Here is a 144179-nt window from a genome sequence, read left to right as displayed (position 1 = left end):
ACCAAGTGCTTGATTAGTCAAATTTAACAACCTAATGCTTCATCCACACACTCTTTTGACAGCGTAGGAAAGTACATTGCTATCGCCAGATGAGTGACATTACAATTAATACTACTTGTTACTACACTGACCATTTTCTTCACTTGTCTTTTCTCCATGTTTGTTATCATGGGAAACATGAATACTAGGCCACTTTGACTTGAGTACAAGGAGATCCTATTTAAGGTGACCTCCTTAGCCAATCTGTGGGTAAACAAAAGGCCCTAATTGTCAGTTGGGTAAACCTCAAATTTTAACACAAACACTGTTTGACGTATAAAAAAAAAGTATATATGAAAAAATAAATTATGTAGGATTTCAACAGTCCTTTGCAGCCATTTGGTGGCAGTATCAAGAATGACATTGACACCCACACATTCGACACAGGGACACTGAGATGGACAATGCAGCACATAGACTGCACCAGTTTAGACTGGGACAGTTTACATTTTCTACAAGCAAAGTTTTACGCCATCAGAATAATTTAAAAGATGATATCACATTAAAATGTTATACATAGTAACTTTAAGATTTTCAACTTTCCATTCTCTTATCCTTCAACTGTCTTGTAATAGATTTGACACACTACCTTCATTCTTTTGTGTCATGTGATTTTATTTCTGACCTTGTCTTGCATTTTATTTCAGTTTTTCTCCTAACTGACAGAAAATGTTATGATATGGGGACGGCCTCTAGCTCACCCAGTAAGAGCGTTCGCCCCATGTTGGCTGAGTGCTGCAGCGGCGCGGATTCGACTCCGACCTGCTGCCCTTTGCTGCGTGTCATCGCCCATCTCTCTCCCCCTTTCATGTCTATCTACTGTCACTCTATAATAAAGAGAAAAGCCCCCAAAAAATCATCTATAAAAAATTTTAATGTTATGATATGAAGCCTTGCTTGACTTACCGGATGCCATTTTGTGTTAGGTAAATTCCACCTCAGTAGTTAAACTTGGTACCTGTTGATTTGAAAAAATAATAAAGTAAATAAATCCCATAAGTCAAGCACTGTATTTTCCAAAAACAATGGTTTGGATACTCTGGATAATTCACAATCAGTCAATCAGTCAACCATGTTGCTGGCATAGTTTTACAATTATAGCCACACTGCAGATATCTAAATAAGATGGGTTGTTGTTAAGTGACTTAAGTATTTAATAGAAAATATACAAAATGAGATTGCTTGACAAGTATATAAAGTGCATTTAAAATATATTGTATACTATGAGATATTTATATATAATAATGTACTATTTAAGTAGCCAAAAGTAACCATAAATATACATAAAAAGAATATTAGAGTCACTTACAGCCTTATAAGTAAGTCACTTACAGCCACAATAAGTTGATTTCAGATGGCTTAAGTTTAACACATCTGAATACATGGAAGTGCCTTAAATATACTAAATATCATGTAGACATATAGATATAAATAACTTTGTGCCATAATACATAATTGCATAATTAACATAATTAAATAATATAAAATGTAAATAATTTGAGCTGAATTCTAAACAGAAAAAATAATTTGTTTTAGTTTTCATAGGCCAACTTTGCAATAATAAAATGGTTGCACTATTTCTATTTTTTTCCAGTATTTAACCGTCACAGTCAAAACTACTGCACTTACCTGAAGTTGTATCTTTTATTGCAGTTGAATCATATTTTTGGTCCGACAGATCAGGCCAGACCATTCAGGACAGTCAACACCAGAGAATGATCAATAAACTTGTTTTGATTAATGAATCTGTTTGGTTATTAATTACATTTATTATCTGTTTAATCCACTAACTAGATACAATTCTTGCTGTGCCACTCTACACTCAAATCTCTTTTTGCGAGCAGATTTAGATGTGACAACTATAAATGGGCAGGGCCCACAAACCCGAGAACCAATGGAGGCTGAAAACATGTTGATGTTGTCAATGACAAGTATGAAAAAAATGAAACAGCCCTGCTAGTGTTTGGCAGACACAGCTTATTCTAGATAGATCATTAGATCTAGTGTCAACTGTGGTGGGTTTTGGCTTACATTTGCAACAAAACAATCTTGACTAAAAGATTTTAGTGTTTTTTTAACCAGGATCAGGTTTTTGATGCTAAAATGTCAAGTTACTTGGAGAGCAGTTCTACAAAGTTGTACCTGCAAAGTGTGGAATTTGGAATTTCCCAGGAGACAGTAACAGGTGTATGACTGTACGTGATTTCCAATCAAGGCTTAGAAAAACTGGTAAAACTTGTTCATACAAGGATGTAGCACCAGGAAAGTATCGATGAACATTAATGTCCTGCCCCTTTCAAAGAGGGTCAGGTTGTTACCTCTTCAGTTGAAGTGCAACTGTCTTCAGACTTAAGAAAAACAAAGAAATTCTGAACTTCTGCTTCCTTTATCAGTACAGATAATGAACATCAAGTTTCCCGTTCACAGAAGTTACAGGTACCCCTTCAAACTCCAGCCTTTTCTGTAGCTTTATTATGGTCTGGTTTATTTTTCTTCTCCTTTGGCCTAGAAATGTTTTTTTTTTTTTTTTCATAAAGCAAATATGGTGAAAAACTTCAAAGATCAGTTTGAAGAACTGAAGAATGGACTGAAGGAGATGTGTTTCTTCTATTAACTGTTGGTAGTGGTTTATATTGCTTGTAACGTCATTTTGGTCATAGACATTCCATAACCCAGAAAATGGCCGCTGAGTTGGGCCAGACCACACTGACATTGTGGACTGGCTTTGTGACACTTTGTCAGCATGAATGTTTTAGATAAACATGTTTGGACGCATGTAGACACATTATTCCACCTTGATTTATAACCTCACACCGTTGTTAAGTATGTTATTATTTAAAAGCTGATCATAAAGCTTTTTTTGCTTTGTATGAAAACAGAGAACCGAAGAAAGATCAGAGAGCTGACGATACTGCGTCCCACTGATCTGCCAGACGAACAGTTTTAAACTCAACCACGCTGCTGTAACGCAGCAGGGGTCTTTATTTTTCATACCTGAGAGCCTGTTGGATGTGTTTGATTTATAACACAGCCCCGCCCGAATGTAGCAGCGTGTGTGTATTAAACACATACATTTGTTTTAAATGCATACAAGCCGCTGCATGTTTGTGGACTCATATTTTCTCTTTTTATCCTGGGAGGTCATTGGGGTATGTTTGATTTATAGCCTGGTCCCTCCTGGCTATGTTTTCACATGGATCCAGCCCCACCCCACCTCTCCCCCGGTGTGGAAAGAATTAATAAAACACACACACACACACACACACACACACACACTCTCTCTCTCTCTCTCTCTCTCTCTCTCTCTCTCTCTCTCTTAAACACAGATCTTCTTCAGCCGGCTAAGTTTGACTTGTCTGGCTGTACTAACTGCTCTCCTCAAATATTTCTGATCTTTATCAGTACTTTCACTCACTCTTATTACCAGGAAAAATGCATGATTCCACAATTGTAAGTTAGTGCCGGTATTCAATTTTCACACGATTATTATGGCCAAAACTAATACTGTATAGTATAAATGGTATTGTCGCGGTTTTCATCAAACATAGCTGAAATACTATTAAATTACTTCACACCATGTTTTTGCTTTGGATTTATAAACTGTAACCTTGTTGGACTTTGCAAAAACATTCATGTGTAATGCAACTAAAAAACCACATAAACACAAGCAGGTGTGTAAAACTTGTGTATTGTCTGTCAGAATCCGTTCATATTTTAATTTCTTGTCCTTGTTAACTTTGGAACAAAAAATTGGAACTGCTGCTCTGCACTACGATGTATTACTACCATGCAACCAATGCAGTGTTGGTCTAGTTGTCCTCTTCTTGTTGGGTGATGATAGGGCTGTGCAATTAATCACATTTTTAATCAGGATTATGATTCCAACGATCACAGAAACCGAGTAATCGAGAAAAAACGATTATTTTACACATTATGTTTTGTAAGTTAACTCTTATTTTGTCTTGTGCTCTGAATGGAAAAGTTTAAAAAAGGAAAAGTATGAAGGGAAATTTCACAGTTCTAGGTGTTTTCACTGTTGATTTTTTTAAACAGTTTTACCGTTTGTTTTTTTAAATTCAATAATTGTAACATCTTTCCAAAAGTCAATAATTAATTGTGTTAAATAATCATGATTTCATATTGACCAAAATAATCAGAATTATGATTTTTTTCCATAATCGAGCAGCCCTAGGCGATGCAAGTTCTGTCTGTCTGATTGCATGTTGCTGTTGCTGGTACTGTCACCACCAGTATGTTTCCCCCCTCCGTACACAGTAGAACTGGTATACCTGCACACCTGTAAACCCCACTTTCCGTACATCAAGATGAGTGAACAGCCTCAGCAAAAACTAAATATATACAGTACAGGCCAAAAGTTTGGACACACCTTCTCATTCAATGTGTTTCTTTATTTTCATGACTATTTACATTGTAGATTCTCACTGAAGGCATCAAAACTATGAATGAACACATATGGAATTATGTACTTAACAAAAAAGTGTGAAATAACTGAAAACATGTCTTATATTTTAGATTCTTCAAAGTAGCCACCCTTTGCTTTTTTGATAACTCTGCAAACCCTTGGTGTTCTCTCAATGAGCTTCATGAGGTAGTCACCTGAAATGGTTTTCACTTCACAGGTGTGCTTTGTCAGGGTTAATTAGTGGAATTTTTTTCCCTTATTAATAAAAAAGCAAAGGGTGGCTACTTTGAAGAATCTAAAATATAAGACATGTTTTCAGTTATTTCACACTTTTTTGTTAAGTACATAATCCCACATGTGTTCATTCATAGTTTTGATTCCTTCAGTGAGAATCTACAATGTAAATGGTCATGAAAATAAAAGGAAACGCATTTGAATGAGAAGGTGTGTCCAAACTTTTGGCCTGTGATATATATATATATATATATATATATCACTTTGATTTAGAAAATGGTAGGGATGCACCGAATATTCGGCCACCGAAAATTTTCGGCCGAAAATGGCCCAAAAGGGCATTTTCGGTTTTCGGCCGAAATACCTTTATCACCGAAACAATACGGCCGAAAATGTTGTGATGACGCAAACAGAAAACGCGACCTGCACGTGTGTCAGTACCCGATCCACCTGCAAAGCGTCTCCTAAGCAAAGAGGTTGAGACGGACCACGGAGTGAAAACAATGAAAAGTGCTCTTAGAGTCTGTCAGCACACGTTTCAGTGAGATCTATTCGGATCCGCTGCACTTCATCGCGACTGTACTTGATCCGCGTTATAAAGACCATTACTTGGATGTGGAAATAAAGCAGGGCGCACGAGAAATGATCCAGGCCGCGATGGATGCGGAGAACCCGCGTGGAGACGGAGAGCGAGCAGCGTCCAGCGCAGGAGATCAGAGAGCGCAGAAAAAAGACTTGTCTCTCTGCACCAGATGAGGGGCATGCACCCTGCGTTGTCTGATATGTTCAGTGAAATCCTGCAAGAAAGTGCCTCAATTAATAAATAATAATAATAATAATAACAATAGGTAAGCTATTCTGTTCTTAGGCTACTGTATACTGTATGTGACTATCAGATTGTAGCCATATTTCTGCTAGATATTTTTTTAATTAAACTTTAATATTAATTTATACAATTGCAATGCCTTGATTTTAGTAAAGTTAGTACACAGTCATAGCCATAAATGCAATGGTACTAATAATTGGCTTAATTTCTTTCGGTGTTTCGGTTTCGGTTTTCGGTCTTGGTTTCCTCTTTTTTCGGTTTTCGGTTTCGGCCAAGAATTTTCATTTCGGTGCATCCCTAGAAAATGGTCAGCAGTAATGTCAGTATGATTTGTGCATCTCTTGACTGAGCTGCTTTTGGACAAATTTTAACAGTCCAATGGTTAAATGGGGCTTTTGATTGCATCAAGAGGCATTTTAGTGATGTCAAGTCAAACTTCATTAGTTGAACATTTCTCACATTAGGGAAACTCAATGTGCTTCGAATTAACTGGATATTAAAAAGCAGTTATGGTTTTGGATTGAATATAATTTATTTTCACTTTAAGTGGTTGTCTCAAGCTGTTGGCAAAAAGTAATTAGTCTTCTGGCTTGAAGGCACTTTGGCAGGAAAACATGGGAGTCGTGTAGAAGTTGAACCGGTGACCTCTCAGTTACAGTTCTCTGGTCTGTCTGACACCCTACCACCTTGGTGGGATAAAAAACATGGGAAATAGTTTTAAAATAGTCTGGGCTGGATATGAAAATGTGGTTTTGAACTCAGAGTTTGTTAATGTTGTTAGAATGATGTTTTTGGGTGGAACCCTAACCAGCCAGCCCACTGGCTGTGTGTTTGAACAACATCACTGTCATTAGTTGGTCCAAACAGAGTGAGAGACACCAGGTATTACCCATAAATCATTTGGGTTTGGTCAGCTATGAAATCTAGCTGTTATCAGATGGGAAACATTTCCAAAATCAGACCTGGACAGAGTCACTGACCAGTAACACTATCCCGTCTGCAGATCTGGGTTTTTTTTCTGAAAAAAATCTAGCTTTTTACCTACCATCTCGGTCGATAGTCTGGAATTCAAAGAACTGTAGTGACATTCTCATGCTCTTTGAATGGAAAGTGAAAGAGAAGGGAGCATCTTATTTTCTGGATTCCTGAAGGGTTAAGCAACACATGCAGACTCTAAACTGGACCCCCATCACTCCTGTCCTGCATCTTCACACTGAAATGACTTGATATTTGGTTTTCTTTTCAGAATATTTTCAGGACGCTGCACTTTGATGTTATCCAGAAGATTTTAACAAGACTAAAACCCTATTTGTGTGGCACTTTTTCAATTAAATTGTGTCTGTGTTTTATTGCAGGTCCTGTATCTTCTACAGAGCTTGTATGGATATCCCCCGAGGAACAGAGCTGCTGGTTTGGTACAATGACTCCTACACTTCCTTCTTCGGCATCCCACTGCAGTGCATCGCTCAGGACGAAAACCGTGAGAGAACACTACTTACCTTTCTTTCTTTCTTTCTTTCTTTCTTTCTTTCTTCTTTCTTTCTTTTTTACTTTTCTTTTATCGTTGTCTCTCGGCCTTCTCTATGCTGGATTCTGTATGTTTGATGAATTTAATAATAGCTTAGAAATAATCCTGGATTTTAAGCCAAAAAACATTTACTGTTGTAACAATACATTGTCTCTTCTAAAACTCTTCAGATCACAAGTTTGATTCCCAGAACAGATTACAGCTGTCCTTGTCCAAGGAAATGTCCTTAAGCAAGAAAGTAAACTATTTACACTAGCTGAATATCCTCTAACTAGAAGGAGACAGGTTTAGGTCCCCTCAGCTGCCTCACTATAAAGATGATAAAATTATCAGCTAAATGTTTCATATGTAAATGTGACTGTAACATCTAAATGCTCCAAACTTAAGCCAAACCCCTTGGCTCTGCGACGGCTCTGTCTGCACGAAATAAAACAGCAGTTTTCTTTGGATGTCACTCTAATTTTATTACCGACAGTATTTAAACTCTTAGACTGGAAGAAAGCTTTTGGCCCGCCACTAAAACAACGCAGTGAACACAGGTTTTTATTTTTATTTTTTTTTTTACAAAGTTGCTGCTTTCTGATTTATTTGTCTGACAAACTGAGCCAGTCAAAACAAGACTGGAAGAAGTCTTTTATTTTCTAAAATCTAGGCACTCTGTGGCCTTGTGTCGACCTGCTGCCTCTCTCTCCCTGGTAACTCTTCTTGAAGCCACACTAGTTTTTAACACTTTTTTAAAGAAAAGACAAATTTACCATCAAAACGTTTTTTCTTCTTTCTCTGCAAACAAAAATATACACATTTCTGAATCTTTTATCCAGGATTCAACCAAAAGTCTACGCTGACTTATTTACTCTTACGTTACGTACATAACCTACGGAAGTTATGTCACAAACATTTATTTTAACCCTTTCAACAGTCTTTTTCCGAAACCCAACTATACCCTGCATATTGAAAAATGACACCAAAGGGGTACCCAGAGCCTTAAAAACGTGACGCCAAAAAGGGTCGTGACCAAGCTGCTGTATGTGATGAGTTGGGAGTAAAAATGTGTTGCTCTTTGACAAAACAGACAAAAAGTTTTATAATGTATAAAAACCCATGATAACATTCATCATTCATTCATCTGTTGGGGAAACATTTTATATGAATCAATGTTCTCACTAATCACACTTAAATTTCCTTTTCTTTGTTTATAAAACAAAAGTTTTATGGTAAGCATTGTGGCTAAACAGATGAGCATGACGCACTAAGTAAGGTTGTTTAGTGAAAGTCACAACAAAGTTGACATTTTTGTAATTTCAGCTGGTTGAAATGTTTTTGATAAACTCGGATGTGACGTCCATGTCCTCAACACACCATTCTCATTAAAAGACACAGAATATTGTGTGTTTACATATTAGAATGCTGGCTGTTTTCTTTTTCTCTACTTTCTTTCTGTCTCTCCTGGCTTTTGTCTCTTTCTTCCTTCCTCCACCTTCAGTCTCCACCTCTTTCCCTTCTCCCTCTGTCTCTCTTCCATCTATCCTCTCTTTTTCTCTGTCATCAATTTCTTTTTGTTTACATCCCCTCTAGTTTTCTGCTCAGTCAGCATATATATATATATATATTCCATTCAAACTTTTTTTTTCTGTGGATTTGACAGAGTAACTTTACCCTGCAGGGGGAAAACAAACTTTGACATTTCTTTTTTTTCATTTTCTTTTACACAATTATAGAGCAAAAAAACAAAACATGAATAAGGAGTTTTAATCTGTGGAATCCAATTTGAAATGAATTAAATTAGGAGCTCATCTTTCACATAGTCGCAGTTAAATGAGATCACGCTGATTGCAAATTACAGACGTTTGGCCACAAACTGGTTTGTTTTACAGATGGAACGGCTCTTTTACATGACATCGTTCACCATGACAGGACTGTGGCAGCCTCTACACAGTCACATATACACATTTGTATTACTATGTTTATGAGGACCTGTTTTGCGTGTATATTCCTTACAAATGCTTTTTTATCGATTTTAACAAAAATAATATATATATATTTTTTAAACCGTATTAGCTGTTTGTATGAAGTGATCATCATGTCTGTTCAATGGTGCAACATGTTAGCCCAAAAGCAAAATATCTTGACAATCACTGGATTGACATGGAATCTAATAACAGACAGTTCGTGGTCAACGACTTTGGTGATCCTCTGACTTTTCATCTAGTGACACAAAAAGGGCAAAATCTTCACTTCTTCAGCACTTAAGTGTAAAAGTAATGGCATTAGCAGTCAAAGTTAGACAAATAGGTGTTTTCCAAAGTTACTGTTGTTTAAATACAATTCCTTACAGTGCCGCATTGTCTCTTTGGGTGAGTAGTGGAACTTTGAGACAATAGTCAAGTTTTCTTTGACTTTAATGTGCCGAGATCTCGATAAGTGATTTATACATCCCAAATATTATCAGTGTTTTTTTCTGGCATGGCCTCCAGATTAAAGCTAATATGTTCAGGTTTTTAGTATAGCAGTGCACCTTGCTGTCTGCAGTGTCTTTAATACTACCAGCAGATAAATAGGAGTCTGAAATGTTCCTGCCTTTAAATCATGAAGGCAAGACACTGCAGGTGAATAGGGTAAACGTTTTCACTCAAAGATATCACCAAGCTTCCCCAGTTGATTACTGACATTAAGACACTTTATTTTTTTGTATTGTAAGTTTTCTGAAATTGTATGTTTAAATAAGTAGGCAAATGAGGCATTTGCACACATTTCCATAACAGAAATCTGAACAAAGAAATCAAATGAAAAATAATGTCCTGTGCTTAACAAAAACTCAAGATTTCAGATGAATTAAATTGTCTCTATCCATGTGAACACATTTGGTTCTCAGATGTACCAAACACACAGATACATTGTGTACCAACATACACACTGGCAGAGGGCAAACAAAGACTGCAGGATTTGCTTTTGTTCCACCCTGCAGTGAAAAAAGTTTGTTCACATCCAAATGACGTGAAATTAGATTACGCTTCTTTTATACAAACTGAAAGACAGCAACTCTGCTCTGAATTAAAGACAGTTTGCTACTAACTGCATTTGGGCTTTCCATGGCATCGTTATCTGCTGCCCACAAAGGATGAATGTGACGTCAAAACTGCACTGGAGACAACAGGACTGTGACTTTGTGTTCTTAGTGGAACAGACATTTAAAGTTTTGACCTTTATTATTGCAGATAGCGCCAGCAGAGCACATTCAGACTGGGAACTGGCCAGTACAGCCACAGTTCCCTGTAGCTCTGTATCTAACTTCTGTAATTAGTTACTGCAATGTGCAATCTTTCAGTTAAGGATATGTAAGCTGTCAGAACCCACAAATTAGTGTATCAATGAAAACCATTTTGTGACAATTTAAGCCCAGATAAAGAAATAATTGTTGTACAAAAATTGCATACACACACACACACACACACACACACACACACACACACACACACACACACACTCAAGAAACATGATCACTCACATGCAAACCACACAGCAACACACAACAAAGAAGACACGCACCCTCCGAACACACACTCATCACACTATCAAAGCACACACACACACCCTGTGGTTGTTTACTTGTGCACGTTCCATCCAATCACAGCCTGACGGCTTGACGCTCCACAGCCCGGCCGCCGCCTAACAACAACAACATGTGGCCCGACGGAGAAGGAAAAATCACTTCACAGGGACTTGTCATTGTCTTTTTCCTTCTCTGCTTCTCTTACTTCTTCTTTTATATGCTCCTTCTTTGTAACACATATTTTTTAGGCAAGGATAGGAGAAAAGAGGAAAAATAGAAGTAGAGGAGAGGGTGGTAGAGTAGAAAGAGGGGAAAAGAGGATGATAGAAAAAGAGAATCAACAATATGTGTGAAGGTCAGATAGAGGTGAGAAGAGAAAAAGAGTATGGTTCAAGGTAATAGAAAGCGAGGGATGAAGGGCTCAGTAGAGAATTGAGAGAGATACAGTAAAAAGATTTTCAAAGGAAGGACAGAAGAAATGAAGAAAGTGAAGGTGTTTTCCATTCCCTCCACCTCTGCAGTAAAGTCCTTTGTACTTTATATTCACATCTCTTCTTTATATGACATATTATTATTACCACAATTATAATTGCCTCTATCGATTTTATAAGACTTTATTATCTCTGGTAACTTATCATTATTGATTGCTAACAAAGCTTTGGCAACACAATCTAAACTGTACTTCATACCAGTAAAGAGAGGAAGACAGACACTTGGATGAAGCAAAGATACGAACAGGGGAGTCTCTGGAGTCAAAATCAAACTTTCTCCCATATAGTTAGTTACATTTTATCGACGTCAAAATGACAAAACATATATAATGTAAAAGTCCCATGTGCAGAGTGAAACCAACGGTTAGTTTATCTACTAGGGCTGTCCCAAACAATTATTTTTTAAACGATTAATCTAGCGATTCTTTTTTCGATAAGTCGACTAATCTAACGATTCATTTTTCGATTCATTTTTCAATTAGCGATTATTATTTTATATAAATATATATATATATATATATAAATATATATATATATATATATATATTTTCCCATTGCTCAATTATTAACAATTTACACAAAACAGATTTCAATAAGGTTCAAATCTCTATTTATTAAAATTGTTTAACACTGCACTGTTCACGTAAAATGAATTTGTAGTGCAACCCTGAAGCCAGATGTAGGCTATCAATCCAACCACCAAATAAAGTCAATTTCAGGAGGAATACAAAAATAAAAACTTAAATTAAATAGAACAAGTGCAAAAAGAGTAGCCTGTATTTGCTTTTTTTTAACAGTAGGTAAAATAATGAATAAGCTCTTGTTTAACATCCAAGCTCTTCTCCCTTTAATTTAACTTTAATTATTTGTATCTAAAGGCTGGTTAAACACTGTAGGGAGGAGAAGTTGGACAGTTTTTTTGTGTCGTTCCAGTGATTGGCACATCTGGGTGATAGCGTCGGTGATATGAGTTAGCATGTTAGATGTATTTCCACTCACATACCCAACAACTGCTGAACAACGCCGACACACAGTCCTCGTCTTATCCACCACTCTCTTGCCTGTAGCCTAATACTGGAACTGACACAAAGACCGAAGTTTTCGAGGCGGGGACGGCATGAGACAAGAGGACATGACACGGGAGGCTCCAGACTGCAGCCATACAGTCTCAAAGTTTTCCCAAACTTGCGATCTTAAAGAGGCCGGCGGGTCCTCTAACTCTTGTGGGTTGCCATCACTCGCCATACTACTCCTTTCGTGCTGCTATCCCTGACTCACTCAATGGATGTAGGCAGAGGAGCTCGGCTAGCTTCAGAGCTAAGGTGGGGCTACAGATTAGGTGTCCCTAGAACCCACGTATCTAACAGTAGTTCCGCATTACATTAATTAATTTGCATGCACGTTTTATTTATTTATTTTATTGAGTGATTTGTGTCATTTGCAGAATAGTCCCAGCCCTACTATCTACTGACAAGTATTGTATTGAAAAGTTGCAGCCATCACACACACCTACCGTAAGCCACGGCCGTACCTGCCAGTAGCTCCTTACTGGATGCTTATTGGTTCGGTAATTTAGTAGTTCAGACACAAACGCAATACTTGAAGCCTGATAAGTTGGATTTTCGTGTGATATGTGATTTCTCCAGAATCCAGCACCCTTACAGGGTAAACATACACCCACCTGCTGCCCCAAATACTAACAAAGCACCAAATGGGGATTAATCCCCAGTGGAAAATAGTCCCCAGCAAGTGCACTATTTCCTCCTGTATGTGTAATGTTTGCTAAAAACTACAATGTCCAGCTATCTTAGGAAATTACTGAGCCTTTTTAAAAATGAAACTATATATTTGTGAGGTGTTTTTGAAAATATACTGTAGGTCCAATGGGAACCAATGAGCTTTGAGCTGAAAAGTAGAAAGAAGTTCATGGGGTATATTAACAATAATAGAAATATAAAATAAATTCAGCCTTGAGTAAAACAATATTCAGTATGCAATATAATTTTGTCAGCACAAAAATACTATTATATCTATCTATATATAATAGATTACTAAACAAAGTGATTGTGTTCCAACATTTTCTATATGTAACATACCTAAGTCTGTGCCTCTAAATAATTAATTAAGATAATTTTAGTTAAGCTCAGAATTTGCATTCTAGATCATTGCTCATATTCTCCAGTCTGGATGCGCAGATGTTTTTGGGGGCTTTGTGGTTCCATCCCACATTCCTAAAATTATTTGTGGATTCATTTTTTGTTTTCTGTGGAGCTGTTAGACTTTTTTCTGCATGCTGTTGAATGTAATGTACATACTGTCAAACTGAAAAAGACAAAGAGAAAGAGATATAAACAGGAAAAAAAACAGGATGACTAGGAGGGGTTGTCATATGGTTCTCATAATGAAGAAGAGAAGAATGAAGGAAGGAGTGTTGAAATGAGGCTGGAACCGATAGATGAACAGGAAGATTGATACAGAGACAGAAGGTGCTTTTAAGTTGCTTTTAAAACTTTGCACTTTGCTCCGTCATTGAGCTCTGTAATCAGTTTGTACTCACGTCATGCCCCTCTGGAAGAGAACACACCCCTTTATAAAGAAAGAAAAGACAGACTCTGCAGTGTTGCAAACTGCATCTGCATAATTCTCCCATTTTGATGATGCATTTCATGCGCAGCCCAAACCGTATTGACTTGCATTTTCTGTATATGCGATGTTTGTAGCAAAATGAATTAAGTGTTGGCGAGCAGCACGTAACGCGGGCGTCAATAGTGCCGTCGGGCAACTTACAAATGGTGTAATTATCTCCTCATAAGGTTATTAGAGGATCAATGGAGCCTGGTGGCCTGATGACAGAGGTGAGCTGATGAAGGATGGAAAATGGTTATGATGACCTGACTGCAGAGGGGCAGCACAGCAATGTTACAGAGAGCAGGAAAAAAGACACATGATCCTCTTGGATTAGTGAATGGTATGTTCAGGAACTATACAGCTCTTTTCATTTTAAAACCGGTGTATTGTATTTAAATTTTTTTATATTTTATGTTTCTTGTAGGGCTCTGCCAAATGCCTTTTTTTTACATTCAAAGCTTCAATTAAGGGTTTACAATAAAGCTTAAAATGTCTGTCATTGTGTTTTATGACAAACATCATGCGTCACAAAAATATCCTCAAACAAAATCCTAATTTGGTTATATAAATGTAATTATGGTTTTGTTAGATTGCTGCTAGACTACTTGATTAATACAGGTCCGTTCCTCCCTGTGTTGTTTTGTTTTTGAAAGGCTAAACGCCAACAAATATGGATTAAAGCTATGGGTGCACGATATATCGACTTAATATCGTTATCGCGATATCACGTTGCTCAATATTATATTGAAAGTGTCATAATAAGTATGCAATATTTTGTTTATTTTGTGGAGTGTTGCGTCTCGTCCGTTGGCTGTGTGGTTTAGTTGTGTTCGATTTAGAGCACGCTTGAAACGCTATAATGATCCTGTTTCATTGGCCAGTTGCCGCATACCATGTGACCTGTGTGCATATTTCGACAGAGTGACAGTGTAAGTGAAGAAATAGATAGAGACAACAAAACGGAATGAATCAGAGAAGCGAAAGAAAAGAAAGGACCTAAGGAGAGAGCGAAGGGAGTCAGTGGAGCAAGTAAGAAAATGAGTGTTGCTCAGGGAGAAGATAAAATAACAGAGATTGAAGAGGAAACAAAAGTAATGCCTCCTCGGTAGCTTGAAAATACTTTGGCTTTAAGCTAACAGATGTTTCACAGGCTAATGCACTATGCAAAACGTGTCGAATGGTCATAAACCGTGCAAGAGTCAATACAACAAACCTATTTTCACATCTTAAAAACCACCACAAGCCATTTTACCATGAGTGCATGATACTATCCCAAAAAAAACAACCTGTTGCAGTTAATACGCGAGAGCTAGCCAAACAAGCCTTGCTAGCGAGTGCTTTTGCTAGTGGCACAAAGTACGACAAGAACTTGAAGAGACCAATGTTATAACGTACTATTTGGCCAAAGATATGATGCCCATCCACACAGTGGATAAAAAGGCTTCAAGAAGCTTCTGAATGAACTAGACAAACGGTACCAAATCCCATCCCGCACCTATTTCTCACAAGTAGCTTTCCCGCAACTTTGTAAAAGGCGGTGCAGGCAGAGTTTGGAGTCGAATAAATAAAATATTTTTCATCCACGACCGACCTGTGGTCCAGCCGCACTACGGAGCCGTATATAAGTCTCACTGTGCACTATATTGTTATGAATCTATGAATGTTGTTGCGATGTCTTAACTTATAACTTATATATTGTAATTTGACATATGTTTAAAAATATCTAAATTAATATCGATATCGTAATATTCATAATCAATAGCGCAATATCACATGTCAATATCGTGCAACCCTAATTGAAGCTGAATATTTCTTCATTGGAAATGTTTGGATCACATGAGTCGGAAACAATCCTACTGGAATGTAATTCTACAAATAGTAATACTAATTAGGGTAGCCTAATCTTTATCTGCAACTGTGCTGAAATAAGGGCTTTAAACTAAACAAAAAGACAATGTTGATTTAGAATTCAAATGTAGAATTTTATCTTTATTTTCTCGTAATATGTTTATTGTTATGCACCAAAATACCATGGCAAATTTCTTGTATGTGAAAAACTATTTGGCAATTTACCTGATTCTGATTCAGATGTACTGTGGATGCTAGAGAAGGAAAATGATCCCAAGGAGATGGTGGACTGGTATAACATGGCTAAAGTGGAAGGACACTCGGAGAGCGCAGACCTCCACCAAGGCGTGCCCTATTTCACAATGTTAATGCAGTGTGAATTTTCCCAGTTTGGAACTTATTTTCAAAATAATTCTTGCATCCGTCCTGTGATTCCGATCTGCTCCAAAATGTGATGAGTTCATCCTTGGCCCATGCTACACCCTCCCATCAAGTTTCATGAAAATCGGGCCAGTAGTTTTTCCGTAATCATGCTGACAGAGAAAAAAAACAGACAAACTAAACCGAAAACATAACCTCCTTGGCAGAGGTAAAAAGAAAAGAAGAAATACAATAACTCTTTAATGCTGGCCCCTCACAATTAACTCCCACATGTCTTCCTACCTAAACAACAAAATAAGTACCGGTAATTTGCAGTGGCCACCATCTTTAATATCTGGTTAAATTTAGGTAAATAAAATGACTTACTTAATGTTCGGGATAAATCATTGTCATGATTCAACTCACATTCACTGTTGGCACAAATGACTCTCTCTGGTGTCAGAGAGGAAGTCAATTGATTGGATTTTCTGCCACTTGATCATGCCAAGTTTTTCCAAACAGTTTTACAGAATGAAAAGTAAAACCATCCACCGTGAGTTAAAGTAAGACAAGCCCTTTTAATGCCATTTCAATGTGACACATAATGAAGGGTTATGGACTCCAGGTCTGTCAGTTGGTCAGACCACAGAAAAGGAACATTGCTGAATTCTGGGTCAAGTGAGGACAGCTGGCACCAGCTGGTTCACCCGAAATCTAATTTATACACTTTTACGTAATGTGTTTTTTCCTTTTAATGCCATTGTACTTGACCAGCAACACTTCTGTATCCTACTGTACATCTGTCCAGTTGATATGCCTCATTCATCTATCTTGCCAGCTTCTAAGTTCAGATTTTGTGATATAAAGCTCTTATCAAAACAGACACAAAGTGCCTAATATAAAACATAAAACACATACAAATCTTTAGTAATACATTACACAAAGGATGAATGCACTATAATTAATAATAATAATAATTAAAACTATTTGAAATAAAATACAGATGAAGTTTAATGTAAAGTAAGACTGTAATGTAATGTTCTTATAGCTGGTAGAATCAGTAGAAGTAGCATTTGCCATATTAGTTGTGGGAGTAGTTGTAAGTATAGTGGTAGCTCTACCTCCTGAGCTTCAGTTGTAGTGTATTATTATATTATCCAAGTAAATGAAAACCCACCAGGACTGCCATCATGTGGTAACTCACCAGAAACAGGCTGGAGGCCCTGTTTGGGCCCTCAGCCAAAGTTTGAGAAACATTTCTGCGGTCAGAGGAAGGAACAGCATGTCACTGTAACTGTACTAACGAACAGACTCCAACCAGCCTAACTAGACCCATAATTCCATTCACTGGAACCAGGAGCTGCATGTTTGCCCTGGGCTAGCCAGGCGGATCTGGCCTCAGTTAGGACAATGTGGCTGGCTTTCTGTTTCTGTCACAACAGCAAAAATCAGAATTGATTTTATTCATCAAACACAGCACACATGAGAATTTGTCCAGATGATAGATACAACTCAAGTTATAAGTATATTTATAGCATTTAGTGTGCTGCGCTCTAAAGATTTCAGAAGGCCAAGTTAGCCTAGCTGGCCTTGTCCCCAGCCATGTCCTCCAGCTCCTCCTTAGGATCCTGGACTCTCCCAAGCCATGTCAGATATATAATCCCTCCAGTATGTTGTGGGACTGCCTCAGTGGACTCCCCCAGTTGATTGTGTCCAGAATACGTCCACAAGCATTTAGCGATAAATAAAGAGCTTCGCCTTCAGCCTCAGACTGGTGGAGTCCAGGACAGATGTAAGGGTTCAGTGTGCTTCACCTGGGGCGGCAGGTAAAGGACTGATGACCCATAATATTGTGTCCTGTTTTTGTTCTTAACTTTTCCTTTACCTCAAAGGAAAACATTATGAGTTCAAATAAAGGTGTAAAGGTGAATTCAAAAGTAATTAGAAAAGCGCTAATAAGAGGATCTGATCTTGCACACAGGTGATGTAAACTGTTTTGAGTTCCTGGTTGAAAGTGAACTAGTCTGCCTTAGTTAGCATGCTAGTGGCTAGAAATTATAGTAGTTTGGCATGACCCACAGATCAGTCATAAGCAGTATAAGAAAGCACTGTGATTTTGTTTTCCTTAACTTTAGGGGATTTTTATTGTGAAAGTCTCAAAACGCATTCTCTTGAAACCATCAAATACCGGCATAACCAAATAATTTCTATCTTCTTTTTTTTTGTCTGCAGTAAACGTCCCAACCACGGTGATGGAAGCAATGACTAGGCAGGAATCACTCCAATCCTTCAGCAAAAACGGCAAACCCTCGTCTTCCTCATCTTCCTCCACTCCCTCCACCACCCTCATGCGCTCCATGGTCTTCCCCCATTCTCCCTGCCCTAGGAATTTCTCCCTGTTGGACAAGGTTGGGGTTGGGATTCAGTCGGACTCCAGTTTCAGCCAGTTGGGTTCAAAGAACCAGCGAGTCCTGGCGAGCCCGACCTCCACCAGCCAGCTAAGCAGTGACTTCAGCGACTGGCACCTGTGGAAGTGTGGCCAGTGCTTCAAAACCTTCACCCAGAGGATCCTGCTGCAGATGCACGTCTGTCCACAGAATCCAGACAGGTAAGCAGGCATCTATAAAGATGTTTGGTCTTGAGTCCAAATGTCTTTATTAATTTAAGAGTTTGAGATAATGTTATCTCTGTAGGAATGTTAATGCTGGATAAACCCACTACATGGAATGTCACAAACTATTACTACTACAGAGTTTACTAATTCCTTACCGATACTCAAATACTATTTTGTTGTCCTGATGTTTTTCATCCATCTCTTCCCACCACTAGTAATTCAATGTAAAACAGAATTTGTAAGCGTAAGAATAGTAAACTGTGTTGATTACATGAATTGTTGTGTACCAAGATGCTGAAGTGCGCTCTCTAGTGTGAGTGTGAGAATGACCTCTCTAACTTTGATAGGCGCTGTCACAGTCCTGAGATTTCCAAATAGTTTATTTCAAATCAAGACTGGCTCGTTGCAAGATTGTTTCCTGTAACTTCTGATGGCTTAAAAAAGAATACATTTAGAATTTTCCATTCATTTCCTTTTTGGGAGGGTAATAGAATGACACTGATACAACGTCAGTGTTTGTATGTCTTTTGTAATATAGCCAGGAACAGTTGTATTTGCATTAACTTGATGAACACAACACAGCATTCAAGTTAAAACCTGTTGTTGCAGTTTTTCAGAGGAAGCCGGCAAACCAGACATTTAGTTTAGTAATTTATTACTTTGGTTGTCTCATCATCACACCGTTTGTGTGTGACAGAAAGTGGGAGTTTGTGGATAGGAGTGAAGAGAGTGTCAACATGTCTGAGTGTGTATAACATCTGCCAACCTAATTATATACAGTGTGGAGGGAGGAAGAGGAGATGTGATGTGTGTGTTTGTATTTGTGTATGTGTGTCGGGGGGACGGAGGATGTATTGGAAATTTTTTGCTTAGCTTTATTTTTTGCAGGGAGAGTCAGAGCGGCATATAAATCAACGCTGTGCGTCAGTGAGAAATACCTCGCCTTACGGTGACGGGGCCAGGAAAACAGATGCCACTTATTCAATAAACTAATACTCATAGGGAAGAAAAATGTGGGCTGGATATGCAGGGGGGGAGGGAGGGTCGATGTGGAGCTGCCTGTCAATAGGAAGGTTTTATGGGACAGAGGAGCAGATAAAATTCAGCTGAACAAGCCAAACAGGCCTGAGTCCTGGAGCTCCAAGGCCTCACTGTGCCTCACACTCATGTGGACTGGTATTAGACCAGCATGCCCATCAAGAATCACTCTGCCTAAAGTCCTGCCTCCTTATTCAAGCTCACCTCCTGTAGCTTCAGACAGCCTGTTTTCTAGAGCTTCCATCTGAATGTTGATGATTTAAATTTGCAGTTGAAGATCATCTGACTCAAACCTCATGTTGTCAGTCAGAGCATCAGACATACATCAGGATTTTATGTTGGTAAGGCGGCTTACCCTTACTGCACATATTATTATGACGACTATTATGATGTGTCGTACAACGGGCAGTGTGCAATTTTGTCCATGCAGAGTGATGCAGCAGTCTGTGTCTGTGTACTTTATGTATGTATGTACAGTATGTATGCACTATGTTGTGTTGAATTCTTTAAACAGCAGTTATTGTTTTTTTTGTCCAAGACAAATTTCCTTCGGAATAATAAAATCTTATCTTATCTCATCTTACATCCTATAGGTGGTTATAGTGGTCATTGAGGAAGTTTTCTACACCCTATAGGTGGTTACAGTGGTAAGGAGGTTCTTGGTCCTGTAGGTAGGTCTGCTTTTTCCCTAAAGAGGTCGTATAGGCCAGTGTGTGGGAGTCCTGTAGGTGGTTCTAGTGGTGGTTTAAAGGTCCTTGTGGTCACTGAGGAGGGACTTATATATAGTCACATTAGTCACATTGTCACACGTCAGGGGTCTGCAGCGATATGAGTAACCCACCCGACCCGCCTTGAAACACTGACCCCACTTTGTTTGCCATGCTTTGCTGGTGTTAGCTTTTTTTTGCTGTCATCTCCATTTAGATAAGATAAGAACTTTATTGATCCCACTCTGGGGAAATTCACTTGTTACAGCAGCTCAAGAGTAAAAAAAGCAAAAGTAAAAGGGTAACACTTTACTTGAAGGTATCTACACAAGAGTGACATGACACTGTCATGAACACGTGACCCTGTCGTGACACAGTCATGACACTGAACCCTAACCCTAACTTGTCATGACAAAAACCGAATGACACTTACTAAAAGAAGCGTTATGTCATAAATGTTTATGACTTGTTTATAATGTTTATGACACGTTCATGACAGTGTCATGTTACGCTTATGTAGATACCTTCAAGTAAAGTGTAACCCTTTATTTAAAGGGGTGTGCATAAGACTGACATGACACTGTCATGACTTGAGACCATTATAATTGTGGCATAAATATTTTCCTTGACCTAAAGTAAAGTGAAACAACTTGGACTTGACATCTTTATGACTTGGTCATAAAGATGTCATAAAGTTTGATTACACTGTCAAATGCTTTTATAACGGTGTCATGAATAATTCTCTTGACCTCAAGTAAAGTAAAACCAACGGGCCTCCCTGTCAGTCTCGGACAGTCCCTGTCAGGCTGTTATTTAATATCGCAAAATATATCACAGGAAAGAAGTATTGTAATGTCATTTGTTTTCACTATCGTGCTGCCCTAGTTCTAACATGAATTGAGGACACTCTTAGGGTCATTTGGTGTTTTTGTGGTCACTGTGTTGTTTCTAGATTTCCTTTAGGTGGTTCTGGACCTTAAGGAAGTTTAAGGGGTCTTTTAGATGGTTAAACATTAAAGCTGTAACCATTCTAACACTATGTTGGTTTGTACTTTATTATTCACATATCTGTATTATTTGAAGAGACAGGTTTCAGTCTTTTAGACATTAAACCAGTATGGCTGCTCTGTGAATAAAGGAGCCTGGCTTTTCTTTCCCTACTTGATTTCTTAACGCTTCTCTCCCCTCTCATTCCCCCCCTCTCCCTCTACCTTCATACATATTTATTGATGTTTACTTGATGGGAACATTTGGAGCTGAAGACTGATGGCTCTTTATATCAGCTTAAAAAAACACACCACACACCTCCTCCCAGCTCCATCTCTTTCACTTTTTTTTTCTTTCTGCTGACTGTTTCTTTTCTGAACTTTTTCGTCTTCTGTGTCATTTTTTCCCCCCCGTGTGTCATTTCAACAAAATCCATCATCAAGAGGTGCAGTTTGTTTATGTCAATGAGGCCTTGGAAGTGCTTTCGATTCAGTTTTAAACTGTTGTTGGGTTATGATCGTGTTGAAGATGATGTAGTTGAATTGATGATGTTTAGAATGGTTAAAAAATTAAAAGAGCCATTAGTACTTTACTAAAAATGGGGTATTGTTGCTAAGCACTTTGATCTCCAGTGTTCACAATTCAGATTTCATTCTGGTGGTTTACATTGTTTATGAATAAAGCATGTATTTGTATATGGATATATCCACATACATGATATAAATATATCACGCTTGTATATCAAAGGACAGAAAGTTTACAGCTGATTGAAAGTGTGTATCATACAGAGTTTACTTTATGGATGAATTAAATGTTCATTTTGTCATTTGTTTTTACCATCTAGCAATGCCTTGTCAATGACTTGGCCTCAGCTCTGGGTTCTTCAGTTTTTCCAGTGATACAGTTAAGCATTCTTTATTACTAAATACTCTAATAATCTCACATAAGTAATATAGCATGTTTAAGGTTTAACTGTATTACTGAAGAAGCCCAAGCTGAGATAACTGACAAGGCAAGACACTTCCCCAAATATGAACCTGAAAAAGCTTTTGGTTTGGATGTGTCCAGCATTTACATGTCAATGAATTTATGGTGATATTTTCACTTAATGGAGGTTTGAATTGTCTTAACCATTTTTATGTTTGGTGGGACTATAAATTTTAAAAGCTGCCAAACCGTTGAGGCCACAAGGTTTCTCCAGAACACCAGCAGTTTTAGGACATTTAGTGTTGAGGTTGCTATTTTCCACTTAGACCTTTGGGACTCCAGACTGGCATCTGACCTGCTAATTAACACTCACAGTACAACTCTACAATTACCATTAAACTCTAATTAGCATTTAACTTTAAATGATCACTCACTATCTATTTATTGTTACATTTTTTGTTTGTTGAAGCAGATAAAACCAGGTGTAACGTCTAAATTTGACCTTCATCATTGTGTCTCTAAAGACATTATCTGTCAATGAGCTGGTGGTGAAGGCCGTCTGTTGAGTCCAGTTAACCTTCAGCGATCAACTCTAATGATCTACTTTCGTGTATTTTAAGCTTGATTTACACATATACATTTGCTGTTACAAAAGTGATGGCTGTCACATATATTAAAACTTATTGGCTAAAATATTAAACATGTTAACTGACTGGATTAACTCTAGATTTTAGAAAATAGGAGCGTGAGAATCTAAATATATGTAGTTAAGACATCTCTGCTCGGCTATCTGCTCAGCTCACTGGTAGCTTTGAGGTGGGAAAGCATTGTGGGTAATCAATAACATCAATACCTTCTGGCTGTGTTCACATAAAGTTAAATGAAATACTAGCCTTCTTAAGGACTGCACTGTAACTTAGGGCTGTGCATTGGCAAGAATCTGGCGATACGATATGTATCACGATACATGGGTCACAATTCAATATATTGCAATATATTTCGATACTGTGCGTAAGGTGATATATTGGGATTTTTTTAAAGTATCATTTTAGAAAAACTAATATCTAAAAAAAGACATGATGTGCATAAAAGTCAAAGAAGATTACTTTAGGTAAACAATTCAGTACAATCAAATCAAACTGCCAGTTTGGGATTGTGGTTCACAGGTTCTTAGTTAGCTAATGTTTATATGCTAAAGTAGGCCAAAGTTCAGCCATAGCTACATTGTTAGCTTCTAACACAAAGTCAGGCACTGTTAGGCACTGTTAGGCAAGGACACTAGTGGTGCGTCTCAGCATAGCCATCTAGCGGTAGGGGGTTTAAACACAAAAGAAACGTGAACCACTGTCTTACATGAATTATTTTTTTTTTTTATTAAAAAATAAAATCGATATTGCCTTTTTGAAAATCGATACAGTATTGCAAAATAAAATATTGCGATACTCAAGTGTATTGATTTTTTTCTTACACCCCCTACTGTAACTACACGCTTAAAAATGTGTTGCACACCCTTTTAATCTTACATGCAACAGGATGTATGAAAATGATGGTCTAGTGGTGCTCATAATTGTTTTGTAGTAATCAAAGTGAGGTCTCAAAATATAAATGATTTATTGATGTTAAAATGCAACATCAGTTGAAGGCTCACTTGCTGATGTGTGAGCTTAGAAAATTCACAATAACAAAATTTTAATTTTTGCATGTCAGGCTAAAACAAGACTGTTGACATTTATAAGATTTATTATCACGCAACAGTGAGGACATATTTGCATTAAACACTAACACAGATGTGTGTTGTCCCTGCTGGACACACAGATGTGTTGAAAAATTACTTTATTCTTTTTTTTTTCAGCATGTAGCCGCAAGAGTAACTTATAATGATCCATCACTGTGATGGACGGGCTTGTAGAAATTCCTTTAAAGTCTATTTTTATCTGTCATGTTTGCCACTATAATGAAAAACCTACTTTGTAGTTGCATCTACATAAGAGTGGATTTTAAAATGTTTAAGCAAAGGTCTGTGTTCTGGTGGTAAATTTCACATCCTTTCTGTTTTATTTAAAAATATATATATATATTATAAATAATCCATTTATTATTTAGTATTTATTTAGTTTTAACTTTGTTGCACTTAAATGTTTAACGCATGGGAGACTGCTGGCAGATATAATCTGTATATCCATGTTTGTCTTTCATTTTATTTCCCTACGTCTGGATGGATGTATGGAAAGTCACAGCAGCAGTACACGAACGAAACCACACAGAGCAAACAATAGTGCAGGGACTCAAATATCAAAAACACAAGTACTAATATAATATGAGTTAAGGTAAGACTGTGCAGATTTTGCTGTGCATTGGGTGTGCGAAATGGATGTTATTATGAGTTATATGTGCAAAAGATGTATTGCACTTTGCCAGAGTGCGGAGATTGTAATTGTTAGTCCAGAAAGACCTCAGCAGCCTCCCAGTCCACTGATGCCCAGACTGCGATGGAGTGGGGACAAGTTAAAATGTTTGGCAGGAATGACCTCCTGAGCCACTCGGTGGAACACCTCTGTGTTATTATAAGTCTTGGGCTGAAGATGCTCGTCTCAACAAGCATGTCGTGGACAGTTGGCTTGTTGAACACCTCGCGCCTTCGCGATCCACCCCCCCCCAGCACATAGCAGCATAGAAGCTGGCCATCTGCAGCATCCTGTCGCATGCGTTGAAACCTCTGAGTTTCCGTAGGAAGTAGAGCCCTTCTTGTAGAGGGCCAAAGCAGACATGTTAGAACTGTTCAGAACATTAAAACAAAGACAAGCAATGGTAATATAGTGGAAGATAGAAGACGTGCCCTTTGTTCTTTTGTCATACATCAATGGATGAAGGTTTACAAGCTTGCCTTAATGACTACTAATTTCCTCCTAAACTACACTACCCATAATCCAATCCCATCCCCAAAAAACCTCAAGGCAGTCTCTGTGATGTCATGATACTGGCTTTTTGCTTGGTTTTTGTTCTAGGCGCATTTGATGAGAACAACTGGTTGATGAGAGGACATTATGTGAGCTTTCTGCTTTGATAGGTTGGTCAATACAGTCAAAGAGAGAGAGAGAAAGAGAGAGAGAGAGGAATAAAGAAAGAAAGAAAGGAAAAGATAGATGGATGTTTGGTAGAAAAGACAGAGAGAAAAGTAGATGAAGGAAAGGGAGTTTGGTGTGTTTGTATGGGGGTCTACCAGTGATTTTATTTGTGCTTGGATGTCTTCTGTGTGAGTGTGCGTATTCAGAGAGCCATTGATTGTGTATTGACGAGGCGGGAGCAGTGATTTATAGCTGCTGGTCTCGGGGGGGAATAATGTCTTCATACATAGGCGGACAGACGAGTTGTCCTCACAGCGCAGATATAACTCTGAATAGATTACACCGACTCTATACATACGGGTTAATCAACACACTTCACTCTGCATCACTGCATGCTGCAATCACACACACACACACACACACACACACACACAGATTCACTGAGTCACAGAGGTCGAATCCAAAAACAACTTGTGAAGCTCAGAAACCAAAAAGAATATTTTTTTACCTCCTGAGCACATTTTCTGTTTTCACACGTTTTAGTCAGTTTCGTTCAACCATTTCTACTCCTTTTTTTTTGGATTGTGTGGCATGTCAGTTCACAAAGGTTTGGAGTCCCAATAGACAATGTTATCCTCATCTAGAAATGATTATTTATCTATTACTTTAGAGGTTATAATGAGATATTAGATTTTAATGACAGTGTTGTGTTGCACAAAGTCATACATTATGTCAGGCACAAACAATATTTGGTAGCAGGATAAATTACAGTTTTGGGTTTCTATTTATGGAATTATTATTGTATTTATTTAGAAAAAAGCTTAATCCTTAGCCAGAAATGTGTGTCAGTCAAATCACTTTTATTAAGAAAATGACACTTGATTCTACAAAGTTCACCTAACAAGTTGATTTGTGTTTGAAACATAATTGTCTTTCCACATGTTTTAATAGAATAAGATTTAATCAGATTTCAGACAAAATACGATGTTGGAAGATGATCACAGTGGCTAAGGGGTTAAGACGCATACCTCTCTATTCCCATATTTCGTGTGTTTGGGCTTCATTAATAGAGGCTTTTTATTATGAAGCCTACCTTCCTGTGTAATGATATGATTGAGTTGTTGGACACAGTATTCCACTTGTTGGTGTAGTTTTCTGTTTTAAAATGTTGCAGAATATTAAGCGTTGACCTGCAGTTGGTGGGCAGCAGTTACTCCCTGCTTTCATTGCTCCTGACCACCTTCTTGACCTCTGATCTCTCTGATGAAATAAAAACATGTATGTGTGCCAAGAAACTTTATATCCATGTAGTCCTAATAGTTGGACCAGTGAGGAGCTTGTTGGCATGCAGTTTTTGGGTCCCACACACACACATTCTGTCTCTGTCATCAGCTCATGTGTTAAAGGTGTAGACACTGTGACACGTTGACACTGACTCTGTTGTTGTTACCATATGTTGTGTTGAAAGGCAACACAAGGTTTATTGTCCTGAACCCTGTTTCACAGACGTGTTGAAAATGAATAGATCTCACACACACACACACACACACACACACACAACACAAACACACACACACACACACACACACACACACACACACACACACACACACACACACACACACACACACACACACACACACACTCACTCACAGGGAGGCAAGGCTAAGTGGGAACAACATGGCAGCCAGTCCTACTCTCATCGCCCGTCCAAACCAAGTATTATTAGTTTGCCTGTGAACCAAATCGGAGCGTCTATTTTGTGTTTTTCTTAGCCTGTCGTGGTGTTGACTCTGAACATACTTGGCTGTCTGTGCTGTCAACAGACTGTAACAACGTCACACTGAATAACTGTGTGATGCTAACGGCCACCAAGAGATCCTTCTTAGTTAGCTGCAAAATAGAAGTACAACAAGAGAAACATGGTTGTTGGTAATGGAGATTAGCAACACAATAATAAACATTTGCTGGATCTGAAATATCAGTAAAAGAAAAGGGGGTAAGTTGATAATAATTGATAATATTTTGATAATTGATTCCTCTTTTCTTCAAGAATTAATGCCAAACATTAGCTGTTGCAGCTTCTACAGTGTGATAATTTGCTTCTTTTCTCTGTTTTATATGATAGTAAATTTGGATTTTGGTCTGTTGGTTGACCAAAAAAAGACAATTGTAGACATCGCCTTGTGCTCAGGGAAAATATAATGGGCATTTTCCACCATGTTCCAAATGATTATGCAAGTGATATTTTACACAGATTTTCCTAAATAGTCGATGCAAATGACAGTCAGTATCATTTTCAAGTAACCAACAGTATAAGTCGAATTTCATTGAACAAACCACCCAATGAAAACACCCTCATAGATCTTTTGCTTGAGGATGCTCCAAAGGTTCTTAATAGGGTTGAGGTCAGGGGAGGATGGGGGCCACACCATGAGTCTCTCTCCTTTTATACCCATAGCAGCCAATGACAGAGGTATTATTTGCAGCATGAGATGGTGCATTGTCATGCATGAAGATGATTTTTCTACGGAAGCCACGGTTCTTCTTTTTGTACCTAAAGGGGCCTACCAGCTCTCTCGATTCCGGCCCAAAACATGACTCCGCTACCTCCTTGCTGACGTCGTAGCCTTATTGGGACATAGTGGCCATCCACCAACTGTCCACTACTCCATCCATCTGGACCATCCAGGGTTGCACGGCACTCATCAGTAAACAAGACTTTTTGAAAATTAGTCTTAATGTATTTGTGGGAGGCAGTTCGCATCAAAACAGCAGCTCTGGGAGGCTATTCTGACATCCTGCAAAGAAATTCAAGCAGAAACTCTCCATAAACTCACAAGTTCAATGGATGCAAGAATTGTGAAGGTGATATCAAAGAAGGGGTGAACATGAAGAAAGTTAACATGTAACTTGCCCTGTTAAGATGTGTTTGATTGAAATAGCTTTTGATTTCAGTAAATATGACCTCCTAATGCTGCCAATTCAGCAAATGACCATTTTCAGTTCTTTACAACCTATAAAATGTATTGAAACTGTTGTGCATAAGAGTTTTTTATTTTTTCATTGGGTGGTTTGTTCAATAAAATTCGACTAATACCCTAACGGTTGGTGACTTGAAAATTATACTGACTGTCATTTGCATCGACGATCATCATCGTAATCAGTGTACAATATAATTTGCATAATAATTTGGAACACGGTGGTATTTTCAGACATTTTATTAACAATAGAAATAATGCAAATATTAGTCGTGTGTTTAACTTGTAGCTCCTCTTTTGCTGTATTTTGGGTGAATAATCTGTGCAAGGCACAGGTCTAGCCCGGCTGCTGATTGTGTGAGGTTCATGCTCAGCTACAACACGGTATAAATACCCAAACTGTGTGTGTGGTAATTCATGCACATGTGTGATTGTGTGCAAAAGTGTATTCATTTGTGCACAAGAACATATTTGCATGTGCTTGTGTGTGCAAATATTTTAGTTGCATATGCACGTACCTGTAAGAGTGTGTGTGTGTGTGTGTGTGTGTGTGTGTGTGTGTGTGTGATGGAGGTGTTTGTGCTTCACCTCCTCCTCCTCCTCTCTCCGCTGTAATAAACAATAACCGGGCATTAATCTCCCGGCCTGCTGCCTTAATAAATAATATCCACACATTCATCAACTTAAACTATTCACAATCAATGCAGCTCTTCATAGAAAACCCACCTAATAAATAGTGGTGCGGCCCACTGAGGCGTGAACTTATAGACCAGCCGGCTGATAAATGAACCGACCCCCACGGCGAGACGCCTTTTATGTGGAAAACTGCAAGTGAGAATTTTTCGATTTTATATTACACTATTTTACTCTTATTACTTTACTGTGTGTGTGTGTGTGTGTGTGTGTGTGTGTGATGTTTTCATGAGAGATTGTGTGTGTTTTTTTTCTGTGTTCCGTCTACATCCTCTCGGAGTACTGTAGGTGTTTTTGATTTATTGGAGAGGTGAAGATGTTGGTCTATTTGTTTTATTCTAGTTCTGGGGTGTTTACCTATTTGTAAGGTACTGATGTCAGAGGTTTGTCTTGTTGGTTTCAGAATAGGAATGGCTTTAATTTGCGACTACAGGCAGCACACAGGAATTTGTCCCGAATTCACCGCTGCAGAGACATTTTAACAACTAACACAGTGATAATAAACAAGGTACAGTGAAAGGCATGTATATGTGTGTATATATGTCTCAAAGTGATATATAAGCACGGTACATAGTATACATTCCTACCTATACCATGTGGAATATGGAGATTAAAACATAGGGATGTACAAATCATTAAACATCATATACGTAATGTTTTCTTACCTTCATCCATCCAGGACAGAAAAAGTTTAAAAATAATTGTTAAAACTGAATTAAATTTTGTGTAATTTGAAGGATAAAGATTAAAGCCCATTTACTGTAAGCCCTGATTATGCAGAGCGCATTTAAGCATCCTGGGGCAGCTTTTTCTAATTGTTTTCAATGAAAGTAAAGCATTTTGCTCGCTGCTTTTGCGTTGCTGAGCGCCTCAAGTTTTTTGCTGGAGCGCCTTGAACGCCTCGAGTTGATTTTTTTTTTTTTTTAACTCAAAGCGGAAAAAAACTCCAGATCATTTAACTCAACAGCAAAACAACAGTTGTGTCATGTTTTTAATTATATAACATTAAGAATAGGGCAAGTGTAGTGATGGTGAGGATGATGGTAGTCCACAAAAATGTAATATAAGTTAGTAAGTACTTAAATTACATTGAATGCATTACTTTTCCAGTTTATCTAATAGGTTATTAGTAACTTTTTACTGCATTTTGTATTTCGCTCCATAAATTGTTGTCAAATCTTCCTAGTTAGGGAAAAGTGTGACAGTAATTTAACAAGTTTAGTTTTTTTAAAATTTTGCAACACTGCAGCTGCTGCTGATTGATGGGTGGTTACTGCTTACAATAATATTGAAAATTGCATTGATGATTGTGATGTTAAAAAAAAAAATGAAATGAATGACATTCTGTAAACGGGAATGAAGCTGGATGAATGATAATGGAAAACAGCGAGGGGGATGCAGAGATATGAGCAGAGAGGCTGTGATTACACTTGAAGTGTCCTGTAAGTTAAAACCAAATAACTAATGTTAGCAGCAGACGGTGTGTGTGTTCAGCTCAATAAATAGAAACAGTGTAAGATTAGATCTGCTGCCGTATGAAAGCTGGACACTCTATTAGCAGACACACAGCTATTGTTTGGTCGTTTGTTTCAGTCTGATTCACTCCCACTGTGAGCTCCCTATGGGCCCAAAACACACACACACACACACACACGCACACACACACACACACACACACACACAAAATCTCTTTATATCTATCTCTATCTTATTTTCTTGTTCTGTTGCTGTCTCTAACTACACACACACACACACACACACACAGTGATAAATGGTTCAGTCGTGATCTCGGCCTGCATTGTTGATGAGGGTCATGCTGCCATGGTTACCGGAGCAGTGTCCGACTCCCCCTGCCCTGTGTGTGTGTGTGTGTGTGTGTGTGTGTGTGTGTGTGTGTGTGTGTGTGTGTGTGTGTGTGTGTGTGTGTGTGTGTGTGTGTGTGTGTGTGTGTGTGTTTAGGCTATCTGTGTTTACAGACCTTACATTGTGGTTACTTGCCTCATTTCTCTCTATTTGTTTCTGTGTCTTAATGTGTTTGTGTGCCCTTATGTGTGTGTTTGTGTTTTCTTTAGTAGTAATTGTAATGTTTGTCTTTCTGTGTTTGCTTGTGTGTCTCTTTGTTTGCAGTCTTTATATTTATGTGTCTGCATTGCATGTTATGAGCCTATGTGTGTCTGTAAGTGTCCATCAGTGGTGGAATATACTCAAGTACTATACTTAAGAACAATGTTGAGGTAATTGTGTTTTAGGCAGTACTTTTACTTGTAACAGAGTATTTTTTCACTGCAGTATTGCTACTTCTACTTTTAAGTAAAAGATCTGAATACTTATTCCACCACTGGTGTCATTCATTCATTGTCTTATTTATCTCTAAAATCACATGTTTGTCTCTGGAGCTTTAAACATCTGTACAACATAAGACACTTGCTATCCTGACACCCGCGATATGGAAAGTGAAAAAAAGTTGGAGAAACAGAACCACAGCAGTCAGAGCATAAAAAATATTCTACCAAGATCTACCAAGTACCATCGCTACAAAGTACTCGGAATGAATGAATGATTTCCGTGTCATACCATTGAAATGACCCATCTTCACAACATAATACCACATGTAGATTAAGACTTTCAGTAGTTCTCAGTCATGTTCCAAAAGAAAAACTGTTTTTTTGTTGCATACCTCATATTGTGCATAATGCTGATTTTTTTCAAAGTGTTCATGCATTGCACAGATTATCTGACAAAGTATTAATTACACAGTCTTTTCATTAAATCAGTCTTCCAAAAAAAGGTAATCACAAATTCACAAACCTTTTAAATTTTAAAGAATAACAGGATTCGAAAAAAATAACCAAGAACTGAAAAAACAGAGCTGGTAGCAGCATTACAATGTACCACAGAGGAATAATTATAAAAACAAAATATGCAAATTATCTTCGAGCAACTTCCAGGTGCCGCCAAGACTTTGATTATAACACCAGCTCTAAACTTCAAGACCTGGAAAGAGCAAAGACTTACACACTCACACACTCTTATCTTCTCCCCCGTCTCTCTTTTCTTTCTCTCAGACCATACCAGTGTGGCCACTGCTCCCAGTCCTTCTCCCAGCCATCAGATTTGAGGAACCACGTGGTGACGCACTCGAGCGACCGACCTTTCAAATGTGGATACTGCGGCCGTGCGTTCGCTGGTGCCACAACGCTCAACAACCACATCCGCACGCACACCGGGGAGAAGCCGTTCAAGTAAGTAACAGTGAGTACCCCCCACCCATCCAACCCACCCGACCCTCTGCTCCCTCCCGCCTGCTGCAGGCTCCAGCTGGGCTAACCAGTTTCACTTAGATATGACACCCAGCTAACACCTACTGACATCCTCCTAACCGCCTATTGACACCCTCATTACTGCTTCCTGACACCCTAGTGATCACCTGCTGGCATCCTAGCTACTAGGGATGTCACTTTTCCTAAAAAAAACAAAAGCATGTTTTAATTGAACAAACACGTAATTTGTTTTGATTGATTTGGATACAACCAACACAACCTCACCTTAAACTATGTTGTAGAACTGACTAATTTAGGTAAGGGTTAACACCTCAAGTCTATTTCAAGGTACAAATTTGTCCGACAATTATCTAAATTGACACAGTAAAAATGCTTGATTTGGAGTTTTTTTGAGTGTATGTAGTCAGAGTTGTCCTTAATTGAAATGTATCAGTCATTGTCTGGATTTTCCCCCGAGCAACCTAAAATCAAAGAATAAATGAATGTCCCTCACACTTTAGTAGGATCTCTTAATATATAAGGGACACAGGTAACATTTTATACTTCCTGTGAATATAATGTAATTACTCTTTTTTCATATATGTATTTTGTATATACTCTTGTGTTAACATCTTATTTTAGTTATAGTCATATCCTGGGCCGTTTCAATGCATTTACCATAAAGGTCAGAATACGGGTGCAGTGCACTCCAACTCTAGCAGGAGCTGGTTTGACAGAGACGCAATCTCACCAGATTGATAGTGTTCATCTCTTTCAAAGAACTTAAATATTTTTGACTGTTTTTTTTGTTGTTTTTTTTCAGACAGTGTTCAGTTCTTGGAATTGGATCTCGCATGCTACAACTGAAGCGAATAATGTGCTTTTGACCAAACTAGACCAAAACTAGTAAAAAAAAAAAATTCTAGACATTTCGGTTCCACAATGCAAACGAGGTGAGGGTAGGGGCTATAATTCTGTCTGCTTAGGGCTCCTAAAAAGTCTAAACCTTGTTTCGTCTTATAGCTCTTTTCCATTATTCATGATCCCTCAGTGGACATGTGAATATTTTGTTACATCTGCTGTCATGGCTGCTGTGACCTCCGACCTTTGCTCTCCTTATTCAATGACTTCCTTGTGATGTTGGCCATCGAGGAAAAGCTCCCCTTGTTCTTGTTTTTTGCTCATTGTAAATCACTGTGAATCAGAACATCAGTGAAATGCACTCAACGTTCAGTGTAAATACAGAAGCAGCTCGATCACAGCAGTTGGCCGCCTGGTAATGAATCTCTGCACACTGAGACTTCTCATTTCCATTTTTTTTTTTACTCAGTGAAGACTAATATAATTAGAGGGCAGGCCACACTGCAATTAGGGGTTTCTGAAAGCTGCTGTTGTCACGCTGTCATCTTGTCAGGGGACGGTGGACAATAAAGATTCCCCCTGTGGACCCAGAGGTCAGCATTCAGGGAGAGGGCAGGAGGGCGACAGAGGGGAAAGAGTGAGAGGTATTAAAAAAAGTGAAGAAAGCTAAATAAGGGGTTTGAGTTGGAAAATCTAAAGGATAGGTATCAGGGGAAAGAAGGGGGAAACAAATTAATGTCCTTAATAAGCAATCAGAGAAATCCAAACTTGTCATTGATTTGGAGAGCAAAAGGGCGAAAAGAATGAGTGAGAAAACGAGAGGGAGAAAGAGCTTAGAGGAACAAGAGATCACGGTGTAAAAAGTGAAACGACAAGCAGCGGCAAAAAATCCGGTTAAAGCAAATCAGCGTTCTTAATAAGCAATCGGAGGAAACCCCCGAACCTTTTCATCAGCACTTCAGAGTCTCGGTGGAGGCAGAGCGGGACAAAGACAATCATGGACGGGCGTCAGAAATCTTTAGCAGATCGATGGCCTCTGGGACTTATCTCCTTTCGGACGGTGCTGCAAATAGATTAAAGCTGCCACTGTCACTTTGTCAGGAGGAAAATGCTCAACTTTATTTTCCCCGCTGAGGCGACGGAGGCAGGGATTCTGTGTGGTCGGCAGCTTTTCAGCACTGATACTCGCTGGACTGTGGAGCCTGTCAAACGGCAGCTGCTGTTCTATTGTTCTACTGTATTCTGTTCAGTCTCAACTTTAAGTATCCTCTTTTCTTCGCTTTTCTTTTGTTTAGGTCAGGGTTCTGTTGTGACTTTTTATGCTCTGTCCAGCTATATTTTAAGTCTGTAAGTCAGTGAGGGATCTCATTTTGTTCAAAACGTAATTTAACATTATTTTCCATCAAAGTACAGTATGTCGACACTTTCTTTATCAGTATCCTTCAACAGCACCTCCAAATCCCAAATGTTCCCCTGATGTCACTGTTGATGTTTTGAGACTTAACACAGTTCTCAGTTGAGTTTCTTAACATCAACCCGGAACTGCAACAAAAACCGGGAGATGAAGACACATTTGCTAACTTCTTGGCAAGCTGCCGTATGTTTTATTACTATGTTCTCATAAAACTTTGTTAACAAGTTTTTGGCAGTGTACTACAAATCAAACATGGCTCCGATATGTATCGTTATTTTATGACGTTTTAAGGCTAGTATGTCCGCAAACATCCAGCAGTGACAGTACAGCTAGTTGCTATGTGTCTGCTGCTTGGTGCTACGGAGACAGTGTACAATGGGCTTATAAGAGGGTTTGTATATGAACATTTGGTGAGAACCAAAACTATGAGCTAAAAGAGGCTAAAAGCTGTATATCACTACAGAGTTGGGTGTTGCGTCTCAAAAAATGTAATAGTATGAGCGGCATTTTCCCGTTAAAGTCAAAAATATTCACCCCGTTGACTTTCAAACAAGTCTAATGTCTGGTTGATCACAAAAACTCTTAGAAGTTTGTGTGTTTTGTCATGATTGAGTTTTGTCTAAACTGCTAACTGGATGCTCCAACAGTAAATTTAAGCAATGCTGTTAATAGAGACTTCTTGTACTTGTCTCTTGCCTCTTTCTGGTCCCATCGGTCCTATCAATCTGTAACTTAACACAATCTGTACTTGTTTACTTCCCATTCTGTCCCATTTTATAGAAGAGATTAAGATAAGAGGTGAGCTAAAGCTTCACTGATCCTTGAGGGGAAAGTGATTAAAGCTGCCTCTGTCATTTTGTCAGGACAAAACTGCTCAACGTTATTTTTCCCTGCTGAGAAAAGAAGAAGGAGGCAACGGTAACAGGCGGCTGGTCGATGGCCAGCGGACTGCAGCCGCCTTGTTTTCTGCTCCGCTCTTTGTTCTGAAGAAGAACTGTCTTCGTGTCTGTCCTGGTGGATAAGTCGCTGTGACAGAGGAGCTTCAGAGGAGCTTTGATGTCGGTAGCTGTTGTGGTTTTGTAAATTTACAGACGAATTAGAGCAGGAACGTCCACCCTGAGGGAAGAGCAGTTCAGTTCAGTCAGGGTTCTGCTTTGTTTTTCCTGCACTGTAAGAAAATTTAGAAAATGAGAAATGGAAGATCCATCTGCTAAAAGTCTTCTTCATAAATACTGCTGTTTACAAGTCTGTAGGATGCCTCACGCACAGGTTCAAATACACAGACTAAAACTGACTTTTCTGTCATGTAAAAGCACTCATCTTTTTGATCAGATGCATTCATGCAAGGTTGTAACATTCATTAAAATCTGTTGTATAATGGGAAGATCTTGTAGTTTATCTCATCCTGATTTTGGTGAAGCAAAACCAAAATTGTGTGTACATTGGAAATTAGTATTTTATTAGAAATTAGTTATTTTAAAGAGATAGAGATAGACATCTAGTTTGTATCCTGAATATGTTTGGGTTCATTAGAAGGGCTTTAAAGGCCCTGGACACCCACACACCACAGGTGTTTCGCGAAATCACAGAAGGCTTGCGTCATGTGGATGCAACAACATTGTTGTTGTCATTACTTAGAATTTGTCATGGGGGAGAAAGAAACTACACACTTTAGCTTTAATAAAGTCTATGGTTTGGACAAAATTTCAAAAACAAAACTTAACTAACCTTCTTTAACCAGGTTTTTTTTTAAATGACACATAATGTTTTAATAATAAAATTAATAATTTCTGTTTCCTACAGAAAGTCAACATTAACCAAATTATAAACACTGACTGTTGATTAATAATGTGTTTATGAGGTTTAATGAGTAAAACTCCCAAGTAAAAGTGAAAGAGCTTCTATTGTTCAGTCCACACTAGACTGCAATACAAAAAATGTGTCTCTGCTACCAAATCTAACGAACACCCTCCTCCCTCCCTCCCCCTCCTCCTATCTGTCTAACAGCATGTTAGTCTTGTTTCAGGGCTGCTAAGTCCAATACCTCAACACAGCTTTCTCTTTGAAGCCCCCCCATCCCCCCCCCCACACACACACATTTATATACATTTAACTGCCCCATAACCTTCCTCCAGGTCTGACTAAAAGCTCCCTCTCTTCTTTCTTTCTATTGAAAGTGACAGTGACGCTGCTTTATCAGGCCTAGATATGTCTGTGTGTGTGTGTGTGTGTGTGTGTGTGTGTGTGTGTGTGTGTGTTTTGTGTGTGTGTGTGTGTGTGTGTGTGTGTGTGTGAGTGTGATGGGAATACCCTCTCCAGCCCACTAGATAGATTATCGACAGGTGGACCATGTGTGTGTAATTTGTCAGTCAGGTTGTGAAGATCAGGCAACAATTAAAGCGTGCTGCTCTGCTGGGCCTCACACACACTTTATACTGTCACTGGATATTAGAGTTAACAGGGAGGTGTGTGTATGTCTGTGTGTGTTTGGAGGTGTGTGTGTGTGCGTACATGTGTGTTGACAGATCTGAAGCTTGTGTGTTTTTGTGTGTGTGTGTGTTGTGTGTGTGTGTGTGTGTGTGTGTGTGTGTGTGTGTGTGTGCGTACATGTGTGTTGACAGATCTGAAGCTTGTGTCTGTGTGTGTTTGTGCTGTTTAAGGTCTCTGTCTTCAACAGTGTTGTATTTTTCAGATCTTTTCTACATGCTTAAACTAATCTATCTATCTTTTTTGTGTGTTTCTCTTTCTCTGTGTGTGTGTGTGTGTGTGTGTGTGTGTGTGTGTGTGTGTGTGTGTGTGTGTGTGTGTGTGTGTGTCAGGTGCGAGCGTTGTGACCGCAGCTTCACACAAGCCACTCAGCTCAGCCGCCACCAGCGACTTCCCAACGAGTGTAAACCCGTGAATGAGAGCAGCGAGTCCATTGAGGTGGATTAACCCCCCCCCGCCCCCTCCGACTGTTTCCTGACTGAGACCACATCCACATTAAGTCAGCTAAATATGGAAACGCTTCTTTTTCTTTTCGTTTTGGCTCTCCGTCACACACAAAGCCAGGGCTTTTCTCACCCGTAAATTACAACTCAGACCTCCATTTTGCCGTCACTGTCCGATGAAGAGGTCAACAGGAAGACACTGTCTTCACCAGGATGACTGATATCAGAAATTAAACCAACATAAATAGTTTTACAGTGGGCTCCAAGGCGAGTATACAGGAATAAAAACTGCATTGTTTTTACGCATTGATTCATTGATTTCATTTCCCGGCCCAATATAACATGCCTATAGTGAAACTAGAAAGCTCACAGTAAAACTGGAGCCCTTGATCAATACCTATAGTTAATGAGTTCACAACACATAGACAGTGGGTGGTTAGTGTGATTTAAACAGCTGAATGTGGAGATTAACTTCACTGAGCAGTAACCAGTGGTGGAATGTACCTAAGTATATTTTCTCAAGTACTGTACTTCAGAACAAATTCAAGGTACTTGTACTTTACTTGAGTATTTCCATTTTCTGCTACTTCATTCTTCTACTCCCCTACATCTCAGAGGTAAATATTGTACTTGTACTCCACTACATTTGTCTGACAGCTTTAGTAACTTCTCAGATGACCTCTCCAGTGAAAACCACGTATCTCCAGATGTGTTGATGTTGAATGTTTGTGATGAACTGAAGGATGAAGTGTTCCTTTATGTGTTGAGAAAATTCTCCTACTTCCTAAGCTAAACAAAGTCTTTAAAAGCCTCATGGATCAGCTGGAAAATGCATCGTCACAGAGCTGAAAACAGGGCTGTTTTTCTGACACCATGAAAAGTTTTTAAACTTTTTAGAGATACGTGGTTCTCACAGGACAGCGACGCTACAAACATATGATGATCTTATAGAAGATGATGCATTGCTGTAGATTAAACTACCCATCAGTATATGAAGGTGTTAAAATGAGCCCAACCTTAAACATCTACAGCAGTAAAATGCAACATAGAAATTAATGCAGCAGTAATATTAACCCAGAAACATCAGATATGATAGGAACACACTGGCAGGGAACACTTTACTGCACGATACATACTTTTTCTTTAAGTACTTTAACTACGTTTTGCTGATATATACTTTTAGTTAAGTAAGGGTTAATGCAAGACTTTCACTTGTAGAGTATTTTCATTGTGGTATTCTCTATTATATACTTGTTTGGTTGTATGACAGTACAAACAAACAAATGTGTTAATGAGAACGACAAAAATATAAAATGGTCTGTATTGAAACACATTATTGAAACATTTCCTGTTGTCCTGGCCTTTCAGTGTGGACGGAGATCTTTAGGGAAACGACCTGAAAATGGACGTTGTTCATTAAGAGCGTTTTCAGATTTAGCCGTCTTGGTGTGAACACACCCTGTTGGAGAGAATCCTGATTCAACCAAACCAAAGATCCTTTTTTTCTTCCAGCAGAGAAGAAGAACTTTTAGACGAAGTGGTCGGACTAACGAACTTTCATTTTTTTTGGACGAGAATATTTATTGGAGGCTTTTTGGGAATCCTGTTCAGGTTTCCCTCCAAAGAAAACTCTTTCTTGCAACCGGAACACAAACAAGAAATACCAAAAAAATCAGACTGATTGTCTGTAGCTTTACTTCTCGTTTTTTTTCTTTTCTTTTTTGCAACAGCGATGCCAAAGGAGGCCGTGACCAAAGCAAACAGACTGAGAATGCACAACGAGCAACAACACGAACGTTCGAGGACGTTCTACGTCACAAAATGAACAAAATAAAATGACATGGAGTATGTATTGTAAAAGAAAAAAAAGAAAAGAACAAAAGAAAAACAAAGGACAAAACAAACATAAATTATATTTATCTTCTTGCTCATATCATGCTTCGGGGCACTTTTGTTTGAAAATGTTGATAATTTAACTTTTGATGGTGGCAATGTAAAGATAGCGGAGAAAGGAGGAAAATACTGACGAGATAATGGACGTAATTTCTTATAGAAATAATCCCACAGTTTATAAGGAAATGTGTTAAATATGAAGTTGACACAGCATGTGTTTTAAAATGTATTTGGGCTAATGTTCGTTTTTTTCTCATCTTGGCATTCAAAACATTTTCAGGGTCAACATTTCTTTTTTAATTTCGGATGAGTATAAAGATGACAACTGATCATCTGAGGTATAAAATCCCAAAAGGGAAAATGTTTCTGGTCTGAAAAATACTTTCTCATCTCTCCTAATATTGGTTTGTCTCATAGAGTATATTTGCTACACAATGCAAGTTTCGATCCATTCACAAGCGATCTCAGATGTGTAAATAGTCCTTGTGTCATTACGATACACTTTGTATGAAAATGAGTGAGGGTAAAAGCACAGTTATCACATGAACACCAAATAGTTTTTTTGTGCCTGATAGTTAAAAAAAAAAAAAAGCTTTAATAATGATAATAATCTGTAACCTCTCATCCCAAAGACCAACAAAGTGTTGAACCTGGTGGCTGTAAATCTACAGTCTAAACCAAAAACTCAGAGACCTTTTACTTCAATCACAGAAACGTCTGTAAGAGTTCATGAGCAGCTTTAAAGGTGCTCTAAGCGATGTCACGCGGTTTTTTTTTTAGCACGGAAGGGAGGGAGAGGGGACCGGATGAGGAGGAGGGAGGGAAGAGCTAGCCTCGTTTTGTTTGAAAATACTTGGAACGTCAACAAGAAGTGCCGTCAGCCAACATCGCTTAGAGCACCTTTAATCATTGACAGGATCAAAAGATTGATCCTGACTCTTTTGTCATTTATTTATTTATTGCGACTACAAACTGCAGACATGGGAAATCTCTAAAGACTTTAAAGAGCCATGCTGACCCAAAGCATCACAATTCAGGCCGATTGCCGCTAAATGACGGCAAACCAGTTCCAAATGTGAGCTAAGTCAAACAAGTACTAAATCTGGCTAATATACTGTATGGCTGCTGGATTTCTATTAGGGGTGCCGAGATTTAGCTGCTGTTTGACGCTTTTAGCCCATATTTGGAGGGTAGTCTTTGGTCTTAAGAGTGAGCCCAGTCAGTACCAGGGTTTCTACTGTATGGTACGGCTCTGCTCTACTCGACTTACTTTTTTGGTACCAATACCCTTGTTGTTTCCACTGCAGATAGTACCCCCTCAGTGTAGTAGATTGTCAGCTGATTGAGCCACATACAACTGTCGTGGGATTATCGTCAATGTGCCACTCACTGAATCCTTTCATCTGAAACCATACGGCGTGCACAGCACAGCTCGAGTCAAACTGTACCATGCAGTGAAAAAGCAGCTTTTGTCTGCTCCTGCTGTAGTGTTGATCTACTTTTATGATTGGCTGTTTGCAAAGCCTTCAGCCTTTTGAGTGGTTGCTTAGACACTGACGCTCCAATCAGCGTCTTGCATGTTCAGGACCTGCTTTTCCTACAGAACATCTGCGTCATCAATTTCCTTATTTTTTCTATTTTTTCCAGACTACTGGACTAGTTTTCATACATTCTGTCTGATTTTGTAAAGTTATATTATGTGAGTGCACAGTACTTTTTCACAGTTAGAACTATCTGCCAACCTGTAAAGTTTTGCAGATGAAACTTGGAAGCTTTCATATGTAAAAAAATATTTGGCGAACATCACCTTGCTGCCAAAAATGATACCAAATCTCCCCAAATCAGCGGTTCAAAGCAACAAAATGAAAACTTCACATGATTATTATTGCTTTTGTTATCAAGAGTGAGAAATATGTGATGACACAGGTTAAAGTTTTAAGTTAAAAGAAAAATTATATAAATGAATACACCTCTGTTTCCATGTTTTCCATTGAGCTATATGAACACAATGACACATTTAAAAAAAAAAGATCAAACTTGATATACATTAGCCTCAGATCACGTGTTGCATAAAAAAAATAAGTAAAGAGTATTCCTTTATTTCAGACGTCTTATCAGCTCTGTGATGTGATAACAAATCCTGATGGTCTGACATGTTGAAGCTGAACCAACTGCTCTTCACACTCCTACAGACGTGTTTGTGTTACTTAAAGTAAAAACTGTTTTGCGCCCGAGTGAGACATCTCTTTATTCAGAATGCAAATTGATCCAATGCTGTGTATATATATATATATATAGAACAATGTAAACTATGGGATTTTTATATGATGGCTCCATGGGACTGAGGTGAAATAAATTTGACTAAAACACAAATGTGAATATGAACCAGAGCTCTGAGCAAATCCACTTTCTGTTCACATCTGTCCGGATCCAGAGGTTCGACTTCAAGAACAACTGAAGAGAGACAAAAAGTCCTTCAGCTGCCATTTATTTATAATAAGAACACATCCTACATTACTGGCCAAACACACCTGATTACATGCTTGGATATTCCTACAAGCTACAGTAGACTTTGTTAAAAGAAAATGTTTAAAAATGAAATCCTTTAGTTTTGTGTCTGAAGTAGAAGTGAATAAAGTAGATTGAGGGAACTTGGGTTTAAAAAGGATCATTTTAAAGGTCCCATGACATGGTGCTCTTTTGATGCTTTTATATAGACCTTAGTAGTCCCCTAATACTGTATCTGAAGTCTCTTTTATATAGACCTTAGTGGTCCCCTAATACTGTATCTGAAGTCTCTTTTATATAGACCTTAGTGGTCTCCTAATACTGTATCTGAAGTCTCTTTTATATAGACCTTAGTGGTCCCCTAATACTGTATCTGAAGTCTCTTTTATATAGACTTCAGTGGTCCCCTAATACTGTATCTGAAGTCTCTTTTATATAGACCTTAGTGGTCCCCTAATACTGTATCTGAAGTCTCTTTTATATAGACCTTAGTGGTCCCCTAATACTGTATCTGAAGTCTCTTTTATATAGACCTTAGTGGTCCCCTAATACTGTATCTGAAGTCTCTTTCCCGAAATTCAGCCTTGGTGCAGAATTACAGCCACTAGAGCCAGTCCCACAATGAGCTTTCCTTAGTATGTGCCATTTCTGTGTCTTTAGCTATTGAGGAGGAGAGAGGGGGGGGGGCAAGGTGGAGGGTGGGGGGTGTGGCCTTGACCAACTGCCACTTTGCTCATTTGAAAGCCATGATGTCTCTCTCTCATTGGTGGGCCAAATTCTCTGGGCGGGCAAAGCAGAGAAAGGGGAGGTAACCTTCCTCCTTATGACTTCATAAGGAGAAGATTCCAGATCGGCCCATCTGAGCTTTCACTTTCTCAAAGGCAGAGCAGGATACCCAGGGCTCGGTTTACACCTATCACCATTTCTAGCCACTGGGGGACCATAGGCAGGCTGGGGGAACTCATATTAATGTTAAAAAAACCTCATAAAGTGAAATTTTCATGCCATGGGACCTTTAACTCCAATCCTCCATCAAGAACAAGATAAGTCTGTTAACTTAACTGTAGTCTATTCTTTAAAAGTGACAAATAAAATCCAAATCCAAATTCGATGTCACATAATAATTGGAAATAGTGAAACGACATTAACTGATGAAATCAACCTCTCGGACCAGCTGAACGCAAACTGAATCTTGCTCTGACCTTCTGATGATGAGAATCATTTCTTCTGTAATATGACTGACAGACTCTGATGGAAAAGAAAAGCAGTCATGCCAAACAGAAAGACTCCATGCAATCCATTTTGACACAATCTTGTTTGCATGATTTCTCTGACTCCCCCTCCCCCTCCCCCTCAGCCTTTTTTAAAATGAATGACAAAATGAGATCAAAAACCAAAATGACGTTGTTCCGTAGGAAATAAAGCTGAAATCCAGTTTCGATGCTTATCAGTAATTCTCTCTGTGGTTTTATTGTTCGAAGTGCAACCTGTGACTTCAGGTCAACAACATTTCACACATAAGATGTCAAGGCAGGCATTATTCTCTTCTAATCCTAATTACATAAAAAACGACTTACTTTCAGAAAAGTGTCAGTCGTTGCTCTTGCTCAACTGTGATTGGAGCATTTAGAAAAGGGGTGTGGCTTCAAATCACCGGAGATTATCACTTAAATGTCTTTCGAGCTCAACCAATACTTTAGCTTTTTATAAACTGACACACTGGAAGTTTAGTGGCCGAACAACAGCTGCCTCTACTTACTGCTAATAATGACACACACAGACCCACACACACACACACACACACACACACAGACAGCCCCGCCTTGACCTCAGCTCCGTCTGCAAACACAAACTGGATTTTCCACTTTGCAGTTGATTTCAGAGATTATTCCTGCGAGGATTCGACAAATTCACCAAAACAAACACAGTCCGAGCTTTCAAACATCAATCACACGTCTTTTTTTCTTCTTTTTTTTTTTTACCGTGGGAACCAGATCCAAACCCTGAGGCCAAACAAATGATCACACAACCAAAAGTTTCATGTCTTTTTCTTTTCTTCTTTTTTTTTTTTTTTGACAAACGTGAATGGATCCAGATTAGATTACATGTAATGAGATTATGGAAGTGGCAGTTTTAATTAGAAGCAGTTAGTGTGAAGGAGAAGAAAAACAAACTTCTGACTGGGAAACAAGACTCGAGAGAAAAGAAATGTTCCGAACTGTTATGAGAAAAGACACAACAGTGCAAGAAGAGGGAAATCCCCACGATTGGCTGAGTCATGACCTCCACCTAAATGATGTAAAACATATTTCACAATGTGAAAGATGGATTCAGATTATGTGACAAAGAAAACACTCGGAAACCAGGTTGGAGCAGTAAAACAAAATAAATTGTTGACAATCGGAGAAAACAAGGACTGACATCTGACAGCAGGGATGTTGAATGTAATCAGATTTTAAATAATGGAACTACAGAAGGTTTCTGTAAACCAGCACTAACTAACTTATTACTAAATGACATTTTAGGGAAAACGTAGGTTTAAAAATGTGCCTAATGTGAAAAGAAAAATCTAAATTAAAGTATCCGTAAATTGTACTCATTTATTTATTTATTTATTTGTAGTTTATTTAAATAGGGACAGATACAAAAAAAACATAGATTATTACATAAATAACAATCCGATGCCTGTATCACAGTGTTTGTAGCCAAGGCTAATTCGCAACACCTGTCCCTAGGAGGGCTTTTAACAGTTCAAATAATAGAAGAAATCAAATTTTTACAATGAATTCAATAAAATGTCCAAAAAACCAAAAAAACAGTTAACAACAACAAAAATAAGTGTAGTAAATAAACACATTAACTCGGACTCACACAGATGCATACCTCACAAACACACAGCTATGTATTTCATATGGCATGATCACACTGCTGCTGCTGTAATAACCATGCTACACATTGTAGTACTCATGCATACACATTGTGAAGTATGGAGTGTTTAGAATGATGAAAGCCTACCAAATAAAACTGCAATAATTCATTTTTTCGAGCCACTTGGAGGCAGCAGAAACTAGCCGTGGCTGGTGACATATCTTCACCTTTGAAGTTGATACGTTGAACAAACGGTTGCTCGTTTCCACATCCAGCAGTTACAGAGCAACGTGATGATTGATTAGGCGCTCTCTTTTGGCTCGGTTTTTGGTCTCCGCCAACTCCTGAGGGAAACATCAGTCTCTTTAGCCGCTAAGTGCTCCACTATGTTCACCAGCTAGTCTCTATCTGTGTCTGTCTGAGCAGGTGGTTTTTAAAGTGGATAAGAAAACCAAAACAAAGCTAGAAGAGGCCAAAATAGCTTCGGAGAGCTGAGTGGGGGGGGAGGGGGACTGTAGTCGGGTGATTAACAGACTGTTCATTATAGGAGGAGCTTTAAATGTTGAAATAATGAACTTTTCTTACAATTTGCAGAATTGTGTGCTTTCAGGTTTCAGCTTTAAATTAAAGGAATACCTTCTTCCCTACACTCAAGTCTGTATAAACAAAAGAAAAGAAAAGAGTTTTAGTCAGCAGCAATCGTAACTTTCTCATCTTGAACATAAGATAAGATTAGATAACATAAACCTTGACTGACGCCAGCGGTGGAATTTGGTTGTTGCAGCAGAAATAATACAGATAAATAGAAAGTATAATAAATAAATAATAGGAGGTATATAAAACTAAAATAAGAATAGAATAAAAATACAAACCATACAACAACATTGGTAGATTAGGATTAAAAGGTAAAGTGGCAGTGGTGGGAGTCTATGTTGAATCCAAGAAGTTAACTTGTAACTTCAGCTGTTGGTTAAAAGTAAAAAAAAAGTATTTCTTACTGAAATGTGATGCAGGGAAAGTAGAAATGATTCCAAAATAGAAATACTAAAAGTAAAGAATGATAAGGTCTTACTCTCTGACTGCTGGGAGGTCTGAGTGTTTTTATCAACTGGGACAGCTAAAAGAGAAAATATGACATCAACAATAAGAGCGTTAGTCAGGTATCAGTAAAGTTCACTGGCTTTACCACTTCGTTTGTGTGTGTGTGTGTGTGTGTGTGTGTGTGTGTGTGTGTGTGTGTGTGTGTGTGTGTGTGTGTGTGTGTGTGTGTGTGTGTGTGTGTGTGTTTAATGGTTGTAATCGTTTGCTTTTGGGTGGAATTTCCTGTCGGGAGGGAAAATATTAAGCAGACGAGAGGTCACACTTTCAAAACCAATTAGACATGAAGCTGTGGAGTTTTTTTTTCTTTAAATTGGAAACATGTTGGAAAGTTTCACTGTGAGAAAATCTGTCTGCTGTTAATTTAACCACGGGTAACAATATTTGTGTGTGTGTGTGTGTGTGTGTGTGTGTGTGTGTGTGTGTGAGACGTCCTGTTTCTAAGTATGTCCCCTTGTTGATAAGCCTGATTATTAATGAGCTGTGTTATGTGATATGTTTGTTGATATGTAGCTCAATAGGTTTGTTTTCGTTTGATCTTCTGTTTTTTTTTTTTCCGGTTGTCATTTTCCAGGTGAAGACGTCTGTTTAAATGACCAGTGTGAACGCCGAAGACTTAATTACCATATGTCGTTTTCTGTCGCTGGGACACTTGTGTGGACGTTGTGAAGTAGTGCGGGATCATGGGAGTTGTTGTCTGCACCACCGCTGCAGTCAGATTCTCCCCTTTAGGCTTCCTTCGGTGTTTACCGTTCAGGAGGTTTTAACCGGGAGCAGAATTATCCGCAGAGGTCTCCGTCTCTCCGATACAAACGGCGCGGCTAACTAAAACCGGGGAAAACGGTTAAAAAATTGTTTTCTTTTCGCCAACGCTGTTCGGCTCGTCAGCCGAGGGGATGCGAGCTGAGCTTTTTGTTCACCTTGTTTCTCTGATAACTTAAGCTCTAGATGTCCGATGATGTCTGAAATCCTTCATCCGGTTAAAATACAGAGTTAAAAACCCACCAAGGTCTAAAAAGTGTATTGTGAGAATGTGGCTTAAAACGGAATAAAAAGTCAATCAAAAACAGCTTCTGGCAGACATGCACAAAGTGGGTATGACGCCATCAGGCGACCAAACGTACCGGACCATTACCTTGAATACAATGACAAAGGAAACATTTGGGATAATGTACACAACTCAACAAAATATATAACACAGGGCTAGTCATTTTTTAAACTTCTAAATGCAGAAAAAGCTAAACATATCTTTAAAATGACAGATGTACCTGCCTGTGTGTGTGTGTGTGTGTGTGTGTGTGTGTGTGTGTGTGTGTGTGTGTGTGTGTGTGTGTGTGTGTGTGTGTGTGTGTGTGTGTGTGTTTGTCAATTAAACAAGCTGCAGCTCACAGCCTAAAGTGTGTGTTTACAGAAGTGGTGTACAGTGCGTCGTAACGCCTGCAGTTCAACAACAGCTGCGTAAGAAGATCAAGAAATGCGATCAAAAGCTCCAGAACGGCTGCTTATTGGACCTAAAGGTGAGATTGTTTAGCCAATTCACTTTGGTTTGATTTAAACCTTTATTTTCTTCTTCTTTTTAAATCACGACTTGATGGATCCTTCCTGGGTGTAACCGTGTGTGTGTGTGTGTGTGTGTGTGTGAGTGTGTGTGTGTGTGTTAAGATATACGGTAAGATATTAGAGGAGGATTTCACTTTAAACAATTATACTGTTTCTTTATTTTCATCTCTTGTTATCTTCCTCTTCAGCCTCCTCCTCGTTCCAGTAGATGGATGAGTTGGGAACATCTGCTCACCGTCAGCAACGAGGGCCCACATGTCAACACACACACACACACCACACACACACACACACATGCGGGCTATGTGTGTGTGTGTGTGTGTCTTAACATGTTGTTTTACATATGATAACACGTGTCGTCTGCCAACCTCCAGCTGGTTCTGTTTTCACTTGACATTTACAACTTCTTTTCAATGATTTATTGTTTTGTTATGTTGTATTTATTTTTCTTTATTTTAAAAATTATGTTGCATTTACTACATACATTTAGCTCTTTGAGTGTGGAAACGTGCAGTTTTGGAATATATAACTATGTAACAATTAATCAATTCAAAAACAATTGATCCGTTTTTAAAATGAATTAGTCGTTGATCAGTGTTCTGACATGTAACACGTCGAAGAATTGACGTAACCCTTTTATCTCCAGTGATCACAGTGAAAAAGGATTGTGTGAATTCTAAGATGTCGGAGCATCCTTGAACGCATCAGACAGCTAAAAAAATGAAGGTTCATTCACTCAACTGTACTTAGGTAAGTAGCACTTTACACTAGTTGTACTTTACCTGAGTATTTCCATTTTATGCTACTTATACTTTATCATTCTACTAGTTACTGATTACACATTTTATACACCAAATACAATAAACAATAAAAATGCATGGTATAGTATGTGATAGAAATGTCATAAAAAACTTGTAGTAAAGTATGTCATAAAAAGTCATAAATATTTTCAACATACTATACTATGACTTTTTATATGACTTTTTATGAGATTTTGTGACATACTATACCATGACTTTTTACGATATACTATACTCTGATTTTTATGACATTTTTTAGACATACTATACTATGACTTTTCATGGCATTTTTTCAACATACTATAATATGACTTTTTATCATGTTTTTATGACATATTATACTATGACTTTTTATGACATACTATATTATGACTTTTTATGAGATTTTATGACATACTATATTATGACTTTTTACGAAATACTATACTATGACTTTCTATGACATTTTTTATGACATACTATAGTATGATTTTTTATGACATGCAACTTTTTATGGCATTTCTTTCGACATACTATACTATGACTTTTTTGATGGCATGCTATACTATGACTTTTTATGACTTACTATACTATGACTTTTTAATGAGTTTTATGACATGCTATACTATGACTTTTTAATGAGTTTTATGACATGTTATACTATGACTTTTTATTACTTTTTTCAACATACTATACTATGATTTTTTTACGACGTGACTTTTCATGGCATTTTTTCAACATACTATACTACGACTTTTTATGAAATTTTTTCAACATAATATGACTTTTATAACATTTTTATGACATACTATACTATGACTTTATGAGATTTTATGACATACTACATTATGACTTTTTACGATATACTATACTATGACTTTCTATGACATTTTTTTCGACATACTATACTATGACTTTCTATGACATACTAATGACTTTTTTATGACTTTTTATGACATGCAATTTTTTGACATTTTTTCAACATACTATAATATGACTTTTATAACATCTTTATGACATACTATGACTTTTTTATGACATACTGCATGGTTATTTTTTATGATATACTATGACATCTTTATGATAAAAATAAAAAGTAATCATATAGTGTCATAAAAAATCATCAAGATTTTAATTACTCTTTAAAATCCATCTGTCTGTTAAAAGTGAAATGAAAGTACTAAAATAAATGATCAAACACTTCATATTTGTACATCTACCTGGAACAAATATGGTAAATCAAAATGCACACCATAGAAAAAAATGACAACAAAGGATTAGAAAAGAATTCATAATGATCTTTATTTGTTAAACAGTCCAAACATCTCTCCAGTGGCTCTCTGCTCTTTAATAAAACAGAATTATATTAAAAATCTTTATTGGAAAATAACAAAAACACACATTTACACAGCAGATTTTATCCCAAAATAATTTATTGCAGACAAACACAGAAGTCAGTCATTTCTGTTCTGATGATAAAAAAATAAATAAATGTTTCACAGCAGCTGCAGGTCAGAGGAGTGGTAGTTTCTGAGGCTGCAGCGCCACCTGCTGTCACATAAAAACCTCATCAGAACAAACAGCGAAACTCATCATTCTCTAATAACTTAACACACATATTTCAGGTTCAATAATGCTTCAGATTTGAACCTTCTGATGCTCAAACATTCAAAAGAACAGACCGCTGGTTTTTCATGTTTTAGTCCATTAACTACTTATCATGAAAATATTGAACTAATTCAGAAATCAGTATTTAGCTTTTAATTTCCTTCAGTTCATTTTATCTTCAGTTCTGAATTATCTTAAGAGATAATTCAGCACAGTCAGTGTTTAGATTTGTTTGGGAAATGTCGATTCATTTGCCAATTATTTTCGGATTTCTCAGTCGTTAAGTTTCTAAAGTGTCAATCACAATTGTTTCCAAGCACAAGATGATGTCAAAATTGTTAATAAATAATTGACAATTAACAAATAAATGGACTAATCCTTTCAGCTCCAGTGAACATTGTGAAAAGGTTCATGCAGGTTCTCAGACGTCTGATTGTCCTTGAATGCATCAAGCTCACAAGAAACTGAAACTTTTCTGCATGAAGAAAGCAGATTATCTAAAAGGCTAGATTAGGAAATTATTTATTATTATTAAATTATTTATCAATTATTGTTGGAAAAAAATTGTAGTCTTAAAGCTTTAGACATGAAAAACTAGTGGAATGATCCTTTAAAGGACAGGTTCACTTTTTTTTCAAGTCCATCTTAATACAATACCTTGCATACTCATAATTACACTGATATTTTGTTGCTGTAATCATTCCGACTCTCAGATGGACTTAAAGGAATGATTACAAACACTCATTTACACTCAGACTCATTCACACTCGTACATGAATGTGTGAAGTTATTTAAGTATTGTACTTCGGATTCAAGGCAACGTTTACATTGTCTGGTTAAAGTAACACGTTAACACACAGTAAACCTCAGGCGTGTTTGTGTGAATGCAGCAGAGTGGATGGTTGACCTGCAGTCTCAGATGCGACCCTGTCTCTTGATTGGACGTCAGAGATTTCCTCTGTCCCTCATGGCGTCCTGTATCTGTCTGTTGAGCTCGGCGATGATTCGGTCTTCGTGCGTGTAGACGCCGGTCCTCAGCAGAGTGTCTCTCTCCTCCAACAGGCGGCTCAGATGTTCGTCAGCGCTCTCATTGACACTCTGAGTGGGGGCGGGGCCAGACGGGGACGAGGCGGGGCCCAACCGGTCCTCCTGCTGCTTTAATCTGGCAAAGAAAATATCAAAAACTTCTCTTAATTAGATAGGAGTTAGATAATAAGCACAGAGTGCAGTATGTAGTGCACACAGATACATTTACATACAATATAAACTAGTTAAAAACCTCACTGTTAACATTTATGACATAGAACTTGAAAGCTGAAGGATCTGACCTGTTGAGCTCGTTCCTGATGTCGTCCAGCTCCTTTCTGTCCTGGTGGACCGCCTCCTTCTGCTCCGTTGCCAGGTAACGCAGCCTCATGGCCTCGAGCTCCGCCTGCTGCTTCTTCAGACGAGTCATGGCGTTTTCCTGCTCCCGCTGCAAACAAACGCACACAAAAACATGACGCTTAAAACTAAACGTGTGGCGCGTTTGTTTTGGTGTGTTCACGGTGAACGAGACTTAACTTGTTTCACTTCAGGACCGTCGCAATGTTTCCAAACGTGTTCCACGTTCACAGCTTGAGTCGTGACGTCCTGCAGCGGTCTACAGGTCAAATCTGAACTGAGAACATTTCAAAATAAACCTCTGACCTCGGTGCTGAAATGTGTGTGTTTGGAGGCCAAGGAACTGTTTTTCCTAATTACACAGAGGTCGGTGATACGTTTGTCTGGTTTCACATTTTCATAAAACCTCCCTGAGAAGAATGTTGCAGGACTTGGAAGAATTCACACGAACACGATGAGAAAAGTTAATAAAAACGTCTAAAAAGTCGTATTTCTTTCAGCTGCTCCGGGCCTCCAGCTCAGACTTCCCAAAACGACCCATACTACTAATCTGGGCTCTGTCTACTGGCTTACAGCTGGACGTTAATAAATCAGGCAAACCGTCTGCGCAGGGGAAACAAAAACATGTAGATTGTGTCAGAGCTTTGATCAATCAATCAAAAGGGATTCCAAGTTCGCAGGTTTACATCCAACAACCTGCTGGGAAACACTAAATATCCTCAGCAAATTTAAATTCATACCAATTCAGCAGTTATTGAAATATCTTTTTAACAGGCCGAGCGACTAGCCGCTCTGCTAACGGGGGCAGATAAACGTGGAAAACATGGCGAGCAGCAGACTGGAGGTGAGCTGAGGAGCTGGAATCTGTCGGTGTGTTCTGGTGATACAGAGCAGAAGGACCAGCCGGCTGATTCTGGATGGGAACACTAACATTTTCACATTACTGCCCTGCCGACCACTTTTCACACGCCTGATCACCTCACCTCCTAACAGAAAAAAAACACACACAATCTCTCATGAAAACATCTCTCTCTCTCTCTCTTACTTTCTCTCTCACACACACACACACACACACACACACACACACACACACACACACACACACACACACACACACACACACACACACACACACACACACACACACACACACACACACACACACACACACACACACACACACGCAGGCGGTGGTATGTTGACACAGGCTCAGCTCTCTGTGGACCATTAGCAGTCTGTATTACGGCAGTTTTAAGGCTAATTACTAGAAAAACAAACATGCTAAACATTTTCTCTAGTGCCCGTTGCCAAGGACAATCTGAGGCCCAGTCCTGAAACAATTAGACGACGAGGTGATAGCGAGGCCTCGGCGGCGACTGGGGAGCGGGGTGAAGGAGAAAAGCTACTAAAACTCAGGACCGTGAAGCAGATCATTTACAGTTCTTACGTCACGAATCCTCCCAGCAGCTACAGCGGAGCACGAGCTCCGTGCAGAAAACAAATGTTGCAAATGCAACAAAAAGTCGCTCTCGTCACATTGCTCGTTACTAATGCAACACAAGCTGGGATTTAGCGCAGTGACGCCATTGGCACAGGTTGTTGATGTAGGCCAACTTTTTTTTAATTAGCAGAGCGTGTCCTGATGACAAGTGCCGGTTCAGCCAGTTTGCATAAAATCAAACATTTAAGCGTGCGCACCGGATCGGAAATCAACCTTAACTCTAACAGGAGGATCAAATATTTACCACAACATAAAAGTAAAACATCTGAATGATCTGAAGAAAAACCTGTTCATATTGAATTTCGTTATTTGGAAACGCAACAGGATGCCATTCATTGTGAAATGAACCTCGAAAAGAAATCTGGTTCTTGCCCACCACTGTCACAAATCTAAAAATAATCAAATGAAAGTGAAAAAATAAATGAAGAGGACTTTCTTCTTCACATCAGATCGCGCAAGAAACACGATATGTGTATCATGCAGCTCAACACAGAGGCCTTAAAATATGGTGACCAGTTCAAACAGGCCGACTGATGTTAAAGTTTAGACAAGCTGTGTGCAGCAGGGGGCCTGAGGGTTCAGAGAGGGTTTGGGATAGATGACCAGAGATCGACTTCTCCTCCCCCAGGTTCCCCTCCGTCTTCCCTCCATTACTCGTCCCCACGTTCAGAGGTCAACAGTCGCGAGCAGCCGGGGGAGGACGGCTCGTACAAACACACGTGGACACTTTTCTCAGCTCAGATGGAGTTTTCTGAGCGGCTCTCCACCTGTGGGAGTTCGGGGAGAGTTTTTCACCGAGGGTTTTTGGGGACGCGATGGGAGGAAGACTGGGACTCGCGTTAGAGACAAATGAGGCTCACAAAACAGCTGAAATCACAGAAAAATGTGGATAAATATAAAATGTCTGCTTTGTGTAAAGGACTGAGCGACTGAAGCTGAGCTGGCTCCACACCTGAGGGGGTTCAGAGGGGAGTTATAATTTAAATAGGACCCAGGACTGATGTAATGACTCACGGTCTTCACTGGAATATTATTATATTCTTCATAGCGAAAATAGTGAAACAATTCCTTTAAAATGTCGCAGAGCTCAAAGAGCTTAGTCTGACCAACAGCCCAAACCCCCGTAAAATATTTGACATAATATATAAAATAAAGAAAAGCAGAAAATTGAAACCAGAAAACATTTGACATGACTTCACCAGGAGTCAAAGTTGGATCTGAATAAATTTGAGTGCAGCGACGAGTAGGGGTGCATGATATATCGACTCAATATCTGAAATATGAATTTCGCCAGCCGTCTTCTTTCCTTGATGGAGACAGACGCGGTGGGCTCGATGGGGTTTTAAGCCTCCACCGTCTCCTTACAGGCAGCTAACCCTCACTTTAACCCTCATTATAACCATTGCCGCGCTGCCTGGAAGACGACGTTGAGGGCTAAAAACACCAAACACCGCATGGTGGGAGGAGCTGTGTGTGTGTGTGTGTGTGTGTGTGAGCGAGACACAAGTGACAGAGAGACAGTGGAGAGCAGGGAAAGATGCAGAAGAACGTGTTTTAAATAGTGTTAAAAAAAGAAAAGAAAAGAATACCGAAACGCAATGTGCGGCGGCCGGTGTTGATAGTGAGGCGCATCGCCACACATTAGTCTACGTGTTGGAAACACCGTTATTTATTCACGTTGTACCAGTCCAATACGACTGTCAGTTGAAATAAACCTTGTGTTGCAAGAAAACTTGTTTAATTTGTTAGGAATCTATTTTGATGCGTTTTCCGTAACGTTTGTAATTTTACATATGTTTAACAATATCGAAATTAATATCGATATTGCAATATTCATTATCGATATCGCAATATCACATTTTGTCAATATCGTGCAACCCTAGCGACGAGGCAAATAAATAACAGCGGCACATAAAGCCCAGAAAGGTGCAGCTTTGACACGATGTTGGGGAAAACACAGGACCAACTGTTGAAGGAATCTTCTTAATGAAGACTAAAACACTGACGGTTTACACATTAAACCTGCAGCTGACGATTTTTTTTTTTTATTAATCCGGCCATTATTTTTTGTGAAAAATATATAAATAGTTCCTCCTTTAAAATGGCAGAAAATAGTTAAAATGCCAATCACAATTCCCTAAAGCCCAAAGTGAACATGTTTTCAACCATTCCGAGAGAAAGAAAAGCTGCATATGCTCACAAATAAAAGCTGAAACAAGCGATTGCTTGACATTTTTACTTGAAAAAATTGTAGGTTGCCAATGGTTTTTCTGTTGACCGACTTATCCATTAATTAACTTTCTTGTATCTTATTATCGCCTCTAAGAGTTGTTTTAATGTGTTGCATTTTCTTTGTTGTAAATCACTTTGAGCTACATCTTTTGACATAAATAAAGGTTTAGTAATACAATTAATAAAGTAATACATTTTATTTAGGGCTGGGAAAGTTAACGCGTTATCTCAATTAATTAACACCGACAATTATTTTATCGCACATTAACGCAGTTTTTATTATTTCTTTTATTATTGTAAAAGTCGGTGCTGACTGCTGCCGCGCTTACAGGAACTGGAAAAGAAAAGAATTGGCGGATAAACAAACATGGAGAAGGGTACGGAACTTTTACATGGCTATTTTCATTTTAAAGTTCTTCCAGACGGCGCAGTCGACAGAACCAAAGTTATTTGTAACCACTGCAAAGTTGAATTTTCTTATCGCCGGAGTACTTCCAGTCTGACATATCACCTAAATGCAACACACACCGTTGATACCAGCAAATCATTCAACGAAACAAACGTGTGGGCGTATATATAAGTATAGATAAACAAAGGCAAGAGAAGCTAACAAATGCCATAGCGAAGAGGACAGCTACAGACTGCAGGCCCAGTAGTGTCGTGGAGGACGTCGGTCTGAGAAACATTCTGAGAATCGCAACAAATGACGGCAGGTATGAGACTCCCTCAAGACACACCATCACAAGAAGAATACACGAGTTGTATGAAAAGGAGAGGACCGCAAAAGTGACAACTTTACAACGTGTTACTCTCACTGGGGACTAGTGGACATCACTGGGTAACCAGAATTACCTGGGAATTACAGTTTTAATGTTATGATTGTGGCGCAGGATTTTGTGGGCAGTTATATATATATATATATATATATATATATATATATACATATATATATATATATGTATATATATACATATATATACATATATATACATATATATATATATATATATATATATACACATATATACATATATATATACATATATATATACATATATATACATATATATATAAAACAAACAGGATAAAATGAAATGAATGCCCTGGCAGTGGCAATCTGCTTTAATTTTGTATTTGCTTTGATTACATTGTTTAAATTGAGATTTACACTAAATATTTTATTTAACTGCTACTGTATAAACAAAATGCTGATGTTAAGTGTTTGCAGAACAAATGTTATGGCACTTCATATGGCAGAACATTTAAAATAAAATTGCGCTATACACTCCTTTTGAATTCATTATTGGATTTTGCGTATAACAATGCGATTAAAACTTTTAATCGTTGCCCTAATTTTATTATTATTTAATTTTTAACTAAAAGTCTCAGCTCCACACAAGTCTCAAAACAGCATCATAGGCACAAAACAAATGAATCCATCAACAGGACTGCATAAATAATGGAAACAATGTGAAATATTTTTTTGATTTTATTTGATGTTATTATTCATTGTTGAATTGCCAAAACAGATGAAAGTGAAGTCTACATAATTGACTTTAACTAACCCAGATGAGATCTGGTCCACACAGGGTTAAATAACTCCACAGCAGTGATATATTCTTGGAGTGTTTGAAGGGTTAAGATCAGTGTGTCCAGGCTGCTCTGGCGGGCTTTTGGAGCGATAAGTAGGAGATAAGAGACCCAGGAGCAGAGTTTAAGAACACGGTCTGTTTGTCTGCGATAGAAGCTGCTGGTCAGATTAAAACCACCGAGCACACTGATGTACTCCTTTAGTTTTCTTTGACTACAACTGGGTATTGTTTCGATACCGAGCCAAGGTTTTTTTTTTAGCGCCATACTTTTAGGGATATATTAATCATGTTTTATTAATTTAGCAAAACAAGCCAAACTTTGCCTCAACACAAGCAGCCGTACAAGAACTTTGCAGAAATATAACTTAAGAATTTGGCAAAATGTGTATTTAAATCAGGAACTATCTGATCAAATCATAAGTAGACCTACGTATGAGCAGGCATTTAACACTTGCTCGATTTCGGACTCCAAACGACATAATCAATCAGAACAATTTTAGGGGGCATTAATTATGTTATGTATGGATATCGCATGAACAGTTGGCATTTATCAGGCTGAAACAAGTGAGTTTGGTGAACGCAACTCGGAAGAAAAAAGTTGAAGAGGTTTAGGAAAAGAATATGAGAATGAGGCCCTCTGACTATTTAAAGACTTTTTATTTGAAAGTACAACTGATGTTGTTTTTGCAGTCTGGGTTATTTTCATATTAGTATTCCACGGAATCCCCTCAATAGCTCCAGAAAACCTACCACCCTCCCTGACCTTCCCTGTCTGGAGCACGCCCCTCACACTGGAGCTCCAGAACGTTCCAGGAATGCTCAGTGGGAACCATCAGAGAGCCTCCGCTGAGACCAGAAATACTGAAATTCCCTCTGAGGACATGTTGCATCTGCTGTTTGACAGACAGCTTTATACAAACAGACTCATGAGAGAGGTCAGTTTTAGTCACGACGGACACGGAGGGAATTGAACCCCAAACTTTGAAAGCGTGAGTGCTTTGACTGACTGAAACCAAGATATGACAAACGGGCCCGGGTATCAAACATTAAAACGAAATGTTACTGAAACGTGTCGCTGAGCATGTTTAGGCTTTTAGCCTTGTTCACTCTTCCTTCCATCCAATTTTAATTGTGGTTGTGATTTTGCTAATTTAAGATCCGTTTGATTCTCAGTGCTCTCTTTGTCTCCAGATTTAAAATCTGAATATATCACACTGCTTCTGTTTCCTCATAAACCCAAACCTCGTAAACTGCACAGCTCCCTGATGTCTGTTTTTATTTTTTATTTTATTGAAGTCGATCTTTAATAAGATGAAACACCAACCCTTGCTTTCTCAGTCGTCCTCCTCTATCCAGATTGTTACCTTCGCCAAGGTGTTTTTGGGTTTGGTTTGTTTGTTTGTCAGCAGTATTACGAAAAAATTACTGGCCCGATTTTCATGAAAGCAGATCCGAATCACGGGGCGAATACACAATACATTTTTCACTTGCGTTAACATTGCGAGATAGGACATTTGTGCTGCATTCATGTGGCGTCGGAATAATCGGGAAAATGAGTTCCCCGACTGGGAAAATTCACACTGCGTTAACATTGTGAGATAGGGCATGCCTTGGTGGAGGAGTTAGCATGTGCTAAAAAATATTTTGTCTGGTTTTAAACAGAAAATGCAGAAAATGTCTAAATAGATTTTTTTTTTTTTTTTTAACTGTATCGAGTATATTTTTTGGCAGTAAGGGTTGTTAAGTGTCTGTAACAAAACTCCACTGATCAGTGGAAGAAACACTGGTTATTTAGTTATCTGCCGACTGATCTACAGATTAATAGAGATTTTGCATTAAAAATGGACACAAAACAAAAAGACCAACTTTCATCACTGAGGCTTTAAACAGATAAACACCTGACGTCCACTGGCTCTTATCTACCAAACACTGTTAACTACAAAGACAGCAGACTTTGGTAAACTGGACGTTTGCACCGTTGTCTCATGTTACTGCTGGATTTACAGATATAAATATTCTTTCGTTACGGCCTATAAAAATGACCAAATTTAGTTTCCTGACCTTCCACTTGGGCTGTAAAAATACCAAATTTAGCTTCCAGCCTCAGAACTTTAATCTCTTTGTCCCAATATTTTGCTTTGAAAAGACCAACTTAAGCTCCTTGTCCCAATATTTTGAATTTAAAAAGACAGAGGCTAACTCTCTGATCTAATACCTCGGAGCCGTCTGGACATTAATTCTCGCTCCACACCTCCTGAGTCGAAAAGCACATTCTTCCTCCGACAAGAATTTTTATGATCCGAGTTGAGCTAAACAGCACGCCATGCGAGGCGCTGAGAGGAGAGAATAAATAGGCGAGGAAAGGCCGAGAAAAACCAAACAAAAGCCGGCTTTAAAAACCGCCGAGCGCCATGACGGATGGTCGTGTAAACACAGGCCTGATATTTTATAAAAAGCGAGAGTGTGACATCTGAATAGTTAGCGCCTGGCTAGCTTGTTGCTCAACCCAATCCCAGGGATGATTAATGGGCGGGGGGTGACACTCAGCGCCGAACCCCTTTAGAGCTGCATAAATCACACCGTGTTTTCTTTACGATGATGTGGCACTTAGAGAGGGGAGGAAGGAGGGATGGGAGGGGGGAGACGGAGAAAGAGAATGTATAAAGAAAGAAAAGAAAAGACAGGAGAAGAATAAAAACAAATGAAAAAAAGGAGGAAGGATAAGGAAGTTATGAACAGAAAGAAATGAAGTGTGGGCTAGAAAAAGAGGGAGAGAGGGAACAAGGAATGACGGTTGAGGCAGAGAGAAAGAAAGAAAGAAAGGGAAAAGAGAGGTAAAAAGTGGAGAGAAAAAAAGGTGAATACAGGGATCAGAGAGGTGGAAAAATCAGGTAAAGAAAGGAAAAGATGGAAAGTAGAGAAGAAAGGCAGAAGATGAAGAGAGATAAGAAGCAGGGAGATAGGAGAAGTGGCTGAAGGGAGAGATGGGGAGGAAGAAGAGAGACTGATGCAAAAAGAAGAGAGAGAGGAAAGGAAAAGATGGGAAGGGAAGAGAAAAAAAAAAAAAAAAAAAAAAAAAAAGGAGGAGGGAAATGGAAGTTATAAAAAAAAAAGGTGGAAAAATAGAAAAAATGAGAAAGAAACGGGTAAGAGAAAGTTAAAGTCAGACAAAGTGAAGCTATAAAAGAGAGAGACTGAAAGAGGAGGGGAAAGGAAGGTAAAGAAAGAATGGAAGAGATGGGAATGAGAGAGAGAGGGAAATAGAAGAGGCAGAAAATAAAGAGGAAGAGTGGTTGAGAGCGATAGAGTGACGGAGGAAGAGAAGGACAGAGGGAGAGAAAAAGGGAGAGATGGGGGAGAAAAACAGAAAGAGAGGAAGAGAGATTGATGCAAAAAGAAAAGAGAAAAAACTGTCTGTCCAGTTTTCCAGCTGGTTGATGTCTGTAACAGTTATTAGTTTGTCAGATAAGGTCCGTTTTTTTTGGGGGGGGGGTTTTTTTTTTTTTTTTTTTTTTTTGTGTTGTTTTTTAGTTGACTAAATGAAGCACTTAGTTGAGAAAGAAAAGGAAAGAGAAAGAAAGAGGTGTGTTTAAAGACCAGACAAAATTTATCGTGGTGAACATGGACAATGCAAATTGTCTTACACACACACACACACACACACACTTTCAAAGTCGTTGTTAAGTTAATGCTAAAGCAACCCAAACTTTTCCTGCTGTTGCTGCTTCACATTAAAAGCTTTCCACTGGCAAACCGACAGGATGCTTTTATTGTGAAGAGATGGCACATCATGAAATGTTTGTCGGCAAGTTGTTCTTAGCTAAAGGAACTTTTATTCGAGCCTCTCTCACCTTTATGCACATCGGCCACGTACATACTGTACTTGTGTATTTGGTGTGATGTCGGCTGACCGATGACGGCGGCGCGGTTGCCTCCGCTCGCTCGGTGTCAACAGAGCTGTTAAATGTCCTAACACTGCCAGCTCGTCTCCAGCAGCACATTAAAAACCTGCAGCGTCCCAACACAGAAAAACTACTATTATCTGCTGTGAAAAATAACCGCTGTCAGGACGGAGAGGCCTCAGCGTGGCTCTCCACCGTAAAGTTTGTCTCAAAAGGTGTGGCTTTTTTTGTTCTGGTTTGTTTTTTGTCCTTTGACTTTGCCTTGTCGAGGCGTTTTTTTATCGTCCGTGCATTTATTGATTTCAGTTCTTTTTTTTTTTTACTGTCACGTCGTTATGCACTTTCCAGAAGTAAAATGTTCTCTGCTGGTGGGTTTAAGGAGGCTTCGACATCAGAGATTTAAGGGTCCCAAACTTCAACTGTCTGCCCGTGAGAAAAACTGACCTGCTTTTATTTGATCGGTTCTAACATTATACATTGACTTACAGAAGTCAACTGTCAATTATTTTGATAATCTGATATAATTTTGAGAATTTGCTGCTTTTCTGACTGAAAACGGAATATCTTTGGGTTTCAGACTGTTGCTTAGACAAAAAGAAGACATTTGAAGTCTAATTTTTTAAACCTATATTTTTGAATATTGAAATGAAGTGATCATGAAATCGATCGGTATTTGCTGTCCAACCCTGTTTGTCTCATTTGTGTTTGGTACTTTGGATGCTCATTTTGAAAAGAATTACATTTAGTTTGATGCACCTATTTACAACTTCCTGCAGCTAAAACAATACTACTCCACATAGAAACTAACAGCCTTTGGAGCCACTTACTTTGGGTTAGGAATGTACAATTTTTAAAATGCAAACCAGATCTTTTCAAAAGGTGCAAAAACTAACCTCACAGACCTCCACTTTTTGTAGGTCTTTTAAAAGTTAACACCCTGAATCTTTAATGAAACAGTGGTGAGTCCTTCACTGTTAAAGCCCCTCCCTCAAGACGAACGTACCTGTTTGAATCTGGCCAGCTCTTTTAAGGCGCGCCCCCACTGCTGCTTGTAGTGCAGCTTGGACTTGGTGGTGGACTCCAGCTTCCTCTCCAGCTCCACCTTAATAATCACACAGCAAAACATCAACTGTTTTTTTTTTTTTTTTTTGGATTTTCCTGCTTCCATGTTTGAGACAAGTTGGTAGTAAAGATGTTAGAACCGAGTAGATTACCTTCTCTAGAGTCAGTAGGTTGACCTCTGACTGCAGTCTGAACTCTGGTCTGATGTTCTGTTGTTCTCTGTAGAGCTGGAACTCTTTCTCCAGCTGTTTGTACCGAAACTCACCGTCTGCAATCTGGACGACACAAACGGAGAAACAAGTTATTATTTTAATATATAGCTAAACTACTACTAACCGACAGACGCATTACCATGTTTTTGTTGTGCATACAAACAGCGTAACAACATGTCACCAGATAGAAGATGGACAGGACTGTGTGTACGACTGATTTGTGAGACTAATAACTGTGTATTACTACAGCTTTACCTACTGCTGATGCACGGGGCAGCCATGTTGGATTTTGAGATTGGGGTACTGCGAGGTTGTCCGACTCCCCAACTTGAAAATTCGAGTTCAGGGTGCGTGTTTACAACGTTGACCTCCAAAATTCAGACCTCCAAGTATAAATGGAACGCACTATCACTCTGACACAGATAAAAGTACTCTCTCTCTCTCTCTCTCTCTCTCTGTGTTTGTCTTTACCTGCTGCAGCAGCCGGGCTCTCTCCTCCTCCATCAGTCGGACTTTGTCTCTCTCCATCGCCACCCGGTGGTCACAGTCCTGCTGCAGCCTCCTGCTGCTCTCCTGCAGCTCCCTCTGGGTCAGATCGTGTTCAGCTCGCAGCTCCCTCTGCAGCCTCTGAGTCTGAACACACAAACAGAATCGCTGTCAAAACGCGCTTTAAAGCGCCCATATTCTGCTCATTTTCAGGTTCATAACTGTATTTTAAGGTTGAACCAGAATAGGTTTACATGGTTTAATTTTCAAAAAACACCATATTTTTGTTGTACTGCACAGCTCTCTCTCACTGCTGCAGATCCTCTTTTCACCTGGTTTCTGTTTTAGCTACAGAGTGAGACCTCTTTTCTTCTTCTGTACTATCTTTGATTGCACTCGCCCATGCACAGTAGCTCAGATGTAGAGCATGTCAGCTAGCTAGCTCCATAGAAGTTGTTTCTCCAACTTTGGTCAGTTACAAGGCAGGATTAGCTGGGAGACTTCTAAATGAGGGCGCACATGTAAGTAGTTCTTTTGTAGATTATGGCGAACTTGTGTGTGTTGTAGCAGTGCTTTGTTATTGAGAACGAGGTAGCATGCTAGCGTTAGCATTAGCGTTAGCATGCTAACGCTACGAGCTAACGGTTGCGGTTAGCCAGCTCGTTTCGGCTTGTGACGTCACAAGCCGGGCCGATTTTGATCAGCTCACCCAGAGACTGAAGGCAGGACACATTCAGAAACCGTATCTCACTCAAAACACCATGGATGGATTTTTTTCAATGTTTGTATGTGTGTGGAAGCACCAGAGACACAAAATAACACCCCAAATCCCAGAAAAAGTGTTTTTTTTCATAATATGGGCACTTTAAACATTGTGGTTCCTTTTGCTGAGAAATGTACGGAATACCAATATCGTTCATATACTGTTATTCTGAGTGTCTAATCAATATATTTATGTGCGTAGATGTATCAATTGGACACATTTAAGTTTCACTTCACCAATATGACACATTTTGATTTTTTTAGAACAGATTCCATAACCCTCTTTTACACAAGAGAAATGAAAATGCCATGACAATGAAAGTGTGATTTTCCCCAGGAATGTCCACCAGTTCTAGGGCTGATGTGGAGAAAATCAAATATCATGATATTTTTGACCAAATACCTCGATATCGATACTGCAACGATATTGTAGTGTTGACTATTGGTGCTTTCACAAAATATTTACACAATGAGAATTTTGATAAATAATCATCAGTAATGTGGATATAATGACTAAGTGGGTAAAGGAAAATAATAGAACAGTTACAACAGTCTGGTAGGTTCAGAAAATGACATCACTTTACTGTAATGCAGCCTTTAAAACCAGGAAAGGACAACACTAATGCCATATTACGATATCTAAAATCTAAGACGATATCTAGTCTCATATCACGATATCGATATTATATCAATATATTGCCCAGCTCTACCCAGTTCATAATACTGCAAATGCAAGGGCTTTCATCAGTGGCTAAATCACCATCGTGTTACCTCATTGGTGATAGATAGTGATTTAACAGATTTTTTAATGGAAATCTTCCAGATTATTACTTTTTCATTTTTGAAGCAAAAAAAAAAAAAAACTAAACATTGACTAGTTTAAGCTGTTAAATTCTGAGGATTTGCTGTGTATATTAAAGTGTCAGAGGTGAGTCTGACCTCCAGCTCCGATTCAAGCAGCTGTTTCTCTCTTTTCTCCAGATCAGATAGAGTCTTCTGAAGCTGCTCCTCCAACAGACTATACTCCACCTCCTGCGAGCAGAAAGAGATTTGGGGAGAAGCACGAGAAAAACATGGCCAATTCAGATTGAAGTGTCCCATTCGTCTATATAAAAAAGACATCTTGCAGTATATACAATAATGTGTAAGTGTTGTGTGTATTTGTGTACCATATACAGCAGTGTGTAAGTATTGTGCGTTTTTGTGTACCTTCTTCTTGACCAGAGCTTCTCTCTCTCGGTCTCTCTTCCTCCACTCCTCTGCCAGAGCCTGCATGTGGCTCAGCTCTTTCTTCCTCAACTAAAACAAACACACATTATATATATATATATATATATATATATATATATATATATATATATATACACACATATATATATATATACATACACACACACACATATATATAACACACACAATATATATACACACACACACACATACATATACACACACATATACATACATATATACACAAATAAAATAAACATATATATATATATATATATATATATATACATATATAACATATATATATATATAATATACATACATATATATACACATATATACTAAACATATATAAACATATACATATATATATATATATATATATACATATATATATATATATATACATACATATATATATACACATATATATATACATATATGTATATATATATATTTATTTCAGTCGACACAGACAACATGAGGGATTAAAACAACATGTAAAACACGGTTTATATGAGGTCAAAAACACTGTAGTTAGCAATCCTAAAAGAGCGATGAGGGAACGTTTTAGCTTTTCAAAATGAAAACTACATTTTGTATAATCCCAGTCCGTAGCTTAATGTTGCAGCATGTTTACATTAAAAACTACATCTTTTGTGTTTACATTACGTTATCTATAACATTGTATTTAATCATTCATACTTTTTTGTATCTAGTCTTATCACGTTTACTTTCAGTCCTGTGTTTACCTGATCATCGAACAGATCCTCCTGCTCCTCTTTCCACAGCTCCAGCTCTAGGGCCGTGCGGTACTCCTGGGTGTCTCTGGGGGCCGTCGGAGCTGTGGGGCCCAGCGGGGCGACGCTCAGGCTGGGAGCAGCAGGGTGGGAGGACGGCTGTGTGGGGACTGCAGCTTCGTTCTGATGACACATGAGGATTAAAAAAACAGTGAAATATTACCAGAAAACTTGACACAGAGGTCTGTAGACTGACTGACCACTTTATCAGGTACACCTGTGAAATCAAATGCAATCTAATACAACAACTAGGGATGTTAATGATTAGCATTTAACCGACAGGAAGAATTTTGTCTGATTAATTCTATTAAAAAGTAGTTAAAAACAATATTATTAAAACAAAAATAAATAAGTAAGAAAGACCGTTTTCTTTTGCTTTGTAAAAAGAAAAACAGGCATTACAATTTATTTCTTAACTAGCAGCAGTGCAACTTTGGTTTGCTAGTTGCTCTTTTTTCCTGCTTAGTTCGTGGCTCTCTGCTGGACGTCGCTCACAGCGGAGAGCTACATAACACACGCCCCTATATCAGTGAGGACTGGCAGGTTAAAATGGTCGTCCTAAACACTGTATGCCAGGCAGAGTCTGGCCACTGGCAGGTGGATGGAGTGGAGACGCACACGCAAGTGGTTCCAGGAAAGTGTCTGCATGTGTCCACAATAGGGTTGCAAAGGGGTGGAAATTTTCCGGTAAATTTCCAGAAACTTTCCATGGAAAGTTAAGCTGGGGAATTTTGGAAAACATTTCAATTTGGAAACTTTTGTGGGAATTAATGGAAATTATGGGAATAAATGGGAATTTACTGGAAATGTTGGGTAATTTATACAAACTCCATCTTATACAAACACACACTTTTTGGTAGCATTTATCATTTAGGTAGCATCAAGAACAAGTGGGCTATACAATTAACACACATAGGTTAATAGTATTACACCCCCCCCCTCAAAAAAAAGAAAAAAAAACTTCCGTATTTTAAAAACTAAATGTTGACAAGTATGTAGTAGCCCATGCTGATTACTGTGTGCGTGCATGTCACTGACGAATATAGGGAGGACATTCAACTGAAGTTGCATTAAATCAGGTTGTTTTAACCAAGATTATACTGATTAAGATGGGTTTTTTTCAACTACATTTAAGTTCCTTGTTATAGACTAACAGTATTAAAACAAGCAATATTAAAAATATCCAGTTTATTCCCATTAATTCCCGTTTATTCCCGTTAATTCCCACGGACAGTTGAACTAGGACTCTGTTGTCAGTTAGCGGTTAATGATCGGTTAACAAGGCCCGGCTATAAAATCCAAATTAAAAAAAAATTAAAATCCAAATTGGCATCCCTAAAAACAACCATTTTATTTCAACCAATACAATGCGCGCGCACGCATTCTCACACACACACACACACACACACACACACACACACACACACACACACACACACACACACACACACACACACACACACCTGTGAAGAGTCAGACACGATGACTTCTCTGGCTTTGACCAACCCCAGGTCCTCCAGTGTTGCCACATAGCTCAACTCTGCCACCTTCCCACTGGGACTGAAGGATGGAAACACAGGGGTTTAGCAGTGGTTACCATGCACCATGTCATCATCAGTCTGTGCGTCACTGTCTGGTTCCTACCGGTGTGTATTGAGCACAGGGATGCGGTCTTGGTGAGTTTGTCTCCAGCTCTGCTCTCCGGTTGATGCCAGGACTCTGCTCCTCTCGGAGCTCAGCAGGTGAGACAGCTGGACGGAGGCTCGTCCTATCAGCTGGTCTCTGCTGGTGGAGTCTCTGTGCCAAACCTCCACAACCAGAGGAACTCTACAACACCACACAGATACACACATGAGTCCAGACACATTATACATTACACTGCAGGGCGTCCAGCAGCTCCATCATTAATGTTCACAGAGAAAAAAACTATGTGAAAACACATTCCTGTGGCACCACCTGCTGGCCAAATGTGATTTAGCAGACAATAGAGAGGATATTAATATGGAAGCATCACAAACTGTCTAAAGCAGCAATGTTTCTTTTGTTTATTTCTGTGATTTTAACACGTTTTTGTTGTTCATAATGTAGAATTATCAGGGGGACAAAATAGAGTGTGTCCCCTGGATGCGTGCGTCCTTTCAAATAATGCGTCAGAAACATAGCAACATCACTAAATCAGATAGCAAACTCAAGCACAGTTAATCGATTTTGTAGAGAGAAGAACAAAAAGATAATTTAAGTTTCACCCTTATTTTTACATAGTTTACTTTTTGGCATGTGTCTTAGATTTTTAATTGTCAACCTTTTTTTTTTACTGTCAATGTTTGCATTTCTGGCATTGTGTACATTGATTTTTGCACCTTACTAATAAGCTGTATTGTTTATATTAAGGGCTGCTCCCTCTTAGTCGATTAGTCGTTTTGGTCTTAGTCAACTTAGATTTCTTTAGTCGATAAGTCATGTTTTATGCTTTTTTTCATGCTGAATGACTTATTTCCAAGAAACGTACGAGCACATCTCTGGTAAACACAAGAATTAAAGTGGTGCTTTTGCATGACTCTTTGCGGAGAAACTCGATTAGTCGATACAATTGAATGAGCGTTAGTCGACTAAGAATTTCTTCAATCGAGCACAGCCCTGTTTATATTTAGTTTGATTTGCACTTTATATATTTGCACTCTCTCCCACTTTGTTCTGCAACTGCTACAAAACAAGTTCCCTCTGGATAAATTAAGTTTTACCTTATCTTACTCATAAACAGAGATTAAAAAACATATACAGACGAATCTGATAAACACTGACAAACAATTATTGTTAAGAACAAACAGTATAAAAGAAATTACGTGATCATCAATACTTGACAATCCTTCCTCACTCTACCAACAGGTCTGTACACTGCAAGCATTCGGCTACAGTACGTATGTAAAGTATTTTTGTGTGTTCCTACTGGAGGAAGGTGTCTTGCAGTTGTTGGGGCAGAGTGGCAAAGTCGAAGGCGCAGTAGGACTGAGGCAGCGACGCCTCCATGTTCCTCTGCAGCTCCACAGGAGGGTTGGTCATGATGGGAGCTGCACTGCCGAAGAACGGATACGAATACCTGGAATACAGCAAACACACAACCATCATTAAACAATTTAGACTGCTGTACTGCACTGAATGGTTGGTTATGTAGCTGTTTTAAAATTGTATTAAAGGATATTTATAAAATGATTGCAACTTTCGTATTTTTTATCTGCTATGATAATAGTGTATTTCAAGGCTTAACTAGACATGAAAACGAAGGCGAACTATACCCAAACTGTATGTTATAATTGCAACGCTGTGTCTTCACACTTTGTGAGTGAAATATTATCATAATGAACAGGCCCCTCTGGAGAGAGATTAAGGGATTAAGGCAAAGTCTTATACCTGAGCGTCGCAGCGATGGGGTGTGTCAGGCTGAGGTTTCCCAGGCTGCGGAGGTCCAGAGAGAAGCAGTAGTGATGGGCGGAGGAGGGGATGGACACTTTGGGAGCAGAGACGCTAACGGATGATGCTCCACCTTCTGCTGTAGCTTCAGTCTGACTCTGCTGCAGCACAGGAAACTCCAAATCTGCAGCTGGACACATGAACAAACACAATGTTACTCCTCCTTGGTTGGACTGAAACTTCTAGGGCTGCAACTAACAAATATTTTAATTGTCGATTATTTTCTCAATTAATCAATAAGTTGTTCGGGCTAGTATAAAATGTCAGGAAATGGGGAAAAATGTTGATCAGTGTTTTCCAAAGCCCAAGATGACGTCCTCAAATGTCTTGTTTTGTCCACAACTCAAAGATATTCAGTTTACTGTCACAGAGGAGAGTAGACACTAGAATAATATTCACATTTAAGAAGCTGGAATCAGAGACTTAATTTAATAGTTGAAAACTAAATCTCTGCAGCTCTAGAAACTTCTTGTGTGAAGCTGACGTGTGGTTATTTCCAGCCTCACCTGCCAGCAGTCCTGCCTGCTCTTGACCACGTTGAAGCTCCTCCAGCAGACTCTCTGCTTCACTCTCTGTATGAGAGGACAGAGGGGGGAGAGGAGGACCAGGGGGGGAAAAGTCGGGAGGTTTTCGGACCGGAGAGGAGCTTTGAGGTCTCTGTACAGCAGGAGGAACAGAGGGAGGAGGGTTGGAGTGTGACTGAGCTCCACCTCCTTCTTTCTTCCCTAAAGACTGGAGAAAGGACAAAACAAAATATGATTACAAGTAAATCCCGCTGCTCACACCACAAGACGTTTTCTGTCCCTCGTAAGGATGCACAAACTAAAATAACCAATCTAAAACTAGGTGTTTTTATTTTAAAGATTATTTAGAGATATCTGCTACTTTTTCCACGTTCAAAGGTTTTTTGGGGGAGTTTTTCCTTTTCTGATTAGAGGGTCCAACAAAATCAGACATTTTTTAAACTGTTGTAGCGTAAAGCACAGCTCATGATAAGGTCAAGACATGTCGGACTATATGAAGACAGAAAAGAGAAAACCGTAGATGAGGCAGAGAGAACATCAAGAGCAACAAATAGACGAGGATCCAATGCCACCGCAAAACTGGTCACATCTTTCTGCACAATTACTATCATCACTCTCTTCATCTACTGTCATCTATCTGTCTGACACAGCTGCATGAAACAAGTCCAAAGATGTTCTTTTCTTTAACATTTTTTTCATTCTTTTGATTTATCAGACATAGACGATGCAGAGGGAGGGACAGTAGAGACGTGTAACAGCAAACGACCACATATAATCACAAATTTGCATATAACACTTTGAAAGCGTGTTTTGAGTCCACATTTCCTAGGTGTGTGTACCTGTGGTGCGACCTCCTCCCTCCTCAGGGTAACAGCCACCCCCACAGTTGGCTGCAGGTCGGCGGGCAGAGCCGGCAGCGCCTGTTTGGTGCGTTTAGGAGGTTTGAGTATAAATGCTCCCTCCACCGTCGCTGCCTTGTTCTCCAGATCCACAGAGACAGCAGCCAGGGCTGAGAGAGAGACGTCTGTACTGCCCAGAGAGTGATTCCCACAGCACAGGTGGACCTGAAGAGGACAGGAACCTCTGATGAAACATGGCCAGTAACAGGTTGTAATGAGCTGTTAATGAAAATCTTCCACGCTCACCTGTAAACTAGGTTGCTGAGACAGGAAGGTCTGCAGGATCTGTTTGCTGCTGCGGATGCGAACAGAGGCGCGCTCCGGCTCGAAGTCGGGGCTCAGCAGGTTGTGGAAAGGCTCGCTGGTGATGTCGTTCCCCAGTAAAGAGTAGTAGAAGAAGAACCCTGACCCCTCCGCTGACAGTTTCATAGTGCTGGGGATCAACTGTGGGGAACAACAAGACAGCTTACTCAGCCCATTTGATGGTTCAAACTCGACTATATAATTGATAGGTCAAAGGTTTAAAATAGACAACAAATCAAACAAACAAACTCTGGTCCACTTGAAAACGGGGGTCTCGGTTCTCTTCCAAGTGAACTAGAGTTCGGTTCACTTTAGGTAAGAACGCCATCCGACCCAAACAAAGGAACTGGACCAAAAACAGAGCATTTACTAGCCTGCAATTTCGACCTTTCACACAACTTACGGACTTATATATATGATTTAAGGGATGATAACTTTCAGATCCATAAGCTGTTCTGAGCACACATCGCTGGTCGTCTGTGTGACATCATCATCTCTCTCTCAACTTCACTCGCTGTCTGTCAGCTGCTCATTGTTCGCCTTCTTCTAAAATATGAGAAACGCTAAAGCAGAACCAGGAAACCCGAGACGTTATAAATGTGGTGTTGATCTATTATTTCTGCATCAGTGCCTGCAAGTTTCAGATATTCTGTCTAATAAACAAGCAACCGGCTCGGACACGTGATGTGCGTTTACAGTGTTTAGTGCATCTGACAACGTGCAGTGTGAAAGTAAACCGAACCAAATGAAAAGTGCAACAATGCTGCAATTTCACCCCCGAATCGCTCAAAGTCTACCGAAAATTTAAGCCATCGCCAAATGAGTTGCTACAAAGCCAATTAAGACTATCAGCTCCACACAACTCTCTCTGGATTTCTCAGTATGGCTACGTTCAGAAGATTATACCGTCCGGCGACTTTCACGCGCAATAACTCGAGTGAAGATAATGACCTCTTCTGAAGACTCCATCATGTTTTTTTAATCCTCCGTGTCCTCCTTGGCTACTAGCGACTGTGTGGAGGAGGAGTGGGGGCTGTGCACGATCACGGAAGGCTTGTAACAAACAGCTTTGTTGTCGTTACTTAGAATTCCTCATTGGGGAGACAGAAACTACGCACTATAGCTTTAATGCAGTGTGAATTCGGGAACGCTGATTATTCCGACACCACACAAATGCAGCACATATTAACAAAAGTGAGAGAAAAAAATGTGTGTATCCGCCCAGTGATTCAGATCCACTCCAAAATGTAATGGGTTCTTTCCTTGGCCCATGCTACCACTAAGTTTTATGAAAATCAGGCCAGTAGTTTTTTCGTAAGGTGTTCGACTGAACGACACCACACTGCATACTTGGAGGTTAACAATCAGATGGTCAGAGGTCAACATACTGTTCTCACCTGTTCTAGTTTGGTAGCAAAAGCCACAGTGACGGAGAGGATGAACATGTCAGAGCAGTGATCGGCAGGTCCGACTTGATGGTAACCCTGATCTGGGATCAGTGAGGCCTCCAGCTTGTCTGGCAGCAGGTCACTTACTGCAGGAGAACCTACAACAGCAGAGCAGCACACGAGTTACAACAAGAGAGGGACAAAGGGAAAGAGAACAGAATATAAAAAGTTAATTTACACAGAACTTCTGGTTTCTGTTTATACAAAGCAAAGGTTCTCTTCTATCCCTGTTTTTATGTTCATTCTGTGTCTATTTATGTCATGTATTTTTCTTATTGTGAAGAACTTTGTGCGGCATTTCCTGTGTGTTATCACTGATCCAAAAGGATCTGAGTTATATGCTTTATTTCTTCCTTTACAAACTGCACATGAGTGAGATTTGTGGGATCTGGACCTCTGCAGAGTGTTGCAGATATCACAAAGCTTACCAGACAGACAGAGCAGACAGACCGCCAACAAGAAATCAGCCACAAAAGTGTTGTTTTGAGTGTTTTAAATACAGTTTTTAGTCAGACACATTACTGCTGAACATGTTATTTCCCAGCATCACACTGATAAACAATCAGATAAACACAGAAGAGCTCAAATTGCTATATATTCACTTTCATGTCCCAGTTTTAACCTTCTACTGCTGCATGTGTCAGTTAATAATTCTACATATACAAGTAACATACAAGAGATAACAGTAACATGTGAAAACAGCAAGAACAGTACTGATGAACCAGCTGACCTTGTCGGGGCGGGGCCTTCTTGGCTTTGAACCTATCAGGAGAGGGCTCGGAGGGCTTGGTGTCGTTTTCCAGCGCCATGCTGAGGAGGAGGGCTGGTTTCTGTTTGGTGTATTTACTGCTCAGCAGCGGATACCAGCGAGGCTCCTGACAGGCAAAAAAATATATATTTTTACTGGTCTGGTCTCAGTGAACAACAGCTTGGTATCACTGATCGTAACACTTCAACATGTCACCCAGACAGAAGGAGAAGAGGCTCACCTGTTTGACGTCTTGTACAGATCGGAGGTCCAGGACGATGTAGCCGACGCTCTCTCTCTTTTTACTCACAGAGTCGACAGCAAAACACTGAAGCTTGATGGGAGTTCTCTGCAGTCTGGGAGGACAGAAGATGCATTCATATTACATATTTTAGTGTTGATTCATTTTTACAAAATCAAACACTACTAGTCAACATTTGGAACTTTTGAACCTCTTCTTAAAACTTTTTATTAACTGATCGTTTTTGTTGTAATTATTTAATCTTAAAAGGTCCCATGGCATGAATATTTCACTTTATGAGTTTTTTTTAACATTAATATGCATTCCCCCAGCCTGCCTATGATCCCCCAGTGGCTAGTAATGATGATAGATGTAAACCGAGCCCTGGGTATCCTGCTCTGCCTTTGAGAAAATGAAAGCTCAGATGGGACGATCTGGAATCTTCTCCTTATTAGGTCATAAGGAGCAAGGTTACCTCCCCTTTCTCTGCTTTGCCCACCCAGAAAATTTGGCACACCCATGAGAGAGAGAGACATCATGGCTTTCACACGAGCAAAGTGGCAGTTGGTCAAGGCCACATTCCCCCCCCCTCTCTCTGGGACTGGCTCTAGTGGCTGTAATTCTGCACCAAGGCTGAATTTCGGGGAAATAGACTTCAGATACAGTATTAGGGGACCACTAAGGTCTATATAAAAGAGACTTCAGATACAGTATTAGGGGACCACTAAGGTCTATATAAAAGAGACTTCAGATACAGTATTAGGGGACCACTAAGGCCTATATAAAAGAGACTTCAGATACAGTATTAGGGGACCACTAAGGCCTATATAAAAGAGACTTCAGATACAGTATTAGGGGACCACTAAGGCCTATATAAAAGAGACTTCAGATACAGTATTAGGGGACCATACCAGCCTATATATAAAAGAGACTTCAGATACAGTATTAGGGGACCACTAAGGCCTATATAAAAGAGACTTCAGATACAGTATTAGGGGACCACTAAGGCCTATATAAAAGAGACTTCAGATACAGTATTAGGGGACCACTAAGGTCTATATAAAAGAGACTTCAGATACAGTATTAGGGGACCACTAAGGTCTATATAAAAGAGACTTCAGATACAGTATTAGGGGACCACTAAGGTCTATATAAAAGAGACTTCAGATACAGTATTAGGAGACCACTAAGGTCTATATAAAACATCTTTTAGTTAATTTGTATTATTTGTTTTTAATAAACTTTAAAATTTAGGTTTGAAATGTGTTATAAAGTTATTATCATCATTAACAAATATAAATATAATATTTATTTCCTTGTGGGATTCTGAACATCGAGCAACACTGGTTTGTATAATAACATATCAGTGTTATAATTAGTCAATTACAGCTGCAACAGTTAGTTGATAAATCCATTACTGAAATGTAAGGAAATTATGAAGCAATCATTTTAATACGCAATTAATCATTCAAGCAAAAATGACAAATATTTGCTGGTTCCAGCTTCTTAAAATGTGAGAATTTGCTGCTTTTCCTTGTCTTAGCATTACCGTAATGGACCAGTGGCTGATGATTGTTGTTTTTACATTATACATGTTTTTTATAGACCAATTGATTAATCGATTAATATAGAAAAAAACAGCAGATTAAATGATTATGAAAATATGTCATGTTGCAGCCCTACAGTTATTCACTGCAACCTTTTCAACCTGCTGCCTAACCAAATCTAATGGCAATTCTTAAGCTGTTAACCTTCTGTGACTATGGCTATAACAACAGTTTTATTGTTGACCAGATGAGATAAAAACACGTGATTATTGAGTCATGTGAGAAAAAATTGGCTTTTTACTTCTTAGCTAACTGAATCGTGGCTGTTCTTGCATCTCTTTGTAATGTCATTTATCAAACAAGCATGTAAGTAAGTAAGTCAGACCTGTGTTGGTGCAGCGTCCTGCGGTCCAGCTCCCAGGCCAGCTCGGTGCTGAAGTACGGCTGGTCTCGGTGCTCTACCGGGTCTGTGGCCAGCTGCTCGCCATCGAAGCTCGCCTGGACCACCAGACTGAGACGGGCACTCTTCGGGAAATGGCGACCTGGGGAAGGAAAGATGGGTTTACTTTCCTAAACTTTTCTCCTGTGTACAAAACAAACTTTCACCTGGTGAATTACCACCAGTTAAGATGACGAGTCACGCTCACAAGGATTTGGCTGAAACGTAGCAAAGCAAACTGCCGTTTTGAGTTTCATCTACTGCTTACAATGAATTAGATAGATAATAAATCTAAAGGTGGTAAGCCTGCCCTGAGAGTAACTTTCTATTTGATTTGACAATGAAAACAGTAGATAATTAGGTAGAGTTAAAGAAAAAAAGTCTACTTTTAAGTCCATCAACTCTCTAAATGATTGTTGTTTCTCTGTGGTCCTAACAATGATATCCCTATACCTTAAAGATGAGGAAAGCAACACATTTAAGCTTAATCACAAAATCCAGACCCTCATATCACAATACTGATGTGAATAATCCATCGATTATTTTCTCCATTAATCGTTTAGTTGTTTGGTCTATAGAACGTCAGAAAACAGTGAAAAAATCTGTTAGCCAAAGCCCAAAATGACGTCCTCAAATATTTCGTTTTGTCCACAACTCAAAGATATAAAAACTAGAAAATATTCACATTTAAGAAGCTGGAATGAGAGAATGTTTACTATTTTTTATTTAAAAAAAATGACCGATGTCAGTGGTGGAATGTAACTAAGTACATTTACATAAGTAAAGTTACTTAACTTACCGGTACTTACAAATGTGAGATACTTGACATAACAATAGTTACAACCTTGTTAGCAGACGACTTTTAATACTTTAAGTAAATTTAGTTTATTTTATTTTTTTGTCCTGATTCTACTAACATACTTTTATAATGCAGGACTTTTACTTGTAACAAGGTATTTTTACAGCGTGGTATTAGTACTTTTAACGTTACTGTAGTAAAGGATCGGAATACTTCCTCCAGCTCTCGGACAGTTGATGACACTTCAGGTCAGGGTGGATTTAACTGCTAAAGCTAAATAGCATGACCAGCAGTAACAGGCTACTTATTAGCCAGCTGAATACGTTACACATGATAGTCGTGTAACTGAATTCAGTATTAAAAGACATATACTATTGTCTCACGTAATGTTAATTGTATAATTGACTTTAACGTTAGAAGATAGCTGTGTGCTTACCTTCGAGGATGGACACAACGATAAGAAGTTGGTCTGTCTTCGAAGCCATGTTGACATTTGTACAACTGTAACGGGAAACTGTTTATTCAAACTCCTCTTTACACTTTCGTTTAGTTCAGAAAGTTAATGTGGAAACAACTCTTAAATACAGCAGAATTTGTTTACTTGGACGCTGAGTGTCCGTTGAGTGCAGCAAACAGTCGCTTTGTTGTCAAGCTTTGGCGCCACCCATTTTGTTTTGAAACCGGAAGTGGTGACAAAGACGCTAGCGTATTCAGCGCCGCCCTGCTGGTCGGAGGTGGAAGTGCAGGGCACTGCACACCACGTTACTTCTACTCTACTACAACTACAGTCCAAGTAATCATTATCATACCAAAAGGGAAAATTAGTCATCATAATAATAATGATTAATAGTAATCCACCCATACTAAACTCTTATGCCTTCGTTAATTAACTTGCTAAATCGTTTGATTGACAGTCATAATATAAGTAATTCAACACTAAAAAAAATATATGATGTACACATTTTTAAATTCAAAGAGAGGACACCAATAACTAACTGCAATTGATAAAGGAATAATATTGTACCACAATATGTCTCCTTTTGTTCATTATAAGGTCAACAAAAATACATTTTGCCTTATTGGAATCTCTATATATTACTCCATGTAGTAATATTATGGTTGTTTTTGTAAATGAATTCTGGTTTATGTACAAAACCAAATATTTTATTTTCTTTAGTCTTATACAGTGAAAACTCCACAGACAAAAGAATATATATAAACATCCTTTAATCATGATTGCCAAACATATGAATTAAGGCATATACAGTATAAAAAAGCAACAGCAGGTTCCATGTTTATACGATTGCAGTGTGTAATTAACAGGATACACCGGGTGGATGAACTGAACATATACCAAGCAGCCTTTATAAGACAACACTGTGTCTCCCAAAAGATGACAGCATTTTGTAAACAGAGTTCATAGCACTATATTCAAGTAATAGAATGATCACTGATACTATGCAGGTAAGGTGTTGTATTTGAGTGAGACAGAGCCGCTGATAGACAAGGTCGGGCCATTGGGATTGGGAGTTTTCCAACTTGTACTAGTAAATACTTCCACCCACATGACATGAACATTGTATTTAGCTGCAATAAAGGGAATTTTTTTTGTGTGGGTGTCCAATCAGTTTTGATGGTAAATCAAGCCGTTGGAAGCAATACATTTCACAGTGAGTGCTATATTGACAGAGGAAGCTGAGTTCTCACCTGCAAAATCTGTTGTTCTTCCTGCATCCAGTGACGTGACAGTGACGACGGAAGGCAAGGAAGAACTACAGGCTATTTCAGCTTAGATTGCTCCTCCAGGTAGCCAGGGGGCATGCCCTAGATGCTACTCAAAAACAGAACTTCCAGTTCTCTTCGCTTGTATTGCGAACTGTGAAAATGGCATCCCAAAATGAGTGCAGAGTATGTTATGGACGAGAATAGATGTTACAATGTTTTGGCTGACTTCAGCTGTGTTTCTTCGAGCCAGAGTATGCGGCAGAAGAAATGCAGCGGGGAGGATATGGCCGTCGGGGGACTCTCCAGAACCTGAGCTGCCGAAGGCAAACAACTACTGCTGGTGACTTTGTTAAAATTGCTCTCCGATGCCAACACAAACGGAATCCTTCTGCTGCAATAAATGTCAGAGTGGGCAGTTTTTGTCGGATGCTGTCTTTTACTCCTCACTTGGACAGAAGTGTGCTGGAGACCTTCTTCATCAACACTGATTGGACATCCACGTAAAAGGTGGCAAGTTTTCTCTTTAAGCTTTGTTGGCAAAATGGGTAAACATGTTCTCACATTATTTAAAGATAGCTAACCTTAATGTTAGCCATGTCGTCACAATGATACAAATAAATTGAAGCCTAAATTAGCAATTTTTATTGTGTCATATATTTGTAGCAGTTTGATTTTAATCAGCCTCCTTTCAATTATTATTTGGATATTTGCAGCCAAATTGATACTACTTTGTTCATACTTCTCTAACTCTTTAAACCAAAATGGGACTATCATAGTAAATTCCTGATAACTCTGAATTACAACCACCAGGCTAACATGTATGTTGTTTTTCCATTGGGTAAGCACCTGAATTGGCCCAATTGTTGTTGCTAACACTTTGACAGTTCTTTGTTCTAGAGGTGTGGCAGCAGTTTTGGCACCAATGACAAAACCTGACCATTCTGTCTATCAGAGGCTCTGCAGTGAGCTAGTTAGCTTGTAGAAGGCATGGGAGCAGGGGCGGAGCGAAGGATTGTGGGACTCCTGACAAAAAGTACAGCCCTACTGGCATCTCATTTTACTTAAAAGACAATTCCAGTGTTTTTCTATCGCTGTACTGTGAATGGTTTTCCAGCTTTCCTCGTGTTCAATTATATTTTCTATTTTTCTGTCATCTTAGATGTAGCATTCATTTGGAGCCGTTGCTCAATACTCAAAACTGAAACTGAATTTAGCGGTTCTCAAACTGCTGTTGACTATGGCACTGCAAGCAAATGCTTTTATTTACACAACTTGTAATTTCCTAAAAACAAGACGTATACAAAGTAATTTTTTTTTTTTTTACTGGCAAACCCTGAAGCTTATTTTTGGTCATAAACTCACTACGTATTGTACCTGAGCAAACAAACCAAATTCTATTCAGTTTTGAGTATAGTGTCGGCCGTAGAAGTTATAATAAAAGAATGGTGAAAATGAGCAAAATCTCATTTTAACACTGGAATTGTCTTTCAGAGGTGCTGCGACTTAAATTATGATTGGCTCAATTATGGCTTTCATGTTCAAATAAACTAGCATGCACTCACTGGCATCTGTCATCGATATTTCATTCACCTAACCCCAGGTTGTACCTCTCATTTAAGCATCATTTTTCCATTGCAAATCACTGCTGATTGTTGATTATTTTCAAGTGATATATTAAGAAATAAGTCACTGTTTTATTCAAAACCCAACGGCACTTTTTGAAGTCAATCCTGTTCCCCTTTAATTCTATATTTTCTCTGGTGTACACTGAATTGTCATCGTTATTTGGGATAACAAACTGTTAATTTCCTGTCTACTAAATAATCTGACCACAAGGTCCATTCAGCAGCTGATCTGGAGCTTTCAGTCGTATTACACCATCTTCCTCAGCAGAGGGAGTTTTTCCAGTTAGCGTGGAATCGCTGATATTCAAACTACCATCCTTCTGAGCACTTGTTGTCCGTGTTTTCATTAAAGTCAATTCTCTGAATTGACCTTGTGGTCCAACTACAGTTTCATGGCATTATGGGGTACGATTGAAAGCTCCAGAACAGCTGCGAAATGGACCTTGTGGTGAGCTTGTTTCGCCAAATACAAACGTTTTCCAAATAGTTGATTTTCACCCAAACTTTGAATTTTCCCAACACTCACAAAGTAGTTCTCGTTCCTAAAAATGACCAACCGTTAACCATAGCAGTGTCAGATGTAGAGATCAACAGTGACCTGAAAGAAAACTGAGTCCACGAGGCACAAACTGGGGCTATCATTCACTAAATGACACACTTATCCTTAGCTCTAACCAAATAGGATGTGTCATATGTGCAACATACAGTACATTACGTCAGTGGAACCATAGAACGTGTGCCAACAGGACAAACTGCTGCCGTTGATCTGAACTCGGCTAATAAAGAAATAGTGGTTCTTGTCCTGCGGGTTTTCCATGCTCCGCCCGCTGCTCCCCTGCATGGCTGATGGAGATCAACATAGAGTACAATAAAGCATGTTAGTGCTCCGCCATGAATCTGTACAGAATATATACACCACTGGGTTCCTACATGGCACTGGGCAGGTCGATGTGAAGGTTTACTCTCACATAAAGACAATACAATCAACATGGTTACGCTCAAGTACAGGTTAGTAATACAAATGTAGCGTCAGCACTATGGAGGGAGGAGGACCACTTCAATAATCAGAATGATAAGGATAATAAGGATAATAATAGACTTTTTAGCTTCCTAATGCTGTTTCCTCAATAGTAAAAAAAAGAAAAGAAAAGATCAACACTATCGGGATAATGTAAGTCATCTTCAGTACATTCAGTCATATCATCATCATAATACACTACGATAAATGTGCATTTTTATAAAGGTGAACGCCACAGCTACAGCTGGGCGGATGCGTGGCGCTCTGGGATGTTAAGTTTCTTATACGCGCCTCTCTGCTTCTGTCAAAATCCTGCAAAACTGAAAGCTTCAAAAGTCAGTGATCTGGACTGGTACAGATAGTTCCTGCTGATCCTGCTTCCTGTCCCTCCGTCTGCTCCTCGATGACGTGTTATAAAACAGGTGGTAAGAAATGAAAGGGGTTCTTTTTAATTTTAGTTCTCTGCCTCTGAGCGAGGCGAAGCTTAGTAAACACCATGGAATTGATGTCTGATAAATTCTGCCGTTCCTCATGTGAGACTTGGTCTCTCACATGGCCCTACTTCTTCCCTTCGCTCTCTGTGGAGAAAAGAGGACAAAACGCAGGCTTTTAGTCATATATTGGCCTTATATCTCAGGGACTAGAGTCAAGACTTCAGGTGTGTTTGGACTAGAGGTGGTGCGATTGCTTACAAAATCAATCAAAAGACACAAGAGCTGACGGTTTTGCTTTGAGCTTCCGTATAAGTTGAAAATGTTTGAGGAAAAACTTCATCCAGACCTCTAAAGCAGAGGAATTCAGGGGAAAAGATTCAAGATCTTTAGAATGTAGATCAGGGGTGTCAAACTCTACTTCCCTAAGGGCCACACTAGAAAATGACAATCACATCAAGGGCCAGACATATAGTTTATTGCTTTTATGTCATGTATTATTGCATGTTTCATATAGTCTTCTCACTTACAGTTTGGTCAACAAAAATGACGAAATAAACGTCACGAAAAGTGACATAAAAGTATTTGAGCCAAAATGCATTGTGAACCTAAATATTATATAGGGGCCGGATCAAAATTAGCAAGGGGCTGGATTTGGCCTGTGGGCCTTGAGTTTGACACGTGTGATGTAGATGATGTTGACGTGTGACGACATAAATGAAGGCTACAAAAAGTTCACTGTGAAGAATGATTGCATCAAGTCTAAAGTCTCTGCAAACTGATTTTAATAGTGATCTGAAATGAACAAACACATATTGCTGGTACGGCAAACCAGTCACTCTCCCGTAGTAAACCGTTATGCTACAATGTCAGGAAGTGTTGACAGAATCGCGCAAAGTGGAACTTTTGTTTTCTGTCCCTTCAACCGTTGCTGCTTAAAGTCCCTAAAGACTCAAAGTGGGGCAACATGCCAATGATGAGAAAGGTTTGACTTTATGTAAATATTCTGCATGGGAACACATTTCTCTGGAAATTTGACGGTCAGACGAGAAAATGACCAATCGGAGCTAAGCATGTAAATTACTGCCTGCCTCTTCATAGTTGTATATGTATTTTTTTTTATTAACAGTTATATAGCACTCACGTTCAACTTTTAAGCCCAATTTCACAACATACTGTAATGATTTCATTTGGTTCTTGATGTAAAGCACTATGGATACCTGCGGGTTGATATAACGTGCTATATATTTTTTTTTTTATTGATTGCTGATAACATTAACAAAATGCCAAAAAACATTTTTACGTATTTTTTCAGAATTTCAAAATAATTTTAAAATATTAATATCTCTTGACTTTTGCACCGACAAATTCCTTGTATGTGAAAACCTACATGGCAATGATTTCAGATTTTCACATTATGAAACATTATTTTCTTCTTTATTTTGTATGTATTTACCTGCATGTTTTATGCATTTTGTAGTAGCAGTGTTGGAGGGAGCCTGCGAACAACAATTTCATTGCCAGCGACTGCTCCACTGAATTTGTTGTCTATAAAAACTTCAAATTTGTGACCACAACATAAATGTCATTCCTTTAAGCCTTTTAAATAAAGTGATAACACCCTCAAATGCAAGCTGATAACATAAACAGCCCCACACACAAATGAATATTACCATTGTGTGTTAGAGATAATGAGATAATTACATTGTGGTTGTAGGAAAACAGTTTGTTCACAAGATAAGAAGAAAATTAATTAGTGATCTTCAGATATCAGGCCTGACGATTAGCTTCTGTAGAAAACTGCTGGTGTTCTTCATTTCTGGGCTGCTGTGTCTCTTCCACTGTCAGCACCACTCCTGTTAATCTCTTCTATTTCACACCAATTACCATTTATAGATAACTGTAGTCTCTGCAGCAGCAAGGTAATCATCACATTACGCAGTTTAACGGCCTGACAGGTTCCCTCTGCATTATTTCACACAATCAAACAAAGGCAGCGATATATAATCTCTAAATATATATAAATATAACCTTTAAAAATATATATAGAAAACACTGCAAAGTGGGTAATGATCTACGGCATGATAACTGAGGCAACAAGGCAGTTTAGATATCTGATTTATTGGCTTCTCCAACTTATTCTGTCCCCAGTTTGCATTTTTATAAAAGAACCAAAATAGCCAATTTATTTCATAAAATGCACATTCAGTGGATGATCTATGAGTCTGTGATGCACACTGAGAGCACACAAAATATTGCTGCCGCAGAAACTGTTTATCAGATTTGCAACTTTTTCCAAAGCTGATATACAAAGTGCACCTCTCTTTTTAAATTGCAGCTGTTTACTATTTGTTTTTACATAAATATTCTTCAAACCTGTTTATTTGTCTTTAAAGTGACATATAAGAATATAGATTTACCTTTTTGTTTCATAATTACCCAACTTGACAGGCTAAGAATCTTCATCTTCTTTTGTATAAAACATCCCATGGATATTTTTCTATCAAGATTGGAGTCTTGTGGAATGAAAATGTACTTTTTGATGGATTCCTCTAAGTCCTTCTCTATGTTTTTCTTTTTTTTTTTAAATATACTTCTACACTTTTTTAATGTAAACTCTGGTATTTAACAGCACAGACTTACCAGTAGAGGAGTGTCCTGACACCTGCTGACTGGAGACCAGCGACCTGGAGCTCAAGCCTTCAACACAGAGCAGCAAGAACAATTTTCTTTTAATTATTGAAAATATTTGAATCTATTTTGAATAGTGTTGAGGTTTGATCTGTTGATTGGGCAAAACAACTTTACTTTTACTTTTAATACTTTAAAAACATTGTCCTGATTATACTTACAAACTTTTACGTCATTTTCATAGAACACTTTTACTTGTAATGGAGTATTTTTTTTACAGTTTACATCTATTTCTATCTCAGTACTTTAATCAATTTTATTTGTCACATGAAATCTTACGAGGTATAATTCCAGTAAAATGTAATACTTCTTCCAGCACTGAGGAAAACCAGTCATGAGAAAAAGTCAAGACCAAAAGGTTGGGTAAAAAAATACACTTACTGTTCACCAAGCAACAACTTACACTAACTGACCGATCATTACAGCCATATGTGACAGCTAAACATGTTAATTCAAACCATTAGCATTACTACAACGGTCTTTAAGCACCTCACTGAGTAATTGATGTGAAATATAATCCAGCTTCAGTTTCACATATGATGCAGTTCTTTATTAGCCGGTGTCAGTTTGGCACATTTTGGGCTCAGTGTGCGGTCGTACCTTGGTAGATGTCGTACTGTCCCGACATCAGGTTGTAGCTCATACCCAGGTGTGTGTGATGGTGTGTGTGGAGGTGTCGGGCGAATGACATGTGGTTCCTCTCTCGCTCCGTCTCTCTCTCCCCCTCGGGGGAACCCTTCTCGCCGGGCTGCACGCAAACACACACGCACATGCACACACCGCTACACAACACACACACACACACACACACACACACACACACACACACACACACACACACACACACACACTTTACTAATCGTTTCTTTTTGAAGTGTTGAGCATGTTCATGAAATATCTTCAGGCCTCAGTATGGTTCATTTACAGTAAATATTATGTATTCACACTTGCTTGATGACATTGAAGAGCACTGAAAGAAGTAGTAATATGTATATAATTACTTCTCATTACACATATTCATTACAACATTTGTATTTACATTAGTTTATTCATTTGCAATTACCGTCTACCACAAATATATATTTTATATTTCCACATTATTTTTTTTATGTCTGCACTATTTTGTGTTTTATATTTTGTGTTTTTTACTTTGCATGTTTTTTTTCTTTTTATACATATTTAATGAGCATTGTTGGAACTTGTAATATTGTTTTCCTATTTTCCTGTTGTGTGCGGTCCATTCGTTTTTTTGTTTGCATCTGTTGGGCGGTTTCAAATGTGTATTTTAATTACTGGGGGTTAAAATTGTGTATTTATTGATTTGTTAATGTAACAGGTACAGTATGTGATGTGTGTTCTTTACTCCAGGAAAAGTGAATAAATCATTTTCAATAGAAATGTACTTGTCCGGAGACAAAGAGTGCAACTACAGCAGTTACAACTATTTAGCCTCTGACGTTTACGAGCAACTTCTGGTTTCCGTGTTTGCCTTTAACCTTCCTTTATTCAAATCTTTTTCTGTGTGTTCATTTGGAAACATCACATCTGTGTTTTGTGAATGAAAGGTGTGACGCTGTGAGCTGCAGTGTGTGCATGTGGCAGCAAAGTGAGCGGTGTCTCACAGCGGGTGATTTTCCGTGGTACTGGTGGCTCTGCTGCTGCAGCAGCTCGATGGCTGAGGACGAGGACGAGTCGGCGCTCTGCTTGCTGCTCACCGCTCCTCCTCTGCCGGGTGGAGTCACCTCCGACTCCTCCCTGCCTGCCGTGTTACCGTACAGAGGGTAGTGGAAACCTGGTGGACACACAGATACACACAGACGAAGAAACATACGAACACATGACATACACACGGTGACTTGATTTGGCCATCTAAAACAAGCGTTACAAAAATACATGAGATTGGTGTTGATCTTCTCATCCAACTCTCAGCAAGAAAGTGAATAAGCGTATTTCCCAAAATGTCAAACTATTCCTCAGAGGTGCCCAAATTCTTTCAGATGAAGGGCCAACATGTGTCTGGATGCAAGGCCACACGTATGTAATTTAATAGGGAAGTTTACCAGCACTGTGCTTTACATTGCCTCAGATTAACTCCTTTTACAGATTAACTCAGATTACGTCCTTTTTTTAGCTGCAAAAAATGTACGTTTCGTAGTCATTATGGTTAGGATTTTACAGCACTTTCAAATTAAGAGGAGAATAAGCATGAGAATGTCAAACGCTATGGTGGGCCAAAACAAAGGGAGAAGTAATCGGGCCAAACTAGGCCTGCAGGCCCCAAATTGGGCGGCCTTGCTTTAAAGTAATCCCAAACCTTTACTTAGACTTTTACCTGGGTAATTGTGGACCAGGGTTGGGGACACCCCTCTGTAGGAGCCCCCGCCGCTTTCACACATTGCCAGGTAGGGCAGGTAGGAGGAGTGCTGGTACTGGATGTAGGGCTGCTGGGGGGTCATGGGAGGAGACACTGCCACCCGGGCACTCTGGGACTCCTCAGCCAGCCCTCCCATTGGCTCCTGGCCTTGATCATCCAACCCGTCTAGCCTGTCTGAATCCTCCACGTCGATGGCGGGCGGGAGATCGTGGACCCTGGCTTTTTTAGCATCTCCGCCCACACTTCCTCCTGAGGTCATCTTGGCCCCGGCAGGCTCCACGGTAGCTCCCCATTCCTTTCCCCTGTCTGCTTCACCCTCCTCGGCCTCCTCCCCATGTTGTAGCTCTGAGTATTTGCTGTGAGCGAGGCAGTGAGCCCAGGCCGGGCCGTCTGAGGGCTAGATCGATGGGGACAAGTGTTGGTGCTAGTTGCAGTGTTTCCCCTATAATTCTTTGTTAACAGTGGTGGGTGGGAGTCATTTTGGGGTCAGTTCAACTTCGGTCCACGTCTCTGTCCCAGTTTTTGTTTATATGCCGGTTGCAGGGCTAAAACCGAATCGTAGCCCTTTAGCATTTTGTCTCTTTTGTGTGTGTTTTTTTAAGCTAATTTATAACTTTCATTTGTACATTTTCTTTTTAGCAGGGGTGGAGAATTTCTTGCTGTGGTGGCCCACCGCTGCTGAATGACTATAGAGGAAACACTGTGTACTTGAGTAAACAGAACCATAGACAGACCATCTATCACTGGCTCTGGTTGTGATGTTGATGAAAGATGACGACGTTTCAACAGCAGGCGGCCATTCAGAGGTGGGATGTGAGGAGTGTGGCGTCCCTCTCAATGACACGAATGAAGACACGTCTCACACATGATCAACGGCAGAATTTAGGCCAAACTGAATGAAAAAACAACCTCCCGGACACGGCTTTCATTCAATTCATACAACCTTTTTGTACATGACCCAGCATGGCTAGAGATAGCGGTAAAATGCATCGAGAGATGACATGGTTAAAAATCTGTACAAGCTTTCTGAAAAAGCAGCTCATATGAAAACCAACACTTATGTATTAGAAAGGTTTCTTTTGTTCCTTTATGGGTTTTACATTAACAGCTAAAGTTGGAATAACACATTTTCCCCATTGATTCTAAACATTAAAAACATCCATCAAATCAAACCACACGATTTTTGATTTCAACCGAAACTACCATGTCAAAGTACAGCTACAGCACCACAGAAGCCACATGGTCTTTGTTTTTAGCACCTATTGGTTTAGCTGTACACACCGTGTGATTCATCTCTTTGTGACACTCAACAGCAGCCATTAAAGCACACCAACAACACCATCAGCGGCGGCGGCAGGTCATAGACAGAGGGAGAAACTTACACTGGAATAGGAAACATTTGAGTCCAGATCTGTCTGACTGTTTGGGTTGTGGAGCGATGAAGAAGAGGAAGAGGAAGGTGACTTGATGTCATCGCAGTCTTTCATCGAGACCTGGTGCTGCTCCACCATGCCACCGTGCACCGCCTTTACGCCCAGACTCTGTCCCCTTTCTCCCCTCTCAGTCATCTCCACATAGGACAGGACGGGTTTGGGACAGCAACCTTTAGCACCATCTTTACCGTGCATGGGTCCACTGGCTGAACCCCCAACCACGTGTTTATCGTCCTCACTGTCTCTCACCCCCTGTCCCCTCTCGCACCTCTGCTTGGCGCTGTGCGTCTGGTCACAGCATTTGGAGGCCAGTAACAGTTTCTGGTCCATGTACAGTCCTCTGGAGTACTGGCCATAGTACAGCGACTGGGCCAAGGCGGTCTGGGTCTGACTCATAGCCAGCTGGAGCTGCGACTGAGGCGGCCCGTCGCCTTTCTTTGAGTCTGAGAACTCGTGGGAGGAGCTTTTATCGTCCTCTTTCACTTCTTCCTTTCGGTCTTTCCCTTTGCCGTCGTGGCCAGAGCTTTTGTGGAACGCAACGCTGCTGCTGTTTTGCCTGTCCGACTGCATGTACCCCTGCAGGTAGTAGGGCTCGTAGCTGTGGTAGTACGGGGATTGGGGGTCTTTTGATGGCGGGGCAGAGGCCGTGGGCGGGGTTTTACCAGAGTTACCATGGCTACTGTTAGAGCTCACCTCCGAAGAGGCCGAGGAGGCTGACTTGGATCTGATTCCATCCGAGCGACATTCAGAAGATCCCCCGTCGTCCCCGGCATCTGAGATGTCAGAGTAGGCGGGGCTGTTGTTCTTGCTGTCTGTTGCCAGGCAACTACCACTGGAGTCAAGCCGTGATGAACCACCTATGGAGGGACTGGGGGCGTTGTCGGTGAAGGTGTAGACCTTGTCAGCCTCAGCTCGGATACTGGCCATCCTGCTCTCCTGGCTCTCTGTGAGCCCGTTCAGTACATCCTGCTTACTGAGGTGCTCCTTCAGAAGGCTCCCAGAAATTTCCTTTATGCCCATTTTGGAACCACCGACATCTTCCATTTTGATTCCACCGCCGTCGCCATTAGGTGTCCTGGTTTGCGCATCCTTGTTGTGTTTGTCCTTCAGCCTCCGTTTCTCTTTCTTCCTGGTCTCTTTGCTGCAGGTAACCAGGGTGGCTTTGACAAGGCTCGGCTCCACAACGATGCTCAGCTTTGGTTTGATGGGTTTCAGGGGAAGGTTTTTACTGGTGAGGCCTACGGCTGCCATGGGTGAGGGTTGCTGTGAGGGGGCAGTATCTGCTGTGCCGGTCGGATACGCTGTGTTGGGTATGGCGATCAGCTTTGGGGGAGCAGGGGCGGGAGCGATCGGCCGGTTGGTCCGTGACTTGGACGGCTTCTCAACCTTCCCGTTGGCCTTCTTGCCCTTGTCGCACGCACCCCCCTTTTTGTCGATCAAGCCTTCGGCTTCCAGCTTGGGCATCTCGACCGTGGAGTTCCTGTCTGGGACCATGCAGTTCTCCAGAACCACGGTCATGTTGGAGATGATGGGCAGATTGCTGAGGTCATCAATCAGCCCATCTTTCAGCAGTGAGGTTCTTCTGGTCTTGGGGTTGGCTGAGGGGCTGTGGTCAGTACTGAGGAGAAGCCGTCTGTTCTTAGGAGACCCCACTGTGGTCACCTTATATAGAGGAGTGGGTTTCTTAGAGGAGCTGTTGGCATTAGTGCTGTTTGTCTCTGAGAGGTCATAAGTCATGTTGCCGATGGTGTCCTCACAGTCTGATAGTCGTTCCTCGCTCTCCCCGTCCTTCATGGGCTCCAGCTCAGGCTTCCTCTGCTCCTCCGCCTCCAGGTGTGCATGCGTCTGGTGGTAGCGCAGGCCGTTGATGTGCTTGTAGCGTTTAGTGCAGTTGGGGTGGGGGCAGTCGATGAGGATGGGTGGGGGAGGTGGTGAGGAGGCACAACCTCCTCCAGGGTCCATGAACGAAGGGTCAGATTTGCCCAGCGGCGTGGACGGGGCGCTGCGGGATTTGGCTCGGATCCTCTTCCCATTCCCGTTTTTGATTTCATCCGAGGAGACCAGGCTGAGGTCCAGGTCAGCCGGCGGTTTGTTCTTCCGCTTCCCGGAGGAGAGAGAGGAGGTGCTGTTGGCAGGTTTCACCTCCTCCACAGTGAAGAAAGAAGGAGGCGTTCGGCAGTTGCTGTTGATGAGGTTCAGGCTTCCTCTCCGCCCCTTGCTGTGGATGGGTGCAGTGGTTCCAGCCACACCACCTCCACGGCTCCTGTGCTGTGATAGACCCCTGATTTTGGCAGCAGGGGCCGGATCAACGCAGGGCCTCTCGGCCATGGCCATTCGCATCCGTTTGCCCCGTCCACGCCCACCTGGCAACTCAGGGTCACTGGAGGGAGACTCACAAAACCTGGACAGAGGAAGAGGAAAACAATGGATTTAAAGACAATTCCTCTTAATAATCACTATAATTAATACACTATTCGTTTTTCTTTCTTTCGTTAATATTGCGAGACAGGGCATGGCCTTGGCGGACATCTGTGCTCTCCGAGTGCCCTTGTATTGTTTTATAACGTATTGTATCAGCTGTTATCATATCGCACTTTATCGTTTCACATTGTATCACTTCATATTGTTTTACACTATATCGTTTCACGTCGTAATGTATTGTGTCGAGTTCATGAAAGATTTTTCAATCCTGATCAACTGAAAAACACATCAAACTGATGTGATCAGACTGAAAACAAAGCTGTTTTTCAGTCTGATGCCGTTGTTGTTGAAAGGTTTTAACCCGAGAACAACCTGTTCATATTGTTACCCAAATTGCACTCTTGTTCCGTCAGACGAAAAAACTTGAAAGATAACAGATTATCATTCAAGGCTCATGTGGACCACTTTACCCAGACGTCAAGGTAAACATTGATTTTGTTCTGTACAAAGCATGCTTATTTTTTGATAACGTGAAAACCTGTACAATCCACAGTTATCTTTCTATTTGATGGAGACATTTTGTATTCACATGTCGTCCCTTTCTACTTTGAAGTCTTTTGATGCTGTTTACCAGAGAGCCCCACATTTTAATACTGAATGCTTCTCTACACTCACACATTGTTATTTATATCTAAAACCTGTCTGCTTGGATAAGGAAAATGCGTTGCTTTAGATTTATCTACAGAGTATGGCTCCATTTTCCAAGGTGGACCCTATGTGCTGGCCTTTTAGTGCATTAATTATGTCACTACATCGCAGGACTCAATGAATATATTCTGACCTTGGAAAGACTGTTTTGGGTGTTAATCACCTTATTAATGGATGAAACTGCAGAGCACGTTGAGACTAGACTTTGTTGTCGCCCTCTGTGATTTCGAAACGATGATATCTCACATTTCTTGTGATGTTTGTAATTGCTTTTTTACATCAGTGTGTCCCTGAATGTCACTGAAGCCGCTGGAACGTCCCGCTGAAATTTAATGGATTTTCTTTGGCATTTCAAGGTTATTTGTTGCTCTCATGCCTCTATTTAAAGTCTCCCTCCTGACACGCTTTAAAGTATGTAAAAAAACCAAAAAAACTCTTCTATGATTAATATTTTATTTAACATGGTTTACCCACGTAAAAAGTTCAAAGAAAAGCTCTAAAAATCTTTCCTTCCCTCATTGAGAAATTCTGGATCTGGCCTTGCACGTGTCCTCCACCACCACCGCTGCTTGCACTGGGTGGACCGGTGAAAGAGTCACAGTGTGCATCAAGATGGTTAAAGAAAATCAGAGAGATTTAGCCATACATGTTTGAGTTTCACGCCATGTTCAGACAGGAAACAGAAGTGCCCCAAAGCCAGTGCAAAGCTCCACAGCCGGCTCTGGAACTGCAGCGATAGTTTAGCGTTATGTCTAAACCCGGCGTCAGTCAAACCCAGACTCAGATGAAGAGTCTGTTGTGCACCAAAATCGGACGTATCAGAATGGTAAGTGTAGTTAACATCTTTTATTTAGTTTATCTTGTTTGTTATCCTGTTAGCTTATAACTGGTGGCTGACAGCTTCGATTATAGTGTGTTTTCACTCTGTACTGACAGTCTGCTCTGCGCTGGAGGTTTCAGGTTTTTTTTTTCCAACGAAGCGATTTTGAATCTGTAATGCACCAACTATAGCTTGTCCGGGGTGTGTTTGAATTTCAGATTTTAGGGACGTTCACACAGGCATCATTCAGGAGAAGAATGTGAAAACACATCTCTAGTGACAAATGTTGCACAGATACAGGTCAGTATAGACATTTTAAGGGACATAACCATAAGAAAATTTAAACTGTATCGATTTTAATAGAGTGATCTAGTCCAGGTGATTTCCTACAATTCAAACATCTACGAAAGCTGAAAAATTAAAGTTCATTAGTTGGAATTGTTTTTTAAAATATGAAACTTGTTTTGCATGATTTTATCTTTTTGTTACAGTTTCATGCAGAGACTGATAATGCATCATCAAAGAGGCAGCATTTTATTCCATTGAATCATATAATAAAACAGCATTTAGCCACCGCTGACAGACGTCAGCAGAGTCCAAATGAAAAAAGCAATTCAGTCCCTGGCGTCTGAGATTAAGCTGTAATTGCCATGACAACAAACATTCACATACAGCAGCAATAATTGAGAGGTTTTAGCACCTCAAGGAGGGACTGTCACATTTTCCACTCAGTAATTACAAAAAAAACCACTCTTTGTATAACAGTTGGGATGGAGAGCGCTTCTGTTAAAGCTCATCATGGAACAACAGCTAACGGCCTTTTTATCATTTCAGCAACATCAAAGCACTTAAAAACAACTAAGTGCTCTTTTCAGTTAATCAAATAAACAATCACCAGCAAATAAAAGCCAATAAGAATAACAATAAAATGGTTAAACATGATAGATCGAACAGGGCAGAAGTGAGTCCGAATGATTACATAAGGCCTGTCTTTATAATGCGTTTACAATTAGAATAAGAATTGATTTCAAACATCATTTTAGGCCTGTTTTCACCAGTCTGAGAGCCAGACGCGCACTAGATTTTATTTGATTTATTGGGATCTCCATTAGCTGGGGCCATATGGAGCCTACTGTCACTGTCCTGGCTCCATAGGGCCATAGCCACAGCTATTCTTCCTGGAGTCCACCCAATACTTATAGATATACATTGCCGTGCATCATTACATTAAAAACAACCACCAAAAAAACAACATTTGATACATCACTGAAAAAAAAACAACCAAAATAATAACAAGACATAACAACATTCAACACAACACAATACACACAGGACAACACAGGACCTAGTTTAAATTATTCACAGAATGTATATGAGATTATGACATTGATCACTGATAATATGACCAAGCAAATGCACACCTAAAACCCTCAATGATACTAACAGCATTCATTAGAGTATTAGCCAATACAGAGTACTGCTCGGCTAGGAGATGTTCTTTAAGTAATACTTAGAATTGAGATTTTCTATTTTCTTGAATGACATGACTAGGCATCGCATTCCAATTAATCATGACTGTACTATATACTACGGTGTTTTTCCCTTTGTTTGTTCTTACCTTAGGTAATGTGAATCTGCCCTCCGTAGCATGCCTAGTACTGTAGTCATGTTTATCAGAACTAAGACCAAGATGCTGATACAAAAACCCTTGGCTGTTTAGTCACAAAAATATTTCTGTTCAATGACACAGTTAAGCTATTTCTTACACTTAACCAGGATAGGCAGCCATGCATTGCATCAATGCTTGATCTGAATGGGCACCTTAGTAAACAGCTGCAGCCTTATTCTGAGCAATTTGCAATTTCTTTATAGTTGATATGGCAGCACCTGACCAAACCCCTGAACAGTAGTCCAAATGGGATAGGACAATCGTTTTAATGATGTTTCCCATTACATTTTTATGGAGAAAATTTTAACATATCCTTGATGATGAAACCAGTTGTTGGACATAATGACATTTTACAAAGGAAACACGCTGCAAAGCATCAACTCGTCATGCAGCTTTGTCGCTTGTGGCCAAAAAATAGAACAGTGTCCTAATTTGTTCACATCCGTGTTGCCCCTGTGGCGATGTGACGAGCCAATCACAATCCAACTGGAGCAAAAATGATGTGCTTTTTTTAGAATTTAAATTGTGAGTCAAAGGCAGCTGCAACTGTGTGTACATGGGATCAAATACACTGCCGTTGAAAAGTTATGAATCAGCTGTTATATTGATGTTTTTGTCTTCTTGCCTTCAATAATAACTATTTTAACAGAGAATTGTATAATTCAGACACAGTGTTTTATTTACATATGAAATAGTTTGGGCCTTTAAAAAAAAAAGAAAAATGAAATGATTCAAACTTCCATTCCAGTGGAGGTCCCCCCAGTGTTGCATGGCGGAGAGAATCCTGTTGGAACCTGGATGCTGAATTTTGTTTTCCAGTCCAGAAAAGCGTAATTGACCCTTTTATTATTATTATTATTACTCTAAAAATTCAGTTTCTTTTATCAATGACTGCTGATTTCTGCTATTTTTACTCTTACTGTTGCTCAGTGGGATCGTTGTCTCTTTCTGCACTTTCAAATCATTCTACAGCATTTTGTTCGCCATGCACAAAATTGAATAACGTTAATTTTTAAAGTGGAATTTCTACAACCTAAAAGCATCAAAGACCTTTCAAAAATAAAGAGGAGTCTCTCAAACATCTGACTGGACAAAATCAAGCTTTGGGGCAGCAGATTACAAACTTTTCATAGGACGTGTATACTTGCGAACTGTAATAAGCCGCCAACAGGAAGCAGAAATGCTTCCTATATTTATATTTTAACATGACCATGATCTTATCCTAACCTGAAAAAAAAACTATACAAAAATGATCAAGCTTAACACTAATTGGCTGTAAGCATAAGTAAAAAGTGGCTCTGAAACGTTTGCTACTAGCACGCTTAGCAGTTTTTTGGCATACATTTTTTGCAACCTAAACAAAGTTGCAACAACAAACAGATGCCGTGTCCTCAGGTTGAACCTTTCTCTTGCCTTTAAAGTTCTCTGTAAAGGAACATAGAGGAAGAGAAAGAAAACAAGAGAGTGTGTGTAGTGTAGCATCACCTTGGAGGAGCCCAGTCGTGTTTGGTGCAGTCTAACAGAGTTCCCACGTAGGTTCTCTTCCTCCACGTCACGTTCACCACCAGCACACCTGTCAATCACACAGAGGAAGAGGCAGAATGGGTTAGTAGTGGATCTACTGGGACCAGAACAGGCTCCTGCATCAGTAACAGGGTGAAGAGTTTAGAACAACACAGGATACAGGACGTAAAGAGGAAATATGGGTAGTTGGATTGATATTATAACAGCCTTCAATGACAAAATTATCTTTTGTGACATTTAAAGTTTTATCCTAAAATGTACATCTCTTTAAAACATGGACGTCGGTTTTTGTCACTAATTCATCACATAAGATTTCAATCATTTATAGAGGAAAAAATGTCTTAAAATACATTTATTATGAGTTTTTATATCACAGAAAAAAAATAATTGACTATTACAAAATCAAACAGTGATGCAGCTGTGTTCAAAGGTGTGATTGGTTTCTCCTAACAGAGGACAACATACTGTAGCATGTCTGACCGTCTGAAAGGAGCTTTTCACCTTTTGTTCACCTTTTTCAGACTTTCTGAGCAGCACTGCTTTTGATGCATGTTTTGTAGCTCTGCAGAACTACTCATTCCTTTCTTCTCACTTGTGTCTAATAAAGAAACTAATGACACTCTGATAGAAGACATATGCGCAGAAATGAAAAAGGAGCACACCGCAACTGCACCAAGGAAGGAAAATCAATGTGGGGAAGAGCAGACGTCTGAGAGCAGCAGCGGGACTGAGTTTAAAGAGGCTCAGATTGTCTGTTGCAGTCTCTGTGAAATTGCTCAAGCTGGTATCAGTCAGCAACATCAGAGGAGAAAAATACAGTCTTCCGTTGCTGTCAGGTTTTTGGTTGTAAGGAAAATGTAGTCTTCATAGTGTAAACTTTAATGTGAGAATTGATGACCCTTCAGCCATCTAAAATAAATATCTCTCTCGTTCTCTTCCTCTCTCACACGCTCTCAGACTGACATTTAAAAACCATTAACCTCCGTTTTGTAATGTGCCAGCGGCAACGCAGAGCAAATCAAATCCTGGATGCATTACAGCTTCAAAACGAGGTTTGACTGCAACACACGACTTCTTGCTCTTCAATTAAGGCCGCCGCCATCACAAAACACTCTCACAGACAAGTGTGTCGCTCAGTTTAACAAAAGGTGGATGGCGATGAGGCAGATTTTTGTTTTTTAAATCTCCAATTAATGAGCTGAATGGATTTCATTAGTCAACAACTTAATAGTCCCAATATTTTCTGTAAATGCCCTCTTAAAGGGATAGTTTGGATTTTGACGTGGGGTTGTGTGAGCTATTTCTCCATAGTCAGTGTGTTAGCTACAGTAGATGGCGGCCGGCACCCCTCCAGTTTGGAGAAGCAGACAGGACTACTGACACGGAAATGTACTGCTGTGGAGGAGGGCAGCAGCTAAAAAAGCACCTAAAAAAAAAATTCAATATCCGTTTAAGTGGACGCTATATTTAGAATATTTTCACCGCTTTACCTTGCTGTCAAACGGCCCTTTACCACAGGAAACGGAAGTGATGACATCACGCTCCTCAAAGCCACATGACTCTTTAGACAAAACCAGTAATTTTACCTCGCAGAACACACGAGTTGCTGATCGCTGCCTTGATCGGTTAATTTCTTCATGTTATTGTGTACTTTGGTGCTTTAAAAGGGTTGGGAACTAACAAAACAAAACACACAAAAATGAACTGATCGAGGCAGAGGTAGACCAGCAACTCTCGTGTTCTGCGAGGTAAAATGAAAAGGATTCTGGTGGCTTCAAAAAGAGCGCAGATAACGGCTTCAGTTTCCCAGTCCTAAAGGGCTGTCTGACAGCAAGGTAAAGTTGTAAAAATATTCTAAATATAGCTTACACTTAAAGGTGCCCTGTCACACATATTTCATTACTTTGTGGTAATGTCTGAAGTTCTACCATGGACTCTGTGCTAATGGACATTTTTTGTGAAAAAAAAATGCCTTGGTTACCTTGTTTCAAGTCATTCTAGCGTGGTATAGAAAGCCTGCAGGACTCAGCTCGATTTGTGCCAGTTCTCATTAATATTCAACGAGCTAAGCTGCTTGACTCTGATTGGCTAACAGCTAGCCAATGAGAGCCTGGCTATCAGCATCCTTTACCCAGCGCAACAGGGCAAGCTCATGAATAGTAATGAGCTCAGGCAACACCACGTCAGACTGACCAGCTTTTGTAATTGGCCTGATTTCTCCGCTTATTTCTTTTCAGTGGCTAGAGCTGACAGAGGAGGTAGCAGTTCACATTCACAACATAACGCAAACATCTATGGACCTAACATATTTCAAGTAGAAACGGTTTTGTGTGGCAGGGCACCTTTAAATTGATAGATATTTTTTAGGTGCCTAAAACATCTTTAGCTGCCGCCCACGGACATTGCTTATCTTCTGTGTCGGAAATCCTGTCTGCTTCTCCAAACTGGTGGCGTGCCCCGACCGCCATCAACTGTAGCTAACACACTGACTATGCAGCTTTGATGTTTGATGAAATATATGTTCTACATTGTACGACAATCTCACATTTATATTCGAGTTCACTCCCTGACTGAAATATTTAAACCCAAGATCACATTCTTGACGGCTGCAACATCTCATTAAATGGAAATACTCTACATAATACATACGGTAGTAAACATCATATCTTGGCTGAATATGCTTTTTTTGAGTACTCCAACTGCAAAGAAACTGGGATACTGCAGAATGCAAACATCGTATCCAGCTTTGTGCTGAATGTCTGCCATCTGCATAAGTGGCACTGGAATTGAGTCGGCAGCCCACTGTGACTAACAGCAGAGAAGAACTGTATTTTATGACAACCTTGATAAAGAAACTGCATTTTAGTTAATCTTTAAACCAAGATGTTTTCATCACAAACACAGAGGTATAGTAAGTCAACACGCACACCTGCACTGACTTAGGTTGATCAGAAACCTGGATAATGTTGGAATCATAAAGAAAGCTGCAGGTTTATCATATTCCATGTAAACAGTGTGTATGTAAATGCACTGTGTGTTCTTCAGTGTTTGGCCCCTCAGACTAAACAAGTTCCAGTAAGCGTCTTTTGTTCGGCCCCACGTCTTCAGTCTTCTTCAGGCTTAGACTGAGCAGTTTCACGTCTGATTCAGTGAAAAACTAAAGGTTCTTTCTCGTTCTTTTTTTCTACCTTTCCTGCTCTATCTGCCTCCTCACCTACTGCACATCACAAACCAGATTCATGAAAACATTCCCTCAAAGTTCACATTCATTCCTACTGTAAGCTGTGTTTTTATACCCTCTATATGACTGCTGATTTCTTTTGTATTAATCGGTTGATTTTGCAACTGCTATTCAAACTAAGATTTAAGAAAAAGAAAGCGCAAACGCTGCTAAACTGACATGCCCCACTCTCTGCATCAACTGTCCTCTATTTAAGCTCAGAGCCCATCTTAGCCACTGCTCTCTTTTTCGCAGTCATAGTTTCTGCTTTGCGTTACGCTCTCACCAGGTGTGTATGCGCTATCTGCAACAACTATTGTGCATTCATTTGCTCAAACTCTCATCTGTGCATAAGTTGCTGACACTGTAGCAGGCGCTGTGGACAAATCTACAACCCACTGTCTCCTCAGTGCCTCGCTGCCAAACATAATAATAATAATAATAATCGCTGACCGGAGGTGGTCAGGGTTGATGGTGGGCGTACAAAGTGCAGGACTGTGACACCAGAGACCTGGGTTCCCATCTTTGGTCAGCTTTAGGCAACAAAAGCTCTTTGGTTAAAGTCAGGAAAAAATTGTGGTTTCGATTAAATGTTAATAAACATGTTGGGTCTCAAGTGATTTCTGACTTTTTATTTATTAAACCAAGACCATGATCTTTCTCTAACATTAACCACGTGTTGCCAGTGACTAAACGTAACCATACAAATGTTTAATAATGCTGTTGTCACTTAAAGTGGATATTGTATTATAAGATTGGATATTTTGGCAGAAAACTATTACATATGTTAACAGTGAACATTTTACTGATACATTAGTTAACATTTAAAAAACGGTCGGCATCACGTTGCCTCCAATTTCTGTATTTTCGGTTGCAAATAAGTTGTATATAAATGTCATGAAGCCACATGTGACGTTTCTTTTGTCAAAACTTTTACAGGATGCATGTCGCTGTGGTGTACTTGCCCCCTATTGAATAAGTTGGCTTTGTGCTTGGTGGTGTGTTTTAGAAGAAAAAGGAAGGATTGGATGGGTCTGGAGTCTCCGCTGGTTGCCTGGCAACTGCTCAGAGCCCAAAAAGAAAAATAATTGTCTGTCACAAAAAAAAAAACAACATAAAAGAGTAAATTCTCATCTTTACACTTTGGTTTTTGTACAGAATAAACTAACAAGATATAAAATGTTCAATAAGTGAGATTTAAAAGGTGGTTGTAGGTGGAACCTTTTGAAAAGAGCCAGGCTAGCCGTTTCCCCCTTGTGTCCCCCCCGTCTTAATGCTAAGCTAAGCTAACAGGCTGCTGACTGTAGCTTCATATTTACAGACAGAGATGAGAGTGGTATTGATTTTGTTCATCTAACTCTCCAACAGACGGTGAGTATGTATATGTCCCCCAAACTACAATACGCAGTATTCTTGAAGGGCAAATAACATAAATCAGCTACATTACCGTGTTTATAACGCGTGAGTATTTTACATGTGTGTTTACAAGGCAGTCATTATTTATAATCATTGTAACTGACTTTATCTCTGGCATCAAATCAGACAGAGAGACAGTCTTAGGAGCTCAGCTAATGGTCGGGCCAATCACCATCTGATTAGCGCTCATCAGACTCTGGTGTCCTGCAGGGCGGAGGAGGTTTTTTTTTTTTTGTGTGTGTGTGTGTGTGTGTGTGTGTGTGTGTGTGTGTTGTGTTGTGGGGGGTTGGGGGGGGGGGGGTGGGGGGTCTGAAGCTGAAATGGTGGTCTCGCCTTCTTCTTTTCCTTTCTGTCTTTCCAATTAGTATTCTGCTTAATTAACATGCAACCGGCATCTTCCCCTCGTCGTATCCCTCCGCCGTCACGAGGAGGGGGCTCTCCAGCTATCCCTCCGCCTCCTGAACGGTAGTCCCCGTGCGGCAGGGAGGACGCCTCGGGAGGAAAAACAAAGAGAAGAAAAAAAGGAAAAGAAAAAAGAAGCCTTCTCATGTCTCTCTTCGTCGTTCTTCGCCTCTCTTTGACTCTGGACGTTGTCCATCGAAATGATCCCTCTTCATCTGTTTCTTTCCATCTCCATCTTTACATTCCTCTCCATCTCTCCATCCTCCGGGTGGTTTAAAAATAGACAAAAACCTCTGTTGCTATTCTGTCCATCTCCTCACTTCTTTCTCTTTCTCCTCATCTATCCATTCTGTCAGACTGAGCAATGAATCCATGTTCTCGCTCCTTTTCTCATATTTATCTTTCTTTTATCCCTCCTCAGTCCATCCATCTTTGTCCTTGCTCTTCAGACTCTCTGTATACTGTATGTCTGCATATTACTATTTGGTAGTACTATATTACATCCTTCTGTGCATATGTAGAACTCCAGATGTATGATCATGTTATTTTGATATTACATTACTGATGCTGCTGCAGTTTGTTTGCTCTCACAAACCTGGAAACACGAAGCTTTGATGTTTGCTGTTGGCATTTATTTCCTCCATCAGGGAGGCGATGTGTTCAGGCCTGCTTGTCTGCTTGTTTCTTAGTAGGAACACATTTGAGGGAAATTTGGTGGAAAGTTCTGCAACGGGCCACAGAACAAGTAATATGTTTCCTCTGTGAATCCAGGGTTTTTTCAAAGGAGTTGTTGAGGGCAATATTGAAGATTTGTAACTATTCCCTCATGAACCGAGGCTCTTAAAGGGATAGTCCCATGTTTTGATTAGTTCCTAAACCTTTTAAAACACCAAAGTCACACAATAACACAAACTAACCGATCAAGGCAGCGGTAGACCTGCAACTCCTGTGTTCTGCGAGCTAAAAAAAACAGTTTTTGTCAAAAGAGTCTGGTGGCTTTGAAGAGAGCAAGAAGACGAGAAGAACAATATACCGGTATATCAGGTTTATCGGCGTTTTAAGCCCCCAACGTCGCTGCCCGGAAGGCACTAGGATTAGGCAATGGTTATGGTTATGGTTATTGTTATGGTTAGGGTTAGGGTTAAGGTTAGGGTTAGGTGCCTTAAAGTCAACGGTCGCAGTGCTGCCTGGAAGGAGACATTGGGGGCTTAAAACACCATAGAGGGTATATGAGATGGTTTTGTAATGCCAGCAGCCTTCGAATACCTTAACCCATCTACATCTAAATACATTCACAGCTTTTTATTGGCAATAGGTGCTAAAGAGGATTATTGGCTATAATTTGAATTAATTTCTGTATCGAAGAGAGGCAGAGAGTTGAATGTTCGAATACTTAACTTTTCTCTTAACCAGCTCAAACAGAAAACGCTGTTCACAAACTGCTCCAAACAGCTCTATTGTATTCCAGCTTTTACTTCCGTGACACAACATGTGTCATTTTGCGTCACCTTGTTACACACGTTATAATCCATAATGCTTGCCTAGCTGCTAGTTTGGCACACCCTCAAACCAAGCTAGTAAGAGCGGAGGCCTGAAGAGTTCAGATAGCTGTATCGCCATGTCCAGGAGACAGTGCAGAATGAAAACGTTACGTATGAAAGACTAATTTGTTAACATTTAAATAACTTACCACTCTGAAACGCCTTGCTCCGGACTAGGTTGCGAAGCTGGTTCAGATTGTTCTGCCTGTGTTTCGGGATCAGACTCGGGTTCTAACATGTACGGCTGAGCCGAAGCCATGGTTACCAGCTGTCTATGTGCTGAAGCGGGTTTGTTTTGTCAGGCCCCGCCTTACTCTTCTTCTAATTGGCTAGGAGTCCCTACCTAGGTACTGCTCATGTGCAACTCCCAACAAAGATGGAATAAAAGTGTGATGCCTCACTCTGTAGCTAAAACCAGACTGATCTCATAAAGTGGCGTATGTATGACACGCCAATTCGTATGCCATTTTGTTGTTATCAAGACGCATAATCGCTTTTAAGTGTGTTTATCAACGCAATTCGCCCGCCATTGACCTACATTACGAGTGAATTTTCGCCGTAGTGAGTAGTATGAAGGGACGTAAGTCCACAGATGTTGGTTAGGGTGGTGGATGGGTGAAACACAGGACTTTCATCCGGGATCGCGTCCTGCCTGTGGCAATTTTCAGAATTTTTTTTATTTTTTTGTTATTATTTTTTAAGCCTTCCCCAATGTCACATTACACATCACGTCAGATTAAAATCTGTCACATGTGCCCCATGATTGACCGTCATGGTGTGTATTTTGATTTTAAAATGTTTTTTAAACTGTGATTACTTTCATTTTCGAATCATTTGACTTTTTTCTTGCTGAATGACTTTGTAATTGTAGTTGATTTATTTCCTGATTGACTAATTCCTCAGCAGCACTACATTTTTTAATTGAATTCAGCTCTGGTGTCTCATTTTAAATGTGTTTGCTTTAGTATTAAAGCTTCATTTTAATAATTTCGTTATTTATCATCTATATGTTTTTTTTTTGTTTTTACCTGTTTAAGATTGTCAAGGTCTGCAAGGAAACGTTTTAATTCAATTTCATTTCAGTGTTTTCACTGTGCTGACTGAAGTTTTACCCCCCCCCCCACCCTCTGGTTTTCTCTCGCTCCATCTCTTCTATACAAACACAGTCTCTCTTTCCTTCTCTCCTCCTCTCTGGCCTGTTCGCCCAGGATATATTCCCCTGTGTTGTGTTTGTTTTTTCTACTTCTCCTCTTTTTTAGTTTTGCCTGGGCGGAGTGAGAAACTGAAAGTTAATTTATACTGAGTCGGGATACAAACGCCTCTCCGCCAAACTCAACACTCCACTTCAGAGGCCCCACGGCTGGCAAAGCGAGATGGGCAACGAGAGATTGGATTATTCATTAGCAGCCTGCAGTAAGGTATTACACCTCCGCTGAGAGGCTGCGGTGCTAAGCGCTGTCCTCGTTAACGGCCTATCAAAGTGCGATGGCGTCGAAATTGGCGGATGAATCATCAGGCTGGCTGATACACCGCCCGGTACTCCCATGGTATCATTTTGTAGTGTTGGACGGGTTTCTGGTTCTACTTTTCTACTTGTTTTGGACTCATGATTATGTGCAGCTCAGCGCCAAAACTGCTCCAATGAGGTTTATTAAAAATAAACTTGACTATGATTATTTTAATTTGGAAGGAAAAAGCTAAGAAGCATCTATTTGTTCTTCTGGCATATGTTTTTCAGACCCACATAGGAACAACAGCCAAACAGGATAAATCCATGCTCTTCTTAGGGGGGCAAACTGCGTTGAAATATCCAGCTTTATTTTGTTTGTTTTTTAAGATTTTTTTGGGAGTCTTTTCTGCCTTTAATTTTTGACAGGACAGCTAGGTGAGAAAGGGGAGAGAGAGGGGGAAGACATGCAGGAAATTGTCACAGGTCAGATTCCAACCCTGGACCTCTGCTTCGAGGCATAAACCTCTCAGTATAGGTGCGCCTGCTCTACCCACTGATCCAACCCGGCCACGAAATAAGCTTTTTAAATCCACATTTTCTCGACAAAAAAGGTAATATTGAAAGGTGATAGTACAGTAGATACAAAACGTAAAACTGCCTCTGCTGAGTACTTTGGGCAATCGGCGTGACAACGTTGTTACTGCCTTCCGAAACTGTTAAAAAATGATTGATGTGTTTTCTGATCTGCCACCTCTATAATTAAGGTTTGGTAAGGTGTAGGTGCAATAACTACTTGTTTAAGGTTGGGAAAAGAAGGTTTGGCGGGGTTAAAAGAAACCATCACTGTTGGTGGGAGATGGGATTCAAACAGTGGTCCTGAGAGTCAAAGTGTCATTATGCTGACACAATCATTCACATTGGCAGCGTCACAGAGTCAGTGTCAGTCAAACACACATGGCACAACATGTCATATAGACTAGGGATGTAACAATATATCACAGCTCACGATACTATTCCATATTTAAGTCACATTATTACAATGAACCAACTTCATCCACTGATTAACACCTTGAGATGTGGATACAAGCTGCAAACAACCAACCAAACAACCAACCAACCAACCAACCAATCAATCAATCAATCGACCAACGATGTTGTTTTTCTGGTCAGTCAGTCTCACTTTGGAAGCACAAAACAGGCCAGTAAACCTGAAAAGCAACACCTAAGGAGGCAGAAATATTTACTCAGCTCTGAGTCCAGACCTATAGTCCAGACAGATGATGTGGATGCTTTCCTTCCACAGCTTCTAAAAATGAAGAGTCTCCAATTACAGCGTCCCTTGTTAAATGTATTCATGCAAACTAGACGTTCTTTAGTTTTAATGAGGAGGAACAAAACAAGCCATTTGCTGGAAACTCGCACTTGAATTTTCACACCTCACTTCCACTCAGCCTGCGTTCAGTAAAAATAGTTTGTGATCGTCAGCCTTCAGCCTGTTTAGAGCCACAGATTAAATGACGACCACTAATCCTCAAATGTCAAAACAATGGAAATAGTGCACTGATCTGTTCAACACATCTAGGAAAAAAGAGTCATTTTGTCGAAGTCAAGTCAAGCTTGCGGATCAGAAAAGCTGCTGATGCATTTCCACCATCTTGGCTTTCACTGAGGCTCGTCTAAATTTCATTTACTCGAGTTTGGCATGTAAGACTCTCCACGTCCTCATCAGCACAGACTAGAAAGTATTAGGGTTTCCCCCAGAAAAGCTGTTAGCCCTGTGGGAAGTGTCTTTTTTTGTTGGACTAGGGACTCTGCCAGGGCCAGTCACAGACTGATGGCAGCATTAATGTAAAGCCTGTGACAACAGAATCATGGAAAAAATCGCAAGAATTAAAAAAATCTATAACACAGATTCCATAGAGGCTCTAGTCAGTGCTAAAAGCTAACTGGAGATTTAAAAATACAGTATGACTACATCTAAGTTTCCAACTGAGCCGCCCCACCGTAACTGTAGTTTAAAACGTCTTAAAAATACATAAAAAAATAATTCCCGGTGGCTTAGGCCTGGTGGGGGGCAACTTAGGCCCAGTGAAAAAAACAATACAAAATTTATCATAAAAAAGAAGTGACTATCTCAAAGTCTCTTGACATAAATACCACTAAAAATATACAGTAGGTATTTTTTATTGTAATTTGGGTGAACGAGCCCTTTAAACTTGCTACCAATAGAGCATTCACTAGTGAAGGCCCACCGTTTACTTTTCAGAAACACTCCTTACCCTCCTCAGTCTCGTGCCACACGATGCCCTCCAGGTTGACACTGGTCCCGGGCTGGCAGGGCCCCAGACAGGCCGAGTCGCCCTCCAGTGCTCCAGAGACGCCTCCATCCTGGGTGTTGGTGCCTATAGACCGCGTCCTCACCGCCAGCTGCTTGGGATTGGAGGTGGGCAGGGCCGGAGGGGAGAAGGAAGGGGCTGAGGGCAGAGAGGATCCGGGGGCCCCGGGGTGGCCTGGAGCAGGGGGAGCTGGCACCATAAACATGGGGTCCACCTGGAGGGAAAACAAGGAGGTTCATTAAAAATCTAAATGCATGCTTATATGTCACTTTACTTCAATTCCACTTTATTTTTGGAATGAATCCATCAGTTCAATTCAGCTACGTTTCATTAAATGAAATGAAATTTAGGACCATGGCTGTGCTGAATACTTCTCCAGGAAAAAAGTGGAGGAGGAAGAGAGGAGAGAGATAGTCAAAAATACAGTACAAAGATTATTAATGTCATTTTAATATGACTGATGTGAATCCAACTGACATCTGATTATTTGAATGTTGGATCCCACTGTATAATGGAAGGACGAGACATTTTCTCCAAATGTCATACCATTCATTAATCCACCCGTAGTCTGCAGTTACTAACTTCCTAATACAGAGTGGCAGCTAATCATCTCTCAACTATATTCAGACATAAAAAATATTTTTTTTCACCCCATCAATATCAATTCATCTGCATTTCTCCATCATGACTGGTGGAGTCTGTAAGAGGAAAAGATTTCACCCTTGTTGTTTCCAACCAACACATACATTACAGAAGCTGCACATTATAATTAGCTGCCACTTCTGCACAGCGCGATTTGGCAAAAGTCTGCAACTGTATAATAAGGCAACATTACTGGAGCTCATCCAGTGTGACTACAACACAAAAATGGTTTCTGTGTTGACACAGGAAATGGGATTATGTTTGTCTTCTGTGGGGTATCAATTTCTCTTAAAAAGCAGTATGCAGATTATTGATTTTTGTGGTCTAAAGCTTTAAAGACGTTGTGCACATCCATGTAGTTGCTGGTGCAGAACAAAAAAGTAAATGTTCAAAGAAGATAAAGTCCACACAACAGCTTAATGCTCTGTAAAAATATGTTAATAGTGCAAATAAGGCACACGATGATGGACCCACAATTTGGCCTTCATCAGGTGAGGAATGCCACATTTTGGGGACTTTACCTTCTTTGAACTAAAGCTTTGTAGAGACATTGAAGGGAAACCTGGGCATTATTCTCATATTTTTGTCCTTTGTGTCAGTTAATCATTGACCATTTTACTCTCCACCTCCAGGAGTCTCTGACACCTTTCCAAAAGAAACTGCAATGTAACAGAATCCATGTCATACAACAGCTACAAGGGTTTCCAATGTTTACTTTTTCAATTGGACTAAACGTTGTCCAGATCATTTCTCTTTTGTTTTTCACAAAGCTGTAGGCAGCTTGCGCTCCTCGCCACAATCAAGGCCTTTCTTGCTGGAGTCTGCGTTACTCAAACATATCAATACCAATAGTCATAGAGAAAACATATAAAATACTATGACAAATAGGAAAACGCGTGCATGCTACAAAAAGGGCCGACGCCTATTTTTCACGTGACACGCAAGGGTGTTGGAAGCGTTTCCAGGCAAAATAGAATAGGAAATATGTTTATATGTCATTTTGACACAAATACATATTAATAAATGACATTTTGATGTTTGAAAGTCTCTAGGTTTTGACATAAATGCAGATATAAATGTAATATAATTATCAATTTTCAAACAGAACTAAATATTCTGTAGCCTATTTTGCCGCCAATACTGCCGACGTTGTCTTTTCTGTAGTCAAATCAGTATATATTTATGTTTAACATGAAGGATACTACTGCTTGAGTGCAGTAAATCAATGGGAAAGTCAAGGCTAGCAGCAACAGCGCCGCGTCAGACACGTTTCTGGTGTGTAAAGACCACGCAGCCGCCACGCAACTGACATGCAACAGAAACGCTACGCTCACACCACGCATCCAGTGTGTAGCCGGCCTTAGTCTTTTTTTTTTATCCATTTCTGTGCTGAATGACTTCAAATCTATGGTAAAAACAAGATTCACAGAGGTGCTTTTGCACGATTGTCTGTGGAGAAACTCATTTTTTACTGAGCGTAACTCTGATTCTCCACTGGGCACGTCTGTGCTGCATTCCGTCCTCCACCATGCGCCATACCACACCAGGAGCGCCTCAGAAGTGGCGCGTCTTGCAGATTATATTGACTCTACAAGTACTTTACAGAACAATCGCGTTTCTATTAAGCTAGTATCTACCTTCTACTCCAGGCACTCCTGCAGGTAAACTCCATGCCTGGTCTTTTCTGGTGTTGTCCTTAAAGGACAATTCCGGCGCAAAATGAACAAAGGAGGTTAATAACATTTGTGTACCGAGTCGACCGTTCTCTGGGATATGTTTTCATGCTAACTGAATGGGTCTCTAGCTTGAAACCAGATAGCGCAAACTGCTGATTAGCTTATAACGCTAGTCGTCGGGGCAGAGGGTAAAGTAAAAAGAAATTGCAATTTCTACACCACTAACAAGGCTCAAAATAGCACCATACTTCCATGGTAGCATAATGAGGGTCCCTACATGTAAACCAAGGCATTGAGAACTTTGTAAGTGTACAGACAGTTTATTAAAAGATAGATTATAAAGACAGTAGCATTCACATATACAAGCAGGTGCCATCTTGGGAAAACAGTCACGACCAGTCGAACGACAAACGTTGAGCTATGTTACTGGTTACTGGTTGCACGGCGCAGCTGGTTGATTATGCATGATTATGATTATGATTATGCACACCATGCACCCGGAACGCAGCGCAGACATGCCTGGTGGAAAATAGGGGTTAGTCGACTGCAAATTTCTTTAGTCGTGGACAGCACTAGTGTGTAGATTGAAATGAGAGCTGATAGGATTACCAGTGGCAGTCCCAATGCACCCAAAGATAAGTAGATCGGATCCAACATGAGGTCTGTAAAGACTTCTAACTGACGGTACAGACACTGTGTTCAGACACTCACTGAGGACGGGTGAAAGGACTCTGCTTTGAGTCTCCAAAACAAAGAACACGGTGTTTCAGTTTTCAAAGCGTGCATGTGATCTTAACCACTGTCATCACCATGGTTACACGTACTCAAATACTAAGTCATCAGTGCCTATAAAAGCCTCACTCTTATCTCCACCACTTACTATGGTCCCAATTACAACAGCTCTGGGAATTAATTATACTGCGAGAGCAGCAGCAATCTGAGATGAGGGATTTTTTTCTCGCCATTTTGACTCAATAAAGTTTACAGACTGGACAGATATCTCACTGCACGATATTCTTGAGTGATTTCCCAGTTTCTAAAAAGACGTGGAAAAAAAAGGAAAATCTCGCACTCTGCTCTTGCTCAGCAACCCAATGTATTGACGATACTAACGTTTCGACCCCTCTGGACCTTCGTCGAGAGTATTTACCACAATGCTTACACCAGTGATCTTAAATAGGTAATGCTCCGCCGATTCTGTGTACACAGGTGTGGGACAGTACCCATCCATGGCAGTGTCTCTCTATAATCCAAAAGTGGCACCTTGTGCAATATATCAATTTCATCACATTGCAAGGAAGGAGAAAACATAAACAGATAAAGGGAGTAATGTATAGTGGCTTTGGGGCTAAGTTTCAAAGAGAAAAAAGCCTGCGTCTGTAAAAACAGCAGCGCTTTGTCAAGTCCAACACAGAGGTCTTCTGTGTTGAATTGTGCTTCTGTTGTGTTATTATGACGATCAATCAGTTACTCTCAAAAGGTCACTCTTAAATATGAAAAGAAATTGTTTTTTTCTCACTTCTTTGGAGAGAGAAAAAAAAAGGACTCAGTGGTGCTCTGTGCTTTTCTTTAAAATCCCTCTGCTATTTTTCTTCTACAGTAACTTAATAAACTGCAGAGGTTACTGCCGAGGTTACAGTGCAGCTCCAGCACTGTGGACTCAATATCAGCAAATATTCAATTCAAATTATCTCAGATTGGATCCCTACTCAACTGTAATGCTTGCAACAACGTTTAATTAAATTTTCTCCATGATTATCTTATTGATCTGCTGTGCGGCGTTTTTTTGCAATGTGACAAATGATTTGTTGGAAATTATTCAGTGTGGTATTTCCCTGTGTCCCTATTAAGTTACAGCTACAGTGTATTTGCGACTTGCACAACAATCACTTTTCCATTCTCTGGTCCCTGCGGGGCTCAATATGTAGCGGGAGCTCACAAATACTTAATGGTTCAGGGTTTAGTTTCTATTCTAGGGCATCCCATAACAGAGTCTGTACTCCCAGGTATAACGAGCTGTGTTTCAGCTGCACTGCATTTACTGTATGTTAAAACCCTGATAAACAATGCAAATTTATCACGCAAAAGAGCAATAAAACAAAAGACAGATGATCCTCTGTGCTTCCTGAAACCGTCTGTTAACTCCCACACAGCTGCTGACGAAGACCACCCAGGACTTCATCTACCAAATCACAAAGCAAATTAACTACAAAAGAAGAGCCGTGATCCCCGGTGATTTCTGTTCTGTCGTTGACGCCTTTTCCTCCCTCAGACACGCAGAATATCGCAATCCACACAGCAGCTATAGTCGCACAGCGAAATAACAATAAAAACACAAGCCTGCTCCCTTGTCTGTTAAATGCTTCAAACAAATCATCTTTACTCACTGTTTCTTAATTAAAAAAATCCTACAATACACACAGAAAAAACACAGCAACATAACAGAGAACGGCAGGCAGCTTTAGCGTTAAAGACACAGGCCGGCCTGTGAATGCTGTGGGAGATGTGCGATGATGTAAACATGATGATGTTCATAATGCTCGAGGGAAGAGTTTGACAGTTTGAAGGGAAACATGCTTATTTGCTTTCTTGCAGATAGATTAATACCACTCTTAAAGGGTAATTACTGTTTTTTTCACCCTGGACCCTATTTTCCTATGTTTTTGTGTCTAAGTGACTGATGGGAACAACAATCTTTGACATTGGTCCAGTATTAAGTGAGATCGCTGCAGTCGGCAGCGGCGAAACAAGCTACAATGTAAGTTAATAGGGCAATTGTCCAGCTTGTATTTACCTTCACGAAAGGGCTCGTTTTGCCACTGACAGGCTCAGATTAATATTCTAAGTGTCTGAAAACATTATGGAAAGGATCCCTTCAGAGATAGACCTTTAAAACCTCTTTGAGACCTTTCTGTTCAACCAGAAACAGCTGTGAAGTCGCTAGCGCTGAACCCACCAGACTCCATTTAAAAAAGCAATACTTTTAGCGTGTGTAGAGCCAACATATTTTCACATGTAAATCGGTAAACTATGTGTTTATTTCAACCAGATCTAGAGTTGTGATGGTTGGGAAAGTGGAAAGACGACCCAAAACAGCTTTTCATAGGTTTATTTTGTTTCTGTCGACTTTGAATGAAGTGTATTTTACGATGATAAAATTTTAAAAGTTTATTTACATTGAGTCTGGTTGGTTTAGCGAACGCAATTTTGCGGATGTTTTTATGTTTAAACCCTTTAACAGAAAGGTCAACCTCTTTAGAAATCCTTTCCATAATGTTGTCAGACACTTAGAATATTAATCTGAGTCTGTCAGCGGCAAAACGAGCCCTTTCGTGAAGGTAAATACAAGCTGGACAATCCCCCATTAACTAACAGTGTAGCTTGTTTCGCCGCTGCCGACTGCAGCGATCTCGCTTAAAACTGGACCAATGTCAAAGATTGCTGTTCCCATCAGTCACTTAGACACAAAAACATAGGAAAATAAGGTTGAAAAAAACGGTAGTTAGCCTTTAATGTCTGTACAGTGAACACAAACGGTGCTTTCTTCTAACTATGAAGACGATCTTTCCCCGACAGTAACCAATCGATCGATCAGAAAAAGCTCACATGATTCATTTTGGCTTGTTCTTTTGTTTGAGTATGAGGAGTTCATGTGGTGAATCCCAGAGTTATTGGTGATGTTTACAGTAGTGCTGTCAAACGATTAAAATATTTAATCGAGATTAATCGCATTAATGTCATAGTTAACTCGCAATTAATCGCACATTTTTATCTATTCTAAATGTCCCTTGATTTCTTTTTGTCCCATTATTTTTTCTCATTTTAATGCTCTTATCAACATGGAAAAGTGGATCGGCTTGCTTTGTGTTTTTGTCGCCTGGCTTTGACGAGGGGGCAGAGAAATTGGCATCAGCTGTGTGCTTGGCCATCAAGTGGTATTTCAGACTGGACGTGCTGCGATGATAGCTCAGTTCACAACGACAAAACACACAGATCACTTTGGTCTTGTCAATGGAACCATTTTGCAACTTTTTCAAAGTAAACTTACCATTCAAAATCTTAGTGGCATTCATTCCGGCGTCTCCCGCTCGCCATCCACTCAAAACGTAACGTTAGCCTACTACTCTTTGGCCGGCTCGCAAGCCCAAACAAGCGTGTGCGGCGTGCCTGTTGTTTAGTTTCCGGTCTAGCTGGATCCGGTGTGGTGTTGTAGTTTTTCTAACGTTACTAGTTGTTGCAACAGCATGTGAAAAAAACGACAAAGTTTGCTAGGCCAAAAAGAACGTTAATCTCACGATGAAAAAAAAATTGACGCCGTTAAAATGGGTTTGTGTTAACGCCGTTAATAACGCGTTTAACTGACAGCACTAGTTTACAGTATCAGTCTTTTCACTTCTTGTTTGGTGTTTTGCTCTCCCAGGAACTTACGCTGATTAAAACTCTGCATCACTGTTCTCGCCTCAAGCTTCTGAGATCATCGATTTCAGTTGTGTCTCCAATATCTTGTTTTGTGAGCCCTTGTGGCTGGGCAACAAAGAAAGAAAGAAATAGAAACTCAAGTATTGCTTTCATTAAACCACACAGAGCACGGAACACACAAAGACCCAAATAATACTAAAATATGCATGGACCCTGGAGCTGTGCACAAACAGAATCTGTCTTCCTCACTTTGTTTCAGATAATATCCTCCCCCATCCTGAGTCAGTTACAGAATCACCAGACAAACTACCAAACCTCGGTGTTATTCCACAAAAAAAAGGTGTTTTAGTGGATTTCTTATTTCCTGTTCTCTCTTGTAAAAATCAGATATAAATATCCCAAAACTGTTTGCATTATCTTGGGATAACAAAGTTGTTTTGTCGTGATAATATGATCAATATCTCAAGGGAACAAAATGTCTTTTCCTCACAATAACAAGGTAATTATCTCAGAAAAACAAATATTGTTAACCATGTTGTTAACACATTGTTATCCAAAGATAATGACATTTTCTTGAGATGATGGGAAGCCATTAATTAGCCATTAATCTGACTAATTTGCTTATTACCAATGGTAGCTACCTGACGTTAAGACTACTTCCAAGGCCTAGAGTTAGCATATCATTAGCTGTTTACGATATTTTATGGCATTATAGGTAACTTTACAAACCACTGTGTAAGAGCTGGTCCGGGATCAGAGTCTAGTTTAACATTAGCAGCTCTGCTTTGTAATTATTTGGGGTTTTGTCCAAGATGACTTTGTCAACTTATCAGGTGGTCCCAAGCAGCAACCTCCAGAACGGGCAAGTGCCAAAAGCTGCAGTTGTAATGGTTTTCAATGACAGTGAAGCTTTTTGCTTGCTGCTTTTGCAGTGCTGAGCGCCTTGCATTTTTGTAGGTTGCAAAACACCAGGCGCATTGCACTGCCTTTTTTGTTGGAGCCTAGAATTTAAAACAAGAGCTGCTTGCTGCACCTTTTTTGAGGTAACCACTGCAGATGACTGGCTCTCAATTCATCCGATTGGACAATGGGAAAAAACGCAAATGACATAGGGCGCTTTATAATCTCGCATTGCCAGACCTACCTCCACAGCGCTCAGGAGGAAGGTCTTGCTAGTCCACATTCAACAACATTCCCGGGATGAGACAAAAACATGCTCTGGTGTATTGGCATTTCTTTAAACCAATCACCATTGTCTCGGGAGGCAACTTGTTTTGGTGGAACATGTGTACGTTCAAAGGTTGTTTTAGTCGTGCAACAGAAAACTCAGATTGGACAGATAGTCTAGCTAGCTGTCTGGATTTACCCTGCAGAGATCTGAGGAGTAGTTAACCATAGTCCTCAGAAATCCACCGGAGTTTAGAGTGTCAACACAAAGAAAGCGGAAGGTGACGGACATCCGGCTGACAAGAGGGACATCAATTTCCGGCGGCACCTAAACAATCCCGGAAGTGAAACGTCGTGGATATACTAGGCGCTTTTCTACTCTGAGTTGAAGTATTTTCAGCTTCAGGCATTCAGACGACCTGCAAAAACCTGAAGCCCTCAGCAACGCAAAAGCAGCAAGCAAAAAGCTTGACTAGCATCGAAAACAAGTACAGAAAGGCGCCCCAGGCTGAAAAACGTCACTCCTCTTTGTCCTGCGGTTATTACAAACATGTCTAAAGTCGCCACGACTCCTCATCCTATCCATGGACTTCTCTCTTTTGTTGAGCTGTGACATTTAAGCCGGGATAGTCTGGTAAATAATGTTCATTCAAGGCGGCCAAAAACAGAAATGTTAAGTAAACAACAATATTAGATGGGTTTTTCAATCTATCTCTGTCTAGACAAATTAAGTGAGCCACAGTACATCAGGTTATGTTCCAAGGCTGGATTTGTAGTTATTTAAGATATTAAAAAAGTCTATGTGATTTTTCGAATGAGTTTTTTTTTTTACTTACAGAACCTGGAAGTTCCAGATTCACGTTGGCTCACTATTAGCCATGACAGTTGTCCTTTCAGCAGAATTGTCAACCTCTGGGTAAAAAATAAGAAGCTATCTATGTCTATGATGGACAAAAGCACTTTCCCATTTGCGGGGACCAAGAGTCTGTAACGGGGAAAAGGAAGGGAAGATAGAAAAAGACAAATAAAAAGGAGGAAAAAAGGAGGAAAAGGGAGGAAAATAGACAAGGAGAGAAATGGACTCATTGCTTGAAAATGTACTTCAAGTGACAAATCTACCACTGTTATTAGTGAGGGTTTAACTGCAACCACGGCCACTCTCAGGTTCAAGGCTGCCTCAGACATTTAGATAAACCTTTAAAACACCCAAATCTGTTTCCACAACACTTAAATCTAGATAAAAGCTGTGGGTTTACTTCGGTCCACTTCAGTGGTAAGAGGCAGAGGATGGAGCCGGAGAGAGGAAAACACATCGCAGAAAAATCTTTGAAGATTTGACTTCAACGTTTCCTTCGACTCACCAGAGCTTTGTGTTGATGTTGAATCACAAACGGCAGATACGGAGCTGGATTTACCCAAATTAATCAGGAGAAGGAGGGTATCGGGGGGGGGTGGTACCAGGGGAGCCAGCTGAGTTTTCCATTAATTCTGCCTCTAAAATCTATAATTAAACAAAGACATTTTTTTTTTATCTTTGGGTTTTATGCTTTAATGCTTTTTATGCTAAAAAAAATCCTGTTCTATGTGTTCTAAAATGCCAATGAAGAATTTTAATGAAACCAATGATCCAATTATCCATCCATCTATCTTTTCATCTATCATCCATCTTTTTATCCATGCATCCATCCATCCATCCATCTATCTTTTCATCCATCTTTTTATCCATCCATCCATCCATCCATCCATCTATCTATCTTTTGATCCATCCGCCCTCTCTTCCAGCTCTGTTAATGGATTGCAGGAGTGTTTATAGAAGCCGCAAAACTGAACTGTGTCGACTTGTTTGTTGAGAAATTGCAGTCTGCATTTATCTCTTTTTCTTCTTCTTCTTTCTCTTCATCCTCTCCTCTTCTTCCACCTATGCGGCATCCTCTACTCCTCCTTCTCCTTCGTTTACCGTTTTTTCTTCTTCCTTTTATTCACCACTCTGCTCGTCTTTCCTTTCCTCCTCCTCTCGCTCCACCGTGCTTCTTAATCCACCTCCTCTGCTTCTTTTGCCTCTTTTCCTCCATGCTATCCTTCCCCCTCTCCCTTTCTTCCTTCTCATCCTCATCCCCTCCTATTAAATCCCCCAGTAAGCAGCCACACTGACAGTTTTTTTTTTCCCAGACCGAAATCATCCCTGTCTTTATTGTCAGGCTGCTGAAAGAGGATGTATTGTAGTGTGTGTTTGTGTGTGTGTGTGTGTGTGTGTGTTTTGTTGAGTGTGTGTTTGTGTGGCACTTGTTTTGTGTGTTTTTTTGCGAATGGTAGCCATTTTTTTTTTCCCATTTCGTCTCTCCAGCCTTTCTCATCTCTCTGCTGTCTTTTTCCCCTCCTACAGTATCACTATAAGAGCACACATGCACACACGCACGCACGCACGCACGCACACACACACGCACGCACACGCACGCACGCACACACACACGCACGCACGCACACACACGCATGCCACTTACCTTCCTATTGAATGACAAGCTCTAATGGCATGACATTACTCACTGCCATAATAACTCCTGCTGCTGCAAAACTAACAACCACTTTCTTTCCTTCACCAACACCAGCGCCGCACAATCAACCATTAACAAAAATTATGTTCCCCCCCAATTCTGCATAGAACTCCCAGAGTTGTGAGTGTTTCATAACGATATAATTATAAAGCATCTGAACTGAGACAGGCTTTCAATCTGGCAGCTGATATACAAGAGACTCAATCAGGTTACTACAGGGAAATCTGTAAGATGGCAGAGTGAACTGGTCAATCACAATAACTGCCACTGACATCATACTTACAACATACAGTACAAGTAAAGAGCAAATGCTTATTGAGACCTATTATCTTTAATATCACAACAACCCCAGATGTGACTGTTAGCTTCCAGATGTTGGACTGCTAATCCTGTCTCCTAGAAATTGTGTTTATATCCAGCTAATATGCAACAGTAAATATGTTTTGAAGGAAATTTAATGCCCCCCAGATTATGTTTTCTATCAACACAATGAGGACATGTTAATTAAACATATTTGCCAAGTTGCAAAATGTTAATTTGCAATATATTATTATATATTATATATATATTATATATATTTTATAAATATTTAGACACTTGGTTTAGGTTAGGGAAACGTCATGGTCTTGGTTAAATATTGAAATATTCTAAAGTAATTTGAGAGAAAGCACAGGTTTATTTTATTAACATTTAACAAAAACTTTACTAATCTTAAAGGTCCAATATGTAATATAGTTACTGTAATAAATCCAAAAATGACCCCAATGCGTCATCAGATATTAAGGAAACATGCTAAGTTGAAATACTATCTTTTCTGAAAACAATGTTAATGCCAGTATTTTCTCCTTTTGAAATTTTTCGTTCTGTGACGGAATTTCTGTTTTGGCCTGTGTGTTGGTATCATCTGCCCAGTTTGACAGCCAGGCCGCTGTTGCCAGATATACATATACCTGTAAAAACGTAAACCCAGCGCGCTACAGCTGTAACGTTAGTACAGCCATGAAGTAAGCAAACAAGCTGTATCAAGGGAGATAGATTCTACCCGACCTGAAAAAAACACAGCATGTTTCTAACAGTTGCGTGACCAGAGACGTAACAAACCCCGGGTAAATATCGGAGATGAAAGATGGAGACGGCTTAGAGTCCAAAAGGACGCCGAGTTGGCTAATTTCCTCCTGAACAGGTAAGCATTAGCTTCAGGCTAATTTATCACGGCTACAAGGGACGGGCATTTAATGTAATTTCAACATTCGTGTACTCACACTGAATTATATAGCTAGAGTACCCGAGTTGGTTACTCGCAAAAAAAATTGAAATAGTGGTCAAGAACCCCCCACCCCCAACACAAAAATGGTTTGGCCACTTATCAAAAGTTGATGTTGTTTTCAGTAGATTTGAAGTTCAGTACGCTCAAAATGTCCGGTCAGCACAAGTCCGGTGCTCAGAAAAGGAAGGAAAAGAGAAGAAGAAAATAGAGGCCTTAGAGATTTTCTAAACAAATATTTAAAAAAAAAGGTGGTGACGGTGAAGCTGGAACTGTCAACGTAGAGCAAGATAAGAAACAGCGCAGCCAACGTTTACGAGCCATGTAACGTAAGCTAACAGGCCAGCTCTCATGTTAACGTCCATTAGCTCGAATAAAAGCCTGAGACAACACGTTCTCTTTTACAGAAAGAGTTGAGTTTGGTAGCTCCGTCAGAGAGGATGAGACAGAGAGGAGAGAGATCCAGCTGCTGTCAGGGGACAGAGAGAGTGATGCGGGAGGGGCCCGCTGCCTCGCAACAGAGGGACAGAGTCAGGCTACCCGTGAGAGAGAAGAGAGAGAGAGAGAGATCTGCGGGAGGGGCCCGCTGCCCTGTCGGAGAGTCTGAGCAGGATGGATCAGAGACTGATCACATTAATTTCAGTGAGAGATGTGAGGAGAGGAGAGGAAGATCAGATTAGAGGAAGATCAGAGGAGAGGAAGAGCATAGGAGAGGAGCAGGAGAGGAAGAGGAGAGGACCAGGAGAGGAAGAGCAGAGGAGAGGTACAGGAGATGAACAGGAGAGGAGAGGAACAGGAGAGGAAGAGCAGGGGAGAGGAAGAGCAAGGAAAAAGGAGAGATCTGGGCGCGGGGGGCCCATCTAAGCTTATCTCGTCCCGGGCAAGACTGTCAGCTGGCCTGGCTGTTCTCACCATAATTCTAAGCCTAGGAAGTGTGTCTGTCCATCGGGTGGAGAGAACAGCGAAATTATTGTGTTTTTAGCGGTTCCTACCGTAATTCTAAGCCGAAAAAGTGTGCCTGTCAGTTGGGTACAGAGCTCCGCGTGAGCATGGGCTTTTATGACTGTCAATATAGCTAGCATCTAACGTTAGCTACTCCGCTGTGCTGTGAAGTAATGTCTGGCTATGTGAGACTAGCATCTAGCAACATTGTTGTGGATGCTGCGGTCTCAGCCTGGCGACCTCCGTGAACTTCGAGTCTGGGGAGGAGGGGGGCGGGGGAGACGACTACTGCAGTAACTATTTTAAACACTAGCTGTCAGTATTACATATTGCACCTTTAATAAAAAAGGTTTTGTTCCCTAAATCTAATACCCGGTGTCCAGCTCTTTGTAGGACACTGGTATATCAATTACATTTATTTTTATTTAGTTTATAGTGTCAAATCATAACAGAAGTTATATCAGGACACTTTACATTTAAATTAGGTCTAGACCACACTCATCAAATCACCTAAAATACTGTAAGTAACAGCTTAGCCTTGATAAAGTATGATTGCCAGGCCTTTTAAATTATATGTACACATTTTTTATATGTATAACTTATTTGACGTGATTATCTTATCCATAAATCTAAATCCGTTTTCCCGTAAAAACGAGACTGTTCTGAAACAATGTTTACAAAAAAACTGGTGTCTAATCATAACACACAAACCTGGAGTTGTATTTATTTGTTTTTAACATAATATTTCTGCTAAAAGGAAAAAACTTGCACAAAATGTAGTGCATCTACACCTTGAACAGATATTTGTAGCCCACTATGACGCTCAACATCTGGAGAAACATTAGACCTGAGAAAATGAAGGTTGCATGTACAAACTCTCCTTTGTGCTGTGAAGAACGCTTCAACAACACATACTAGCAGCTTTTAGCCACAACTGGACCACATTTCCTCAGTTATTTTTTCACCACACTGATCGACTCAGATGAAAGATTCTTTAATCAGATTTTAGATGAGAGAACTAGAACCCCCCTGTGTGTAGAAAGGAACAAGATGTTAGGAAAGCTACAGTTAAATAAAATATGAAAGGCAGCAGAGAGGAGGATACGAGGTGATTCTTAGAACGACAGACGCTGGCTGTTTTCTGTATTTCAGTGTTTCTTTCAGAAGAGGAGGCTGTGGTGAATGAACGCAGAGCCGAGCGTGTGGGCGTAACGTCGTACCATGAAGCCCTTGCACACTGGCTGGCATTGATACCTAATGGACTCTCAGCCTCCACATGGCCTGTTGTACTGCACTCAAAACACACTTCTCTTCTGTGCCTCCATTAGAGAACAATACTGTCAGCGCTGACGTTTAATCCTCGTACACTCGTTCTTCTTCTATTGTATTTGAGCTTCTGTCTAATTACCAAGTCAAATGTTTCTACCAATTAATCAAAATGCCAATATATTGAGCAAATATTGGCATTTTAGTCTCAACCACATAGCTCAAATGATGCAGATGATTGATCACATATTTATTGTGGGACTAATCATTTGGAGTGGTTACATTACACCTCGCGCTTTAAGCTTTTCTAATAACTAAAATTTTTCTTTTTTTTTTTATAATATTTTTTAAGTTTTTTTGTGGGAGGAAAAAAAAAAAATTTGAGTGTGATTTACATTTTTTTGTAATTGAATTTTTTTTTTTTTTTTTAAAAAAAAAATATATATTTTTTTTTTTTTTTTGGGGGGGGGCGGGGGAGGGGGGGGCGCCACCAAAATCATTCGGGATCTCACTCGGGGGACCATGAATATCAACAACAATTTTATTAGGAATCTAGTCCGTAGTTGTTAAATATATTATATATAAAGACCGTATAGGTTACTTACCACAAATCGACTGAGCTGTCCTAACATGACTTTCATTGCAGTTTCATTTTGTTTCCAGTATATTGAAAGCTGTAGGCCTCTAGCTTTACAGCATTAAACTGATAGTAAAAGTAAATAACACCAGAGCAGTAACAGAGTCTCCTGTTTGTCCTGGGCCACAAAGCCATGCTGAGCATGGTGGTCCTGATCTGGGTTTGTTCAGGTTTGATGAGTGAATTAAAACCTGTGACAGACAACTGGCAGACAAATCTCTGCCCTATTATCTGGAGAGACGCTGGACACACTCAGAACACATTGCACAATGGAAATCCCTTAGCACCAGAGACTGATGCTAAGGAAATTTATGCAAGCTGAAAATGTTTCAACTTGAGAGGAAAAATGTGTACTTATCGTGGTGCTTCATGCTTCATTCAAAAGAACAAAGAACGGCACAGAAATCGTTCTTAAAAAAGGAAGATGTGTTTGGAGTTTTGCCGATCGGATACGGCAAAAGTTTAATTTATCAGCTAGCTTCGCTACCTTCTTCGTTGCTCTGCCTGGTTGTAGCGCTATCCTACTGCGTGCTAGTGTTAATTTTGTCACCTATTTTTAATTTAGTCTTAGTCTTGTGCCAAAAAATTTTGTTAGTCAAGTTTTAGTCGACTAAAAGTCTCGTCATTTTAGTCTAGTTTTAGTCAAAAGAGAACTCAAGGTATCTTAGTCAAGTTTTAGTCGACTAAAAGTCTCGCCATTTTAGTCAAGTTTTAGTCAAAACATTTTAGTCTTTTTTTAAATAAATTATTTCTGATAACCATTTCAGTCAAATAGTTTTAAAAATAAATAAATGCTATAAAGTTATATAAATATTGAGCCTCTTCCTTATTTTACCAGTAAACGACAAAAACAACCACTGCATGGGGAAAGGATATTTTACAATAAAATAAATGCAGCACGAAACTGGCGAGGCGTATTTCAAGTGAACGCAACATGTGTTGTTTTTCAGACAACGGCAGCTGCAGACTGTCGTACGTCTCGTGTTGGAAATAGAGACAAACCTTTACACCGTTTAGCTGTCAGCATTTTAACTGTGTTAAATCCAACTGCTAGCTAACGGTAGGCTAACGTTACCTGCTGCCAAGTGTAGTGTTAACTAGCGCCCCATGCAGCGATGTTTCGGTTGACTCTAACGTCCGATTAGGAGCATCAGAGAGAAGCGCAGGCTATTCGGTCCGGTAGATAACGGTCGTTAGCACCGGGTCTCAGTAACAGCTGAATATTCTATCTCATGATGAAAAAGTAGAGACGATTGTAGACGAAAATGAAGAGAGATTTTATCTTAGTTTTTATTTTATGCAAAACATTTTAGTCTCGTCTTTTTTCGTCAACAATAATGCATGTTAATTTAGTCTTAGTCAGCGTTTTTGGACATTGGCGCAGTCTCGTCATCGTCTCGTCTTAGTCATGGAAAAAAAGGTCGTTGACGAACATATTTAGTCTCGTCTCGTCTGACGAAATTAACACTACTGCGTGCAGAGGGAATTTGAAAGACAACCGTTTATCCCGCCCCTCAGATTGAGCCCTGTCAATGGTGAGTTCCCAGACCCAACATCGTGATGTGGGTCTGGCTTGTCAGGCTAACACAGCGGCCTTGTCGCCTAAAAATTACATTCCTATTCGACAAAACTGTATTCTCAATAACATATCTAATGTCTAAGTCTGCCCAAGTCCTAAACCAAAACTATGATCTTTTTCTAAACTTATCCAAAAATGGATTGCTATTTCGCCAAGCAAATACCAAGAAATAGGTTGCAGCAGTTCGTCTTTTGACTACACTTGCAAAATCCGCAATGGGACTGAGCTGTGAGCTCGAATAGTTTCAGCGACATTTTATAGTACAATATCGCTGTCAATCAAAAGGAGATGCATTCTTTCGACAGACCCTCCAATCATCACACAGTATCCCAGAGTCCAGGCCAGCCACTGGCTCCATTGATCCCCAGAGACGCTGAGCGCCTGTGGGCGGGACATAATCACAGCATTTATCCAATGACCGTCTAGTTTCGAAGCACTGAAAAAAACTGTTCAAAGCAGCACCATTGAAGTCAATGGACACCAGGCTTCAACAGGGAAATGCACTGTGATGCTACGGGAATGTATGAGAAGGAAATCGAGTCAGTCGACCTGCTATATTTAGCAGATTCTGAACGAACTCATCTTCGTGATGAACGTGTTCTAATGCATTTTTAGTCAATAAAACGTTAACACAAGTAGTACATATTCGACCATTCATTTTATGACAGTTTAGGGGAAGCTGAGCTTCCCTTACAGTCTTAAAGAAATTGCCTCTGCTGCAGATCTCCATCACAAAGTTCTCCTCAGGATGGCGAGAGGAACTGAGGCATACTGAGATGTTAAAGAAAAAAAGACTGTCAAGGTTACCTGCTCATTTTGAAAAACTTCTGAAGCTTCAGGTTTCTTTTAAAATTCACCAGTGGGGCTACCTCTGCCTTCTGCCTGTCTGATTTCCATGTTTCCAACCAATAATCTCCTGTCAATCACAGCACAATGGAGCCGACACACAAGACCAAAGCAAAACTCCTCCACCAGCAATAGTCTGTTCTGTAACTAGGGGTGTAAATCACAGGTTTTATCATGATACGATATTATATCGATTCTTTGGACAACAATACGATATTGGCAGATATTTTAAAGTGTAAATTGCAGGTTAAATTGTTCATGAAGTTAAGCAATGTGCTTATTAAACATAAAGATTAGAGCCGCCCACCATTGTTTTGTATGGCTTTTTATAACAAAATGCTGAATATAATATGAAATGTTGGTATTGTTTACATTGGTTTTAAGCACTCCCCCCTCCCTTCCACTAGGCGGGGTGTGACATCATAAGAGGGACTCCAAGACTAGAGTTACCGTTAGCTAGTCTAACGCCTAGTAGGCTAGCAGTTATATTGGAGACCTAGCTAAAATGGTGAACTATTGTGTTTTTGGGGCGACGAGCCAGCGCGGGCAGACGCTGCTGCTTGTTACTTTATGGAGCTTCTCAACTCTGAAAACTTTGAAGCAAATTGTCAATTCAGCAACCGTTTTAGGAAGACTGCCTATATTTGAAATCTAAACAGTTAATTTCTCGCCTAAAATGTTCTCAGAAGTGAATTTAGTAATGAATAAGATGGCGAAAATGGATAAAATTGTCCCGTTGTTGGCCTGTCTGTGTACCTGCTATGGGTTGCTACTCCCTCTTATGACGTCATCACCCACTTACTGTAAAAAACATGCTACCTTTGAAGAAACCCCAATACATGTTATTTCAACGCATTTTAAGACAGAAATGTTTAAATACATACATATTGAGCACTTTATTTACATATTAATTAGTTGTGGTGGTTCACCTGCATTTTACACTTTAAAGTCTGTCACAATACGATTTTGATTCGATTCAATATATGGGCCTGCGATTGATATGAGACGATACATATTCCCATTTAACACAGTTACAGAAAAAAGCAACTAAAACATGATTTGACAATTTTATTACCAAGGTCTTCCAGACACTTAAATTAAAAACATACTATTCTTTTTAAAGCAACACTATGTAACTTTTAGCCCTACAGGTTGTCTCTTGGAACTACAACTCGCGCTACCCAACGCGAGTTGTAGTTCCAATGAAAGGGGAGGTAACCTTCCTCCTTATGATGTCATAAACCATCCTCCTTAAGATGTCATAAAGGGACAGATTCCAGATTGGCCCATCTGAGCTTTCATTTTCTCAAAGGCAGAGCAGGATACCCAGGGCTCGGTTTACACCTATCGCCATTTCTAGCCACTGGGGGACCATAGGCAGGCTGGGGGAACGCATATTAATGTTAAAAAAAACTCATAAAGTGAGTAAATTTTCATGCCATGGGAACTTTAATAAAAAGAGATAATATAAAAGAGGAATCTAAATTAAGGGGCATGTATGCATGTATGTATGTATGTATGTATGTATATTTTTCGATATTTTCACATTGCATCAATGATATTGGATCCTGGCTCTTTGAATCGATATAAATCGATCGAGATTGATGTATCGTTAACCTCCTAGCTGTAACACTGACATTAAAGCTGGATTTTACACTGAGCTTTAAATTGACGCTTTCCTTCTTTAGCAAGAGGAAGCAAATGAAGGAAAAAGATTTCCCAACAAAGGTCAAATACAAGAAAATTGTCTTCAAGGATTAAAAAATGGTCTTCAGTCGCTCTGGAATAAGCATGACCCTGAATACATCCTGCTCGCTCATTTGTGAGTCAAGTCAGAAGCAGCATTAATTCTGGTTTTGAATTCATAAACAGGATTCTCCCAAAAGCTCATGGTAAGCAGCACCTTTTGAGACAAGTTCCCATCAATAACTGAGCTGAAAGGTTCCAACAACAACAACAACTCTTCCAACAATATTCTAATCAATGTACAAATCTCAGGTAAAATTGATGATTGAGCCACCTCTTGTTTCTAATACTGAAGTTATTCAGCCAGATACATACAACAGTGTGTGTTTGTTCGCTGAGAGAGTTTTTATTAGAGGTAAACCGTGAATCACTAATCAATTAGCAGATTGACAGAAAATTAATCGGCAAACTCCGACTTTTGTCATCGTTTTGATTGAGAAAACCCCAGTGGAAGAGAATGACATATTGTATGTTTAAATATCAATGTTCTAGTCTGGCACGATCACATATTGAGTGATTCTTTAGTCACTGTTGACCGCTGTGATTGACATTTGTCATTGTTTTACACAGAGAGGTACAGACCCTTTTAAATAAAATGCTCACTCCTTGTTAAATTCTGTGGGTATGACTCACAGCTTAACAGCTGTAAATGTAAGTCTTTGCACATGACAGATCTGACTTCTCAGCAGACATGAGTCAGATCCCCGGCTGGTTTGTCCCCGCTAAGAAAATCCACATGAAGAGTCAGGAGTCAGACATTTTGTGCCTTGAGAAAAAGTATTGAGTGTTTTTGGAAAGACTGTCTGCACGACGCTGACTGACGTTCGCTCCAGGCAAAATTCAGTGAAAATGAAAGGATAAACAACATCAAAGTGCTGATGATTATCGGGTGCAGACTGGACACGTGTGGGGGGAGTTTGAATCCCGCTGAGGGCCGCTGACCTTTTGTCTGATGATAAGACGCTACAGAAAAAGAACGCTTCACTATTAACTCCTGTCATCACCAGAAGATAAACAACTGCTAATAAACATAAAGATTTATGGTTGCATTTTATTTTTCTCTTTAAAATGCCTATTTTCATGTCATACTACGTATTAAAGGGATACACCACCGTTTTGTTGGCTTATCACGGTCTCCCCTAGCTGTAGATAGGTGGGCCAACACATTTTTTGTGAATGCATTGTTTTAGTCTGGTGCAACACCGGCAGCACCACCGCTAGTTAGCTTAGCGTAGTGAATGGAATCCTATGTTGCCGGTTAGCATGTTGTGAGTAAAAGTGAGCCAACAAAAGACAAAAAAAAACAACCTAATTACTTGCACTGAGACAAAAAATGCGTTGGCCCACCTATCTACAGCTAGGGAAGACCGTGATAAGCCCTATTTCAACAAACGGTGGCGTATTCCTTTAAGTGCTTATTAAATAAAGAAATTTACCGGATAAAGAATATTTTTAGCCAAAAGAACAAACAAAAACAAAAAAAACTTAATTCACAACATCCCTGTCTTTGCCACACTGTAAATCTATGTTGAATTAAGAGGCTTGATTAACATGGATTTTTTTCTCTCTTCTTTTTAGCATCATTAACACGTTAAGTGTAATGTGGTGAACATGAGAAAGGGGAATTATCAATGAAACTCTGTGATGAAAGTATCACCTGAAAGATCTGGGGAAGCTGAATTTTAACATCAAATCAACAACTTTAAATAATCATTTTAAATTTGCAGCATTATTACATTACATTACATTACATGTCATTTAGCTGACGCTTTTATCCAAAGCGACTTACAATGAAGTGCTTTCAACTGTGAAGGTTCAAACTCCCGACAACAGGTAGTAAGTGCAAGTACATTAGCTTTAAATAAGCAAAGATACAAAGAGACAAATGAAAGTGCAGGTTCAAGGTTTTTTTTTTTTTTTATCCGAGGTGTAGTCGGATCGGAGCATAAAGAACTTATCTGTGTTTCCGAGCATGTTTTTTTTCTTTATTCTTAATGTGTTCACGAGTATGAATCTGATGTTTTGAGTACTACGCAGAGATTAAAGCTTGCCTTCCTCAGCTGTGAAATTGGGAGAAGCTTTGGCTTAAAATAATTTCTGTTACATCACTGCTCAGCAAGCGTCGCTCCAGGCTGTTGTTCACCGACATGACTTGACATGAGCTTGCAAACACAGAGACAAAACCATTTTAATTACCTGATAAATTGCCTCATTGTCAAGTACATCTTGATGCTCATAATTTTGTGTTTCTACCAAAGTAAAAATTTGAATGCAGGATTTACTTGTAACCAGGGCTCTCATTTATAAAACTGTGCGGCGAGTTTGCATCAGAAGAGGCGTACGAACGAAACATAGGATGTGAGTACGCACAGAAATATTCGCATTTATAAAACCGTTCCCACGCACGTCCTACGCCAGATTCCCTTTATAAATCACAATCGACTAAATGTGGCGCAGCTTGGGCAGCTTCATGTCACGCCCATAATTGCCCTTAAATAGTCAGTAAAACGCCCCAAATTACATTATGATCTCATAAAGTGGCGTATGTATGACACGCCAATTCGTATGTCATTTTGGCATGTTATCAAGATGCATAATCGCTTTTTAGCGTGTTTATCAACTCTGTTTGGCCGCCATTGACCAACATTACGTGTGAATTTTTGCCGTAGCGAGTAGTATGAAGGTGCATAAGGAGGAGGTTGGTTGGGGTGGCAGATGGGTAAAACACATGACTTTCACCCAGGAGAGCTTTTTTTGTTATTTTTTTCCCAATGTTTCTTTCCTAAACCCAACCGTTTATTGTTTTCGTAAGTGTGTGACGTTGGTCACCGTCAAGTTTTTGTCGTTTTTTGTTGTTTTATTGTGTTACTAAAGCCTTTCCCAATGTTATTTTAAACCCAACCGTTTTTTTTACACGCGTGTGACGTTCTCGCGATAGTATGGCACGTTTCACGATAACACGCAATGTGGCGATGCCAGGTGGTGTGTTTGTATGTCTGTATACAGAACAGAAATACACGTGGATAGCTCAAAATGCGTACAGATAACACGTCATTTGGCTTTAGGAAAGTGGCGTGTATGTTTACACAAAGTCATGATGCCATGTTGCCAAATTAATATTCATCCATACCGACATCATGCACGCTGCATGATGGCACTGCTGGCCCTGCAGGAGGACTACGCCAATTGAAGAATCAGGAGAAAAAGACTTCAGGGACCATGATGATGATCTATGTACTGAATTGGGTCCAGTAGAGAGGGCAACGTGCTGGGACCGTGCCATCCCGGGCCATCCCGGGCCAAATACAGGTCCCTGTCACTCTGGGGGCAACCGGCTGTTTCCAGAGAGAAGTGGCAGACAGCTAAGTAATTTTTTATAAATATTATATATAATCTTAAACTTTATCACTAAGGCTTGTTTGGATATAATATAAAGTTCTGTTAAATCTTATCATATAGGTTTGGTAGATCGACGCTGTCCCTGAGTGCCGTAATGCCTGCCATTTTGGAGGGTATTATTACAGCAGCAATTCCCGAGCATCTGACGAAAGAACAACGGCTAGGGTCATTAACATACTGATCAGCATTCATGAGGAGCTTTGCATTGACTATTTATGGTTAAAAATGGCCGTGTACAGGGCGGGATAAGAGGCTGATTCACGTACGCACGCTTGTGGGTAATCTGTGATTTATAAAGGGAACATTGCTTACAGGTGTGCGTACACACAGTTTTATAAATCAGATTTGTTTTGGCGTATGCCATTTTTGGCTTATGGGCGTCCATATACTTTTAGTAAGGATCCTACACACAGTTTTATAAATGAGACCCCAGGGCTGTAGTCAAGTCCACCTTTGTCGAGTCCAAGACAAGTTCAAGACCGGGACTAGTCGAGACCGAGTCAAGACCGAGTCCAAAGAGGTTCAAGTCCAAGTCAAGACCAAGTCCAAAAAAAGTTTGTTCCCATTCTGGAACTTATTGCTTGTCCTGAAGAATTGATAGTACAAAGTACTCGCTGACATTGTGTCTGTGGCCAAAATGAAAATGATACCTGATGATTGAGGTATATGATGCAGCCAGGCGGTTTTCTGAACAAGCGCGCTTCATCAATGGATTTGTTTTGAAGTTATTTTAGAACAAAAGCATATAGTGCTGGACTCGGTCGAAACCAACTACAATATTTGGTGAGGCTAATGGCCGAGACAAGTCCGAGGCCAAATACCAACGAGTCCAAGACGAGTCTGAGACAACAGAAAAGCGTCTTGAGTCCGGACTTGAGTACTACAGCCCTGCTTGTAACTAGGGCTGCACAACATGAGGAAAATGTGCAATATCTGATACCGTTGTTGAATATCGCAATTACGATATTACTTGCGATAAATAAACAGATATTAAAGTGTACTCAGTTCTGCATTTTTGCTGCTTTCAATATTCTGCTAAAATACAAAAAATTGCATGTTGGATTTAAAACAAATGAAAGGAAATCCTTTCCAGCATTATTTTATTGAACAAATTGAACATTGAAATTAACATAAAAGGCACCACTAAAAAAAGACATTGACATTGTTACATTTTCAAGAGTTTTCTACTGATATTCTCTTTCAACTAACACAAAAAATCTCTTCAGTGTCTATCTGGATATGTCACAGCCTATCGTGATGTGTTTATTGCGCCACTTGATATTGCGATGAAGATAAACAAACAATATAGTGTGCAGCCCTACTTGTAATAGAGTATTTCTACACTGTTGTATTGCTACTTTTAGTACTTCTTCTTCCTCTGTATTCTGGTGAGATGAATGATAACAGCTGTGATGCTGCTATAACACTACGAGCACCTCTCCTCATCACTCTCCGTCCTGATGCTCGCTCACTTGGGATCAGCTGTTTACATGCGACATCACACCCTGGTCGCAACTCTCCCTGAATAAACTAAACACTGTCATAGTCGCCATGGAAACCCAGCCTGTGCAAAACCTGTTAAAAGCCCCATCAGGTAAAAACGGGACGACTCGATATGCTGGTTTCACAACATCTCAACACAGCCGTCAGGCGAGCTCACCGCGTTTACAGTAAACAGGATACGATGTTAAAACCACTCAAGAGTCCTGAGGAATAACCGGATATTGACGTGCATGTCAACGCTCCTGTGAAGTGATCAGAATTTATGATAAACCAGTTGGATCCAACAGAAGCAGGATTTGCGTTTGTTGATTCATCTTCATCCCGCCTGCAGGGATCCACGCTGACAGACAGGAAGTGATAGCAGAGCAGCCGCTGTCATTCACAGAACAACCCAAGTGCATCTTATTGTCATGCAGATGGCAGTCTGAGTTTCAGCAGCACAAGAACTGCTTTTTATTTCTGCCAACGAGGCTGCATCAGATTATAAATGGAAGCTTGATAATTTCAGTTGTTTTTTAAAGATCTTTACATCTTTTCTTTGTATATTTTTAGCCATGATAGCATTAGCAGCACAACTCACAATGCGGGTCAGTCATCCCACCACTTTGGCCCCCGACTGAAATATCTCAACAACTATTGGGTGGATTGTAATGACATTTGGTTCAGACATTCATGGTTCCCAGAGGTTGAAGCCTACTGACTTTGGTGATCCTCTGACTTTTCCTCTAGCACCATCATGAGGTGTACTTTTGTGGTTTTAAGTGAATTGTCTCAGCAGCTTATTGAATGAAACATGAAATGTGGCTCATCATTCATCTTCCCCTCAGGATGGACTGTAATAACTTTGGTGAAGCTCGGACTTTTCATCTAGCGCCATCATCAGGTCAACATTTTGATTTGTCCAATAAGTTTTGGTTTATTACCAAATACCTGCATAACTAATGACATTCCCATCAGCCTCAGCTGGACTTTGTGTTTACTGCTAATTAATTACCAAATGTTAGAATACTAACACGCTAAACTAAAATGGTGAACATGGTGAAAATTATATATTCAGCATGTCAGTATGCTAACATTTAACTCAAAGCATTGCTGTGCCTAATGTGACCAGAGGACCTTCCCATATTACTAGCAGTTGTCCCTAATTTAAAAAAAAATAGACAAAACCAGACTTAGAGTAGTATTATAGCTAAATAAAACATTAAATACTGATCATTAGGAAACAGAATTATGGTGTTGACCACAGACGGGCACTGTTATGTCTGTAGCTTACATATATTATGGATGTTATAGTTTGTATTTTAAGCCATACATTAGTGCCGCAAATTGATAAACAACTATGCATAGAAGTGATGCATAGCAATGACGTTGTTTGATTAAAACATTTATGGAGGGAAATTAAACCATCCATCGCTGACATGGAGCCTGGTGTCCCGGGACAGCCAAAACACATTACTGCAGGTACCAGGAGGAGTGGGGAGTGAAATACCTGTGGACCATTACTGCTTACGAGATCCCAAAAAAGCATCTGCAGGTCAGAATTTGGCATTTTGCAAGGAGGGGAAGTAGAAAATAGACTTAAAGATTAAACAATACATTACACAGCCTGTGTAGACAGCTGTAGGATTAAAATATAAGCAGATCTATTCCATCAGATGTGCATGAGACGGACTGAAGAATGTAGCTGAAACGCCATTTGTGTTAGAGCTGGGCAATATGGAGAAAATCAAATATCCCCATATTTTTGACCAAATACCTCGATATCGATATTGTGGTGATATTGTAGGGCTGACAATTGGTGCTTTCACAAAATATGCACACAATGAGATTTTTGATAACTAATCATGTTTAGGCTACCTTTTGGGTAGCCTATGTCTTTTATTTATTTGATAATTGTATTTGTTGTATATGTATTTTATATTATAGACTGTTTTATTGTTTATGCACATTGTGAAGCACTTTGTGACCTTGTCTGCAAAAAGCGCTGTACAAATAAATTTTACTTACTTACTTACTTGTGTTGATATAATAACTATGTGGGTAAAGGCAAATAATGGAACAGCTAGAACAGTCTGGTGTGTTCAGAAAATTACATCACTCTACTGTAATGCAGCCTTTAAAACCAGGAAAAGACAACACTTATGCCATATTACGATATCTAAAATCTAAGACGATATCTAGTCTCATATCACGATATCAAAATAATATCGATATATTGACCAGGCCTAATTTGTGTAGACACAAAAAAGGCTGTAAGACATCACTTTTAACTGAGGACACAAGGACCTCTGTCTTATCTGTAAAATATATTTCATATATGGTTCTGTGTAGTAATTAGAATGTAAATTGTAAGCGTTGTGTAACATCCAGGCTTTGTACAACTATATAATGTATTCAGCACTTCTGTTCCTGTCAGCAGGGGTGTAACTATTTAATCCAATTTCCATTCAATTTAAATTAAATGCATCATCAAATCTCACATTCTTGAGCTGATTGAGTTGAATCTTACACAAAGGTGTTACAGCTCTAAAACTGTAAAAATGGAAACAGAAATGGAAGTGTTTTAAGAATAATTAAAGCACATCCAGCTGCTCACACCAAGGTGCGAAATGAGAAGTGACGTTTATGAACTTCAGCCTCGATCAACAGCAACTCAGCAACTCAGTTTGTACGTGGAAAGGAAGAGGAGTGCAGACATGAGCATGTCAGAGCAGGTGGACAGCAGTCTGGATTGCGTTTAACTAAAAAGAAATGTGATGTTTTTTCAGCTGCCATACACTTTTGCGGCCGAAGCAAAGACCACGATGACAGTGTAGCAAGCAGTGCGTTCAACCAATCAGCTGTAGGAAGGGTTCTTGTTGATGCCTGCAGGGGCGACGGAGAGAGAACTGCCAATCATTGACCAGACATTTGACTTAAAAAGGCTCCTTTCCCAAGGAGATATCATTTAAACAGTTCCTGACAACAACAAACCTGAGCTGACATTTTTACCACGTGGGTCTAACCATTCATTAGTCGAACCTGAACTGTTTTTTCCATGACAGGTGGAAAATGTCTGCCATCAGGAGGGTCTATAAGAAGACAAAAAAATTGTGGCCAAGTTTTGCAAGCACTCTCTTTGACAAAAAATGAATGAACATTGAATAGTACGTCTTTAATTTAAAAATAATTAGCCTACAGGACGAGTCTTTCATTTTTCCAAAACCCTTAAAATGTAATTTAACTCTAAGTAGTATGTATCGGTCTTGTTGCTAGTATCTCCCATGATTCAAATGTTGGTACTGATACCAAAATGATATAGCCTGGGAACCAACCAAATCTGCGAGCTTGTGTTTTATTTGCTCTGGCAGATGTGTCTGCCAGAGCAAATAAAACTCACACTGCTTAGCTTCCGTGTCGGTACTCCTGTCTGCTTCTCTAAAATGGGGGCGTGCCGACAGCCATCTAGGTAATACACTGACTATGGATAAGTACCTCATACAAGCCCACTTCAAAAGATTTCAATGATCCCTTTAATGTCAAATTTTATGTCAGATTTTAGTGTTTCAAGGTGTAACCACCTCTGAAGCTCCACTGCAACCATCACAGGACACTAAACTCTTCAGTGCAGCCCAGATTACTGTTGACAGAGAATGAATTACAGTCACTACAGAGCTCAGGTGGAGTGTGTGTGTGTGTGTGTGTGTGTGTGTGTGTGTGTGTGTGTGTGTGTGTGTGTGTGTGTGTGTGTGTGTGTGTGTGTGTGTGTGTGTGTGTTTCACAGCCGAATGGGAATCCTTCAGATCAACAAATAAACAAAGCAGCCGGGGCAGGCCAGCGTTCCTCCTGTCAGCAGCATCTGCCAGCAGCAGGGAGGATGCTTCGGTTTTTCCTGCCTCATCTAATCCTGCGTTCACACAAAGAAAACAACAACAAAAAACTCCTTCCGGACATCCTTCATAGGTTTCCATTTAAAAAAAAAAAAATTTTCCTATCTCTTTTAGACTCTTCCAGCCTACGTCCTCTGCTGTCACGTCCATTTTCTCCCTCTCTATCAAACATCTCTTTACCCACTTCACCTCTCCACCCATCTTCCTCCATCTTTGTCTTTCGTGCGGATGACTTATTAAAACCCCCAAAAATGATTTCACAAGTGGCAACATCCCTGTAAGACCTTAAAAAACGACTCGAAAATGGAGCTCAGAGTGGTTTGTTAAACCTCAGCAGTGCGACCTGTCAACCTGCAGTAATTATGTCTTATTTAAAAAACATTTTGACCCGCACTCTCAACACCTGATCCATTTTGACATGATGGGTATTTTCCCAAATTAAATAAGCAAACAAAGCCTGTGTAGATGTAACAAAAAAAAAGAGCATTTACAGAAGAGGAGCATTCTTATTCCCTCAAGCCTTTGTTGAGTCGCTGCTGCACATGTAAATAGTTGCTCTCTCCTTTAATCTCCACCAAAAACAAGGACTAGATTAAATGGTACTGAAAGGAGGAGAAGGAGGAGGATGGAGATGGAGGACACGCTGCTGCGGCTGCCTCCCTTCTCCTCCTTCTCTCTTAATCTCCCCTCCAAAAGAAAAAAAAAAAAACACCCCCCAAAAAATCTCATCCCTGTACATCAGCATGGTAAATATCAGCAGACAGACAGGGAGAATGGGAACAATGACACCAGCTGGGCAACAACAATAGGAAATAAATATCATGTGGCAGGGAGGAAGGCGGTCATCCCTCCACCTCCACCTCCACCTCAATCTCCATCCATTTCAACATTCCTGCTGTGTGTCTGCTGCTGTACAGGCGTCTTTGTGGCCTTCACACCTGCATCTGACTGACTGTGTGTGCTCTGAATATCAAAACTATTTCATTTCTATCCTTTTTATTTCAATGGTTTCCGCCTTTACAATGTGAACATGATATTTAACATAAAGATGAAGCAGCTGCAGGTGTGAGGTGATCTGATGTGTTTGTTTTTGTGTTGTTGATTTTTTTTTTTTATTATTATTGGCCTCCAGACAATAAAAGCTGCTTACCTTCTCGGCTCCTCTGTGTTTCTTGGCCGCCGGCGTGTCGTCATGCTGCCGCCTGACAACAATAGCGCTGCCGCCGCTTTTAACTCCACAATCCAGCGCAGTTTTATTGGCAGCGCCGCCGCCGTTACTCCCGCTATTATTGTTATTGTTTACGTTGTTAATGTTGCTATTATCTCCCATGATCCTAGGTTCATGCGCGGCGCAGTGGCAGTGTCCGGGGCCGTCGCGGCACAGATGATGCTCGGGCAGGGCGGACGACGGGAGGAAGAGGGAGGGAGGAGGAGGAGACGAGCCATCGCCGGGCTTCTCCTTCCTCGTCCGGACAGGAGGAGCGGCGGAGTCCCTGTCTCTCTCCCTCTTCCAGCCCCGGATCACGTTTTTCCCCTTCCTCTCCTCCTTGCCTTTGGCGCATGTCGCAGGTGAGGCCGTGGTCACTTCGGAGACACCGTTGTTGCTGCTCTCGCTCCTGCCGCCGCCCGCGTCTCTGCTGACCGCTGAAATCATCTCCAGACCTTCTCCACCTCCACCAACGCTGCGTCCTTGAGCCTCCCGACGCTGCTGCTGCTGCTGCTGTTTACCGACCCCGACGCACACCGCAACGGCAGCCGCTGAGAGATCCGCCGCCTCCGGGTCCTCTCGTCCCTCCCGGCCGGCTCGGCCGCGTTTAAGCGCGGATCTCCTCGGCTCCGACCCGCCGCTGCCGCCGCCGCCACCGCCGACAGGTCCCCGGGTCTGGAGCGAGGGCAGGGCCGCGTGTCTGTCGGCTGAGCCAGCGGCGCTGGAGGAGGAGGAGGTGATGGAGATGGAGGAGGCGGTGGAGGAGGAGGAGGCGGTGTGGTTGGGTGACAGCTCCCTGCAGTCCGTCACCAGCCCTCCATTCTCCCCAGCTCTCAGGAAACTGTTCATCTCCTCCTTTCCTTGTGTCCTTTGTCGATCTTCACAATAATCAGCATTCAAGTCATTGTCAGCCCGCCGCAGTGTGGCAAACAGCACCGAGCTATAGGTGGACACATGCAGGTCTGTTATAGGCTGCCGGATCAGGCCTGGTCCATTACAAACTACAACACAGGATGAATGACAGCTGGGGATTTCTGACAGAGACAAGAGGTGCTTGGTATTATGTAGCCTCAGGTCCCATCTGAAATAAAAATAAAGAAATGTTTTTCAAAACATAATAATGAAACACTAAAACTAAAGAAAGAAATCCCATCGCAGCCTACACTGCAACATCCGTTTTCAAATAAGACAATATAATGTATTCTTATTGTTTATTTTCTGTAATAATATTTTAGAGAGTGAATCCAATGTTTTACGTCATTTCTATAGCTTGACAAATATCTCAGAAGGCACAAATTTGATTTTGAAAAAAAATTAATTGGATTCCTGTAATAGAAGTAGGCCTGTAGGGGTTGGCCACAAGGGGGCGCTGTAGCGTTTGCTTCATTGTTAAATCATCCACTCAGGTGTAACTGATTGCATGTCCACTAAATGTAATGGACTGATGCATCTAATCCGCTGCTCCTTTCTGGATCTTTGAAATGGCCCTGATTTGATCACAGGGGGAGCTATGACATATGTCTACTGGTTATTTTTCAATATCAAACAATGAGGACAACATTTTTAGTAGTCTCCAACATTCCTATAATCACCTACTGTGATCAGTATCAGTACTCTTAATTTTAGTAAAACAATAATATCCAGTAGAAATTATATTACCGGTACTCAGGCTATTCTATATTTGCTCCTATTTCAACACTTTTATAAATTACTATAGGAAATAATGCTGTTGTGAGCCTGATAAATGTTGATAAAGGATCCTTAAACATACATTTGAGAGCTAAGTGTGCAGTCACTACCCAATTTCTGAGGGTATTGTGCTTATTTGTAAATGGCTTATCTCTGATTATTGAAATGTTTCAGATGATAAAGATGACGAAGAAAAACATCAATAGAATAGGTCCAAACATTTAAAATTAAGTTTATCTGAACATCCTTTCAAAATAAAGTAATAGAATCAGTGGCGTTTTTAGGTGAAAAAAATGGAAGTGCTGCAACAACTACCAGAAAATTACACAATTTAACATTAGGCACTATTTCACATTTCCTACCAAGTATAACACAGTTGATGATTTGACTGAGAGCAGTTAACTTGTTGTTTCTGGTAACTTTAGCTATTTTTTTTCATTTGTCCCTTTCATGTTTGGTAATCCTCTCAGAAACATGTTTCCTATAGCCTGTTCTTAACTATATAGTTCTTAACTAACTAACCTGGTTAAATAAAGGTTAAATTAAAAAATAAAATAAAACGTGTTTACGTTACCATCCCGAATCCGAATAAAACAGGGAAGCAAATAAAAAGCTAGCTAGCGTTAGCAGTTAGCCATTTTGTCCTGGAGAACCACTCAAAGTTAAATTTGAGAAATGTATCAGAGGCTTGGTTTATAACATATCCCGCGGCTAGTAGGAACCAAGGTGTTTTTTTTACATTGTTCTTTAAAATACATACTTTAATGTGTGCTCTACAAGATCCGCATCGTTCACCGTGACTGCAGTTTACTGTCTTCTTTAAAAACAATGTCTGACAGCTACCAGCCTGGCAAACAGCCAATCACAATGCAGCGCGACCATAGCCAATCAGCTTTGAGCATGCCAATTTTTGTTTTCCCCTGTTATGGTTTTCCCACACTAAGCACTTGACATTGGAAGCATCAAAGCACCTTTACATTGTATGATAATGATAAATAACAGTTAAAATATTATTTTATTATTAATTTCTAAATTACTCAGTACCACTAAAACCACACTTTTTTTTCCTGCTGCCAGCAGGTGGCGCTTTGCCCCATATGACAGATGAGATCGAATTGTATTATCCCAAGGGACATACATGTGCAGCAGTTGCAGCACAAAGTAGGAAAGGGAGAACATGTAAAATATTAAAATAACAATAAGGTCCAAATCAAATCCAAAATATACACAATGTCAAAAAACAAAGTATACCAGTTTAAGTGTCTTTATTGTCATATGCACAACAATTACAGTAAAGCAGTTATTGGCGAACAATGCTATATATAAAGAACCAGAGGTAGTAATAAATATATTATAAGGATATGTAAACAGTATGTCAATATGGATCATAAAATATAAATATTGTGGGTTGCATAACCTGAAGTATAGGTAAACCTGTAGACACGTCTAAGATAATATGTGGATTCATCTGCTCTGATCTTCACAGAATAGAAAGTAAAACCTTCTCAGACAGACAGATTAAAGAGTGAAAAAGCAGAATAAATGGACTTAACTGAATTAAAAGTGTATACATCCACAAATTATTAATGTTACTGCTGTTGGTGTGAAGAAGATGTAATCAAAGAAATCCTGCCTTTCTCTGTGGCTGTGGTTGTGACAAAGGAATAATGTTTTGCAAACCTGAGCAGTCAACACAGACAGGAATTCATTATCAGAGTCACCTAAATGGACAAAGGGAATATTACGATAAATGAGGAGTTCATAGTGATGCAATAAATACACCAAGAGCCCACGTTCAGTACAAAGACATTTGGAATATTAAACTTTTTAACATCCTGGAGAAATTACATTGACTACACACACAGTAGCTGTGGTATTGCAGCTGTAAGGGGGAGGCATTTGTTGCGAATGAATTAGATTCAGGAATTTATTGGAAGTTATTGGTTTGGCAGAAGCTCTTCTCAGTTCATTTCTGAAATGTCCAATGTGGGGTTTTGAAGGCAGAGACTGATATATCAATATTTAAAAGCCAGTATTTTGTGCCAGCATTCAGAAGTGTTTTTGGCTTGGACCTCATTTATTCTATCTCCCAAAGGACACATACCTCTGCCATCTGCTCTTATTAGAATTTATACACTAAGAAAAGTACATTTTAGCCCAAATTGGTTCTCCATCAGGTACAAAGGGATCAAAATGACTAAGGTGTGTGTCATTGGAAAAAAATTTCAGTTACACCGACAAATGTGGTCAAAGCAAATATATGCACACCTTCAAGAATAATTTAAAGGTCCAATGTGTCCAATGGGAATTTCTCCCGTCTAGCGTTGAGATCATATATCACAATCAACTCTCTCGCCCCACACAGTTCAAAGTACGTATTACAGCTACGGTAGCCTTCACACTTCAAAAAGCCGGTCTCTTGCTCTTTTCAATATCCTTTTTCTTTTTCTGGGCGAAGAAGAAGAAGACTCCTGTTCCTGAAATTTGGATTTTGAATATGTGTGGTCCTCCATATTTCCTTCAAAGTTGCCAGGGCCAGGAAGCTACGATACCCATTAGCAGCATTAGCAGCACCTGTGAGTTTATCATGTGACAGCAAAAATGCTAAAGGCGGAACAGTATGTCCTGTATGTCCTTACCGGTTAACATATTATTATATGGAGAGTCTACCCCAGTTCATGTGAATGCAAATGTAAAATTTCAAGCCAATAGGAATACTTGGAATTGATGGTGGTGGTAAATATTCATGAAAAAGGACAAGTTTGTGAATGGGCAACACAGATTTTCATAATGAACAACTAAACACGTTACACACTGGACCTTTAAGATATTATCATAATATCACAAACCAGCATTTTATTTAAACACATCCTTCACCTAGCTCTGTATTGGACCGTGGTGGATGAAGTATATCAGATCCTTTACTTTACTGTCTTACAGTTTACTGTTTTAAGTAAGGGCCTGAATTCAAAATGTTACTTAAGTTAAAGTACTAAAAGTATTATCAGTCCCTCCAGAAAAACGCAATTATGCGATCGCATAATTCAATGCATAATCAGCCAAAGTCTGCATATTTATGTGGGGGCCACATTTTTTCAAATATGCCGCACTTTCGCCGCATAAATTGCCGATTTCCACGCAAAAATTTCATAATCCCCCCATTTTCGTTGCAAAACAGTCACATATACACTACCGGTCAAAAGTTTTAGAACACCCCAATTTTTCCAGTTTTTTATTGCATTTCATGCAGTTCAATGTCTTATTGTACTCTGAAATGAAAGAATAGAACGAATGAACAATTTAAGTTAAAAAAGAAATCATGGAATCAATTTATAAACCAAAATGTATTATACATTTTTGACTCATCAAAGTAGCTGCCTTTGGCAGATATAACAGCTGAACACACTCGTGGCATTCTTTCTACAATGGCAATCAAATATTCTTCAGAAAGTTCTTCCCAACTCTGTTGCAGAAGTTCCCATAAATGTTTGGCACTTGTAGGTTGCTTTGCTTTCACTTTTCTGTCCAGTTCATCCCAAACCAGCTCCATGGGGTTTAAGTCTGGTTACTGTGCTGGCCACTCCATGTTTTGTTCTTTTTTGCTAAGGTAGTTCTGGCATAGCTTGGACTTATGTTTTGGTTCATTATCTTGCTGTAGGATGAACCTCTGACCAACTAGGCGCATACATTACATTTACATTACATGTCATTTAGCTGACGCTTTTATCCAAAGCGCCATGCAGTACCAGAGAGTACTGCATGGCGCTGCAAAATGCTGTGGTAGCCGTTTTGGTTCAGGGTGCCTTTCACTCTGTACAAATCACCGACCCTGGATCCAGCAAAACAGCCCCAGACCATCACGCTTCCTCCTCCATGTTTGACAGTTGATGTCACACACTGAGGAACCATCCTTTCGCCTACTCGACGGCATACAAAAATTCTGTTGTGGCTTTGGGTCTGCCAGACCTCTTCCTGTCAGAGTTTCCCCCAGTTTCTAAGTGCCTTTTGATGGTGAACAATACTGTACTCACTGACTCCTTGACTTTCTTCGCAATTTCTCTGTAGGAAAGACCAACATTCTTAAGTGTTATGATGGTCTGTCTCTCTTCCATTGTTACTTGCCTTTTTCCCGCCATGTTTATGGCAACACACTACTTTCTGCAGTACAATACTGTTCAAATAATGCTCACGAGGGTACGGTACCACAGTGTGTTCCAACAATACTTTTATACAAACAGAGGGGGTTGTGAGTAATCCAGACAAGTTGGAACACCTCTGGGAATTGGTAGCACCAACTTTCAAAGCTTGATCAACCTTCATTGCTGCAGAACAGCTTTACCTTGTTAACCCATTTCTTGTTCCCTGAAAAAGGCCTTTTTGTAAAATTCTGAAATGTACATTACTTTTCAGTTTTGGGTAACCTTACTTTTTTTTAACCTCAGGCAGTTCACCACTTACCTTTGTACCATTTCAAGCTATTCATTGGACTTGAACTGCTAAAACTTTAATAAAAAACAAAAAAAATTGGGGTGTTTTGACCGGTAGTGTATCTTGAAAAGAAAGTTGAAAAATGTTGCGTGTTCTTCACACAAGAGCAGCCATTTTCCCCTGCTGCCATGGGAACGTTATGAAGTGATGTAATTACGCGACGTGAACGTCATCGAAAAGCAGTGTTTTTTTTCTCTTTTTCTGTCAGGATTGTGAGTTCTGTTATGTTCTGTTTCCTGTTTTATTTTGAAGTCCTTATTGTCTCCCTTGTCTTGTTTGTTTACTTCCTGTCTTTAGTTTTCCCTCCCTTGTGATTGCCCTAATGTGTTTTGTGTCTCCCTTGTCTTTTGTCGGATTGTCTCGTCTTTTATATGGTTGCTGTGTGTTCTGTTCTTGTCGGCCCTGTCGTGGAGTTACCTGTTTTCTGGATTATTGCTCCCAATAATTGTTTCCTGTTAATAAATTTCTCTTTTAACTGCATTTGGGTCTCATCTTGCCTACCATCGCATCAGCGTGACATTTTCATCAAACCGCAGTTTTTGCAAGTTCCCGCAATTTCATCGCATAAAACTTGCCGCATAATCAAGGTTTTTTGCCTGCAACAATCACAAAAAACTCACAAATAAGGACTGTATTATCAGCAAAATTTACTCATTGTGCAGAATGACTCTTTTAAAAGTGTTAAAAATAAAATTATATTGTTATAATATTATATTAACATACGTTGTTGTTGTTGTAAATAAATATATTTTTTTTAACCTTATAGACGGATTTTAGATACTTCTACCGGGTAGATTCATAATATATAATGCATCATAGCATATAAGCATATCATATTTTATATCTTTATTTCAAAAGTAAGTAAGTCATATTTTCCTCTGAGATGGAGTATAAAGTATAAAGTGGCAGAGAATGGACATTCAAGTAAAGTACAAGCATGTCAAGATTGTACTTAAGTACATTACTTGAGTAAATGTACTTAGTTACATTCCACCACTGGTATTGGACGCACAGAGATTAAATTCAATTCAATTCAATTTTATTTATAGTATCAAATCATAACATAAGTTATCTCGAGACACTTTACAGATAGAGTAGGTCTAGACCACACTCTATATTTTACAAAGCCCCAACAATTCCAACAATTCCAGTAATTCCCTCAAGAGCAAGCAGTGCGACAGTGGCGAGGAAAAACTCCCTCTTGGGAAGAAACCTCGGACAGACCCAGGCTCTTGGTAGGCGGTGTCTGACGAGCCGGTTGGGGGTGTGATGAACAGTGGCGATAGTAGTCACATTAATAATGGAACAGTGACTGGATGTAGCGGGAAGCTGCAGGGTTCAGCAGGACGCAGCATGACATTGCAGGGCATCGCTGAGCTCAGCAGGGAGTGCAGCAGGACCACGGCGACAGCTGCAACCAGGGTCTTGGTGCCAACGCTTCTCCAAGGAAATACGCTTGGGGAAAAAGCATAAGGACTCGGGAGTAAACCCCCAGAAGCTAGGATTAGTAACAAGCATTTCTGGGACGGGCTGCACACAAATAGTAATAGTAATAGTAACAGTAATAGAAACAGTAATAGAAAGGGAGAGGAGAGAGCAGCTCAGTGTGTCAAAGGAAGGAAGTCCCCCGGCAGTCTAGGACTATAACAGCGCAACTATAACAGGTAACTAAGAGAGACAGGTCATAAGGAGAGGTAGCTTTTTCGGGCTTAGAACTCTCCCCCGTCGGATCTGGCTTGGCTGGCCTGCCTCCCCTACTTTGTTATGTATTATTAATCTAACAATTATGAAGAGAAGCAGTTGGGCCAGTTAGGTGAACACTGCAACTCCTCACTCCCTAACTATAAGCTTTATCAAATAGGAGAGTTTTAAGTTCATTCTTGAATGAGGTGACAGTTTCTGCCCCCCGAACCCAGATCGGAGCTGGTTCCATAGGAGAGGAGCCTGATAACTGAAGGCCCTAGCTCCCATTCTACTTTTAGAGACTCTAGGTACCACCAGTAACTCTGCATTCTGGGAGCGCAGTGCTCTAGTAGGGACAATAGGGTATTAGGAGCTCTTCTAGATATGATGGTGCTAGACCATTTAGAGCTTTGTAGGTCAAGAGAAGGACTTTAAACTCAATCCTGGATTCAACAGGAAGCCAATGCAGAGAAGCTAATACAGGAGAAATATGATCTCTTTCTTAGTTCTTGTGAGAACACGCTGCAGCATTCTGGATCAGCTGGAGAGTCTTAAGAGACTTATTTGAGCAACCTGACAGTAGGGAATTACAATAGTCCAGCCTGGAAGTAACAAATGCATGGACTAGTTTTTCACGCCGCTTTGAGACAGGATATTCCTAATTTTGGCAATGTTACGAAGATGAAAAAAGGCTGTCCTTGAGGTTTGTTTTAGATTGGCATTAAAGGATATATCCTGATCAAAGATAACTCCTAAATTTCTAACAGTGGTGCTTGAGGCCAGGGCAACACCATCCAGAGTAGCTATATCTCTAGATAATGAAGTTCGAGGTGTTTAGGGCCCAGCACAATAACTTCAGTTTTGTTAGGGTTTAACATCAGAAAATTATAGGTCATCCAGGATTTTATATCCTTAATGCACTCTTGAAATTTTGCTAGCTGACTGGTTTCGGGCTTGATTGATTGACAAGTATAATTGGGTGTCATCCGCATAACAGTGAAAGTTAATTGAGTGTTTTCTAATAATATTGCCTAGAGGAAGCATATATAAGGAGAATAGAATTGGTCCAAGCACTGAGCCTTGAGGAACCCCATGGCTAACTTTAGCGTACTTGGAGGATTTATCATTAACATTCACAAATTGAGATCGATCAGAGAAATAGGACCTAAACCAACTCAGAGCAATTCCTTTAATGCCAACCAAGTGTTCCAATCTCTGTAACAGGATTGAATGGTCAATTGTGTCAAATGCAGCACTAAGATCTAGTAAAACAAGAATGGAGACAAGACCTTTGTCTGCAGCAGTTAAAAGGTCGTTAGTAATTTTCACCAGTGCCGTCTCCTGTGCTATGATTCTTTCTAAATCCTGATTGAAAGTCATCAAATAAACTGTTGCTATGTAGAAAATCACATAACTGATTAGCAACCACCTTCTCAAGGATCTTGGATAGAAAAGGAAGGTTAGATATAGGTCTATAGTTGCTAAGACCTCAGGATCCAGGGTGTGTTTTTTTCAGAAGAGGTTTTATCACAGCTACTTTAAATGACTGTGGTACATAACCTGTTAATAGAGACATATTGATCATATCTAGTAATGAGGTGTTAACCACAGGTAATGCTTCTTTGAGTAGTCTCGTTGGGATGGGGTCCAAGAGACAGGTAGATGGCTTAGCTGAGGATATCTTTAACAATAATTGTTGAAGATCTATAGGATAAAAGCAGTCTAAGTATATGTCGAGACTAGTCTTTATTTCTAACGACTCTGCGCTTAAAGGTGAACCGTTAGAAGTTGAGTGTAAAAGGTGATGAATTTTATCTCTAATTGTTGTAATTTTATCATTGAAGAAGCTCATGAAGTCATCACTACTCAGAGCTAGAGGAATAGATGGCTCAGTAGAGCTGTGGCTATCTGTCAGCCTGGCGACAGTGCTGAAAAAGAAACCTTGGGTTGTTCTTGTTTCTTTCTATTAGTGATGAGTAATAGTCTGATCTGGCCTTTCTTAGGGCCTTCCTATAGGTTTTGAGACTTTCTTGCCAATCCAAACGAGATTCTTCCACCTTGGTGGAACGCCACTTACATCTCGAGGTTTCGCAGATTTGTTTTAATTTTGCGAGTTTGGGAGTTATACCAAGGTGCTAGTTTCCTTTGCTTCATCATCTTCTTTTTCAGGGGAGCCGACGGAGTCTAAGGTCGTCCGGTGAGGCAGGTCGTGAATAACCGCCTCACAAATGCATCAATTTGAGAGGGACTGAGGTTAACATACAGGTCCTCTGTTATGTTAAGGCATGACATAGAGTCGAATGCTGTTGGAATATCTTCTTTAAATTTAGCTATAGCACTGTCAGATAAGCATCTGGTGTAGGAGCCTTTATCTAATTTAATATAATCAGGTAGTAAGAATTCGAAAGTGATTAAAGAATGATCTGATAATACCAACTCTGCGAAAATATTATTAAATCCTCAATTTCAATACCATATGCCAGCACAAGGTCGAGGGTGTGGTTAAAACAGTGCGTCGCCTTGTGCACACTCTGACTGAAACCGATTGAATCCAGTAATGAGTTGAAAGCAGTACTAAGACTGTCATTGTCAACGTCCACATGGATATTAAAATCACCTACAAGAAGTACTTGGTCTGATTTAAGGACTAAACATGATAAAAACTCTGAGAATTCAGATAAAAATTCAGAATACGGACCTGGAGCCCTGTAAATAACAACGAATATAATTGGCTGTAATGTTTTCCATTTTGGATGTTGAAGATTAAGAACAAGACTTTCAAATGAGTTATAATGTAATTTAGGTTTAGGAGTAATTAGCAGGCTTGCATCAAAGATGGCTGCAACTCCCCTCCTCGGCCTGAGCCTCTAGGAATTTGAGTATTAATATGGCCTGGAGGAGTGGCTTCATTTAGACTAACATAGTCTTCATGGCCCAGCCAGGTTTCAGTAAGACAAAATAAATCAATTTTATTGTCTGATATCAACTCGTTTACCAGTACTGCTTTAGAAGACAGAGATCTAATATTTAATAGTCCACATCTAATTTTCCTATTTTGTTCTATTGCAGTAGTTTTAATTCCAATTAGGTTGTTAAGTATAGCGCATCTTTGTTTACCTTTGATTTAACCGATCTGAGCCGGGGACAGACAACCGTGCTTATTAGACCATGAGTGGGGCGACTGCCCCAACGAAGCACAGAGGGGCCGTAGCACTGCACCTCTGATTACTAATATCAAACTTGGGTTGTCATGGTTTATGTCTGATAAACTCGTTCAGATTTTTGATATGAGAGCCGCCGACCGTCCCAGGTGGGATGAATGCCGCCTCCCTCAATCAGACCAGGCTTTCCCCAGAACGCCCCCAGTTATTCACATAGCCCACATCATTAGCTGGGCACCACCCCGACAACCAGCGGTGGAAGGATGACGTACGGCTGTACATTTCATCATTGGTCAGGTTTGGCAGGGGTCCAGAGAAAACTACTGAGTCCGACATTGTCCTTT

General features: G+C 39.9%; 4 protein-coding genes across 5 annotated transcripts in view; 1 reads left to right on the top strand and 3 right to left on the bottom strand.

The window, feature by feature from the left end:
* The window catches only part of LOC120560628 (GTPase IMAP family member 8-like), a 6532-nt gene extending 4719 nt beyond the window's left edge, over positions 1 to 1813 (bottom strand). The window contains 2 exon segments of the mRNA XM_039803310.1: positions 946 to 997; positions 1669 to 1813. Coding sequence (XP_039659244.1) covers positions 946 to 955 — 10 coding nt within the window. The 5' untranslated portion in view covers positions 956 to 997; positions 1669 to 1813.
* Positions 1 to 37984, top strand: part of prdm6 (PR domain containing 6) — a 103317-nt gene extending 65333 nt beyond the window's left edge. Inside the window, exons 6-9 of the mRNA XM_039804041.1 lie at positions 6878 to 7002; positions 18160 to 18535; positions 32005 to 32181; positions 37294 to 37984. Of these exons, the coding sequence (XP_039659975.1) occupies positions 6878 to 7002; positions 18160 to 18535; positions 32005 to 32181; positions 37294 to 37408 (793 nt within the window). The 3' untranslated portion in view covers positions 37409 to 37984. The remainder of the gene's footprint in view (positions 1 to 6877; positions 7003 to 18159; positions 18536 to 32004; positions 32182 to 37293) is intronic.
* Positions 37985 to 49387: 11403 nt separating this feature from the next.
* On the bottom strand, positions 49388 to 75954 carry LOC120560625 (centrosomal protein of 120 kDa). 2 transcript variants are annotated; one of them, XM_039803303.1, is made up of 21 exons: positions 75898 to 75950; positions 75733 to 75797; positions 74444 to 74600; positions 72512 to 72626; positions 72253 to 72397; positions 71472 to 71620; positions 70018 to 70215; positions 69712 to 69936; positions 68855 to 69080; positions 68289 to 68478; positions 67828 to 67977; positions 66525 to 66707; positions 66344 to 66440; positions 64833 to 65003; positions 64060 to 64149; positions 63790 to 63882; positions 62074 to 62235; positions 61543 to 61665; positions 61332 to 61430; positions 51047 to 51192; positions 49388 to 50880 (listed from the first exon to the last, which is right to left on the bottom strand). In XM_039803303.1, the coding sequence occupies exons 2-21, from the start codon at positions 75779 to 75781 to the stop codon at positions 50664 to 50666; spliced, it is 2985 nt and encodes a 994-aa protein (XP_039659237.1). In that variant the 5' UTR covers positions 75782 to 75797; positions 75898 to 75950; the 3' UTR covers positions 49388 to 50663. The 2 variants fall into 2 exon arrangements, 1 of the variants encoding a protein (XP_039659237.1); XR_005639497.1 differs by lacking the exon at positions 49388 to 50880 and adding an exon at positions 60278 to 60434 and having other exon boundaries at positions 51156 to 51192; positions 75733 to 75954.
* A 552-nt stretch (positions 75955 to 76506) lies between these two features.
* znf608 (zinc finger protein 608) lies at positions 76507 to 135328 on the bottom strand. The gene is made up of 10 exons (XM_039803886.1): positions 135264 to 135328; positions 132758 to 133895; positions 104044 to 104314; positions 93697 to 93784; positions 86543 to 88994; positions 85119 to 85557; positions 84409 to 84578; positions 83387 to 83534; positions 82739 to 82795; positions 76507 to 80242 (listed from the first exon to the last, which is right to left on the bottom strand). Exons 2-10 carry the CDS (start codon positions 133661 to 133663, stop codon positions 80223 to 80225), a joined length of 4551 nt encoding a protein of 1516 aa, XP_039659820.1. The 5' UTR covers positions 133664 to 133895; positions 135264 to 135328; the 3' UTR covers positions 76507 to 80222.
* Between the last annotated feature and the right edge of the window lie 8851 nt (positions 135329 to 144179).

Source organism: Perca fluviatilis, chromosome 6, assembly GCF_010015445.1.
Source record: "Perca fluviatilis chromosome 6, GENO_Pfluv_1.0, whole genome shotgun sequence".
Lineage (NCBI taxonomy): Eukaryota > Metazoa > Chordata > Actinopteri > Perciformes > Percidae > Perca > Perca fluviatilis.
This window is presented reverse-complemented; position numbering and strand designations above follow the sequence as displayed.

Excerpts from the sequence above, each read along its gene's own strand:
- LOC120560625 (XM_039803303.1), bottom strand. The coding sequence starts at position 75,781 with ATGGCTTCGAAGACAGACCAACTTCTTATCGTTGTGTCCATCCTCGAA. Across the intron at positions 74,601-75,732 it reads CGTTGTGTCCATCCTCGAAG|GTCGCCATTTCCCGAAGAGT; the intron begins GTAAGCACACAG and ends TTCCTTCCCCAG. Across the intron at positions 67,978-68,288 it reads CCCATCGCTGCGACGCTCAG|GTATTCGTATCCGTTCTTCG; the intron begins GTATAAGACTTT and ends GCTGTATTCCAG.
- znf608 (XM_039803886.1), bottom strand. The coding sequence starts at position 133,663 with ATGAACAGTTTCCTGAGAGCTGGGGAGAATGGAGGGCTGGTGACGGAC. Across the intron at positions 85,558-86,542 it reads CAAATGTTTCCTATTCCAGT|CCCTCAGACGGCCCGGCCTG; the intron begins GTAAGTTTCTCC and ends CCATCGATCTAG. Across the intron at positions 83,535-84,408 it reads ACCACGGAAAATCACCCGCT|CCCGGCGAGAAGGGTTCCCC; the intron begins GTGAGACACCGC and ends GTTTGCGTGCAG.